The following is a 144,179-nucleotide window of genomic DNA, read 5'->3' on the forward strand; positions in this document are numbered from 1 at the left end:
ATTCACATTTTGATCATCCGTCTTGAGTTTCCTTTGTTCTAGGGATCTAGGGTAATTCAAGCATTTGGGCTAATAGCCACTTATCAATGAGTGCATACCATGTATGTCTTTCTGTGAGTGGGTTAGCTCACTCAGGATGATATTTTCCAGTTCCAACCATTTGCCTACGAATTTCATAAACTCGTTGTTTTTGATAGCTGAGTAATATTCCATTGTGTAGATGTACCACATTTTCTGTATCCATTCCTCTGTTGAAGGGCATCTGGGTTCTTTCCAGTTTCTGGCTATTATAAATAAGGCTGCGATGAACATAGTGGAGCACGTGTCTCTTTTATATGTTGAGGCATCTTTTGGGTATATGCCCAAGAGAGGTATGGCTGGATCCTCAGGCAGTTCAATGTCCAAATTTCTGAGGAACCTCCAGACTGATTTCCAGAATGGTTTTACCAGTCTGCAATCCCACCAACAATGGAGGAGTGTTCCTCTTTCTCCACATCCTCGCCAGCATCTGCTGTCACCTGCGTTTTTGATCTTAGCCATTCTCACTGGTGTGAGGTGAAATCTCAGGGTTGTTTTGATTTGCATTTCCCTTATGACTAAAGATGTTGAACATTTCTTTAGGTGTTTCTCAGCCATTCGGCATTCCTCAGCTGTGAATTCTTTGTTTAGCTCTGAACCCCATTTTTTAATAGGGTTATTTGTTTCCCTGCGGTCTAACTTCTTGAGTTCTTTGTATATTTTGGATATAAGGCCTCTATCTGTTATAGGATTGGTAAAGATCTTTTCCCAATCTGTTGGTTGCCGTTTTGTCCTAACCACAGTGTCCTTTGCCTTACAGAAGCTTTGCAGTTTTATGAGATCCCATTTGTCGATTCTTGATCTTAGAGCATAAGCCATTGGTGTTTTGTTCAGGAAATTTTTTCCAGTGCGCCCTGTCTTTTGAGAAGATATAGTAAATCAAGAGAATGAATATTGCAATCCCGGTAAATGATAAGGTGTCTATTTCCTCAAAATTCACAACCATCAGACCATTCAAAATATCATTCCATAAGGCCCAAAAGATATTCATTGTGTTTCTCATCTTTAAGTATCAAAGGTTATATATCTCTCTTTACACCAAAGTAGTACCTGATCCGGAGCCCTTTGTACCTTTTTCTCCCACCCCCCCCCCCCGATGTTTGCTTCAGAACATGTGCAGTCCTCTCTAATCTTTGTTCCCAGGGAGGGGCTTCTTTGGGTTACCGCTGGCAGTGCTTGCTTGTGTGCTGATCTCAGGAATCCTGTTCAATGTGTGGGGCAGAAAACTACCTCACAGGCAGTTGTGCTCTAGGTTCTCCTGTCCCTTTTTTCAATTCGTGGTGCTGCCCTTGGCTGTAGCTCTCTGTCTGGGGTTTGGGGCTAGAGAACTGCAGGGAGCCTCTCTGCAGTTCTCTGTAGACCCTTCAGACCCAATCAACTTTCAATCCACCAGTACTCCAGCCTAGATCTTTGCCAGAGCCCTATTCTGGGGCTGAGAGAGAAGCGAACTTTTATCAGGTTAGTTGAGTTCTAATGGATAGGTTGGGCGCCAATTTGTTGCAGTAACCTCTCCAACCCGAATAGGCCCGCACAAAGAAAATGCAACTCAATTAATATGAATACAAGCTAGCGCCTAGATTGGGCAGATCTACCACTACACTATCCTATTCTCCAGCTCTGAAACTCCTCATAACTTGCACCTTTTCTATGCCATGTCTCAGGCTCCTTTCTCCTCCTCTGACTCCTCTCTCCTCTTGAAAGGTGGAAGTTTTAAGGTTGCCCCCCTAGACAAAAGTTTAGAGCAGAAGAAAGAAACTGGTCGAGCCCTGGAACTACAATTACACCAGCAGGTTCAACAATTCTCTCCCAAGAACTAGATGACCATAAAGTTAGATTAAAATCTTAGAGAACAATCTTGAGAAATAGGAAGCTTCTCCCAGGAACTGGCAGACCATAAACTTAAACAATCTTGAGAAACAGGGAGTTTCTCTTTGTGATTTTTTTTCACTGGTATTCTCAACATTTTCCAATAACGCCATCCCTACCCCCTTAGGTTGTGGTTTCTTCCTTTAAATTCCCCTTCTCCCAGCCACTCAGGGTCAAACTTCTCTGCCCCTATGTGGGATACGAGTCTCGACCCCAGTGCACTGGTTCCTATCAATAAACCTCATGTTTTTACAGCAAGGATGGTCTTACATGAGTTCTTGGGGGAGTCACATCATACCAAGACTTGAGTGAGGGTCTCCCCGCTCTGGGGGTCTTTCACTCTCTGTCCTCCAATGACTCCTCCCCTCCTCCTTTCCAACTTCCCTTCCTCTGCCCAAATCACAAGCTCTTGCCTTTATTTTACAAATTAAATGGGAGAAGGTTCTGATAAGGTCACCTGAGCCATCCTTGGGGCAGAGGAATTAGCATCAAAATACAAATAACTCCAGGGCAAACCACAACAATAAGGCAGCTCTGCATGTTGATGATGCTTGGTGGTCTCAGGACTGTTGAGTGGGTCTGAGAGATGGAAGGGGTGAAGCTAAGCCCTCTGGCACCTGTCATATCTGTACATCATGATAAGACATTGGTCACATGTGGTTATCATCTACATGGTACCTGTGTGAAGATTACAGAAGCACACATAAATGTCACAGGACAGCAGCATATGTTATTGATGGCTTCTAGCACCTTAGTCCCCAAGGAAGTCACTTCCCAGGTGTGTGGAGAACAGTCTTATCTTGAGGTCTCAGATCTTCAGATGTGAGAAGTGCCCACAACAAACTCTTCCTGTCCCAAAGGAACTCAGTAAATTTGATGACCATAAAACACTCAGGCTTCAATCTGGATGCTGTGTAAGCACAGCCTGAGCAGGCCTGAGGCAGAGTCCATAGTACAGAGACAGACCTTGCACATGCTGTATGTTTTAATTGTTTTTGTCTATCCTCCTTTCTTCTTTCTTTCTTTCTTTCTCTAGGTATTCATAGTAGAGTTAGTGGTTTGATGCAGCAGAAATGCCCAGGGGGTAATTTCCATGTAAAACTCTTCATTTCTTCCTGTTTTTGGAAGCTGTGCAGAGATCACTGGATAAGTTGTAGGAAGTTAACTGTAAACCTTTGCTTCCCATTGTCATTCTGGCGGTGTGGGGGACAGGGTTCTATTTTGGACAATGGTTGGATGTAGTTAGGTATTTTGCTAGATCTTTTTAGTTTTGGTCCCTTTCTGTTTTTTATTTTGTTTTCAGTTTTCTTTATGAAAGAAATTAGGCTATTGAAATGTGTGAAAAGATACATGCCACAGAGTTTAGAAGCATTAAAGTTGAAGTAATACCTTCTATCCTGAGTATAGACCTCAGGGCCTCAGGCTTGGTTGCAAGTGCCTTTACTCTTTCAGCCAACTAGCTGGTTCCTCTCACAGCATGCCCTTCTCATCCACTTACTTCAGTATATTGGTTTAAGTTGATCCGTTTTCATTTTGGTGGTAGAGAATACTGGGTGATCATTTTAGACCCCGTTCATTGCTTGGGCATCACTGGTCCACTGAACCTTAAATAAAATGCCATTTTATGACAGATTCTGGTCAAGTTCCTCAAGTTTTTATGTCAATTTAACCTGTAGCCACAAAAGACCCTAAACATGCACCTTTCAAGTGATGAAATTCCGGAATTGCACCATCACTCTCAGATCATGTGAGAAAATAGCAATTTGAGTCTGTCTTTTTAAAAAAGATAATATAAGTTAAGGTATGTCACTTAAGGTTTTTAAAATCAACTTTCCTGGAACAGGAAGATAGGTGCAGTCAAGCAGCAGGTCCCCTGTGGTCCAGACACCATCTGAATCTGAAGGGACCCGATCAACAGCTCCCTGAACCCAAATCCCGTGGGAGGGAGAGCTAAACCTTCAGAGGGGCAGACACGCCTGGGAAGCCAGAAGAGACTACACTCTGCCCACATTTCTGAATCTAGAGGAAAACACCTAACACCATCTGGGACCCCTGTGCACAGGGGTCGAGAAAAGGCGGGGCAGGCCCTTCTGGTTGCTGCCCTATCTGAGCTGAAGCAGAGTCCCCCAAGAGCAACTTCAGCCACGGAATCACAGGTAAGACCAACTTTTCTGCTCTAAGTGACCTGCCTGGTAGACTCAGGAAACACGCCCACAGGAACAGCTGAAGACCAGTAGACAGGAAAGGCTACACAACAAAAAGCAGAAAACTCTGTTCACATAACTGGCTGAAAGAAAACAGGAAAACAGGTCTACAGCACTCCTGACACACAGGCCTATAAGATGGTCTAACCACTGTCAGAAATAGCAGAACAAGGCAACACCAGAGACAACCTGATGGTGAGAAGCAAGCTCAGAAAGCCAAGTAACAAAACCCAAGAATACATGGCATCATCAGAGCCCAATTCTCCCACCAAAGCAAACACTGAATATCCAAACACACAGAAAAGCAAGATCTTCATTTTAAATCACATTTGATCATGATGATGGAGGACTTCAAGAAAGACATAAAGAACTCCCTTAGAGAAATGCAGGAAAACATGAATAAAAGAGTAGAAACCTATAGAGAGGAAACACAAAAATCCCTGAAATAATTACATGAAAACACAATCAAACAGGTGAAGGAATTAAAAATGGAAATAGAAGCAATAAAGAAAGCACAAAGGGAAACAACCCTGGATATAGAAAACCAAAGGAAGAGACAAGGAGCCATAGATACAAGCATCACCAATAGAATACAAGAGATAGAAGAGAGAATTTCAGGAGCAGAAGATTCCATAGAAATAATCGACAAAACTGTTAAAGATAATGTAAAACAGAAAAAGCTACTGGTCCAAAACATACAGGAAATCCAGGACTCAATGAGAAGATCAAACCTAAGGATAATAGGTATAGAAGAGAGTGAAGACTCCCAGCTCAAAGGACCAGTAAATATCTTCAACAAAATCATAGAAGAAAAGTTCCCTAACTCAAAGAAAGAGATGCCCATAAACATACAAGAAGCCGACAGAACTCCAAATAGATTGGACCAGAAGAGAAACTTCTCCCGTCACATAATAGTCAAAACACCAAATGCACAAAACAAAGAAAGAATATTAAAGGTCAAGTAACATATAATAGCAGTCCTATCAGAATCACACCAGACTTCTCACCAGAGACTATGAAAGCCAGAATATCCTGGACAGATGTCATAGAGACCCTAAGAGAACACAAATGCCAAACCAGGTTACTGTATCCAGCAAACCTCACATTTAACATGGATGGAGAAACCAAGATATTCCATGACAAAACCAAATTTACACAATATCTTTCTACAAATCCAGCCCTACAAAAGATAATAAATGGTAAAGCCCAACATAAGGAGGCAAGCTACACCCTAGAAAAAGCAAGAAACTAATTGTCTTGGCAACAAAGCAAAGAGAAGAAAAGCACACAAACATAATCTCACATCAAAATATGAATATAACAGGAAGCAACAATCACTACTCCTTTATATCTCTCAACACCAATGGATTCAACTCCCCAATAAAAAGACATAGATTAAAACTGGATACGCGGGGCTTGAGAGATGGCTCAGTGGTTAAGAGCACTGACTGTTCTTCCAGAGGTCCTGAGTTCAAAACCCAGCAACCATATGGTGGCTCACAACCATCTGTAATGAGATCTGATTCCCTCTTCTGGTGTGTCTGAAGACAGCTACAGTGTACTTATATAGAATAAATGAATAAATCTTAAAAAAAAAAACTGGATACGCAATGAGGACCCTGTATTCTGCTGCCTACAGGAAACACCTCAGAGACAAAGACAGACACTACCTCAGAGTGAAAGGCTGGAAAACAACTTTCCAAGCAAATGGTTTGAAGAAGCAAGCTAGAGTAGCCATTCTAATACCGAATGAAATCGATTTTCAACTAAAAGTCATCAAAAAAGATAAGGAAGGACACTTCATATTCATGAAAGGAAAAATCCACCAAGATGAACTCTCAATCCTAAATATCTATGCCCCAAATACAAGGGCACTACATACATAAAAGAAACCTTACTAAAGCTCAAAGCACACATTGCACCTCACACAATAATAGTAGGAGATTTCAACACCCCACTCTCACCAATGGACAGGTCATAGAAACAGAAATTAAACAGAGACATATGCAGACTAAGAGAAGTCATGAACCAAATGGACTTAACAGATATTTATAGAACATTCTATCCTGAAACAAACGGATATACATTCTTCTCACCACCTCATGGTACTTTCTCCAAAATTGACCATAAAATCAGTCATAAAACAGGCCTCAACAGATACAGAAAGATAGAAATAATCCCACCCGTCCTATCAGACCACCCTGGGCTAAAGCTGGTCTTCAATAACAATAAGGGAAGAACGCCCACATACATATGGAAGTCAAACAATGCTCTACTCAATGATAACCTGGTCAAGGAAGAAATAAAGAAAGAAATTAAAGACTTCTTAGAACTTAATGAAAATGAAGGTACAACATACCCAAACTTATGGGACACAATGAAAGCTGTGCTCAGAGGAAAACTCATAGCTCTGAGTGCCTGCAGAAAGAAACAGGAGCATATGTCACCAGCTTGACAGCACACCTAAAAGCTCTAGAACAAAAAGAAGCAAACACACCCAGGAGGAGTAGAAGGCAGGAAATAATCAAACTCTGAGCTGAAATCAACCAAGTAGAAACAAAAAGGACCATAGAAAGAATCAACAGAACCAAAAGTTGGTTCTTTGAGAAAATCAACAAGATAGATAAACCCTTAGTCACACTAACCAGAGGACACAGAGAGTGTGTCCAAATTAACAAAATCAGAAATGAAAAGGGAGACATAACTACAGAATCAGAGATCCTGAAAAATAGGATAAAATCATCAGGTCCTACTACAAAAGCCTATATTCAACAAAACTTGATAATCTGGAGGAAATGGACAATTTCCTAGACAGATACCAGGTACTGAAGTTAAATCAGGAACAGGCGAAACATTTAAAGAACCCCAAGTCCTAAGGAAATAGAAGCACTCATTAAAGGTCTCCCAACCAAAAAGAGCCCAGGTCCAGATGGGTTCAGTGCAGAATTCTACCAGACCTTCATAGAAGACCTCATACCAATACTATCCAAACTATTCCACAAAATTGAAACAGATAGAATGCTACTGAATTCCATTTATGAAGCCACAATTACTCTTATAACTAAACCAGACAAAGAACCAACAAAGAAAGAGAAGTTCAGACCAATTTCCCTTATGAATATCGACGCAAAAATACTCAATAAAATTCTGGCAAACCGATTCCAAGAGCACATCAAAACAATCATACATCATGATCAAATAGGCTTCATTCCAGGTATGCAGGGATGGTTTAATATACAGAAAACCATCAATTTAATCCACTATATAAACAAACTGAAAGATAAAATATACATGATCATTTCATTAGATGCTGAGAAAGCATTTGACAAAATTCAATACCCCTTCATGTTAAAAGTCCTGGAAAGAACAGGAATTCAAGGTCCATACCTAAACATAGTAAAAGCCATATACAGCAAACCAGTAGCTAATGTTAAACTAAATGGAGAGAAACTTGAAGCAATCCCACTAAAATCAGGGACTAGACAAGGCTGCCCACTCTATCCCTACTTATTCAATATAGTTCTCGAAGTCCTTGCCAGAGCAATCAGACAAGGAAAGGAGATCAAAGGGGATACATATTGGCAAAGAAGAAGTCAACATATCACTATTTGCAGATGATATGATAGTATATTTAAATGATCCCAAAAGTTTCACCAGAGAACTACTAAAGCTGATAAACAGCTACAGCAAAGTATCTGGGTATAAAATTAACTCAAATAAATCAGTAGCCTTCCTCTACACAAAAGAGAAACAAGCCGAGAAAGAAAATGGGAAACGTCACCCTTCATAATAGTCCCAATTAATATAAAATACCTTGGTGTGACTTTAACAAAGCAAGTGAAAGATCTGTGTGATAAGAACTTCAAGCCTCTAAAGAAAGCAATTGAAGAAGATCTCAGAAGATGGAAAGGTCTCCCATGCTCCTGGATTGGCAGGATTAATATAATAAAAATAGCCATTTTACTAAAAGTGATCTACAGATTCAATGCAATCCCCATCAAAATACCAATCCAATTCTTCATAGAGTAAGACAGAACAATTTGCAAAATCATCAGGAATAACAAAAAACCCAGGATAACTAAAACTATCCTCAACAATAAAAGGACTTCCGGGGGAATCACTATCCCTGAACTCAAGCAGTATTACAGAGCAATAGTGATAAAAACTGCATGGTATTGGTACAGAGACAGACAGATAGACCTGTGGAATAGAATTGAAGACCCAGAAATGAACCCACCCACCCATGGTCACTTGATTTTTGACAAAGGAGGCAAAACCATCCAATGGAAAAAAGATAGCATTTTCAGCAAATGGTGCTGGTTCAACTGGAGGTCAGCATGTAGAAGAATGCAGATCGATCCATGCTTATCACCCTGTAGAAAGCTTAAGTCCAAGGGGATCAAGGACCTCCACATCAAACCAGATACACTCAAACTAATAGAAGAAAAAGTGGGGAAGCATCTGAAACACATGGGCACTGGAGAAAAGTTCCTGAAGAAAACACCAATGGCTTATGCTCTAAGATCAAGAATCGACAAATGGGATCTCATAAAACTGCAAAGCTTCTGTAAGGTAAAGACACTCTTGTTAGGACAAAATGGCACCCAACAGATTGGGAAAAGATCTTTACCAATCCTACATCTGATAGAGGGTCATGTCCAAAATATACAAAGAACTCAAGAAGTTAGACTGCAGGGAGACAAATAACCCTATAAAAAATGGGGTTCAGAACAATGCCAAGCAACCAGAGCTTCCAGGGACTAAGCCACTACCTAAAGACTATACATGGACTGACCCTGGACTCTGACCTCATAGGTAGCAATGAATATCCTAGTAAGAGCACCAGTGGAAGGGGAAGCCCTGGGTCCTGCTAAGACTGAACCCCCAGTGAACTAGACTGTTGGGGGGAGGGCAGCAATGCGGGGAGGGTTGGGAGGGGAACACCCATAAGGAAGGGGAGGGGGGAGGGGGATGTTTGCCCGGAAACCGGGAAAGGGAATAACACTCGAAATGTATATAAGAAATACTCAAGTTAATAAAAAAAATGATAAAAAAAAATTGGTCCACAGGGAAGGACAGTAACTATTGAGTAAACTTAGGGAGTTTCAGAGTAATAGAAGATGGGGTCCTGATTGCAAAGTTAATTAATTTAAAGAATAAGTTCAAAAATATTGGAACTAAACTTGTTCAAAATGTTACCAAAAATACACATGAAGAGTCTGGGGATCACACTACCACTGCTGCTGTTCTAGCATGTTCTACAGCCATGGAGGGCTTTGAGAAGGTCAGCAAAGGGGGTCAATCCAGTAGAAATCTGGAGAGATTATGTTGGTTGATGATACTGTAATTGCCTAACTTAAAATACAATCTAAACCTGTGACATCTCCTGAGGAACTTGTTCAGGTTGTTACAGTTCCTGAAAATGGAGACAGATATTGTAAATAAAATTTCTGAAACAATGAAAGAGATTGGAAGAAAGAGTGTCATCACAGTAAAGAATGGAAAACCCCTGAATAATGAGTTAGAAATTGGTGAAGCATGAAGTTTGATGAAAGATATTTTTCCATATTTTAATGACACATCAAAAGATGACAGATGTGAACTCCAAGATGCCTATTTTTTGTTGAGTGAAAAGAAAATTTCTAGTGTCCCATTCATTGTACCTTCTCTTGAAATTGGCAATGCTTATTGGAAGTCCTTGGTCATAATTGCTGAAGATGATGATGGAAAAGCTATAAGTTCCCTGGTTTTGAACATGCACCTCAGGTTGTAGTCATCAGAGCTCTAGGGTTTGGAGACAATAGGCAGAACCATATGGCTATTGTTTCTGGTGGTATGGTATTTCAAGAAGAAGGGTGGAAACTATATCTTGAAGATGTTCAAGCCCATGTCTTAAGAAAAAGAATGCATGTGTTGAAGGATCATGTCTTAACCAAAGATGATGACAAGCTTTTGAACTTGGTGACAAACTCAAGTTGAAAAATGTATTCAAGAAATCACTGAGCAGCTGGACATCACAACTAGTGAGTATGTAAAGGAAAGGCTGAATGAAAAACTGGCTAACTTTCAGATGGTGTAGCTGTCCTGAAGGCTCAGGGGATATGTGATGTTGAAGTGAATGAGAAGAAAGACAGAGTTATAGATGCTCTTGATGCTACAAGAAGGCAATATTCTAGGAGGGGTTGTCCTGTCTTGTAGTCATACCAGCCCTAGACTTATTAAAGCATGATAATAAAGATCAGGAAATAGGTATATAATTTATTAAAGAAGCACTCAAAATCTCCTTCCATGACTATTAAGAATGACTGTGTTGAAGGATCATTGATAGTTGAGAAAATTTTGCATAGCTCCTCAGACATTGGCATGATGCTATGCTCAGAGATTTTGTGAACATGTCGAAAGGAGAAATCATTGATCCAACAAAGGTTGTTAGAACTACTTTACTGGATGCTGTTGAGATGGCCTTACTGGTAACTACAGCTGAAACTGTAGTAACAGAATTCCTAAAGAAGAAAAGGACCTGGAATCAGCACAGCGAATGGAATGAAAGAGGTATGAGAAGTGTCATGTTCTAATTCCTAAAGTAGTCCTTTGTCCTTATCTATGACAGGAAGCTCAAAGAAGGTTCCTTATCAATAGACTTCAGAGAAGTCACCTGAAGAAAATGACTGAAGAGAGGGGCTGGGTGACTGATCACTATAACCACCATCATTTATTGCTTCTTTTGACAATATATAATTGTTTTCTGCTGTCATTGTTCATGTCTACAGAAAAATTATTTGTATTTTTGAATAAAGACAGTTGTACATTCAAAAAAAAAAAAGAAATACTCAAGTTAATAAAGTTGAAAAATATTGTAATTCCCTGCCTGGTGGCATCCCTTCTGTGATATTTCATGGTAAACATTTACAATCATATAAATTCATTCAATTTTTAAACTTCCACATCTATCCAAAGTAGAGCGGAGTTTTAAGTATATCTGAATATTTTAATATTAAACCACACTGTCTTTAAGAGTTAGAGGTTAATCAGAAGGAACAGTTGTCTGGTCCCGCTTTTATATAAGCTGTATATGCTAACAAGTATACTTATTTCTGATTGGCTTTTAGCTTTTAATTTCCCAACTTTGATCAATCACAGTGAATTCTAGCTTGTAAGAGAAAGGCAGTGTTTGGATACTTCCTGTGTCTTAGAATATGGTTAAAGAGAGATATAAAAGTAAAAAAAAAAGACTTGGATAAGAGTAAATGAGAAAGAGAAAAAGCTGAGAGCTTATATCAAAACTGGTTCTCCACCTCCCCTTGGTTGTCCACCCTGCTTCCTTTTCTGTTGGGTCCCCTAATAGGACTTCTTTTGCTTATATCTTTTGGCCCTTGGACACTTAATCATTTAACCAGCTTTATTAAACAACAGGTAGATAATATGGCAGCAAAACCTATTCAGGCATATTATCGTAGGCTAGCTATGGAGGATGCTTTGATGATGGCCAAGCTCACCTACACATTTCCTCCCAGTCCAGGCAAGAACATTTTGTCCTTCAGCCAAATGAGGCCAACATTCTTTTCTGCCTGTTGTCCTGATGTCTTTGCTGAAATATCAACAAATTGTCACCCCTGTGTGCTGAGCTCGACAGTCAACGACGGGTAAAAGAATGATATATTCACGAATAAAGGGCCTAAGAGAGGAGGGCTGCCATTAGCTGCTGCCTTATCCCATGATGGACCCTGGCCATAAGATTCTCTTGGCTGTGTGACAAATATCACTCCAACTTAAGATAGACGCAGTTCCCGAGGGGCTCATTTCAGGACAGCATGGCCATTTGGTCACCTTTTCATTTGACTATAAGGAAGGGGGAGATGTTGGGAGCGATGTCCTTGAAGCCCTCCATTATTAATGTTATTATTCTGGTTAGAATTAAGTATGACTAGGTTCATGGAAAATCCCCAGCCAGCTGCAGAAGACTAATACAAATCTGGTGGTCAAGATAAATAATAATAATAAATAAAGTTCTCCTGCTGACTAATAATATGACAAACCTGTGACCTTTCTAACATCCTGTCAACATTAGCTGATTCCCTGACCACACGAATACTGTGTCCTTGGCCTGCGTAAATGTTTCACATTTCCACCCTCCCTCTGTTACCCATGTTATGGTATAAATTCAGCCTTGGAGAAAAATAAAATTGTCGCCTTGATCAGACTCTTGTCTTGGCGTCCTTCGTGTCTCTTGTTCTCCGTTCTCTTCCAGGTACACCCAACACCCTTCACTTACAAATGTTTTGGCCCTGATATTTGCCATCGAGGGGATTAACAGAAACTCCCAAATTTACTAAATACCTCTCTGGGATTTGAAGTATATAATCTTCTGCATTTTGAATGGAATATTCTGAAAAGATTATTTTATTGGCTCACCGATTTGAGCATCTTCATCCCTAATTATAGGTGTAGAAAAGAGAGCAAATCAGCTGCTGCACTTACTGGAATATCATGGGAAACTTCTAAACTTATAGGGACAGTGCTGCATCTTTACAAATTTCCTCAGGTGAGTGATGTGGGACCATGTAGCTTTTATCACATTTAGCTGTGTGTGAAACAGAATGGGGAATTTTAATTACTTCACTAGAGAAGAGCAACTACAAAACAAAGACACATGCATATATTTTACTTTCAAATACAGAACAAAAGGATGAAGAGTGTAGAGTAGTTTGAAATCTTGAGGTACTTCAGTAATTTTTGGGAATCTCTCAGGAATTCAGATGTGAATGTGAGAGGCACTGAGCCTGTTTTTATCTCCATCACTTCAGTCTGTTGTTTAACAATAAGACTTTTTATTGCCATACTTATTCTCCTGTTTAAAATACTATATTCCTTTTAGCTTACTTTTGGGCCTTTTGATCATCTTCTGACCGACCGAATCCAGTTTCCATCTCTGTACCAGGTGGTCCCAAAGACACATCTCTGATGCATGGCATTGCTTCTTTGCTGCATCATTTCAACTGGACCTGGGTAGGACTTTTCATCACAGATGACTACAGCGTTGCTAAGTTTCTATCAGACTTGAGAGAGGAAATGGACAGAAATAGCTTCTGCATAGGTTTTGTACAAACGGTGTCCATCTTTGGGGAATCATTATATTCTTACAGTTTCCCTAGTCTGTACATATTTTGGAATCATCAACAAATGTAGATGTAATTTATGGAGACACTGCTTTTCTTCCTTTCTTTTTTTTTTTAAAAGATTTATTTATCATATACAAGTACACTGTCGCTGTCTTCAGACACACCAGAAGAGGGCATCGGATCCCATTACAGATGGCTGTGAGCCACCATGTGGTTGCTGGGAATTGAACTCAGGACCTCTGGAAGAGCAGTCAATGCTCTTAACCACTGAGCCATCTCTCCAGCCCAGGCATTGCTTTTCTATTGACAAAAATAATAACTCTATGGAAAAATATATGACAAGGAAAGTTTGGATCATGTACTCAAAACAGGGTGGACAAATTTTTTTATGAATATTACATGCTAGATTTATTCCATGGGTGTCTGACTTTTTCACATCATCATGAGGAGATTTTTAGTTTCACAGATTTTATGCAGGAAGCCACCCCTAACAAGTACCCTGAAGAGTTTTATCTCCATTACTTATGGAAATGGTTTTTCAATTGCTCATTTTTAGATTCTAGTTGTAAAATCTTTGAAAACTATCTACCCAATGCCTCTTTGGAATTGATGCCAGGGAATATTTTTGAAATGGACATGACTGAAGAGAGTTATAATGTTTACAAAGCAGTGTATGCAGTGGCCCAAACTCTCCAACAGATGACTCTCAATAAAGCTCCATTTGAAGGCACAGGCAAGTAACGTTAGGACTGTGTTACTCCCCTGGCAGTACTATTTTTTTCATTGAATTTTAACATGTGAAATGTGATGTAAAGTCTCTAAAAACAGGCATTTTAGAAACCAGGTAGCAGTTATTTTCTCCTGAGCCTTTCTTTGTTTAGCACCATTCATACTTGATTTGAAACTGTATTAACATCATAAATTACATTCAGGAAATAACTTCATATTTGTAGTTCTGTTATAGCTCTATGACTCCAACTTTATTAAAGGATTTCACTTATATTTTAGCTTTACCCCTTTCTGAAGTACATTCATGTGAAACATTTGGTTGGTGAACATTTGTTTCTGGATTTGAAATGGAAGACAGACCCAGAGTATAATATTATTTTCAAACTTCCCAAAACGTCTTTTACTATTTGTGAAAGTGAAGACATTTTCTCCAAGTGCTCCCAAGGGGCAACAGTTTTTGATATCAGAAAATGTGATTCAATGGTCCATAGGATTTACAGAGGTGGCTGAGTTCCTTACTTAAAAGATTCTAATGCATATAGAGGAAAAAAACCTGTGCTTTTGGATACAACAACAATTGGTTGTTTATTTGGGCCCCATCAATATACCCATAGCTATCAACATTAGGAATTTTACTGGTTGTTTTAATTTGATAGGAAATAATCAAAGTTCGGGCTGAAGTCAACTAAGTTGAAACAAAAAGGACTATACAAAGAATCAACAAAACCAGGAGCTGGTTCCTTGAGAAAATCAACAGGATAGATAAATCCTTAGCCAGACTAGACAGAGGTAACAGAGAATGTATCCAAATTACCAAAACCAGAAATGAAAAGGGAGACATAACAGCAGAAACTGAGGAAATACAAAATATCAGCAGATACTACTACAATACCCTAGAGTTAAAAAATAAACTAGAAAATCTGGATGAAATGAACAATTATCTAGATAGATACCAGGTACCAAAGTTAAATCAGTATCAGATAAACCATTTTTATTAGTCCCATAACTCCTATAGAAATAGAAGCAATGATTAAAAGTCTCCCAACCCAGAAAATTGGACATTGAACTGCCTGAGGATCCAGCCATACCTCTCTTGGGCATATACCCAAAAGATGCCTCAACATATAAAAGAGACACGTGCTCCACTATGTTCATCGCAGCCTTATTTATAATAGCCAGAAACTGGAAAGAACCCAGATGCCCTTCAACAGAGGAATGGATACAGAAAATGTGGTACATCTACACAATGGAATATTACTCAGCTATCAAAAACAACGAGTTTATGAAATTCGTAGGCAAATGGTTGGAACTGGAAAATATCATCCTGAGTGAGCTAACCCACTCACAGAAAGACATACATGGTATGCACTCATTGATAAGTGGCTATTAGCCCAAATGCTTGAATTACCCTAGATCCCTAGAACAAAGGAAACTCAAGACGGATGATCAAAATGTGAATGCTTCACTCCTTCTTTAAATGAGGAAAAAGAATACCCTTGGCAGGGAAGGGAGAGGCAAAGATTAAAACAGAGACTGAAGGAACACCCATTCAGAGCCTGCCCCACAGGTGGCCCATACATATTCAGCCACCCAATTAGACAAGATGGATGAAGCAAAGAAGTGCAGACCGACAGGAGCCGGATGTAGATCGCTCCTGAGAGACACAGCCAGAATACAGCAAATACAGAGGCGAATGCCAGCAGCAAACCACTGAACTGAGAATAGGTCCCCCGTTGAAGGAATCAGAGAAAGAACTGGAAGAGCTTGAAGGTGCTCGAGACCCCAAAAGTACAACAATGTCAAGCAACCAGAGCTTCCAGGGACTAAGCCACTACCTAAAGACTATACATGGACTGACCCTGGACTCTGTCCCCATAGGTAGCAATGAATATCCTAGTAAGAGCACCAGTGGAAGGGGAAGCCCTGGGTCCTGCTAAGACTGAACCCCCAGTGAACTAGACTATGCGGGGAGGGTGGCAATGGGGGGAGGTTTGGGAGGGGAACACCCATAAGGAAGGGGAGGGGGGAGGGTGATGTCTGTCCGGAAACCGGGAAAGGGAATAACACTTGAAATGTATATAAGAAATACTCAAGATAATAAAAAAAAAAAAAAAGTCTCCCAACCAAAAATCAACAGGACCAGATGTATTTAGTGCAGAAATCTATCAGACCTTCACAGAAAACCTAATACCAACAGTGTCCAAACTATTTTACAAAATAGACACAGAAGGAACACTACCCAATTCTTTCTATGAAGACACAATTGCACTTATATTTAAATGATGCAAAGACCCACAAAAGAAAGAGAACTTCAGATCAATTTCTCTTATGAATATAGAAGAAAATGTATTAAATGAAATTTGCACAAACGGAATCTAAGAACACATACAAACAGTCAGCCATCATGATCAATTAGGCTTCATCCCAGGGATGCAGGGATAGTTCAATATCCAAAAATTCATCAACACAATCCACTATCTAACCAAACTCAAACTAAAAATACCACAAGATCATCACATTAGATCCTGAGAGAGCATTTGACAAAATTCAACACCCCTAATGTTAAAAGTCTTGGAGAGATCAGGAAGTCAAGGCCCATACCTAAACATAGTAAAAGCAATATACAGCAAACCAGTAGCCAACATCAAACTAAATGGAGAGAAACTTGAAGCAATCCTACTGAAATCAGGGACTAGACAATGCTCCCCACTCTCTGCCTACTTATTCCATATAGTACTTTAAGTCCTAGCCAGAGAAATCAGACAACAAAAATAGGTCAAATGTATACAAATTGGGAAGAACGAATTCAAAATACCACTATTTGCATATGATATGATAGTATAATGAAGTGACCCCCAAAATTCCACCAGACAATGACCAAGAATGATAAATAACTTCAGCAAAGTGGCTGGATATAAAATTAACATGAACGAATCAGTAGCCTTCCTCTACTCAAAGGTTAAACAGGCTGAGAAAGAAATTAGGGAAATGCACCCTTCACATAGTCACAAATAACATAAAATATCACTGTGTGATTCTAACCAAGCAATTTAAATGTCTGTATGAAAAAAATTTCAAGTGTCTAAAGAGAGAAATTGAAGAAGATCTCAGAAGATGGAAAGATCTCCCATGCTCATGGATTGGCAGGATTAATCTTGTAAAAATGGCCATCTTGCCAAAAACAATCTACAGATTCAATGCAATCCCTGTCAAAATTCCTACTCAATTCTTTATAGAGATAGAAAGAGCAATTTGCAAATTGATTTCGAATAAAATGAAACCCCAGGATAGCGAATAATATACTCAACAATAAAAGAACTTCTGGGGGAATCACCATTCCTGACTTCAAGCAGTATTACAGAGCAATAGTTATAAAAACTATATGGTATTGGTACAGAGACAGGCAGATAGATCAGTGGAACAAAACTGAAGATTCAGAAATGAACCCACACACCTATGGTCACTTGATCTTTGACAAAGGAGCTAAAACCATCCAATGGAATAAAGATAGCCTTTTTAACAAATGGTGCTGGTTCAACTGGAGGTCAGCATGTAGAAAAAAATGCAAATCAATCCATTCTCTTTGCCCTGTTCCTTAAAATATCAACCATAAGATGAATATTTTTAAGTTTTACATCAATTCCTAATATGGAACTTTTGTTTCCTTTTTATTTTTTCCAACAATGATTTCCTTTCAGGTCATCGTCATTTTTTTCAATGGGTCTTAAGTAATTTCTTGGTAAAGACTTTTGGCCAAAACACAGAACCTAAATAAAACTCTGGGATTTTGCAGGAAATAATTGTGATTCTGCCTGGAGAAGAGAATACATTCTATTACACAGTACCTGTTTTTTTCCCTGAGTATGGTGCCTCAGATGGAGAGCCTGAAGGGTAACGTGCCACAGAACTCTCAATGGGTGAAAGAAAATCTCCTAGCAAATGTCTTGGGCTAATTAGAGTGACATAACTCAGTTATCATATCAACACCATTATACTCAACCCCTCACCCCCACACACATAAACACACACAACCATATGAACTCTGAATATATATGTTACATACCATGGGTTGTACAACTTAGGTCTTGGCAGAAACGTCTACTAATATGCTGTTCTCTTGGCTTTTTATCTCCTTGTTTCTACAGATGCGAACTCTCATCTGTTTAATTGCAACCCCTTCCTGCCTAACTGAATCAGGATACCTCCTACACCAGGATGGAGCTGTGGTCATTGGTGCATTTTTTCCTGTTTTAAAGTCCGTGCCTGTAAGTGAAATAATAGATTGGAAAACATTATCTTTTGACACACACAATTCTTTATGGTAAGTGTTTATTGAATCATTTAAAAATATTCATGTGATCTTGTTTAAGTGTGGATTTGAACTTTATTCTAAGTTCTCATCATGAGGCTCCATATAATCCCTTCCAAGATCCTCTCTTTAATTTTGATTTCTTGGTAAGTCTTTCTGTCCTCTCAAGTGGGAAAAGAAAACATGTTATTGCAGAGTTCTATGTTACATATTTGATCATTGCAATTTGTTCACCTTTCCCAGTGCTACTTCTATGCAAGTTCTGTACAAGAAGGGATGTTAGCAGTGGCCTGACACAACACTTCAGTGAACTGGGCAAATTCAAGTCCTGATTGTTTTAGAGCAGATACTGCCTTTGAACTCTGGGACTTTGAAATCCTTCTTCAGGTTTCAAAGTGATAGGTAACCTGCTCTGTTTTGAGTGGAGTAATGACAAAATAGTAATTTGCCTATCTTCATTACTATTTTGTATCCTTAATACTTTGCAGAGTATTCAAAACAAATATTCCACAACTCCTTTATTTTAGATTTTTTTTTTAGCCTTTTTGTTCAATTCTAATAGTCACCCTGTCTGCTTTAAACTAATGAAATGTGGATTCTTCTTACTACTGCCCTGTAGCACAGTTTGAAATCAAAGATCGTGATACTTGAAATTTTCCTTTATTGTACGCAAATGTGAACAATTGTTTTACCTACTATGGTTTTTGTTTCTACATATTAAGTTTAGTATTATTCTGTGCTTTTGACCATTTGATAATCCTCAGCTGAGAATGTTTTGTTTAGCTCTGTACCTCATTTTTTAATAGGGTTATTTGGCTTTCTGGAGTCTACTTTCTTGAGTTCTTTGTATATTTTAGATATTAGCCCTCTATCAGATGTAGTATTGGTACAGATCTTTTCCCAATCTGTTGGTTGCCGTTTTGTCCTAATAACAGTGTCTTTTGCTTTACAAAAGCTTTGCAGTTTTTTTAAGCTTTGCAGTTTTAAGTGGTCCAATTTGTTAATTCTTGATCTTAGAGCATAAGCCATTGGTGTTTTGTTCAGGAAAATTTTCCCCAGTGCCCATGTGTTTGAGACGCTTCCCCACTTTTTCTTCTATTAGTTTGAGTGTATCTGGTTTGATGTGGAGGTCCTTGATCCACTTGGACTTAAGCTTTGTACAGGGTGATAAGCATGGATCGATCTGCATTCTTCTACATGTTGACCTCCAGTTGAACCAGCACCATTTGTTGACAATGCTATCTTTCTTCCATTGGATGGTTTTAGCTCCTTTGTCCAATCCAGTGACCATAGCTTTGTGGGTCTTCAATTCTGTTCCACTGATCTATCTGTCTGTCTCTGTACCAATACAATGCAGTTTTTATGACTCTTGCTCTGTAATACTGCTTGAAGTCAGGGATGGTGTTTCCCCTAGATGTTCTTTCATTGTTGATTATAGATTTTGCTATCCTGTGCTTTTGTTATTCCAAATGAATTTGCAAATTACTCTTTCTATCTCTGTAAAGAATTGAGTAGGAATTTTCATGGGGATTGCATTGAATCTGTACATTGATTTTTGGTAAAATTGTCATCTTTACTATATTAATCCTGCCAATCCATGAGCATGGAAGATCTTTCCATCTTCTGAGATCTTCCTCAATTTCTTTCTTCAGAGTCTTGAAGTTCTTGTCATACAGATCTTTCACTTGCTTGGTTAAAGTCACACCGAGATATTTTATACTATTTGGGACTATTGTGAAGGGTGTCATTTTTCCTAATTTCTTTCTCAGCCTGTTTATCCTTTGAGTAGAGGAAGTCTACTGATTTGATTGAGTTAATTTTATACCCTGACCCTTTGCTGAAGGTGTTTACCAGGTTAAGTAATTCTCTGGTGGAACTTTTGGAGTCACTTAAGTACACTATCATATCATCTGCAAAGAGTGATATTTTGATTTCTTCCCTTCCAATTTGTATCCTTTTGACCTCCTTTCGCTGTCTGATTGCTCTAGCTAGGAATTCAAGTAGTATATTGAGTAAGTAGGGAGAGAGTGGGCAGCCTTGTCTAGTCCCTGATTTCAGTGGGATTGCTTCAAGTTTTTCTCCATGTAGTTTGATGTTAGCTACTGGTTTGCTGTATATGGCTTTTACTTTGTTAAGATATGGGCCTTGAATTCCTGATCTTTCCAGGACTTTTATCATGAAGGGGTGTTGAATTTTGTCAAATGCTTTCTCAGCATCTAATGAAATGATCATGTGGTTCTTATCATTGAGTTTATTTATATAGTGCATTACATTGATGGATTTTAGTATATTAAACCATCCCTGCTTGATCATGATGGATGATCAATTTGATGTGTTCTTGGATTCAGTTTGCAAGAATTTTATTGAGTTTTTTTTGGGTCAATATTCATAAGGGAAATTGATCTGAAGTTCTCTTACTTTGTTGGGTTTTTGTGTGGTTTTGGTATAAGAGTAATTGTGGCTTCATAGAAGGAATTTGGTAGTGCTCTGTCTGTTTCTATTTTGTGGAATAATTTTGACAGTATTCTATGAGGTTTTCTATGATGGTCTGATAGAATTCTGCACTAAATCCATCTGGACCTGGGCTCTTTTTTGTTGGGAGATTTTAATGACTGCTTCTATTTCGTTAGGAGTTATGGGGTTGTTTAAATGGTTTATTTGTTCCTGATTTAACTTCAGTACCTGATATCTGTCTAGGAAATTGTCAATTTCCTCCAGATTTTCAAGTTTTGTTGAATATAGGCTTTTGTAGTAGGATCTGATAATTTTTTGAATTTCCTCTGGCTCTGTTGTTATGGATCTCTCTTCATTTCTGATTTTGTTAATTTGGACACACTCTCTGTGTCCTCTGGTTAGTCTGGCTAAGGGTTTTTCTATATTGTTGATTTTCTCAAACAACCAACTTTTGGTTCTGTTGATTCTTTCTCTGGTCCTTTTTGTTTCTACTTGGTTGATTTCAGCTCTGAGTTTGATTATTTCCTGCCTTCTACTCCTCCTGGGTGTGTTTGCTTCTTTTTGTTCTAGAGCTTTTAGGTGTGCTGTCAAGCTGGTGACATATGCTCTCTCCTGTTTCTTTCTGCAGGCACTCAGAGCTATGAGTTTTCCTCTTAGCACAGCTTTCATTGTGTCCCATAAGTTTGGGTATGTTGTACCTTCATTTTCATTAAATTCTAAGAAGTCTTTAATTTCTTTCTTTATTTCTTCCTTGACCAGGTTATCATTGAGTAGAGCATTATTTGACTTCCATGTATATGTGGGCGTTCTTCCCTTATTGTTATTGAAGACCAGCTTTAGCCCGGGGTGGTCTGATAGGACGGGTGGGATTATTTCTATCTTTCTGTATCTATTGAGGCCTGTTTTATGACCGATTTTATGGTCAAATTTGGAGAAAGTACCATGAGGTGGTGAGAAGAATGTATATCCTTTTGCTTTAGGATAGAATGTTCTATAAATATCTGTTAAGTCCATTTGGTTCATGACTTCTCTTAGTCTGCATATGTGTCTGTTTAATTTCTGTTTTCATGATCTGTCCATTGATGAGAGTGGGGTGTTGAAATCTCCTACTATTATTGTGCGAGGTGCATTGTGTGTTTTGAGCTTTAGTAAGGTTTCTTTTATGTATGTAGGTGCCCTTGTATTTGGGGCATAGATATTTAGGATTGAGAGTTCATCTTGGAGGATTTTTCCTTTGATGAATATGCAGTGTCCTTCCTTATCTTTTTTGATGACTTTTGTTTGAAAATTGATTTTATTCGATATTAGAATGGATACTCCAGCTTGCTTCTTCAGACCAATTGCTTGGAAATTTATTTTCCAGCCTTTCACTCTGAGGTAGTGTCTGTCTTTGTCTCTGAGGTATGTTTCCTGTAGGCAGCAAAATATTTCGTCCTCATTGAGTATCCAGTTTGTTAATCTGTGTCTTTTGATTGGGAATTTGAGTCCATTGATGTCGAGAGATCTTAAGGAATAGTGATTGTTGCTTCCTGTTATATTTGTATGTGGATGTGAGATTATGTTTGTGTGCTTGTCTTCTCTTTGTTTTTTTGCAAAATGATTAATTTCTTGCTTTTTCTAGGGTGTAACTTGCGTCCTTATGTTGGGCTTTACCATTTATTATTCTTTGTAGGGCTGGATTTGTAGGAAGATATTGTGTAAATTTGGTTTTGTCATGGAATATATTGGTTTCTCCATCTATGTTAGTTGAGAGTTTTGCTGGATACACTAACCTGGGCTGGCATTTGTGTTCTCTTAGGGTCTGTATGACATCTGTCCAGGATTTTCTGGCTTTCATAGTCTCTGGTGAGAAGTCTGATGTAATTCTAATAGGTCTGCCTTCATATATCACTTGGCCTTTCCCCTTACTGCTTTTAACATTCTTTCTTTGTTTTGTGTATTTGGTGTTTTGACTATTATGTGACAGGGGGAGTTTCTTTTCTGGTCCAATCTATCTGAAGTTCTGTAGGCTCCTTTTATGTTTATGGGCATCTCTTTCTTTAGGTTAGGGAAGTTTTCTTCTATGATTTTGTTGAAGATATTTACTGGTCCTTTGAGCTGGGAGTCTTCACTCTCTTCTATACCTATTATCCTTAGGTTTGATCTTCTCATTGTGTCCTGGATTTCCTGTATGTTTTGTGCTACAAGCTTTTTGTGTTTCACATTTTCTTTGACTGTTGTGTTGATGTTTTCTCTGGAATCTCCTGCCCCTGAGACTCTTTCTTCTATATCTTGTATTCTGTTGGTGATGCTTGTATCTTTGGCTCCTTGACTCTTCCCTAGGTTTTCTATACCCAGGGTTGTCTCCATTTGTGCTTTGTCTATTGTTTCTATTTCCATTTTCAATTCCTTTACCTGTTAGGTTGTGTTTACCTGTAATAAGTTCCGGGATTTTTGTGTTTCTTCTCTAAAGGTTCTACTTATTTACTTGTGTTTTCCTGCATTTCTTTAAGGGAATTCTTTATGTCTTTCTTAATGTCTCCATCATTATCAAAAAATGTGAGTTTAAATCTAAATCTTCCTTTTATGGTGTGTATGGATATCCAGTATTTTCTTTGGTGGGAGAACTGGGCTCAGATGATGCCAAGTAGTCTTTGTTTCTGTTGCTTAGGTTCCTGCGCTTGCCTCTAGCAATTGGGTTGTGTCTGATGTTTTCTTGTCTTGCTCTTTCTGAGAGTGACTTGACCCTGCTGTAGGCCTGTGTGTCAGCACTCTTCTAGAACTGGTTTCCTGTTTTCTTTCAGCCTTTTCTGAGAACAGGTGACCTGATTTCAGGTGTGTTGGTGCTCCTGGAGACTGTCTTTCAGCTCTAGGCATGGGCAGGAATCCATGGGTCCTGCCCCTGATTTCTCCTAGGTCCTTGCGCCCAGGGGGCACAGTTGGTACTAGGCAATTCCCTTTTGGTTCTGGACTGTGGGCAGAGGATAGTCTCATCTGACTTTTCAGGAGTGTCCATACTTCTGAGGGTCCAGCTCTCTCCTCTGAGGTATTTTGGTGCAGGGAGCTGTTTGGCCTGTTCAGTTCGGTCCTGGGCACAGATCAGAACTATAGGTAATGACGGCTGTCTGTTCCTATATCCCTGTGTCCAGATGCACTGTGCAGTTTCCCCTTGGACAGGGGATGTGGGCAGAGGTGTGCAGAGGTGTCAGATTGTCTGCAATCTCAGGATGTCTGCAGTCCTGAGTGTTCAGCTCTCTTTCCCACAGGATTTGAGTGCAGGGAACTGTGGGATGGTATTAGTTCAAGACCTAACCTTTTTATTATATATATTTTCATTTCATTTGTTTTTGTAACCACAAGATATTTGGTGTAATTTGTGGCTGTTGGTAATGGTGCTGTTTCCCTAATTTCTTCCTCAGCCTGATTATTGTTTCCAAATAAGAGGGTTACGGATATATTTTAGTTAGTTTTATGTCCAGCCACTTTGCTGTACGATTTTCATCATAGAATTTTTGGTTCGTTATCATATCACCTATGATTAGAGATATTTTGATATATTATGTTACAGTTAGGATTCCCTTAAACACCTCTCCTGTTTTATTGTTCTATCCACAACTCTAAGTTCTCTATTGAATAGATATAAATATAGTAGACAGTTTTGTCTTGGTCCTGATTTTTCAGGAATTGCTGTATTGGATATAGGCTGTGTAACCTGCTTCTTTTATGGTTAAGTATGTCACTTGCATTCCTGATCTCTACAAGTCTTTTATCATGACACATTGTAGGATTTTCTCAAGGGCTGTTTCAGCATCTATTGAGCTGATCATATACTTTGTGTTCAGGTTGTTCATATTGTTGGTTACTTTGGGAGATTTTTGTATATTAAACTATTGCTGTATCTCAGAAATGAAACCTAGTTAATTGATCATAGTGGATGATAAGCTTAATGCTCCTTCCATTCGTTGTCAAGTATTTTACTGGGTATTTTTGCATCTATGTTCAAAAGGGAAATTAGTCCATAATTGTTTTTATTCTTTGTGTTGTTTTGTCAGTAAAGTGTCAGTGGCATCATGAAATTAATTGGGCAATATTCTTACCCAAAATTGTTTATATTTTGAGGAGCATAGGCCTTGTCTTTTCTTGAAAGTCTGGTTGAATTCTGCATTAAAATCGTCTGGGCTTGAAATGTTTTTTTTTCTTTTTTTTTATTAGTTGGGTGATTTCAATGACTTCTACTTCTTTAGGGGCTATGGGTCTGTATACATTGCTTATCTGATTTTGATTTAATTTTGGAAAACAGTATTATGAAGAAAATTGTCCCTTTCTTTTACCTTACCGATTTTATAGACATGGATCTTTAATGTTCCGTGAACTGTTGCCTCTTTGGATTTCTTTGATATCTGTTGTGGTGTGCCCACTTAATTTCTGATATTGTTAATTTGTGTATTTTCTTTGTGTCTATGCGTAAGTTTGGATAAATATTTTTCTATCTTATTCATTTTCTTAAAGAATCAGCTCTTGTTTAATTGACTTTTGGTATTGTTCTCTTGTTTCTGTCATATTGATTACAGTCCTGAGCTTCAGTATTTCCTGCCATGCACTCCTCTGGCACGTTCTTGTTAGTTTTTGTTCTAGAGCATTCAGGTGTGCTGTTAAAAAAAGTAGGCAATCTCTTCAATTTCATTGTGAAAGTGCTTAATTTTTTAAGCTTTCACTTTAGCACAAGTTCATTGTGTTTCATAACTTTGAGTATTATGTGCAATTATTTTCACAGAGTTTTAGTATTTAATTTCCTCATTTGTTTACACATTGGTGGAGAAGTCATCCTGTAGAGCATTGTTTAGTTTCCATGAGTTTTTAAGCTGCCTTTGTTACGATCATTGTCGAAATCCAATCTTAATTAGTATTTGTAGGATTAGATATATAGGTTTATTTCATTTTTTCGTATATGTTGAGACATGATTTGTGACTGAGTTTTTGTTCATTTACTGACAGTGTTCCATGAGGTGCTCTGAAGCAAGTATTTTCTTTTTTTTATTGGATATTTTTATTTACATTTTAAATGTTGTCCCCTTTCCAGGTTTCCAATCCATAAATTCCTATCCAATCGCCCTTCATTCTACTTCTAGAAGGGTGTTATTGCACCCAACCACCCACCCCTTCCTGCCTCCTAGCCTTGATATTCCCTTACACTGGGGGTGGGGTTCGGCTCCCAAGGGTTTTCCCTCCCACTGGTGCCCAACAAGGCCATCTTCTGCTACTTATGCAGCTCGAGTCGTGTGTCTGTTCATGTATATTCTTTGGATGGTAGTTTAGTCCCTGGGAGCTCTGGTTTGTTGGTATAGTTGTTCTTTTGGGGTTACAAACCCCTTCAGCTCCTTCAATACTTTCTCTAACTCCCTCAACAGGGAGCCCATTTTTAGTTCAATGGTTTGCTGCTAGCATTTGCCTTTATATTTGTTATGCTTGGGCAGAGCCTCTTAGGAGACAGCTAGATCAGGCTCCTGTCAGCATGCATTAATGGGCATTAGCGATATTGTCTGGCTATGGTGGCTATATGTATTTGGGGAGGATCCTCAATTGAGGCAGGCTCTGAATGGCCATTTTCATAGCAGAATTCTTTATTTTTTCTTTCATACAGATCTTTCTCTTGCTTGATTACAGTATTTTATGTTATTTGTGACTATTGTGAAGGGTGTCATTTCCCTGAATTCTTTCTCAGCCTGTATATCCTTTGAATAGAGGAAGGCTATTGATTTGTTTGAGTTAATTTTAGATCCAGCCACTTTGCTGAGGTTGTTCATTAGGCTTAGTAGTTCTCTGGTGGAACTTTTGCGGTCACTTAAATATACTATCATATCATCTGCAATAGTGATATTTTGACTTCTTCTTTTCCGATCTGTATCCCCTTGATCTCCTTTTGTTGTCTGATTGCTCTGGCTAGAACTTCAAGAACTATATTGAATAAGTAGGGAGAGAGTGGGCAGCCTTGTCTAGTCCCTGATTTTAGTGGGATTGGTTCAAGTTTCTCTCCATTTAGTTTAATGTTAGCTACTGGTTTGTTATATATGGCTTCTACTATGTTTAGGTATGGGTCTCGAATTCCTGTTCCTTCCGGGGCTTTTATCATGAAGGGGTGTTGAATTTTGTCCAATGCTTTCTCAGCATCTCATGAAATGATCATGTGGTTTTGTTCTTTCAGTTTGTTTATATAATGGATTACATTGATAGTTTTCTGTATATTAAATCATCCCTGCATGCCTGGGATGAAGCCTACTTGATCATGGTGGATGATTGTTTTGATGTGCTCTTTTGGGCCAGTAGCTTTTTCTGTTTTACATTACCTTTGATAGTTGTGTTGTTTATTTCTATGGAATCTTCTGCCTCCGAGATTCTCTCTTCTATCTCTTGTATTCTGTTGGTTATGCTTGTATCTATGGCTCCTTGTCTCTTCCTTTGGTTTTCTATATCCAGGGTTGTCTCCCTTTGTGCTTTCTTTATTGTTTCTATTTCCATTTCATTTCCTTCACCTGTTTGGTTTTGTTTTCCTGTAATTCTTTCAGGGATTTTTGTGTTTCCTCTCTAAGGGCTTCTACTTGCTTACTTGTGTTTTCCTGCATTTCTCTAAGGGAGTTTTTATTTCTTTCTTAAAGTCCTCCATCATCATGATCAAATGTGATTTTTAAATATAGATCTTGCTTTTCTGGTGTGTTTGGATATTCAGTGTTTGCTTTTGTGTGAGAATTGGGCTCTCATGATGCCATGTGTCTTGGTTTCTATTTCTTGGGTTCCTGTGCTTGCCTCTTATCATCAGGTTATCTCTGGTGTTACCTTGTTTTGCTATTTCTGACATTGTTTTTTCTGTCATACAGTCTTGTGTGTCAGGAGTGCTGTAGACCTGTTTTCCTCTTTTCTTTCAGCCAGTTATGAGAACAGAGTGCTCTGCTTTCAGGTGTGTAATCGTTCCTGTCCACTGGCTTTGCTGTCCCAGAAGGGCCTGCCCCTCCTCTGATGGTCTACCTCTCCTTCCCATGGGATTTGGGTGCCGGTAGCTCTTTGATGGGGTTTGTTCAGATCCGGGCACAGTCTGGACCACAGGGCTCCTGCAGCTTGACTGCCCCTATCTTCCTGTGCCCAGAGGCTGTATCCCTCTTGGGATGTGGGCCAAGTTGGGCAGGAGTGGCAGTCTCTTCTGCCCTGCAGTCTCAGGATTTCCCACTGGTCTGGGTGATCAGCTCTCTCTCCCATGGTGTTTGGGAGCAAGGATTGTTGATGTTTTCTACGGAATCTTCTGCCCCTGAGATTCTCTCTTCTGTCTCTTGTTTTCTGTTGATGATGCTTGCATGTTTGACTCCTGATATGTTCCCTAGGCTTTCTATCTCCATTGTTGTCTCCCTTTGTGCTTTCTTCATTGTTTCTTTTTCCATTTTTTAAATGCTAGAAGGTTTGTTCAATATCTACACCAGCTCACTTGTGTTTTCCTGTAATTCTTTAAGGGATTGTTTTGTTTCCTCTTTAAGGACTTCTACTTGTTTACTTGTGTTTTCCTGTATTTCCTTAAGGGAGTCTTTTATGTCCTTCTTTTTTTTTCTTTTCTTTTTTTCGGAGCTGGGGACCGACCCCAGGGCCTTGCGCTCGATAGGCAAGCGCTCTACCGCTGAGCTAAATCCCCAACCCGTTTTATGTTCTTCTTAAAGTCCTCCACCACCACCACCACCATCATCATCAAATGTGATTTTAAATCTAAATCTTGCTTTTTCAGTGTGATTGGATATCCAGTATTTACTTTGGTGGGAGAATTAGGATCTGATGGTACCAAGTAGTCTTGGTTTCTGTTGCTTAGGTTCCTGTGCTTGCCTCTGGCCATCATATTGTCTCTGTTGTTAGCTTGTCTTGCTGTTTTTGACAGTGGCTTGACCCTCCCGTAGGCCTCGGTGTCAGCACTCCTGTTTTACCTTTCTCTTTCTCAGATCAGAGTGCTCTGCTCTCAGGCATTTAGGCACTCCTGGAGCCAGCAGGAATCAGAAGGGACCTGACCCTGAAAACTCCTTGTTCCCTGCTCCCAGGGGGCACTGCTGACACTAGGCAATTCCCTCTTTTGTCAGGAATTTGGGCAGAGGGCAGACTCCTCTGATTTCTCACGAGTGTCTGCACTTCTGAGTTTCCAGCACTCTCCCCACCAGATTTGGATACAGGGAGCTATTTGACTGTTTCAGTTCAGTTTTGGATGCAGACCAGAACCGCAGGTACCTGCTGCTGACTGGTCCTATATTCCTGGGTTCACAGGCACCATGCAGTTTCCTCTTGGGCCAGGGATGTGGGCAAAGATGGACAGAAGGGGCTGTCTGTCCTAGCTCTCAGTGTGTTCCGCACTTCTGGGTATTCAACTCTCTCCCCCACAGGATTTTGGAGTAGGGAGCTGTGGGATGGGATCAGTCGGGTGGTAGATTTTTAATACTCCTTGGTGTCTATTAGGATTTCTCACTTTGCTTTGATTACTGGGGTTATTCTGTAGTTACCATCTGTCCCAAAAAATTAATTTCTGAATTAAATGGTCTATACTTACCTGTGGGTATAAGCAATAATACTTTGAATTATGTTAGACATGATTCAGCTTTAAAAATCCTCATCCAGGAAATTTTCTCCAGTACCCATGTGTTCGAGGTTCTTCCCCACTTTTTCTTGTATTAGTTTGAGTGTATCTGGTTTGATGTGGAGGTCCTTGATCCACTTGGACTTAAGCTTTGTACAGGGTGATAAGCATGGATCGATCTGCATTCTTCTACATGCTGACCTCCAGTTGAACCAATACCGTTTGCTGAAAATGCTATCTTTTTTTCTATTGGATGGTTTTGGCTCCTTTGTCAAAAATCAAGTGACCATAGGTGTGTGGGTTCATTTCTGGGTCTTCAATTCTATTCCACTGGTCCATCTGTCTGTCTCTGTACCAATACCATGCAGTTTTTATCACTATTGCTCTGTAATACTGATTGAGTTCAGGGATAGTGATTCCTCTGGAAGTCTTTTTATTGTTGAGAATAGTTTTTTTAGCTATCCTGGGTTTTTTGCTATTCCAGATGAATTTGCAAATTGTTCTGTCTAACTCTATGAAGAATTGGGTTGGAATTTTGATGGGGATTGCATTGGATCTGTAGATTGCTTTTGGTAAAATGGCCATTTTTACTATATTAATCCTGCCAATCCATGAGTATGGGAGATCTTTCCATCTTCTGAGGTTTTCTTCAATTTCTTTCTTCAGAGGCTTGAAGTTCTTATCATACAGATCTTTCACTTGCTTGGTTAAAGTCACACCGAGGCAATTTATATCATTTGGGACTATTATGAAGGATGTAGTTTCCCTAATTTCTTTCTCGGCTTGTTTCTCTTTTGTGTAGAGGAAGGCTACTGATTTATTTGAGTTAGTTTTATACCCAGCCACTTTGCTGAAGGTGTTTATCAAGTTTAGTAGTTTCCTGAACAAAACACCAATGGCTTATGCTCTAAGATCAAGAATCGACAAATGGGATCTCATAAAACCGCAAAGCTTCTATAAAGCATAGGACACTGTTGTTAGGACAAAATGGCAACCAACAGAGTGGGAAAAGATCTTTACCAATCCTACAACTGACAGAGGGCTTATATCCAAAATATACAAATAACTCAAGAAGTTAGACTGCAGGGAGACAAATAACCCTATTAAAAATGGGGTTCAGAGCTAAACAAAGAATGCACAGCTGAGGAATGCCAAATGGCTGAGAAACACCTAAAGAAATATTCAACATCTTTAGTCATAAGGGAAATGCATATCAAAACAACCCTGAGATTCCACCTCACACTAGTCAGAATGGCTAAGATCAAAAAGTCAGGTGACAGCAGATGCTGTCAAGGATGTGGAGAAAGAGAAACATTCCTCCATTGTTGGTGGGATTGCAGACTGGTACAACCATTGTGGAAATCAGTCTGGAGGTTCCTCAGAAAATTGGACATGGAACTACCTGAGGGCCCAGCTATACCTCTCTTGGGCATATACCTAAAAGATGCCCCAACATATAACAAAGACACATGCTCCACTATGTTCATAGCAGCCTTATTTATAATAGCCAGAAGCTGGAAAGAACCCAGATGCCCCTCAACAGAGGAATGGATACAGAAAATGTGGTACATCTACACAATGGAATATTACTCAGCTATCAAAAACAATGACTTTACGAAATTCGTAGGCAAATGGTGGAACTGGAAAATATCATCCTGAGTGAGGTAACCCAATCACAGAAAAAACACACATGGTATGCATTCATTGAGAAGTGGATATTAGCCCAAATGCTTGAATTACTCTAGATGCACAGAACACATGAAACTCAAGAGGGATGACTAAAATGCAAATGCTTCACTCCTTCTTTAAAATGGGAACAAAAATATCCATAGGAGGGGATAGGGAGGCAAAGTGTAGAACAGAGGCAGAAGGAACAACCATTCAGAGCCTGCCCCACATGTGACCCATACATATACAGTCACCAAACAAGATAAGATGGATGAAGCAAAGAAGTGCAGGCTGACAGTAACCGGATGTAGATCTCTCCTGAGAGACACAGCCAGAATACAGCAAATACGTAGGCGAATGCCAGCAGCAAACCACTGACCTGAGGACGGGACCCCTGTTGAAGGAATCAGAGAAAGGACTGAAAGAGCTTGAAGGGGCTCGAGACCCCATATGAACAACAATGCCAACCAACCAGAGCTTCCAGGGAATAAGCCACTACCCAACGAGTATACATGGACTGACGCTGGGCTCCAAATTCACAGGTAGCAATGAATAGCCTAGTAAGAGCACTGGTGGAAGGGGAAGCCCTTGGTCCTGCCAAGACTCAACCCCCAGTGAATGTGATTGTTGGGAGGAGGGTGGTAATGGGGAGAGGATGGGGAGGGGAACACAAATATAGAAGGGGAAGGAGAGGGGTTTGGTGGATGTTGGCCTGGAAACTGGGAAAGTGAATAACAATCGGAATGTAAATAAGAAATACCCAAGTTAATAAAGATGTAAAAAAATAAAGAAGAAATAAAAATTAAAAAAAAATATCCTCATCCAGCTCTCCTTTTAAAATGGTACAACACCAAGACTGGAATGTGGAATACAGTCTCCATTTCATTTTCACATCATCTTCAATGAATTAGTCTCTTTCCCAAAGTATATTTCCAACAAGAAAAAAAAAAGAAACATTTTATTGTGCTTTTAATATTTTCGTTATACATACAGGAACTATAGTTCCACCAATAAAGAACAATTTTACAAAATTTAAGAATAATGAAGCCTAAGAACACTGCCCCATTTCTTGTGGGATTGAAAGCTCATAAATCCCACTCTGGAAATCAGTCTGGTGTTTCCTCAGAAAACTCAGCATAGAACTACCTGAGGACCCAGACATATCAGTCATGTACATACACTCAAAAGATGCCCCAACATATAACAAGGACACATGATCCACTATGTTCATAGCATCCTTATTTATAATAGCCAGAACCTGGAAAGAACCCAAATGCCCTTTAACAGAGGAATGGATACAGAAAATGTTGTATATTTACACAATATAGTACTACTCAGCTATTAAACAGAATGATTACATGAAAGTCTTAGGCAAATGGATTGAATATCATCCTGAGTGAGATGACCCAGTCACAAAAGAACTCACATGGTATGCACTCACTGATAATGGATATTAGCCCAAAAGCTTGGAAACAATACCCAAGAAACAATTCATGGACCATATTAAGCTCAAGAAGAAGAAAAACCAAATTGTGGATGCTTTAATCCTTTTTAGAAGGGAGAACCAAATACTCACAGGAGGAAATACAGGGACAAGGAATGGAGCAGGGACTAAAGAAAATGTCATCCTGAGTCTTCCCCACAGGAAAATCCATTCCATATGCAGCCACCAAACTCAGTCACTATTGCTGATGCCAAGAAGTGCTCCTTGACAGGAGACTGATATGAATGTCTCCTGAGAGGCTCTGCCAGAACCTTCCTGACAGATGAAGTTGCTTGTAGCTAACCATTGGACTGAGCATGGGGACCCCAAAGGGGGAGATAGAGAAATGACTGAAGGAGCTGAATGGGTTTGCAATCCCATAGGTTGAACAACAGTATTAACTTACCAGACCCCCCAGTAACTAAACCACCAATCAAAGAATACATATGGAGGGACCCATGGCTCTAGCCACATATGTAGCCTAGGATAGCATTGTTTGGCATCAACAGAGGAGAAGCCCTTGGTCCTGTGAAAGCTTGCTTCCCTAGTGTATGGAAATGCCAGGGCGTTGAGGTGGGAGTGTGTGGGTTGGAATGGGAGCATCTTCTTAGAAGAGGAGAAGTGGTAAGGAGGTATGGGGGCCTGGGAAAAGGGGATAACATTTGAAATGTAAAAACATAAAAATATTCAAAAAAGAATAATGAAGCCTTCCTTTTTGATCATTATACATTGAAGTTATAATTGTCTCCATATATATGTGTCAATTTACCTTCCGAAGTATAATTCTATAATTATTCACTAGATAACATTATTGTAAAAGTTATGGAATGCTACAGCAAAGAAAATTATTGCAATACATGTGATAACGTGAGTTCAGATTCACAGAGATCACATCACACTGGGAATGGCATTACCCAGTTATTTAGAAGTATTCTTACAATGAGATGGGAAGATGATATGGAAAACTCCAAGAATCTCCCATGACATATATAAAGGTGACATCAAAGACATATAATCTCAAGACGGCTAAAAACAAGGCCAAGATAGGACGTTTTCTTTTGCATTTGATGAACAAGCATTGAACTATGTTGCCCACAGCAGATGTATATCTAACTGCACCAGAGACAGAAATACTGCCTCAAATAAAAAGTATGATGGCTTAATGTTGTCACAATTGTTTTACAAACTAGAGGCTGAAAGACAATAAGAGTGGATAATTTTTGAAGATGTCTACTTCATTTAATGGTAGAATAATACATTTCCACATCCAGAAGTTAGAGATGCGGGTCTAAAAAATAACAATTATTACTTTTCAGTATTTCATAAACTACAAATATTATGTAGCACAATATTTACATTGAAAGAATTTTTTGGTAGACATAAAAGTGTGCTTTCTAAGCAAATACAAACTTTCAGACTATCAAAGCCATTGCACTAAAGTTGTAGGGACAATTATTATGAGTTCCCTATATAAATGCTGTGGTATTTCTTTGCAGGATAAATGCACAAATGTACCAACTTGTTTTGGCCATGATATTTGCGATCAATGAGATCAATGTGAAGTCCCATATTTTACCAAACACCTCTCTGGGACTTGAGATTTATAATCTGCCACATTTTGAACGGAATATTCTGAGGAGTGCACTATCTTGGCTCACAGGCTTGAGCAAATTCATTCCTAATTACACTTGCAGAAAGGATAGCAAATCAGCTGCTGCACTTACTGGAATATCACGGAAAACATCTGAGACCTTTGGGACTTTGTTGGACATTTACAAATTTCCTCAGGTGAGTTCAAGTCATGTGAGTGATGGGCAGCCAGGTCTGTTTCTCAGATACCTCCTGTGTGCAAAACCAGAAGGAGAGAGTTTGATTATGTGCTGTGAGAGAGACAGAGATACATTCTTTTCTTTCTCCATTTGCTTTTGAATACAGTAGGAATGATGAACGGTACACAAGGTATTTTGAAACCTTGAGACTTTTCAGTAATTTACTGAAAACACTCAAGGAATGAGATTTGACATTAGCATATTGAGCATAATTTAAACTTCAAAACTTAAAATCTGTTTTCTTAAGACTAAGCATGTTTTAATGGCAATTCTTGTTCTCCTTTTGAAAAGACTGTATTTCTTTCAGCTTAATTTTGGGCCGTGTGATCCTGTTCAGATAGGCAGAAACCAGTTTCCATCTGTGTACCAGGTGGCCCCCAAAGACACACCTCTGTTCTGTGGTATCACCTCTTTGATGCTTCATTTCAACTGGACCTGGGTGGGACTGCTAATCACAGATGACAACAGAGGTTCTCAGTTTCTATCAGAGTTAAGAAAGGAGCTGGACAAGAATAAAATCTGCATAGCCTTTGTGGAAACAGTAATATTTTTGGGGGAATCATTGCATTGTCCGCTAACCCACAATCAGATGCAGACTCTAGAGTCATCAGCAAATGTGATTATAGTTTATGGACATTTTGCTTTTCAATTAATTGTAATACAAAGTAAACACAGAAAGTATGAAATGAAAAAGATTTGGGTCATAACCTCAAAATGGGTTGGCCAAAAAATTGAACAATATACCATGTTAGAATTGGCCCATGGCACTCTCACTTTCTCACCCCATCATGGGGAGATTTCTGATTTCACAAATTTTATGCAGGAAGTCACCCCTATCAAGTATCCAGAAGACATTTTTCTTCACATCTTGTGGAACCAGTATTTCAGTTGTCCACTTTTGCATTCTGAGTGTAAAATCTTTGAAAACTGTATACCCAATGCCTCTTTGGAATTGTTGCCAGGGGGTGTTTTTGAGCTAGTCATGACTGAAGAGAGTTACAATGTGTACAATGCTGTGTATGCAGTGGCCCACAGTCTCCATGAGAAGGCTCTCCATCAAGTAGAAATTCAACCACAGGATAATAAAGATAGGACTATATTATTTCCTTGGCAGGTAATGTGCCTTTAATTGTATTTTAACAGCAATGACATGACATCAGATGCTTTAAAAGCTCTCAAACTAGTTATGATTATTTCTTATTGTCCATTTAATGATCTATAAGTGGTAGTATACATTTCAGTGCTAAGATATCAGTGTACTTTAATGTCTATGTACATGATGAGTGGATCTACAGAAAACTTCACTCAACAGAATAATTCTGCTTTTGGTAACAACTGCAAAAATATTTCTTGGTAATTTCTAAGTAGGAAAAACCCAAACTTTCATGGTTGTACCTAGCTCTCCAGAGATTTGATGTCCTAGGGTGGTGAACACTCATGGAGTTTCCACCTTCAGAAGAGAAGGCAATGGCAATGAGGTGGAGGGGTTGTGCAAGAGTGAACCTGGAAGGAAGAGCTGCAATTAAGGTGAAACTGAATAAAAAATTAAAATGAATAAGAAAAATAGGCAAAGCAAATATAGATCAGAATTACAGAGAGTATTTCTGAAGTGGAATGGTAATTACCAATGACAAGGTGGTTAGAGGGTAAAGACAATGAAACTGTTGGTTAGAGAATTTATAGCTTCAGAGAAATAAGAATAACTTATTGTTGTACAGCATTACCTATAGTTACTTATGATGGCTAGTCTTAGTTGTCAATTTTACTGCATCTGAAATTAACTGAAACCTGAGTCATTGACTATCAAGCCTTGTGGAATTGCCCTGGTCTAGTTGGCTTGAGAGGCATGTTTCATGGTAGTTTTGAATTTTGAGTCTTTGGAACTCGTGGCATTTGTGTCTCACTTTATTCTTAAGAACATGAGGAGGGGCTGGGGATTTAGCTCAGTGGTAGAGCACTTGCCTAGGAAGCGCAAGGCCCTGGGTTCGGTCCCCAGCTCCGAAAATAAAAAAAAAAAAAGAACATGAGGCACTCTCAGGCAGTGAAATATGCAGATCACCTGTGTATCTATGAGTTCCATGAAAGTACCTTCTCTAAAAACTGACATTGTAGAGACCACATTACAGTTATTTTCTCCTAAGTTTTCCTTTGTCTAATGCCATGGAAATTAATTAAAACAGCATTAACAAGATACATTAGATTCTGGAAGTAGCATTTCCTTAATTCAATTATAGATATATAAGTGTAACTTCAGCTTAGGTTTTCATTTATTTTTAGCTTCACCCTTTTCTGAAGAACATTCAGCTGATAAATTCTGTTGGTGATTGTGTGATTCTGGACTGGAAAAAGAAGACGGATACAGAGTATGATATCTCCAATATTTGGAATTTCCCAACAGGTCTTTCCTTATTAGTGAAAGTGGGTACATTTGCTCCAAGTGCTCCCAAGGGGCAACAACTTTCGATATCTGAACACAAAATTAACTGGCCCATAGGATTTACAGAGGTTGGTGTGTTTCTTATTTAAAAGATTCTAATGTATGGAAATAATGTATAATTCTAAATCTAATGAATCTTGTTTCATAATATGGACCCCTTCTGTACAAACATAACTACCAATATTAAGATTTTATTGATTGCTCTTGCAGTGGATGTGTTTTGTCATTTAAATGCAGGGTATGAATTAGTCATTTCTGACATAATTCTTACAAAAAATCTGTCAGAATGTATATATTGACTTCAAGTGTCTTAGTTATTTTTTCAAAATGGCAAAAATTGCAGTTACCTGGGAAGAGGAATCATAGTAGGAAAAATATATCTCAACTTCTTGCATTAAACAAAAACCTGTCAAGTATTATCCTGAAACAGGGCTTACATATAAGGGAATATTAAAATGAGATTGGAGTTGAAAGGGATTAGTGAAAAAACACTATAAGCAATAGTCACAAATAACATAAAACATGTTGGTGTAACTCTACTGAAGCAAGTTAAAGACATATAAAAATAATTTCAAGTTCCTGAAGAAAGAAATTTAAGAATATGCCAGAAGGTGGAAAGATCTTCCATGATCTTGGAACAGTTGGAGTATAATAGTGAAGATGGACAATTTTGACTGTTATCAAAAACCCATAAAATTAGTAAAGGGATCTACAGATAGAATACAACTCCTACCAAAATCCCACCATAGCTGAGATGAACCAATACTTCTTGGCAACATCAGAACAAAGTTCTCCCACGAAAGCCAATTATGGATATCCAAAAACATGGAAAAGCAAGATTTGGATTTAAAATTACATCTCAAGATGATGATAGAGGACTTTGAGAAGGACATAAACAACTCTCCTAACAAAATACAGGACAACACAGGTAAACAAGTAGAAGCTCTTAAACAGGAAACTCAAAAGTTCCTTAAAGAATTACAGGAAAACACAACCAAATAGGTGAAAGAATTGAACAAAACCATCAAGGATCTAAAAACAGAAATAGAAACAATGAAGAGAACACAAAGGGAGACAACCCTGGAGATAGAAAACCTAGGAAAGTGATCAGGAGTTATAGATTCAAGCATCACCAACAGAATGAAAGAGATAGAAGAGAGATTCTCAGGGGCAGAAGATACCATAGAAAATATTGATACAACTGCTATTGTAAAATGCAAACAACTCCTAACCCAAAACATCTAGGAAATCTAAGACACAATGAGAAGATCAAACCTAAGGAAAATAGGTATAGAAGAGAGCACAGATTCCCAACTTAAAGGACCAGTAAATATGTTCCAGAAAATTATAGAAGAAAACTTCTGCAACAAAAAGAAAGAGATGCCCATAAACATATAAGAAGCCTACAGAACTCCAAAATAGATTGGACCAGAAAGGAAATTCCTCCCATCACATAATAGTCAAAACACCAAAGTCACAAAACAAAGAAGTAAGGGAAAAAATTTAAGTAACGTACAAAGGGAGACCGATCAGAATTACACCAGAATTCTCACCAGAGACTATGAAATCCAGATGATCCTGGGCAGATGACATGCAGACCCTAAGAGAACACAAAGGACAGCCCAGGGTACAAAATTCAGCAAAACTCTCAATTGACATAGATGGAGAAACCAAGATATTCCATGAGAAAACCAAATTTACACAGTATCTTTCCACAAATCCAGCCCAACAAAAAATAATGGATGGAAAACTGCAACACAAGGAGGGAAATTATACCCTAGAAAAAGCAAGAAATTAATCTTGTTGCAACAAACCAAAACGAAGAGAATCACACAAACATAATTCCACCTCTAACAACAAAAGTAGCAGGAAACAACAATCACTATTCCTTACATTTCTATACATTAATGGACTCAATTCTCCAACACAAACACAAAAACTAACAGACTGGATAAAGAAGGACCATCCAACAATTTGCTGCATGCAGGAAACACACCTCAGTGACAAAGACAGACACTACCTCAGAGTAAAAGGCTGGAAAAAAATTTCCAAAAAAAATGGTCTCTAGTAACAAGCTGGAGTAGGCATTCTATTATGGAATAAAATAGACTTTCAATCAAAAGTTATCAAAAAAGATAAGAAAGGCCATTTCATATACCTCAAAGAAAAAGGCCACCAAGATGTAATCCCAATCCTGAATAACTATGTTCCAAATGCAAGAGCGCCTATATTCATGAAAAAATCTTGCTAAAATTCAAAACACATCATGTACTGCAAAAATAATAGTGGGAAACTTCAATACCCCATTCTCATCAATGGACAGATCATGGAAACTCAAACTAAACAGAGACATAAAGAAACTAACAAAATTATGAACCAAATGGATTTAATGGATATTTATACAAGATTTCATCCTAAAACAAAAGAATACCTTCTTCTCAGCAGCTCATAGTACCTTCTCCAAAATTGACCATATAATCGGTCACAAAACAGGCCTCAACGGATACAAGAAGTTTGAAACAATGGCATGCATCCTATCAGATCTCCACGACTGAGGTTGGTCTTCAGTAACAATAAAAATGACAGAAGGCCCACATACACGTGGAAATTGAATAATGTTTTACTCAATGATAACTAGCTCAAGGAAGAAATAAAGAAAAATTAAAGACTTTTTAAAATTTAATGAAAATGAAGGCACGACATACCCAAACTTATGAGACACAATGAAAACAGTGCTAAGAGGAAAACTCATAGCTCTGAGTGCCTCCAAAAAGAAACAGGAGAGATCATACAAGAACAGCTGGACAGCACACCTATAAGCTCTAGAACAAAAAGAAGCAAATACACCCAATAAAAATAGATGGCAGGAAATTATCAAACTCAGGGTTGGAATCAACCAAGTAGAAACAAAAAGAACTAAACAAAGGATCAACAAAACCAGGAGCTGATTCTTTGAGAAAATCAACAAGAAAAACAAGTTTATCTAGACTAATCAGAGGGCAGAGTGTGAGCATCCATATTAACAATATCAGGAATGAAAAGGGAGACATAAAAACAGAATCTGAAGAAATTCAAAAAATCATCAGATCTACTACAAAAGTTTATATTCATTAAAACTGGAAAATATGGATGAAGTGGACAATATTCTAGACAATATTCAGGTACCAAAGTTAAATCAAGATCAGATAAACCATCTAGACAGTCCCAAAACTCCAATAGTAGCAGTTATTAAGATTCTCCCAAACCAAAGTACCCCAGTAACAGATGGGTTTAGTTGAGAATTATGTCAGACCTTCATAGAAGACCTAATACCAATACTGTCCAAACCATTCCACAAAATAGAAACAAAAGGGACACTACCCAATTCCTTTTACTAAGCCATAATTTCATTATGCTTAAACCACACAAAGACCTAACAAAAAGGAGAACTTCAGACCAATTTCCCTCATGAATATCGCCATAGAAGTACTCAATAAAGTTCTCACAAACCAAATCAAAGAACACATCAAAAGGGTCATCCATCATGATCAAGTAGGCTTAATCCCAGGGATGCAAGGATGGTTCAATATAGGGATATCCATCAACATAACTCACATGTAAAAAGACAAAAAATCCCAGAAGATCTTCTCATTAAATATTTAGAAAGCATTTGACAAAATTCAACACCCCTTCATGTTAAAAGACTAAGAAAGATCAGGAATTCAAGATCAATACCTAAACATCGTAAAAGCAGTATACAGCAAAGCAGTAGCCAACATAAAACTAAATTGAGAGAAATTTGAAGGAATCCCACAAAAATAAGGGGTTAGACAAGGCTGCTCACTCTTTCCCTTCTTATTCATTATAGTACTTGAAGTTCTAGCCAGAGCAGTCAGACAACAAATGGAGGTCAAAGAGATACTCATTGGAAAGGAAGAAGTCAAAATATCACTATATACAGGTATGATAGTATACTTAAGGGACCCCAAAAGTTCCACCAGAGATGTACTAATCTTGATAAACAAATTTAGCAAAGTGGCTGGAAAAATCCATAGCCTTCCCATAGTCAAAGAATAAACAGGCTGAGAATGAAATTAGGGAAATGACACCCTTCATAACAGTCACAAATAACATAAAATACCTCGGTGTGACTTTATCCAAGGAAATGTAAGTTCAGTATGACAAAAACTTCAAGTTTCTGAAGAAAGAAATAAAAGATATCAGAAGATGGAAAGATGTCTCATGCTCGTGAATTTGCAGGATTCCTACTGTAAAAATGGCCATCTTGCCAAAACCAATCTACAGATCAATGCAATCCCCATCAAAATTCCTACTCAATTCTTCATAGAGCTAGAAAGAGCAATTTGCAAATTCATTTGGAATAACCAAAAATTCAGGATAGCAAAAACTATCCTTAACAATTAAAGAACTTCTGGGGAATCACCATCCCTGACCTCAATCTGTATTACAGAAAAAGAGTGATGAAAATTGTATGATATTGGTACAGAGACCGGCAGGTTGATCAGTGATATAGAATTGAAGACTCAGAAATGAACCCACACACCTATGGCCACTTTATCTTTGCCGAAGGAGTTAAAACCATCCAGTGGAAAAAACATAGCATTTAGGAAAAATGATGATGGTTCAACTGGAGGTCAGCATGTAGAAGAATTCAATTCTATCCATTCTTATCACCCTGTACAAAGGTCAAGTCCAAGTGGATCAAGGACCTTCACATAAAACCAGATGCACTCAAACTCATAGAAAAAGTGAAGAAGAACCTTGAACACTTGGGCACTGTGGAAAATTTCCTGAACAGAACACCAATGGCTTATGCTCTAAGATCAAGAATGGACAAATGGGATCTCATAAAACTGCAAAGTTTCTGTAAAGCAAAGGACATTGTTGTTAGGACAAAACAGCAACCAACAGATTGGGAAAAGATTTTTACTAATCCTATATCTGATAATGTTCTAATATCAAATATATACAAAGAACTCAAGAAGTTAGCCTACAGAGAATCATATAACCCTATTAAAAATGGGGTAGAGATCTAAACAAAGATTTATCAACTGAGGAATATCGAATGTCCAAGAAGCACCTAAAGAAATATTCAACATCCATATTCATCAGAAAATTACAAATCAATACAACCCTGAAATTCCTCCTCATACCAGTCAGAATGGTTAAGTTGAAAAACTCAGGTATCACCAGATGCTGGTGAGGATGTGGAGAAAAAGGAACACTCCTCCATTGTTGGTGGGATTGCACGCTGGGTAACAGCTCTTGAAATCATTCTTTGAGGTTCCATCCAAAATTGGACATAGTACTACCTGAAGAGCCAGCTATACCTCTCCTGGACATATACCCAAAAGATGCTCCAAAATGAAACAAGGATACATGCTCCACTATGTTCATAGCAGCCTTATTTATAATAGCCAGAAACTGGAAAGAACCCAGATGCCCTTCAACAGAGGAATGTATTCAGAAAATGTGGTACATCTACACAGTGGAATACTACTCAGCTATCAAAAACAATGACTTCATGAAATTCATAGGGAAATGGATTGAACTAGGAAATATCATTCCGAGTTGGGTAACCCAATCATAGAAAGATCCACATGGTATGCACTCACTGATAAGTGTATATTAGCCCAAAAGCTCAAATTACCCAAGACATAATCCACAGAGCACATGAAGCTCAAGAGGAAGGATGACCAAAGTGGGGATGCCTCAGTCCTTCTAAAAAGTTAACAAAAATATTCCTAGGAGAAGATATGGAGACAAACTTTGGAGGAGATACTGAAGGAATGATCATTCCGAGACTGCCTCACCTGGGGATCCAGACCATATACTTACAGCCACCAAACCCAGACAATATTGCTGATGCTAAGTGCGTGCTGACAGGAGGCTGATATAGCTGTCTTGTGAGCAGCTCTGCCAGAGTATGACAAATACTGAGGTGGATGCTCACAGCCAACCATTGAACTGAGAACGGGTTCCCAATTGGAGGAGTTAGAGAAAGGATTGAGGGACCGAAGGGCCCCGCAACCCCACATGAACAACAACACTGACCAACCAGAGCTCCCAGGGACTAAATCAGTACCCAAAGAGTGCACATGGACAGACCCATGGCTCCAGGTTCCTATGTAGCAGAGCATGGCCTGGTTGGGCATCAATGGGAGAAGAAGCCCTTGGTCCTGCCAAGGCTGGATACCCCATTGTAGGGGAATGTCCAGTGTAGGTGGAAGTGGTGGGTGATTGTGGAGGGCAAACACCATAGTAAAAAAAGAGGGTGGGGTTGGATTTGGGGTTTTATGGATAGGAAACTGGGAAAGGCTGTAACATTTGAAATGTAATAAAGAATGTCTAATTAAAATTTTAAAAAAGACTTAAAATAGACCAACGTTAGAGGTTGTCTCTTTTATACTTATCTGTCTTGTTGGAAACAGGTAAGCAACAAATGTGAGGAACGAAACATTTTGTTTGAACATCACAAACTGCGGGTGACATTCATCATGGCAGGTCACTATGTCAGCATTGATTTTAGGAAACTAAGAAGATTTCAGGAATTTGAGGGTGAAGGATGTGGCTGACGAAACTTATTTTCCATGTTCATTCAAATGCCAAAGATGATAGAACAATTTTGAGAAGGTCAGCAATACTTAGCTAAAGGAATGCAGGATATAATAAGGTTGGTTCTACTATCCAAAATCTTTACACATCTTACGAAGTATCATGTTCTTATAGCCTAACTTTAAAAATGTACTTTGTATATCATGCTACATGGAAGCATGCATTTGGAATATAAGGTTTAATTAATATACATTCTGTAGAATAAAACACAGTTTACTTGGACCTGATTAAGACCTAAACACTTTGTATCTTGTATTAAATATGTTTCAGATTCCAAAGTCTGTATGCAGTGAGAGCTGCAGTCCTGGACACAGGAAAGTCATCCTGGAGAGCAAGCCTGCCTGTTGCTTTGACTGCACTCCTTGCCCAGATAAAGAGATTTCCAACGAGACAGGTAAATGCCAAGCCTCTCAGAGGGTGTCTCATCCTTTCTACAGTGCTCTGACAAAACTCAGTAAGGGAAAATATTAGGCACTTAAACAGTATCACCATTCCTTTATTTCATTTTAGTAATCTATTTTTTCCTGTATATTCTCTTAAAGTAAAACGTATGAGTGATTCACTTCTGATTCATTGTAGGCTTTGTGGGATCAAGAAATCACTTTGCTATGCAAAGACAAAAGTTCAATTTCATCATAAAATTGAACTGACAATAGTCTGAATTACATAAGTCTTCCTGATTTTGAAAGCATATTTTAATCAGATTACACTTATGTTTCTTTTAAAATTAGATATTTTCAGCTTCGCTATGACAGGTTCATCAGTCTTATTTCGTAATGGGGACCTGAAAGATTCTAAATGTACTTAATTACAATATTTTTCCCAAGTTTTTTTTGGCACAATATATTGATTTGTAAAAGTAAATTACACAAAGAAATTAAATTACTGTGAACAGTCTGCAAGACAATGACAACTAGAGACTTATGGGATATGATTTAAAAAAGAATTCATGGTCCACATACTATATATTAACCTAATCCATATTTTCCATGAAGCATTAATGATTTAGATATTGTATATTTGCGTATTTACTAGTGATCTTGAAACTAGTATTATATCTAGTTCAATGCTGGTGGTACTCTCAAAGTTTATATTATGTGATGTTACTCATTGACTCAGTAATACCAAAATTTCACTAGTGCATGAACATTCTCATCAGAACTATTGGAAACTAAAGTAAAAGTATGTAGAAGGGTCACTGACAGTCTTTGAAATAAGAACCTGGACCATCTTTATCTGAAGGCTGCTAGCAGAATACTGGCTTCCAGGCAGCTAGGATGGGAGTCTTAAAACCCACACCCACAGTGACACACCTACTCCATCGGGGCCACATGTTCTATTAGTGCCACTCTCTGGGCCGAGCATATAGAAACCACCACATTTCACTCCCTGACCCCCATAAACCTATTCAAACATATGAGTCTATGGGGGCCATATCTAAAAATCGCATAATAAAAACAGATTTCGTCAAAATTAAAAAATCCCCGTAGTCTATAGCAGTCTCAACACTGTTCAAAGTCTCATCAAGTCCAAAGTTCAAAGTCTCTTCTGAGATTTATCCAATCCTTTAAGTATAGTCTCCAAAGCAAGACAGGACTCCAGCCAGTCAAACTCCAAACTCCAAACATGTCTGACATCAAAGCGGTCTTCAGATGTTCAACTGCTTTTTCATCTCTGTTGACTGCAAAAAACTTCTTTCTCCTGGGCTGGTTCCACTCCCTGTTAGCCGCTGTCCTCAGAAGATAGCCCACAGCCGTGGCCTCTCACTCAAGGCTCTTGCATTTCAAATATCTTGGGGTCTCCAAGGCAACTTCAGTATTACAGCTTCTGAATGCAATGTTGCTGGAGTGAATATGCCAAGCTCTGTTATCCATTCCTGTCAAAGCCCAAGGTATAGAAATATAGGGTCATTATTTCCAGGAAAACTTGGGTCACATTGGTTTACTGTGTCAAAATAATACCAGTAAACATGAGGATCTCACAAGATAGCTGCAATCAGTGGTTATAGAATGAGCACTGTTATTCAGTGTTGAATGGGAAGCATAAATGGAAAGGATTTGCTATAGTTACTGTTGATTTGCTATTTGTTGATTCATTCAGTATGCTGCATGAAATAAATCCCATTTTGCATATATATCTAACACGAAAAAACTCATTTCTGAAAGTGAACTGACAATTTTCCTTTTTTTATTTACTCTACATCAAAATCCAAGGCTACACTCTGGATCCCATCCTCATAGAGTCCTAACCCCCATGCATCCTCCACTTCAACACTCAGAGGCTATGGCCCCCACCTATGGCTCTACCATATCAAATCAACTCTCTACAAGGCTATGCACATCCTCTTCCATTGAGTCCATAGAAGATAGCCCTGTTAGGAGAACATATTTCACAGATGGGCAACCACTTTAGGGATAGCCCTCTCCCTTATATTTTTGGTTGTGAGCCTAGCCTTTAACGGCTGAGCCATCTCTCCAGCCCGATAGCCCTCTCTCTAATTGTTAGGGATCCACATGAACACTGAGCAGCATCTTTGTTACTTATTGGGGGGTGGGCGGATTTTGGTTGTGGGTCTCTGCATCTGTTTCGGTCATCACCTAGATATAGCATCTCAGGGGACAGTTATGCTGGACTTCTTTTTGCAAGTATAAGAGACTATTATTAATAATGCCAGGGAGTGATATTTGCCCATGGGATAAGACTCAAGGGGGCCATTTATTCTTTGTCCCTCCCCTCAGTGTCTGCTCCAACACCTTGTCTCTGCATTTCTTGTAGAGAGGAAGAATTTGGGTCAAATTTTTGTTGTGAGTTGGTGTCCCTATTCCTAGTGCCCTTTGCCTAAAACAAACTTTTACTGTCATATGTTTCCATTTATGAATTCTACTTCTTAGAGCCTAATCCATTGCTGGAGAATTGCATTGTGTCAATAGATTGCTTTTGGTAAGATAGCCATTTTCATTATTATGACCCTATCATTCCAAGAGCATGGTTGATCTTTCTGTTTTTTGATTTCTGTTTTTTTTAAAATTTATTTATTACTTAATAATAATTCTTTGGTTTCCGGGCAAACATCTCCCCCCTCCCCTTCCTTATGGGTGTTCCCCTCCCAACCCTCCCTCATTGCCACCCTCCCCCCAACAGTCTAGTTCACTGGGGTTTCAGTCTTAGCAGGACCCAGGGATTCCCCTTCCACTGGTGCTCTTACTAGGATATTCATTGCTACCTATGAGGTCAGAGTCCAGGGTCAGTCCATGTATAGTCTTTAGGTAGTGGCTTAGTCCCTGGAAGCTCTGGTTGCTTGACATTGTTGTTCATATGGGGTCTCGAGCCCCTTCAAGCTCTTAATTATTTTTTTCAGTGATTCCAAGTTCTTGTCATATAGGTTGTGACTTGCATGGCTAGAGTTGCAAGAAGGTATTTTATACTAATTGTGGATATTGTAAAGGGTTCATTTTAGCCTAATTTCCTTCTCAGCTCATCTATCATTTGCTTTAAGGAAGACTAAGTTTTTGTTTTTATTGCTTGTTTGTTTGATTTTTTAAATTAAATTTTGTATTCATCCATTTTCCTGAGGTGTTCATCAGTTGTAGGTGTTCTTCGGTATAATATTTGTGGTTGCTTATGTATATTATCATGCCATCTGACTCCTTTCTTTCAAATTATATTCACATAATCTGATTTTTTTGTGTTGGATATTTTCTTTATTTACATTTCAAATGTTATCCCCTTTCCCAGTTTCCCCATGAGAAATCCTTATCCAATATCCCCTTTCCCTGCTACCATGAGAGTTCTCCCCATCCCACCCACCCACTCTCTCCTGCCTCCTTACACTGGCATTCTGCTACAAGGGGCATTGAAAGTTCACAGAACCAAGGGCCTCTCCTCCCATTGATACCAACAAGGCCATCCTCTGCTACATGTGTGGGTGGAGACATGGGCCTCTCTATGTGTACTCTTTTGTTGGTGGCTTGGTCCCTGGGGAGCTCTGATGAGTTTGGTTGGTTGATATTGTTGTTCTTCTTATGTGTTCAGCTTTTTTAGCCCTTTCTAAAGATCCTTCATTGGGGACCCTTTGCTCAGTCCAATGATTGGTTGTGAGCATATTCTTCCATATTTGTCAGGCTCTGGCAGAGCCTCTTAGAAGTCAGCCATATCAGGCTTCTCTCAGCAAACAGTTCTTGGCATCCACTGTAGTGTCTGAGTTTGGTGTCTGGATGTAGGATGGATCCCCAGGTGAAGCAGTCTCTTATGGCCTTTCCTTCAGTCTCTCCTCTACAATTTGCCTCTGAATTTCCTCCCTTGATTATTTGATTTCCCCTTGTAAGAAGGACTGAAACATCCAAACTTGAGTCTTCTTTCTTCTTTTGCTTCATGTGGTCTATGAATTGTATCTTGGGCATTTTGAGCTTTTGGACCAATATCCACAAATCAATGTGTGTGTACCATGTGTGTTCTTTTGTGACTGGGTTACCTCACTCAGGATGAACCCAAATGATTTTCAATGGAGGAATGTATACAGAAAATGTGGTTCATTTATACAATGGGGTACTACTCAATTATTAAAAACAATGCATTCATGAAATTCTTAGGCAAATGGATGGAACTAGAAAAAACTTTGAAGTAAGACCTATTATTATTGTTTATTATTATTATTATTATTATTATTATTATTATTATTACTTCATTTTTCTCCTTGTCTGTTGTTTTGTCACCCTTTGTGATTCTCTTTTACTTATTTTGCTATGTCTCTATGCCTTTTTGTTTTTTTCACTTAGGTTTTGTCTATCTTGATGATTTTCTCAAGCAACTAGTTTGTGGCTTCATTAACTCTTTTTATTCTTTTCTTTGTCTAATAAATTGATTTCAGCCCTGATTTAATTATTTGTCTGCCTTGTACTCTTCTTCACTGCCTTTTTGTCTTTTTATTAGAGATTTCAAATATGCTTTTAAATTGCTCATATAAGATTTTTCTAATTACTTTATGGAGACACTTATTGCTATGAATTTTCCTCTTAGCACTGTTTTCTCTGTGTATCATAAATTTGCCTATGCCATCCCTTTATTTTCATTAACTTTGAGAAATTATTTTCTACATTACTTCCCTGATTCACAGATCATTATGTACAGAGATGTTCATTTCCATGAGTTTGTAGGTTTTCTGGTGATTCTTTTGTTGTCCTTGAAGTTCAGTTTACTCCCTGATTGTCTGATAAGAAAAACGGTGATATTTCTATTTTCTTTTATCTGTGAAGTCTTACTTTATGACTGAATATATGGTCAATTTGGAGAAGAATCCATGAGGTGATAAGAAGAAAATACATCCTTTTGTGTTTGAGTGAAATACTCTGTAGGTGTCTATTAAGACCATTTGGTTTATGATGTCTGTCAGTTTTATCATTTCTGTTTAGATTTGACTGCATAATCTGTCAATGGATAAGAATCATGTCTTGAAATCTCTAAATATTAATGAGTGTAGTTTGATGTATGGTTCAAGCCTTAGCAATATTTGATTTTCATCTGTGGGTACCCTTGTGTTTGGGTCATAAATACTGAGAATTGAGATATCATCTTGATTTTTTTCCTTTGGTGAATATGAATTAGCTTTTATGATATAATTTGGTATTCTCAAGATCGAAATGTATGTTTCAACTGTACTGTAATATTTAAATGAAACAAAGGTGAAAAACAGAGAAAACATAAGAATAGTTCAATATACAGCTAAAATAAATGGATGCTAGTAATGTGATGCTTCAGGTCTGTTCATTACCAATTTGATGCAGTCTAGATTTATGTGACAAAAGAAAAGCACAATTAAAAACTGCTCTCAAGTACTGGACTGGATATATTAGTTTTTACTGATCGTGTGGTCTAGATTAGCTCATAGTGTTGGTGTGACCTCTGAAGAGGTGCTCATGAGCTACACAACAAAGCAGATTGAGGAGGATGGTAGAAGCGGGGCAGCCAACACTGTACCCATGGCCTCAGCTTCAGTTCTCCCCTCTATATTATACTTTCAGTTACTGCCTGATTTCTTCAGTGATAATTTATATTGTGTGATGGGAAAAGTACCTTTTATCCAGAGGGGCTTTTGCTCCTGGGGTCTTACAAAAGGAGTATAAACCTAAGTTTGTGGGATCATTCACCTTAGAACCCATTTCTTTATAACTAATTGACAAGAGAACACGATTGTAACAACAACCCAATGAGTTGGAACTATAAAACATATAAGGATAAAGGGAATACTTGACCATGCATTCATGACCAACTTCATTCCAACCAGATGTGGGTCAGTGTGTGAAGTGTCCTGAATCTCATTATGCAAATACAGAGAAGAGTCACTGCCTGAAGAAGACTATGACCTTTCTGGATTATAATGATTCCTTGGGGACGGGACTCACACTCATGTCTCTGGGATTCTTTGTTGTCACAGGTCTTGTTATTGGGGTTTTTATAATCCACAGAAACACTCCAATTGTGAAGGCCAATAATAGATCTCTCAGTTATATCCTGCTCATCACTCTCACTCTCTGTTTCCTTTGTCCCTTGCTCTTCATTGGGCTTCCAAACACAGCCACATGTATCCTACAGCAGAACTTGTTTGGACTTCTCTTCACTGTGGCTCTATCCACAGTGTTGGCCAAAACTATCACTGTAGTTATGGCATTCAAGATTACTGCTCCAGGAAGAAAGACAAGATGGTTGCTGATATTAAGAGCCCCTCAGTTCATCATTCCACTTTGTGCCCTGATGCAAATCCTTTTCTCTGGGATATGGCTGGGAACATCTCCTCCATTTGTTGACATGGATGCTCACTCTGAACATGGGCACATCATCATTCTATGCAACAAGGGCTCAGCTATTGGCTTCTACTGTACTCTGGCCTACCTGGGAGTCATGGCCTTTGGTAGTTACCTCTTGGCTTTCATGTCCAGGAATCTTCCTGACACATTTAATGAATCCAAGGCCCTGGCTTTCAGCATGCTGATGTTCTGCAGTGTCTGGGTCACATTCCTCCCTGTCTACCACAGCACCACTGGGAAGGTCAGGGTGGCTATGGAAATGTTTTCTATCTTGGCTTCCAGTGCAAGCATTCTAACCCTAATCTTTGTCCCTAAGTGCTACATTGTTTTGTTCAGACCAGAGAGGAACATACTTCCTCTAAACAGAGAAAAAAGACAGCATAGGAGTAAAAATCCTGAAACATAGCAGTCAAAACAAACATTGGCCTAGCACAAAATGTCTGATTGTTGACATTTCTCCTGCTATATAAACAATTAGTCCTTTGACTTTGAGGACAGGATCACATGAGACAGACTGGTGATATTGCTTCAAATTATGTAAAATATGTGAAATGGTTATATTGACCAATAAAATACTTGTTCTTGTATGACCATATGTGAACTGTGACTTCATTCTAATGATTTCTCTCTACTTTATGATCCTCAAAAATTATAAAAAAGTACCTTTCAATCACCTTCACCCACATTTTGAAGCTTCAAAGGCTCACAGTTCACTCTCCTATACATTTCTCTTGTTAACCAGATTCACATTACAAAACCATGCTGTCTAGATTATAGGATCAGATATCAGGAACCAATTATCATGATGTGAATCTTTTGTTATTTGTAAAAGAAAATGGGTAATATATGTCATCTGTAGACATGTATACTTAGGTTCTAATTTTATTCAACCAATTTTGAAGATATAGTGGTAAGAAAGTTATGCCTGGGTTGACTTCCTGAGACTGCAGGACAGACTGCCCCTTCTGCACACCTATGCCCATATCCTTGGTCCAAGGAGAAACTCTACAGTGGCTCTGGACACAGGAATATAGGAACAGTCAGCAGCTGGTACCCGTGGTTCTGGTCTGTGCCCAGGGCCAAACTGAACCAGCCATACAGCTCCCTGTACCCAAATCCTGTGGGGGAGAGAGCTGGACCCTCATAAGTGTGGGCAATCCTTACAAGTCAGAAGAGACTACCTTCTATCCACAGTCCAAAACCAAGAGGGAATTGCCTAGTGCCAACTGTGCCCCACTGGGTGCAAGGACCTAGGAACAATCAGGGACAGGAACCTTTAATTCCTGCCTGTGCCTAGAACTGAAAGAGAGTCTCCAGGAGCACCTACACACCTGAGAGCAGAGGTAAGACCCACTTTTCTGCTACCAAGTGACCTGCCTGGTGGATTCAGGACACACAGAAGCAGAAGTCCTCTGGGTCAGGGCACTTCCTGTTTCTGGCTCTGCCTGGAAGTGAACTGATACCATCCCACAGTTCCCTACACAAATCCCATGGGGAGGTGTGGGGAGCGGTGCGGTGGAGCAAAGATGGCGCCGACATCCAGTCCCACCTATGTAAACAACTTATTGCGCATGCACAGGCTTGTCCCCTTGCCAGGGCAGCTGTAGGATAATGAGGTGATCCGGCACCCTCCTGTGACCCAGCAGTACTGCGCATGCATGGGTTTTCCATCTGGCATCAGTCTGGCCAAGGCGCTACCATGCTAATGAGGCGATTTGTTCTCCGCCAATCCTTGGAGGACAAGTAGCAGAGGTGATGGTGGGGTGATACATGCTCCGCCAATGCCTGAAGGACAATTAGCATAGCCTCAGCCTGTTGTGTATATAAGGCGAGCGCTTTTGCCGCTCGAGGTCCCCATATCAGCAATGAAGGTGGTCCTGCAATAAAGGCTGTTGAGAAGAATCCGACCGTGTTGTGTCTTCCTTGCTGGCCGAGGTGGGCACAACAAGTGGTGGCCCATACGGGGACCCGAGGACATCCTCGTGGATTCAGAACTTTTCAGCTTTCAGGATGGCGACATTGGAAATTCCCAGAAAAGGGACGATAAAGTTCTCTGGAGGTAAGCAGAGACGATGAATAAAGTTCTCTGGAGGTAAGCAGAGATGATGAAAGTCTTGGTATAGAGGCCAAAAAGTTTGTAAGCAGTCAAGGTAGAGTAATGCTTTTCTCCTCCTTTTGATCCTGTGTGGGTAGGACTTATAATTTTGTTTCTTTTCTTCTTTGTGTTGTGGATTTGCTTTCTTTTGAATTGCCACTGCCCCGGACGTGAGTGCAGCTGCTGGGAATAGCCCCGCACATGTTAGAAATAAACACATCAGCCCGCCCTGCCCATAAATCAGTCATAATTAAGCTCATAGAGCATGGGAACAAGTTAGGAAAAGATCTGGATAGGGAAACAACAGAGGGCAAGCTTACGGCAATGTTGTTTCCAATGGATCCTTTGTGGGCAAGGCTGGTAATTTTGTTCATTTTTTTCTTTGTGTGGGAAGCCGTTACAGCCGTTAGGACAGGTCAGAGGGTCCTTGCAGAGCAACAAGAAAGTATGTCGGAGGGAGAAAAGGTCTCAAAAGAAAAAGAGAAAAGAAAAGGAGATAAAGGGAACAGAGAGAAGGCAGAGATAAAAAAGGAGGATAATCAGGACCAGGAAACAAATAAGATATATTCTTCTTTAAAAGCCTGGACCTTAGAAATATCAGACGATTCAGAGCTTAGCGAGGATGATGAGGCTGATATCAAGGAAGAGGCTGCTCAGTTTGAGAGGGAGAGATATGATCCAGACTGGCCACACGCTAGTGCCATGTGGCGACGAGGCAGGCAATTAGGCAAGGAAGCGGTTATACCAACAGCACCTCCATATAGCCCTCACCATAAAAGCATGGTGAAGCCTGCAAAAAGTACTTCCTTTTGCCCAGAAGTGTGGAAAGAGTTGGGATTAAGTTTTCCAGGATTTCTGGACACTAACGGGCATCGATATCATGAACCCATTGACTTTAAGACTATAAAGCAATTGGCAGAATCGGTCAGAACCTATGGGGTCAGTGCAGCTTTTGTTGTGGCTCAATTTGAGGCTATTGCTAGGTATTGCCTTACCCCTGGGGATTGGGGGAGTCTGGCTAAAGCCTGCCTCTCCTCAGGTCAATATTTAGATCGGAAATCTTATCTTTTTGAATATGCTAATACTCAGGCTGCCATTAATCTGGCCTCAGGAGTAGACCCTCAGAGATATTGGGATGCTGACATGCTATTGGGTCTAGGGAGATTCACTTTGGACCAGACTGGTTATCCAGAACAAGTCTATAGCCAAATTAATGAAATTGCCATTAAGGCATGGAAAGCAATGCCTAATAAGGGCACAGTCTCCGGGTACCTTACCAAGGTTCTGCAAGGGCCCACAGAGCAGTTTTCAGACTTTGTGGCCCGCATGGTAGAGGCCGCTACCAAGATCTTCGGAGACCCTGATACGGCCATGCCTCTCATTAAGCAGCTAGTGTATGAGGAATGTACAAAAGAATGTAGGACTGCTATAACACCATACAAACATAAAGGTTTAGAAATTTGGATGAAAGTCTGCAGGGAACTGGGAGGACCATTAACTAATGCTGGCCTAGCGGCAGCTGTGGTGAAATTAAGGAAAACCACCACCTCGGATACCTGTTACCAATGTAGCCATAAAGGGCATTATCGAAGACAGTGTCCTGGGGGGAGTAGGGGGAAAGTTGTTAATAGACCCAAGCAGCCTGGACTATGTCCACGGTGTAATAAGGGAAACCATTGGGCAAATGAGTGTCGGTCTGTGAAGGACTTGGATGGCCGACCCCTATCGACAGGATATGGTGGTGCACGGCCAAAAAATGGACAACAGGGCACACGTCCCCAGGGCCCTCAAATATATGGGGCTCTGCAGGGCGACAGACAGGGACAGGACAATCAGAGGCCTTGGCCTTTTCTTTGCCACCCGAAGGACCGAGGATAGTCACTAAAGGCTCCGCAGGACTGGACCTTCACTCCACCATCAGACTCATACTAACCCCCCAAATGGGAGTGCAGTCTGTAGACACAGATTTTAGAGGACCTCTCCCTAAAGATACAGTTGGGTTATTGTTGGGATGTTCCTCCTCTGCCCTGAAGGGTTTGCAAATTGTGCCCGGAGTGACTGACCCTGATTATTTAGGCACAGTAAAAGTCCTGGTAGCCTCCCCCCAGGGAATTACTGCAATTTCCCTTGGAGACAGAATTGCTCAAATGCTGCTTCTGCCTAGCTTGCATAAATGCTTTCCTGCTGAAAATAGAATCAGAGGGGCCAGGGGCTTAGGATCTACAGGCTCCCGATTTGCCTTTATCTCATGGGAACTGGGTGATCGTCCAATGTTAACATTGAGTGTGGAGGGATGATCATTCCTTGGTCTGTTGGACACTGGAGCAGATCGTAGTATTATCTGTGCTCATGACTGGCCACCTAGGTGGCCTACGCAAACATCATCTCAGGCCTTATGTCGTCTAGGGTACGAAATGGCTCCTTTAATAAGCTCCAAAGAATTGACATGGAAGGATACAGAAGGGAGATCAGAAAAGATTACTCCCTATGTTATAGACATTCCTGTGACACTGTGGGACAGAGATGTTTTGATAGATCTAGACATGAGACTGACAAATGATTACTCCCCACAAGCCAAGGACATGATGGCAAAAATGGGCTATGTACCTAGAAAGGGTCTAGGAAAAAACTTACAAGGACGAGTTGACCCAGTACTGTCAAAACAAAAACAAGAGAGGACGGGTCTGGGTTTTCCCTAGGGGCCATTGAGGGAGGAATACCCATTATGTGGAAATAGAGGAGCCTGTATGGGTTCCTCAATGGCCTCTATCCTCTGAAAAATTAATTGCTGCTACCGAATTAGTATTTGAACAATTGCAATTAGGACATATTAAGACATCTAGATCAGCTTGGAATACACCCATATTTGTTATTAAGAAAAAGTCAGGAAAATGGCGATTATTGCAGGATTTAAGAGCTATCAATTCTCAGATGCAAACAATGGGTCCCATACAGGGTGGTTTGCCATTACTCTCCAGCATCCCTGCCGTTTGGCCTATTATTATTATTGATATTAAAGATTGTTTTTTTCCATCCCTCTTGCCCCACAAGATAGCGTGCAATTTGCATTTACTTTGCCCTCTATGAATAACGAAGAGCCTGATAAGCACTATCAGTGGGTGGTTTTGCCTCAAGGTATGGCTAATAGCCCTACTATGTGTCAGCTTTATGTAGGACAAGCCCTACAGCCTGTACATGATCAATTCCCAAAATTAAGAATAATTCATTTTATGGATGATATTTTGCTTTCCGCTAAAGGCCTTGGCACCTTAAAAGCGGCCTATGCGAAAGTGGTTAAGGTGCTTGAAAACAATCAATTGTTCATAGCACCTGAAAAGGTTAAAATGGGCCAAATAGGGGAATATTTAGGAACTAAAATCCCTCCTCATAGTATTTCCGCTCAGAAAATAGAATTACGAAAAGATCATTTAAAAACATTAAATGACTTTCAGAAATTTCTAGGAAGCATAAATTGGATTCGATCCTATATTAAAATGCCCAATATAGATTTGCAACCACTCTATGAGATCCTGAAAGGGGATTCTCAGCTTACTTCACCCCGTGCTTTAACTGAGGAAGCACGATTATCCTTGAGGAAAGTAGAAGAAAGACTGGAAAAGGCAATGCTAAGAAGGTACAAGGAAAAGGAAGATCTCCTTTTGTGTATACTGAGAACCTTTTGTAAGCCTACAGGAGTGCTATGGCAACAAGGACCGCTTCTTTGGATTTATCCCCATATTTCTCCTAATAAGACCCTTGAATATTACCCTTCTGCTGTTGCACAGCTTGCTGTGTTAGGCGTTAAATCTTGTATTTAGCATTTTGGTATTTAACCCAAGAAAATTATTATACCATATACTACTGCTCAGATGGAAACATTGTGTGCCTTGATAGATGATTGGGCCATATTACGCTGTAGTTTTGATGGAGAGTTTGACAATCATTATCCTAAGGATCCTTTGCTACAATTTTTTCCTGAACTCCAGTGATCTTTCCTAAGGTCACTGCATCAGAGCCTTTATCTGGAGCGTTAGATATTTATACAGATGGCTCCAAAACAGGTGTAGGTGCCTATATGGTTGATTCTCGAGGACCAGTATTAATTCAATACAGTCCAGGCACCCCCCAAATTGCAGAATGTAAAATTGTATTGGAAGTTTTCAAAAGATTTCATGATTCTTTTAATTTAATTTCTGACTCTGCTTACATAGTTAATGCTGTGCGCTCACTTGAAATTGCAGGGCCAATTCGGTCGACTAGTACCATATGTCAAATTCTTTTAGAATTACAAAATTTGATTTGGGCCAGAAAAAATAAATTTTTCATACAACATATTCGAGCCCATACTAATTTGCCTGGTCCCATGACCAGTAATAACACCCTGGTGGATGCTACTACTCGCAGAGAGTTTATTTTTCATGCTGCTCTGGTTGATCTCGCTAGAGAATTTCATCAAAAGTTTCATGTTCCTGCTTTTACTCTTCAACAAAAATTTAACATCTCTAGGGCTACAGCTCGTGATGTGGTGTTAAGTTGCCAAAATTGTGTTCAATTTCACCACCCTCTTCATGTGGTGATTAACCCTCATGGTCTGATCCCACTAAAACTTTGGCAGATGGATGTCACACACATATCTCAATTTGGAAATTTAAAATATGCTCATGTTTCTGTTGATACCTGTTCTGGTATTATACACGCTGCTCTGATGACTGGTGAAAAGGCTCGTAATGCCATTAGTCATTGCTTAGAGGCATGGGCGGCCTGGGGGAAAGCCTGATAGTCTCAAGACAGACAATGGGCCTGCCTACACAGCAAAATCGTCTCAGGCATTTTGCCAAACAATGCAGGCCGATCATACTACAGGATTACCATACAATCCCCAGGGTCAAGGAATTGTCGAAAGAGCACATTGTACCTTAAAAGGGCTTATACAAAAACAAAAAGAGGGAATTGCCAGCGGCCAAACACCAAAAGAACAACTTTCTTTAGCTCTTTTTACTCTACATTTCTTAATTTTGGATGCACATGGCCGCTCTCCTGCGGATCGCTATGCTGAAACTATGCCTGTGACTAATGCAGAAGAAAAGTGGAAGGATGTCTTAACTGATGAATGGCGTGGCCCAGATCCCGTGATTTCGTGATCTAGGGGAGCTGTTTGGGTTTTTCCGCAGAATCAAGAATATCCAATTTGGGTACCTGAGCGCTTGACTCGAAAATTGCTTTCTGCTCTTCCTGAAGATGAGACTACGAACCCTACTATTACTGGGAATGGTAATCCAGGTTGATTCACTCATCTTGTGGGCTATTGCCAGATCCTGGCCAGTACCCATGTCAGTTCATAACAATTCTACTATTTTGCCAACCTTTTTCTATACCTCCTGTTTGCATGATGTTCCCTGTATAAGAAATGCCCCAGCGGTATGTCGCCATTAAGTTTTCTCTGTCGCATATCTTATGTTTTACTGTTAAGAACTCTTCCCTGTCTTGCGTTTAGTTGCGTAGAGCCACATTTCAATAGTCAATATAATATAAGCTCTAATGTGTGCAATGTACCCATTTGGCATCAGGCTTTCTATTAGCATTAAATCAAAGGATAGATTTAGTTCAAGAACAAATTGAAGCACTGTGTATATGACACAGCTGTCCTGCGTTTCCTCCTTAGAGGTTTATGCTTTACTCTTTTGCAAGCTAACTTTTTCTCAGCGCTCTCCACAGAGCAAAGAAATTTCGAATTATCTGAAAGGGAACTGGTCCATGAAAGCAGAGCAACTATCAAGACAATTGCTGATGCAGATTGCTGTCCTTAACAGCACTAGGATGGACCCCATTACAGTTGAAGAGTTTACCTCATGGATCACCAATGCCTTCTCCATTTTTAAGGAGTGGGCTGGCATGTTTGCCTGGGGAGCTATTGTCCTCCTGGGATGCGGAGTATGTCTCTGGCTTATTGGTCATTTAAAAAGAGAACATGCCAGACACAAAGCGGTTGTTTACCAGGCTATGATCGCCAATGAAAATGGTGCTTCTTCCACATATGGCTGGCCTCTTTGAAAGATTAAGACTTCATCCTGTCACTGCTCCCAAACCCTGTGGGAGACAGAGCTCACCGCTGAGAGAGGTGGGCACTCTTGAGACTGCAGAGCTGAAGAGACGACCAACACTGCCCACCCCTGCCCACATCCCTGGCCCAAAAGGAAACTGTATACGGCCTCTGGGTTCCCTTGGATAAGGGCACTGGAGCAGGAAATCCGCTGTGTCTGAGACACCACCGGAACCTGAAGGGACCGACAAGATAAACAGTTCTTTGCACCCAAATCCCGTGGGAGGGAGAGCTAAACTTTCAGAGAGGCAGACACACCTGGGAAACCAGAAGAGTCTACACTTGGCCCACATCTCTGACTCCAGAGGAAAACACCAAACGCTACCTGGAACCCTGGTGCACAGAAGCTCCTGAAAAGGGCGGCACAAATCTTCCTGGTTGCTGCCGCCGTGGTGAGCTCATAAGCAACACCCCACGAGCAAACTTGAGCCTTGGGACCGCAGGTAAGACCAACTTTTCTGCTGCAAGCGACCTGCCTGGTGAACTCTAGACGCAGGCCCACAGGAACAGCTGAAGATCTGTAGATAGGAAAAACTACACGCCCGAAAGCAGAACACTCTGTCCCCATAACTGGCTGAAAGAAAACAGGAAAACAGGTCTACAGCACTCCTGACACACAGGCTTATAGGACAGTCTAGTCACTGTCAGAAATAGCAGAACAAAGTAACACTAGAGATAATCTGATGGTGAGAGGCAGGCGCAGGAACCCAAGCAACAGAAACCAAGACTACATGGCATCATCGGAGCCCAATTCTCCCACCAAAGCAAACACGGAATATCCAAACACACCAGAAAAGCAAGATCTAGTTTCAAAATCATATTTGATCATGGTGCTGGAGGACTTCAAGAAAGACATGAAGAACTCCCTTATAGAAACACAGGAATACATAAATAAACAAGTAGAAGCCTACAGAGAGGAATCACCAAAATCCGTGAAAGAATTCCAGGAGAACATAAAGAAACAAATAGAAGCCTATAGAGTGGAATCACAAAAATCCCTGAAAGAATTCCAGGAAAACACAGTCAAACAATTGAAGGAATTAAAAATGTAAATAGAAGCAATCAAGAAAGAAAACATGGAAACAACCCTGGATATAGAAAACCAAAGGAAGGGACAAGGAGCCATAGATACAAGCTTTACCAACAGAATGCAAGAGATAGAAGAGAGAATCTCAGGAGCAGAAGATTCCATAGAAATCATTGACTCAACAGTCAAAGATAATGTAAAGTGGAAAAAGCTACTGGTCCAAAACATACAGGAAATCCAGAACTCAATGAGAAGATCAAACCTAAGGATAATAGGTATAGAAGAGAGTGAAGACTCCCAGCTCAAAGGACCAGTAAATATCTTCAACAAAATCATAGAAGAAAACTTCCCTAACCTAAAGAAAGAGATATCCATAGGCATACAACAAGCCTACAGAACTCCAAATAGATTGGCCCAGAAAAGAAACACCTCCCGTCACATAGTAGTCAAAACAGCAAATGCACAAAATAAAGAAAGAATATTAAAAGCAGTAAGGGAAACAGATCAAGTAACATATAAAGGCAGACCTATCAGAATCACACCAGACTTTTCGCCAGAGACTATGAAAGCCAGAAGATACTGGACAGATATCCCTAATAGAACACAAATGCCAGCCCAGGTTACTGTATCCTGCAAAACTCTCAATTAACATAGATGGAGAAACCAAGATATTCCATGACAAAACCAAATTTACACAATATCTTTCTACAAATCCAGTGCTACAAAGGATAATAAATGGTAAAGCCCAACATAAGGAGGCAAGCTCCTCCCTAGAAAAAGCAAGAAACTAATTGTCTTGGCAACAAAACAAAGAGAAGAAAAGCACACAAACATAACCTCACATCCAAATATAAATATAACAGGAAGCAATAATCACTATTCCTTAATATCTCTCAACATCAATGGTCTCAACTTCCCAATAAAAAGACATAGATTAACAAAATGGATATGCAATGAGGACTCTGCATTCTGCTGCCTACAGGAAACACACCTCAGAGACAAAGACAGACACTACCTCAGAGTGAAAGGCTGGAAATCAACTTTCCAAGCAAATAGTCGGAAGAAGCAAGCTGGAATAGCCATTCTAATATCAAATAAAATCAATTTTCAACTAAAAGTCATCAAAAAAGATAAGGAAGGACACTTCATATTCATCAAAGGAAAAATCTGTGGAAAGCCGCGATAGCATTCGCCATTACAAGATGGCGCTGGCTTCCACTGCGCCAGCCCAACTTCCTTTCAGGAAACTAGCTGTGTGCGCATGTGCAAGAGTGTGTTCGCGCCAAGTCTTTGCCCACCCCGGGCGTGCCAGTGAGATCATGGGTACGCGATCAATCAGGCGTGGACGCGCCGTGCTAGGGTTTTATAAGCAGCACCTTTCTGGGCAGTGGGTCTCTACTCTTCAAGATGCAATAAATGCTTTGCTGCAGAAGGATCCTGGTGTCTGCGCGTCGTTCTTGCTGGCGAGACGTTGGGCGCGCCACATTTGGTGCCGAAACCGGAACAAATGCCTCACCATCGCCGGTGCTGAGGAGAGCCTCCGCTCGCGGAGAGGATTCAGAACTGCAGGACAAAAGGTAAGCTCTGAGAGGCATGTTTATTCTTGATCTCTCTCATCTCTCTCCCCCATTAGAAGATGCTGTGGAAGCTTTTGTTATTGTTTTGGCAGCACTCATTCTTTTTCTTTTGGTTTTTGATTTTGTGGCTGCCACTAGGCACAGTCAGAAGTCGTGCCTAGAAGATGAGAAATGCTGCCCAACAGTAATAGCAGGACAAGGGACATTAGAGGAGTTACAGGACAGCATGTCAGAAACAGAGCGAGGTGAAAGATTAGAAGCTTTAAGAAGGAAAGGTGCACCTAAGAAAAGAGGCCCTTCTAAGGACCTTGGATCCGAGGAAGCGAGAGATAAGGGAAAGGACGCCCTGGGAGAGAAAAAGGGAGGAGATAAAAGGAACACAGTATTTTGGGAGAAAAATTTTGTCTTTGTGCTTGTAAAAGGTGTGATTAGGCTCTGGAAACTTCACAGAGTCATACTGATCAGATTTGATAGAGGTAGACCGCCTGAAACATTTATTCAGGAGAATCAAACAAAAAGATATCTCAATTCTAATCTTTTGTCTTCAGAGTTGTATTTTACAGAGTGTGCCTACATGGATTCCTGGTCTCAAGGACTTTTAGCTGGGACCAGTCAGAACACATCAGCTACAGCATTAGTTTCATTTTTCCTACCCCCTACCCCCAAGGACATCTCAACGCCCATGTACAGCTTGATAGAGTTAATGTAATTGGGTTGTGAGTGGAAATATTCAGGACTGTGTTTCACTTCCACCCCATTTGTGAATGTCATTCGTGCTGCTCAGATATCCCGTAATATATCTCAGTATCTTACAGTAATTTGGTTTCAACACGTTGATGGACTAGTCCAGGAATTGAGACAATCCATCGTCCATATCAACTCCACTCGAGTGGATGATCACCATGGAAGTGGTGGGAAAGGGGAAGTCCTACCTCTCTGCTGACTCCTATAGGAATCTGGGTCCCTTTGGTGGGACACCATCTAGTTTTTTCCCATCTGTCTATTGTCTGTCCTTGGTGCACCAAGCTGTCCATGTCTGTCAGTTTATGTCTGTGGTTTTTGTTTCTCGTTGTTTAAATGTTTTATGTTTCATGTTCAAAAGAAAAATGGTAAAAACATTATCTGCCAGTCGTTCACACCTTGATTTGGTTTCAACTCGTTTCAAAAAAGGAACAAATGAATAAAAAGCAGTTTCAATCAATCCTTGGAGCCCTGTACCTGTAGCCAGGAGTCTAGGTCAGTTGGAGGAGCTGCCCGGGGGCTGAGTGTCTGCACGCGCTGATCTTAAAGGCGCCAGCAGCTCCTCAGCTTCTTTGGTACAGGAGCTGATGGCTGTTTCTCTTAGAAAAATCCCTGACTTATTATTAGACTTAGCAGGTGACAAGGTGCTTCTCTTAAAATCATAGCTAAAAACTTCAAAATGATGCTTGGTGTAAATATTAAAGACATGTGTAGCCACTTCAATTTTGTTTCTGATTGGTTTTAAATGTATAAATATGCTCTACATGCCTTGGTTATGGACTATTGGCTTTTAAGTTATTGGATATGGTTAAAAAGGTATAATATTGGTAACAGAAAGTTGGCATAAAGCTGGTAATTTGGATGGACTCATTCTAGACAACATGTGGCATGAGCCAACCTAGGGAAATAGGTCTAAATTGAGATAATATTTTTATGGAATTCTTACTCTAGAAATCAGGCTTCCAAAAGAATTTAGGGCAATGTCTCTTTGAGGTATCGGAGACCGCACCATCGTGCGTTCATAAGTAGGAATTGGCAGTCAAACTTTGTAGCATGAAGGATAGACTCGGTGTTTTGGAGACTAGATTTTAGAGGCTAGTTTGTTAGAAGTTGAGTTTTGCTTTCCAAAGTTGTGGTTTGCCCTGAAGTTATCTGTATTATGATGCTAATTTCACTGCCCCAAGAACAGCTGCCTAGTCACTACTCAGAACTCAGGTGACCTTGTGGTTGTGCTCTGGTGTTACAAGGAGAACTTAAGGATTGTGCTTAAGGATTGCCAGTGTTGCATTGACTAACTCAAACTTATTTAAAATTGAGAAAAAAATCAAACAGGTAGAGAGTGTTACAGGATTTACAAAGGATTGATGAGGTTTTAGAACTTGTGAGAGCATTACAGCCAGTTTGCTTACTCCAACTGCCATTTCAAGACAGATTTAGAGGATTGATTTTATGCAATTTGTTTACATCCTGGCAATTGTGAGTTTTTATTTCATTAGCTTGCTTATAATTTTAGAGAACCCATGAAGTAATATCATTAAAAATTTTACAAAAGAATGGCTAATACCCTTGTATTATGTAATTTTGTTGCTTCTTCAATGTAAGAAGTTAGAACTTTGAATCTTTCAGTGTATATGGAAATTTTTACTACAAACCTTTGCTCTCAAAATGAGCTTTAATATTTGGGGAGTAGCTGTTACACTACTCCAGAAAAGAATATTTGAAACTAATTTTAAGCTTCCAAGGATATGTTAATTGCCAAAATACCTCACCTTACCAGAGGACTTAAGCCTTTGTTATCCTCATTGGAGATAAAGCTTTTGTCGTATTAGTACAAAATTGTAGGCTAGAGTCATGGAAGTATTTTAAAAAGAAACCTGGTGAAACATACCTTATTCCAAACAGCAATCAAATTTGTTATTATAAAATACTGATATTTGGCCTATTACATATACAAATTTCAGGCAAAATTGATAATTTTACTCTTTGCATCCTTTTGGATTTACTGTAAATTTGTGCATGCAACCTATAAAAAATGCACTTACTGTATTTATAGGTGGTTCATCTAATGAAAAGGCTACATGTATGATTGGATCACTTGTTTATTCTCGAGTTTCTGCTGCTTCAGCACAGATTATTAAATTCTGTGCTTTAGCCACTGTTTTTAAAATGTTTAAAAAAATCAAGCTTTCAATTCATATACTGATAGCCAATGTGTGGCTTGTGGTTTACAATTGATTTCAATTACTTAATGCTTTACTAGAGGCAAGTTTTCTACATGAAATCAGTGAGTGATGATTTAGGTGTAAATTGTCTGACAACTCACTGTCCTTTCAGTGCTCTGCCTCAGACAACTAAACAAAACCATAGACCCAGCTCTTTGAAAATGGTAATGGAGTTGGTAACACACCCTCACGAAAAGAGGAAGACTCCAGTTGCTTACTTTCAACGCCCAGCCTCACCCTGCCAACTCAGGGATTTCTAAATAAGGCTAAATCTGGACCTTGTTTACAGGATTTGGCATTTCTAATTAATGCTTATGTTTGGGTAAATAAAGCTGGTGAGGGGCTGGAGAGATGGCTTAGTGGTTAAGAGCACTAAGTACTGTTCCTTTGTAGGCCATTTAAGAACTCAAACTGGATTGCCTAGACCCCTTAACGAGGGAGGACAATGATACTAGACAGTTTATATCTTAATAAATAAAAAGGGGGAGTTATCCCTGTATGTTAAATAATGCTCCTTTTATTTCAATTTTAAAATTTGGATGCCAAGGAACTCTGAGTGTTTATGGCACCCTACAACTAGGCATACTTCTGCCTAGGTGAAATAGAAAGATCCATATATTGGCATGATCCTGTCCAGGTATTTTTATGGGGAAGAGGGAATCATTGTGTTTTTTCTACAGGATGCTACAAGAGTATGCCAGTTGCCAGAGGTGGCTGGTGAGACTTGCTGATCCTGGGAGCATGAAGATTCAGCTCTCCTGGTTTGGGTCCCTGAAGTCATTCCTGTGCCCCTAAGAGGAAGATAGAAGATTCCCCCTCATCTTTTGTCATCACAGAAATTTTGGCGTTGATATAGTCAGTGTTACCACTGTGTGTGTCCTGTCCCACTGTGGCCTACGCTCAGACTCTCTGTACACTACTGCTTGCTGGAGAAGACTGGACTCCAGCTGTTACTCCTGTCCCCCTCATTCCTCTGGTGACTCTTACTGCCTTAACTGGTGTTGTCATTTTGCAGTCTGTAGCTTCACAGGAATGCCTTCTGCATGAAGCTGCTGTGGACTGGGGAACTCTGCCCTGGTTGTACAGATCTCAGACATGGTTCCATTGCCTGCTGGTTGTTCCAGAGAAGAATGACCGATCCTGAACTTTCCTGGGAAAGACCTTGTTACTTTCGCTGCTATTGTAGCAGCCATTTACTGCTATAGCCATTGTGTCTACTGTGTCTGGAGTTACCCTCCCCCAATCTATTGTTAGACAAGCACAGTGGATGAACTTTCTGGAGTAGTTGCTAACAATTGGGAATTCTAAATTTTATTATAGGAGCGGCTTGACTACGGCCCTTGGTGGTAACAGCTGAGGTGAACCAGATGAGGTGCCCACTACTTATTGGGGGTGGCTCTGTTTGGTGCAGCCCTATGCTGTGGATTAGTGTTCATGCTATGGTTGGTTTGCAAACTCAGATCTCAACAGAAACGTGACAAGGTCGTTGTCACTCAAGCACTTGTGGCCATTGAACAAGGGGCCTCCCCTGGAATTTGGTTATCTATGCTCAGGAATTAGTCGGCATCTGAGTTCTCTGCTCTTGCACCCCATGGATTTGTGGATCCATTGCACTGGGATGAGAGAGACTCAATGATTCTTTGATCAGCCCTTCTACATCGCTGAGGTTTCCCCATTGCACACGATAGGGTGATCATGATTTCCCCACTAACTCATTTTCTGGCTGGCCTCTTTTGTATAGTTCGCCCTAGGTCGTTTAGCAGTTACTGTCACACAGCACTGCGGTATCCAGAGACGGGCCACTTTCCTCATGCACAGACCAATCTAAGACACGGGGCCCGGTGGCGATAGGGTTACCCTACGACGGATAAGGCTGTGACATTTGAGGAACGACCTGAGACAGGAACCACAGCAGATGGATGTAACTGCAGAGGCCTAGACCAGCCACATTCTAGTAAAACTAAAAGGGGATATGTGGAAAGCCGCGATAGCATTCACCACTACAAGATGGCACTGGCTTCAGCTCTGCCCCACGTGGAAAGCCGCGATAGCATTTGCCATTACAAGATGGCGCTGGCTTCCGCTGCGCCATCCCGACTTCCTTTTAGGAAACTAGCTGTGTGCGCATGTGCAAGAGAGTGTTCGCACCAAGTCTGCCCACCCTGGGGTGTGCCAATGAGATCATGGGTAAGTGACCAATCAGGTGTGGACGCGCCGTGCTAGGGTTTTATAAGCAGCACCTTTCTGGGTAGTGGGTCTCTCCTCTTCAAGATGCAATAAACGCTTTGCTGCAGAAGATATCCTGGTGTCCGCGTGGGTTCTTGCTGGCAAGACGATAGCGCGGGATAAAAATCCACCAAGATGAACTCTCAATCACATACTTAAAAGAAACCTTACTAAAGCTCAAAATACACATTGCACCTCACACAATAATAGTAGGAGATTTCAACACCCCACTCTTATCAATGGACAGATCATGGAAACAGAAATTAAACAGAGACTTAGACAGACTAAGAGAAGTCATGAACCAAATGGACTTAACAGATATTTATAGAACATTCTATCCTAAAGCAAAAGGATATACCTTCTTCTCAGCTCCTCATGGTACTTTCTCCAAAATTGACCATATAATTGGTAAAAAACGGGCCTCAACAGGTACAGAAAGATAGAAATAATCCCATGTGTGCTATCAGACCACCATGGGCTAAAGCTGGTCTTCAATAACAGTAAGGGAAGAATGCCCACATATATGTGGAAGTTGAACAATGCTCTACTCAACGATAATCTGGTCAAGGAAGAAATAAAGAAAGAAATTAAAGACTTCTTAGAATTTAATGAAAATGAAGGTACAACATACCCAAACTTATGGGACACAATGAAAGCTGTGCTAAGAGGAAAACTCATAGCTCTGAGTGCCTGCAGAAAGAAACAGGAGAGAGAATATGTCAGCAGCTTGACCATACACCTAAAAGCTCTAGAACAAAAAGAAGCAAATACACCCAGGAGGAGTAGAAGACAGGAAATAATCAAACTCAGAGCCGAAATCGACCAAGTAGAAACAAAGAAGACCATAGAAAGAATCAACAGAACCAAAAGTTTGTTCTTTGAGAAAATCAACAAGACAGAACAACCCTTAGCCCAGACTAACGAGAGGACACAGAGAGTGTTTCCAAATTAACAAAATCAGAAATGAAAAGGGAGACATAACTACAGAATCAGAGGAAATTAAAAAAATCATCAGATCTTACTATAAAAGCCTATATTCAACAAAACTTGAAAATCTGCAGGAAGTGGACAATTTCCTAGACAGATATCAGGTACCGAAGTTAAATCAGGAACAGATAAACCAGTTAAACAACCGCCTTACTCCTAAGGAAATTGAAGCAGTCATTAAAGGTCTCCCAATCAAAAAGAGCCCAAGTCCAGACGGGTTTAGTGCAGAATTCTATCAGACCTTCATAGAAGACCTCATACCAACACTATCCAAACTATTCCACAAAATTGAAACAGATGGAGCACTACCGAATTCCTTCTATGAAGCCACAATTACTCTTATATCTAAACCACACAAAGACCCAACAAAAGAAAGAGAACTTCAGACCAATTTCCCTTATGAATATCGACACAAAAACACTCAATAAAATTCTGGCAAACCGAATCCAAGAGCACATCAAAACAATCATCCACCATGATCAAGTAGGCTTCATCCCAGGCATGCAGGGATGGTTTAATATACGGACAACTATCAACGTGATCCATGATATAAACAAACTGAAAGAAAAAAACCACATGATCATTTCATTAGATGCTGAGAAAGCATTTGACAAAATTCAACACCCCTTCATGATAAAAGTCCTGGAAAGAATAGGAATTCAAGGCCCATACCTAAATATAGTAAAAGCCATATATAACAAACCAGTAGCTGACATTAAACTAAATGGAGAGAAACTTGAAGCAATCCCACGAAAATCAGGGACTAAACAAGGCTGCCCACTCTCTTCCTACTTATTCAATATAGTTCTTGAAGTTCTAGCCAGAGCAATCAGACAACAAAAGGAGGTCAAGGAGATACAGATTGGTAAAGAAGAAGCCAAAATATCACTATTTGCAGATGATATGATAGTATATTTAAGTGATCCCAAAAGTTCCACCAGAGAACTACTAAAGCTGATAAACAACTTCAGCAAAGTGGCTGGGTATAAAATTAACTCAAATAAATCAGTAGCCTTCCTCTACACAAAAGAGAAACAAGCCGAGAATGAAATTAGGGAAACGACACCCTTCATAATAAACCCAACCAACATAAAGTACCTTGGTGTGAATTTAACCAAGCAAGTAAAAGATCTGTACAGTAAGAACTTCAAGACTCTGAAGAAAGAAATTGAAGACCTCAGAAGATGGAAAGATCTCCCATGCTCATGGATTGGCAGGATTAATATAGTAAAAATGGCCATTTTACCAAAAGTGATTCACACATTCAATGCAATGCCCATCAAAATACCAATCCAATTCTTCAAAGAGTTAGACAGAACAATTTGCAAATTCATCTGGAATAACAAAATACCCAGGATAGCTAAAACTATTCTCAAGAATAAAAGGACTTCAGGGGGAATCACTATCCCTGAACTCAAACCGTATTACAGAGCAATAGTGATAAAAACTGCACGGTATTGGTACAGAGACAGACAGATAGACCAATGGAACAGAATTGAAGACCCAGAAATGAACCCCCCCCCCCCTTGGGCACCTGATTTTTGACAAAGGAGCCAAAACCATTCAATGGAGATAAGATAGCATTTTCAGCAAATGGTGCTGGTTCAACTGGAGGGCAACATGTAGAAAAATGCAGATCGAGCCATGCTTATCACCCTGTACAAAGCTTAAGTCCAAGTGGATCAAGGACCTCCACATCAAACCAGATACACTCAAACTAATAGAAGAAAAACTAGGGCAGCATCTCGAACACATGGGCACTGGAAAAAATTTCCTGAACAAAACACCAATGGCTTATGCTCTAAGAGCAAGAATCGACAAATGGGATCTCATAAAACTGCAAAGCTTCTGTAAGGCAAAGGACACTGTGGTTAGGACAAATCGGCAACCAAGAGATTTGGAAAAGATCTTTACCAATCCTACAACAGATAGAGGGCTTATATCCAAAATATACAAAGAACTCAAGAAGTTAGACCGCAGGGAGACAAATAACCCTATTAAAAATGGGGTTCAGAGCTAAACAAAGAATTCACAGGTCAGGAATGCCGAATGGCTGAGAAACACCTAAAGAAATGTTCAAAATCCTTAGTCATAAGGGAAATGCAAATCAAAACAACTTCTCCATTGTTGGTGGGATTGCAGACTGGTAAAACCATTCTGGAAATCAGTCTGGAGGTTCCTCACAAAATTGGACATTGAACTGCCTGAGGATCCAGCTATACCTCTCTTGGGCATATACCCAAAAGATGCCCCAACAGATAAAAAAGACACGTGCTCCACTATGTTCATGGCAGTTTTATTTATTTATTTATTTATTTATTTATTTATTTATTTATTAATTTATTTATTTTATTAACTTGAGTATTTCTTATATACATTTTGAGTGTTATTCCCTTTCCTGGTTTCCGGGCAAACATCCCCCTCCTCTCTCCCCTTCCTTATGGGTGTTCCCCTCCCCGTCCTCCCCCCAACAGTCTAGTTCACTGCGGGTTCAGTCTTAGCAGGACCCAGGGCTTCCCCTTCCAGTGGTTTGCTCTTACTAGGATATTCATTGCTACCTATGAGGTCAGAGTCCAGGGTCAGTCCATGTATAGTCTTTAGGTAGTGGCTTAGTCCCTGGAAGCTCTGGTTGCTTGGCATTGTTGTACATATGGGGTGTAGAGCCCCTTCAAGCTCTTTCAGTTCTTTCTCTGATTCCTTCAACAGGGGTCCTATTCTCAGTTAATTGGTTTGCTGCTGGCATTTGCCTCTGTGTTTGCTGTATTCTGGCTGTGTCTCTCAGGAGCGATCTATTCAGACAAATGGTTGGAAATGGAAAATATCATCCTGAGTGAGGTAACCCAATCACAGAAAAACACACATGGTATGCACTCATTGATAAGCGGCTATTAGCCCAAATGCTTGAATTACCCTAGATGCATAGAACACATGAAACTCAAGGCGGATGATCAAAATGTGAATGCTTCACTCCTTCTTTAAAAGGGGGATCAAGAATACCCTTGGCAGGGAATAGAGAGGCAAAGATTAAAACAGATACAGAAGGAACACCCATTCAGAGCCTGCCCCACATGTGGCCCATACATATTCAGCCACCCAAGTAGACAAGATGGATGAAGCAAAGAAGTGCAGGGCGACAGGAGCCGGATGTAGATCGCTCCTGAGAGACACACCCAGAATACAGCAAATACAGAGGCGATTGGCAGCAGAAAACCACTGAACTGAGAATAGGACCCCCGTTGAAGGAATCAGAGAAAGAATTGGAGGAGCTTGAAGGGGCTCGAGACCCCTTATGAACAACAATGCCAAGCAACCAGAGCTTCCAGGGACTAAGCCACTACCTAAGGACTATACATGGACTGACTCTGGACTCTGACCCCATAGTTAGCAATGAATATCCTAGTAAGATCACCAGTGGAAGGGGAAGCTCTTGGTCCTGCTAAGAGTGAACCCAAGGTGAACGTGATTGTTGGGGGGAGGTCGGCAATGGGGGTAGTGTGGGGAGGGGAACACCAATAAAGAAGGGGGAGGGGGAGGGATTAGGGGGATGTTTCCCCGGAAACCGGGAAAGGAAATAACATTCGAAATGTAAATAAGAAATACTCAAGTTATTAAAAATAAAAGTTCGCCCTAGATCGTCTGTGTCACTGTCATGTGCAGTCATTGTATCCAGAGACGGGTAACTTTCCTCGGGCTTGGACCAACCTAAGACGCGGGGCCCAGTGGCAATAGGGTAACCAAATAACAGGTAAGGCTGAGTCGCTGATAGGAACGACCTAAGGCAGGAGCAATGACAATATTGACATGACACTCTGATCTAGACCAGTCATAGGCAGAGGTGGCTATACCCCCTTTAAACATACGGGCTTGTCAAATGCTCCTCTGCCCAGTTCCTCCCCCAAGAAACACACATGTATAGCTGAGAACGGTGTGTTACAGCATAAGTTCAGTTCTAGCCATTGGGGTGCAGTCCTAACTGCAAGAGTGACTTGCCATGGCTGAGCTGGGCACTCAGTGAGGCATGTCTGATCTCTCTCAGACCACTACTTCCATCTAATGGTTTTTTTAAAAAACAACGAAGGGGGAGATGTGGGGAGCAGCGCGGTGGAGCAAAGATGGCGCCAACATCCAGTCCAACCTGTGTAAACAACTTATCGCGCATGCGCAGGCTTGTCCCCTTGCCAGGGCAGCTGAAGGATAATGAGGTGATCCGGCGCCCTCCTTTGACACAGCAGTACTGTGCATGCGTGGGTTTTGCATCTGGCATCAGTCTGGCCAAGGCGGTACCATGCTAATGAGGTGCTTCGTGCTCCGCCAATCCTTGGAGGACAAGTAGCAGGGGTGATGGTGGGGTGATACTTGCTCCGCCAATCCCTGAAGGACAATTAGCATAGCCTCAGCCTGTTGTGTATATAAGGCAAGCGCTTTTGCCGCTCGAGGTCCCCGTATCAGCAATGAAGGTGGTCCTGCAATAAAGGCTGTTGAGAAGAATCCGACCCTGTTGTGTCTTCCTTGCTGCCCGAGGTGGGCGTGACAGGAGGAGTGCTGAACACCGAGAAGTGCAGACATCCTGAGACTGCAGGACAGACTGCCACTCCTGCCCATCTCTCCTCACATCCCCAGTCCATGGGAAAACTGCACAGTGCCTCTGGACACAGGAATATAGGAACAGTCAGTCACCGGTATCCATGGTTCTGGCCTGAGTCCAGAACTGAACTGGATTGGCCAAACAGCTTCCTGCACCAAAATCCCTCAGTGGAGAGAGCTGGAACCTAGGAAGTGTGGACACTGCTGAGAAGTCAGAGGAGACTACCCTCTGCCCACAGTCCAGACCCAAGAGCGAATCAACTAGTGCCAACTGTGCCTTCCTGGGTGCATGGACCTAGGAGCAATCAGGGGCAGGACGCTTTGATTCTTGCTCTTGCCTAGATCTGGAAGACAGTCTCCGGGAGTACCCACACACCTGAAATCAGACTGTCTGTTCTCAGGAAAGGCAGAAAGAAAACAGGAAATCAGTTCTACAGTAGTGCTGACACAGAGGCCTATAGCAGGGTCAAATCACTCTCAGAAACAGCAAGATAAGAAAACACCAGAGACAACCCAATGGCTAGAGGCAAGCACAGGAACCTAAGCAACAGAAACCAGCACTACTTGGCATCATCAGAGCCCAGTACTCTCACCAAAGAAAATACTGGATATCCATACACACCATAAAAGCTATATTTAAATTTAAAATCACATTTCTTGATAATGATGGAGGACTTTAAGAAGGACATAAAGAACTCCCTTAAAGAAATGCAGGAAAACACAAGTAAAGAAGTAGAAGCCCTTAGAGAGGAAACACAAAAATCCCTGAAAGAATTACAGGAAAACACAACCAAACAGGCGAAGGAATCGAAAATGGAAATAGAAACAATAAAGAAAGCAAGAAGGGAAACAACATTGGATATAGAAAACCTAAGGAAGAGACACGGAGCCATAGATAGAAGCATCGCGAACAGAATGCAAGAGATAGAAGAGAGAATCTCAGGGGCAGAAGATACCATAGGAAACATTGACACAACTCTCAGATATAATGTAAAACACAAAAAGCTCCTAGCCCAAAACATGCAGGAAATTCGGGACACAATGAGAAGATCAAACCTAAGGATAATAGGTATAGAAGAAAGTGAAGACTCCCAACTTAAAGGGCAAGTAAATATATCCAACTACATTATAGAAAAAAACTTCCCTAACCTAAAGAAAAAAAGATGCCCAAAAACATACAAGAAGCCCACAGAACTCCAAATAGATTGGACCAGAAGAGAAATTCTTCCTGTCACATAATAGTTAAAATGCCAAATGCACAAAACAAAGAAAGAATATTAAAAGCAGTAAGGGAAAAAGGTCAAGTAACATATCAAGGCAGACCTAGAAAAATTACACCAGACATCTCACTAGACACTATGAAAGCCAGAAGATCCTGGACAGATGTCATACAGACCCCAAGAGAACACAATTGCCAGCCCAGGTTACTGTATCCTGCAAAACTCTCAACTAATATAGATGGAGAAACCAAGATATTCCATGACAAAACCAAATTTACACAATATCTTTCTAAAGATCCAGCCCTACAAAAGGATAATTGATGGAAAACTCCAACACAAGGGAAAAAAAACACACCATACAGGAAGCAAGAATATAATTTCCTTGCAATAAAACCAAAAGAGAGACACACAAACATAGTTCCATGTCTAACAACGAAAATAACAGGAAACCACAATCACTATTAATTAATATCTCTCAACAACAATGGACTCAATTCCCCAATAAAAAGACAAAGACTAACAGAATGGATACGTAAACAGGACCCAGCATTGTGCTCCATGCAGGAAACACACCTCAGAGACAAAGATAGATACTACCTCAGAGTAAATGGCTGGAAAACAACTTTCCAAGGAAATGGCCTGAAGAAACAAGCTGGAGTTGATATTCTAATATCAAATAAAATTGACTTTCAACAAAAAGCCATTAAAAAAAGTTAAGGAAGGACAATTTATAATCATCAAAGGAAAAATTCACCAAGATGAACTTTCAATCCTAAATATCTATGAAAGGGTACCTTCATTCATAAAAGAAACCTTAGTAAAGCTCATAGCACACATTGTACCTCACAGAATAATAGTAGGAGATTTCAACACCCCATTCTCATAAATGGACAGATCATGGAAACAGAAATTAAACAGAGACATAGAGAAACTGGCAGAAGTTATGAATCAAATGGATTTTACTGATATTTGTAGAACATTTCACCCTGAAACAAAACGATATATCTTCTTCTCAGCAGTTCATGGTAACTTCTCCAAAATTGATCATATAATCAGGCACAAAACAGGCCTCAACAGATACAGGAAATAATCCCATGCACCCTGTCAGATCACCACGGACTGAGACTGGTCTTCAGTAACAACAGTAATGACAGAAAGCCCACATATACATGAAAGTTGAACAATGCTCTACTCAACTTGGTCAAGGAAGAAATAAAGAAAGAAATTAAAGACTTCTTAGAATTTAGTGAAAATGAAGGTACAACATACCCAAACTTATGGGACACAATGAAAGCTGTGCTAAGAGGAAAATTCATAGCTCTGAGTGCCTGCAAAAAGAAACAAGAGAGAGGATATGTTAGCAGTTTGACAGCACACCTAAAAGCTCTAGAACAAAAAGAAATAAATAAACCCAAGAGGAGTAGAAGGCAGGAAATAATCAAACTCAGGACTGAAATCACAAAAGTAGAAACAAAAAGGACTATACAATGAATCAACAAAACCAGGAGCTGGTTCTTTGAGAAAATCAACAAGATAGATAAACCTTTAGCCAGACTAACCAGAAGTCACAAGGCGTATCCAATTTAATAAAATCATAAAAGAAAAGGGAGCTATAACAACAGAATCTGAAGAAATTAAAAAATCATCAGATCTTATTACAAAAGCCTATATTCAACAAAACTGGAAAATCTGGAGGAAACGGACAATTTTCTAGACAGATATCAGGCACCAAAGTTATATCAGGAACAAATAAACCGTATAAACAACCCCATAACTCGTAAAGAAATAGAAGCAGTTACTAAAATTCTCCCAACCAAAAAGAGCCCAGTACCAGATGGGTTTAGTGCAGAATTCTATCTGACCTTCATAGTAGACCTCATACCAATACTATCCAAACCTTTCCACAAAATTGAAACAGATGGAGCGCTACCGAATTCATTCTATGAAACCACAATTACTGTTCTACCTAAAGCACATAAAGACCCAACAAAGAAAGATAACCTCAGACCAATTGGCCTTACAACTATCCACTCAAAAATACTCATTAAAATTCTTGCAAACTGAATCCAAGAACACATCAAAACGATCATCCATCATGATCAAATAGGCTTCATCCCACGGATACAGGGATGGTTTGATATACAGAAATCCATCAATGTAATCCACTATATAAACAAACTCAAAGGTAAGAACCACATGATCATTTCATTAGATGCTGACAAAGCATTTGAAAAAATTCAACACCACTTCATGAGGAAAGTCCTGGAAAAATCAGAAAGTCAATTTTGCATATCTAAACATAGTAAAATCAACATACAGCCAACCAGTAGCTAAAATCAAACTAAATGGAGAGAAACTTGAAACAATCCCATTAAAATCAGGGACTAGAAAAGGCTGCCCACTCTCTCCCTACTTATTCCATATAGTCCTCAAAGTCCTAGCCAGAGTAATCAGACAACAAAAGGAGGTCAAAGGGATACAAATTGGAAGACAAGAAATCAAAGTATCACTATTTGGAAATGATATGATAGTGTACTTAAGTGATCCCAAAAGTTCCACCATAGAACTACTTAATGTGATAAACAACTGCAGCAAAGTGTCGGGGTATAAAATTAACTCAAACAAATCAGTAGCCTTCCTCTACTCAAAGGATAAACAGGCTGCAAAAGAAATTAGGAAAATGACACCCTTCACAATAGTCCCAAATAATATTAAATATATTTGTGTGACTTTAACCAAGCAAGTGAAAGATCTGGATGAAAAGAACTTCAAGTCTCTGAAGAAAGAAATTGAGGAAGTTCTCAGAAGATGGATAAATCTTCCATGCTCATGGATTAGCAGGATTAATATAGTAAAGATGGCCATTTTGCCAAAAGGAATCTATAGATTCAATACAATCCCCATCAAAATTTCTACACAATTCTTTATAGAGATAGAAAGAGCAATTTGCAAATTCATTTGGAGTAACAAAAACCCAGGACAGAGAAAACTATCCTCAACAATAAAAGACCTTCTGGGGAATTATCATCCCTGACTTCAAACAGTATTACAGAGCAATAGACATGAAAACTGTATGGTATTGGTACAGAGACAAGCAGATACATCAGTGGAACAGAATTGAAAACCCAGAAAATAAACCCACAAAGCTATGGATCACCCATATAGAAGTGGAGGGTGAGGGGTTAGGGGGATGTTGGCCTGGAAACTGGGAAAGGGAATAATAATTGAAATGTAAATAAGAAATACCCAATTTAATAAAGATAGAGGAAAAAACAAAAAAAATAAACAAACAAAAAAAGAAAGTCAAGTACGGTTCATCATACTGATGCAGGAATGGTTCAATATATGACAATCCATCAACATATTCTACTATGTATACAAACTGAAGAAAAAATACCACAGGATCATCTCATCAGACACTGAAAAATCCTTCAACAAAATGCAACACCCTATTATGTTAAATGACTTAGAGAAATCATGGATTCAAGGGACATACCTAAACATAATCAAAGCAATATACAGCAAGGCAAGAACCAACATCACATTAAATGGAGAGAAACTTGAGGAAATCCCACTAAAATCATTGACATCACAAGACTTCCCACCCTATCTATTTAATATAGTTCTTAAAGATCTAGACAGAGCAATAAGACAAACAAAGGAGAACAAGGATACAAATCAGAAAAGAAGCTCTCAATATATAGCTACTTGTGTATATAACCTGCAATATTTTACTCAAAAACTCTTACAGCTAATGAACAAACAGCAAAGTGACTGCAAACGAATTTAGCTCAAAGAAATCAGTAGACCTCGTTTATAAAAAAAAAATAGATGGGCAGCAAAAGAACGTAGAGAAACAAAATCTTTCACAATAGCAAAAAAACCCATAAAATATCTTAGTGTAATTGTAACTATGCAAGTGAAGATCTTTATGACAAGAACAACTTGCTGAAGAAATTGAAGAAGATATCAGAGATGGAAAGATCTCCCACACTCATTGATAGGCAGGATTAACAGTAAAAATGGCCAACTTACCACAAGCAATGTAGAGATTCAATACAGTTCCCATCAAAATTACAAAACAGTGTTTATTGACCTTGAAATAGATCTCTACTCTTTCTACTTCATATGGAGGAACAAATATTGCAGGAACCAACATTCCTGAACCATAAAAGAACTTCTGGAGGAATCACCATTCCTGACCTTAAGCAATAGTGATAAAACTGCATGGCATTGGTACAGAAACAAACTGGTTGATCAATGGAAGAGAATAAAAGATCCAAAAATAACACATACATAAAGACTCTAATACAGAAGCCAAAACCATATTATGAAAAAGAAAGAAAGGAGAGAGAGAGAGAGAGAGAGAGAGAGAGAGAGAGAGAGAGAGAGAGAACATTATCAGAACTGCTGATATTATAACTGGAAGTCTGCATGCAGAAGAATGCAAATAAATTCATATTTATCAACCTGTACAAAATTCAAACACTAATGGATCAAGGACCTCAATGTAAAACAAGACATACTAAATCTAGTAGAAGAGAAATTGGGAAATAAACTTGAAGGCATTGCTAAAAGAGAATTTTCTGAACCAGACACCATGGTGTTATTTTAAAGAATCCTTGACAAAATGAATGAAGTTGTTGAAATCATAATTAAATGAAGTTTTTATTTATTGTAACCATAATCCTTTTTTTAGTGTTAAATGTAAGACAAGTATATGCTCATCAAAGCATGGGTCATGAACTAACAAAATGCCCAACTGCGGGCTGGAGAGATGGCTCAGCGGTTAAGAGCACTGACTGTTCTTCCAGAGGTCCTGAGCTCAATTCCCTGTAACCACATGGTGGCTTACAACCATCTGTAATGCGATCCAATGGCCTCTTCTAGTGTGTCTGAAGACAGCTACAGTGAACTCACATAAAATAAAAAAAATACTCATATAAAATAATTAAGTAAGTAAGTAAGAAAGTAAATAAATAAATCTGGAAAAAAAGAATACTTGCCACTCTTGGAAGAGGACCAGAGATCGGTTCCCAGTACCCACATGGTAGCTCACAATTAGTTCAAAGAAATCGGGTATTCATTAAAAAAAATGTTCAACTGGCATGTAGAGGAATGTGCCATGTAAAATTGGATGCAAGGTATTCTCTCATTTTACACACCTTCAGAAAGAGATATTGAATTTTACACATTTTATATAAGCAGGAAACAATTTCAAATATCCTGAAGATGTTCAATTTCATTTATTTGACATTATACTTCAAATGTTGATACTCAAGAAAGGACTACAAAATATTCGATAATGGTTTGTTGAGTGCCTCTGTGACATAGTTGCCTGAGGACATATTTGAAATGGCTATGATAAAAGATATTAATTACAAATTCTACATATTGTAATGGAAAAGTTATGGTTTTCTTCCTGATTCATGTACAGCCACTTTTATTATAGAGTGATATCATTAATGTGGCATTAGGAGTGTTGAAATCTCTAAAATTAGGCACTGCATACTATTAGAGTATTTTGACTAAAGGAACAGGAGAGCCTCTACTAATACATTTACTAATGATCAATGCAAAGTCAGGTATAGGAATCTTTAATTCCCATGGTATCAGACAAAGAGGGAATCTATTTTAATTCAATACAGACATTGTGTTAAAAACAACATCGCAATCTACACATGGTAACATGTATAAGAAAAAAATACATACCTCCAAACACCACACATTCATTGGCTAATATATAATTCATAATTGATTTTTATAATATACAGAGCATATCTTCAATGGAAATGGTTTGTAAGTGATTAATTATAATTACCATTTAAATACATATCTGAAATACTACTCCTCTATTGAAGGCCTAGTGAAATCATTCTAGATGGAATGTCTATGTTGTCACTCCTACTCATGCTAGGAATGCTTCTGGGAATTTTCCTGTATCATCTTCCCATATTCTTGTAAGACTACTTCTATAATAACTGGGCACTGCCATTCCCAGTGTGATCTGGGCTCTGTGATTCTGAGCTTAAATTTCTCACTTATTCTGTGACTGTTTTATATAATGTGGTATGTCTTACTTTGTAAAGGTATGACTTCTAGTGAAGAATATAACTTATACTTGGGAAGTCAAAAAAACTACACATAAAAAACAAACAATTATGATTTCAAGATGTAATGTTCAAAAAAAGCCTTCATTGTTGTTAAATTTTCAAATCATTTTTTGGGGGAGACCTAAAATATTTGTTCATCTGAAGACCCCTTCTTTGCTTCATTTAAGCCATATTATTTTCTTCGTGTGTGTAATAACCTTGTCAAGGAGATTAATTCATTGACATTCACGTGTAAAGAATGCAGACACTGCTTTTTACTACCTAATATGGTACAACAGCATATTCATATTTAGTCTCCTACAATTTTAAAAGTTGTTTTAAGCTTTTAAAACCTGAACCATACTTAAATGTCTTCTAAATATTTTCCTTATACCCAAAGATAATGGTGCCTCCCATTACTCATGAAAGAAAATTTTCTTTACAATTGATGATAAGTACAGAATAATGGAACTGCTCGAAGTAGAATTAGCAATGCTTATGGGTGCCCAGGTTGAGTTTACATGTCTACCATACACCTGTTACTAACCTTGGGAAACATTGCAGAAAGTTGGGCCAAAAAGTCTGGTAAGTTTCAAATGATCAAGACACATGTGAGACTTTGTGTCCTCTTAATATCAGAAAAGATACACACATGGTACTCCAATAATATGGTCGACAATGGGACAATTCAACTAGAAAAATAATAATAGACCTGCTTCAACAAATGGAAGATTCTCAATAACCCACCCAGAAAAATTAAGTCCACAGGCAACTAACCACTGCTGAAAAGGTGGGAAACTTTCATTTTTAGAGATGAACATCCAATCAATTATCCAATTTTAAGTACTCAGTATTAAAACCATATGCATACAAGCAACATGAAATCAACACATTAGGTTAGAGTTATATAATTATATACATGTACACATATTTGTAATCAGTAATAAATATAGGAAAGCAGGCCATGTATATGAGATGCATGAATATGGTAGTGCATGAAATGATAAGGATGGGAATGACAAGGGAGATCTTGGATCAGGAAAGCTAGGAGACAAATAATAGAATTACATTATAAGTATAATAAAAATACTACTGAGAAGGATTTTACTTATAACAAGTTTGTAAATTATATAGAAAGCGATTCCAGAACCATATGTTTTGAATAGCAATTTCCCCATCACTAAACATTGGGAAACCTATTTGAGCTGAAAGGCTTAGTAAACAAAGTCACTGCACATTGTCACTGATCTATAGATATCACATTCCCTCTGAATGCATGAATATCAATTTGATAAGTATTATTCTGAATTAGAAAAATGCATATTCTTTTCTTTTCTTTTTTCTTTTTTTTTAAATTAAAACAATTTTTAAACATTTATTTATTTCACATATATGAGTACACACACTGTAGCTGTGTTCAAATACATCAGAAGAGGGCATCAGATCTCATTACAGATGGTTGTGAGCCACCATGTGGTTGGTGGGAATTGAACTCAGGACCTCTGGAAGAGCAGTCAGTGCTCTAAACTGCTGAGCCATCTCTCTAGCCCCCTAAAACATTTTTTTAAAAAGATGTAAGCTAAACAATAGTGTACAAGCCTGTTTAGGCTTTTCTAATCTGTCATATAAGGAAAAGATTGAAATCAAGTGGGAAGGACAAAAATAAGAATCACTTGATTTTGGCTGGTGCTGGCACACACCTTTGAGCCCAGCACTAAGGAGGCAGAGGCAAGTGAGTCTGTGTGAGTTAGAGGTCAGACTGGTCTGCAGAGCAAGTCCCAGAACAGCCAAGGCTATACAGAAAGCCTGTCTAACCTTCCCCAAATCATTCAATACCCCTAGACTATAAATTCATACTCTGAAGCTTATGAGATTTATGTGGAAATCTGAGGTTATTTCTATAGAGTCAAGACAAGAAGAAAAGGCACACTTGCAGTTGGTGCCATCTTGGTTTGCTGCTGTACGTTAACACGGTTGTCATTTTGTAGGTCTTGTTTATGGAACTGTATTGTTGAGATTCCATTGTCAGAGCTTCTCTGTTCTATCTGGGATTCACTCTCTCTCAGCAGATGACCTGGTCCTCTGGATCTTTACAATCTCTCTGCCACCTTGTGCATAACATTCCCTGGAGTCCTAGACATATGGAGCTCTACTACAGATGTGCCAGTTGTGTCTGGACACCTCACAGTCATTTATTCTCTGAGTTTTGACAAGTAGTGTGACTCTGCAGTAGCTGTCAATGCTGTGGAAAGTTTATCTGACAAAGTGTGAGAGCAACACATCTCTGAATATAAAATCACATAGTTAGCACCCAGTCAGTAATTAAATTGGTTTAGAAAAATGACAACATGTTCTCCTCTAGGGTCTATGACTTCATTAGCCATGAGTAGTTGGTGGATTTCACAGTATCAGGCATAAATTCCTTCCTGTTGATTGGGCTTTAAGTCAAATGAGACAGCTGTTGGTTATGCCAAATAGTACCACTATTAAACCACTGGGACTATCTTGCCAGGATGGTCATTCTTGTGGTTTAAAGGCTTTACAGCTGGGTTTGACCACTGATTGCCTTTCTCCCTTGGTGTCTTACAGAGTGCCTTCTGATACTATGAGAGCTAGTGCTAAGAGGGGAGGATTCCAAGACAGTTCCAGATCAATGACACAAAGTCTTGGGTCTGAAGTGTATGGTGTCTTCAGAAATAGGCTTTGATCTGCTTTAAGTTGGCAGTAGCAACCAAGGTTGATGGCGATCAACTGTATTACTTTGGAAGTCTTTTGGATCCCATAGATTTCCCATAGTTGGCACTGGGGTTTTTGTTAGATAGTATATGAGGTCTGTAGAGGAATATTATCACCCATTGTGGTGTAATTTCACTCTATCTATCGATCTATCTCTTTTTTTTTCTTTTTCATTTTTTTTAATTTAGAGAATACTTTATTAGTTTTTGTAATCAAACCCACGTATATAAGACCTTACATATTTAATACAGTGTGTTACCCCTGTACAAATGGAAAAAACTTAAGTTCAACATTTCTAGACCAATATGGCTGTTAATTTCTGTACAGTGCCAACTCAACACAGTAAACGGGGATACTTTTTTCGAAAGTTGACAGCACAGGTAAAGTTTCAAAAAATTCAAATTATATATCTGTATATATATATTTATATTTATATAAAAAGACCAATAATAGCAGTGTGTTATGCATCAACAGCAGCAACAGCTTTTCCAGGTTCTGCAGTCATTTGAACAAAACTGTAGAGACATCCAGCACACTCCATTAAAAAAAAAAAAGTAAAAAAACAAAACCCGAGAAAACAGCACAGTTCTGTTACTCTTGTGGTACCTGGCACCATTTTTTTTAAATTAGCTTCTCAATCATCATCTGGAAAGAAAACATTCTGAGCAACATAATTAAAAACAGCTCTGATAAAGCACGGTCACTACTACGTATCATAAAGCAGGTACAAGCTATTTTACATCCACAGAGGTATGATACAGTACTGTCCTACATCTATAATACTAGAGGATACAATTTAAAAGGCATTATTTGAGACTTGATTCTACTTTTCCAGCAGAGGGCCCAAAGGATGGTGTGACACAGCTTTGTAAAGAAACATACTCTAGACAGGATTTCCTTTCACTAGTGGCACACTTCTAAGGATTCATTCTCTCCATGAATGTCAGCTAAAACCGTTATTAAAAAAAATGAAATATCCCTAGAACAAAACCGTATAACCACCGGATTCACATGAAGATGACCTAGTGGAGACAAGCTGGACCTCACCTTACCAACAAGCTATCAAATCTGTTATGTTTAAACAGTGAGACCTCCAAGGAAGGAGATGCCAAGTAGTGCTTCAAAGCTTCGGACCACAATCAAACACAGCATCCTTTTCAACAGAAGCAGAAGCTCATCTGAATATGCTCATGGATGCTGACATCAACATTTAATCATCTCCTCACTCATCCAGGAAGAGGGGGAGATCAGTTACTACTGTACTTTAATGTGTTCAACCAAATCACCATATTACATAAATAGCAAGCTGCCATAATAAAAAATAAGGCTCCTCTATCCAGCACCAGATAGCATCATTTTACTTTCAAGCCTAGAAATTGCACACTTGTATATAAACCAACCGAAGATGAGGATTGAGAGTTCATCTTGGTGGATTTTTCCTTTGATGAATATGAAGTGTCCTTCCTTATCTTTTTTGATGACTTTTAATTGAAAATTGATTTTATTTGATATTAGAATGGCTACTCCAGCTTGCTTCTTCTGACCATTTGCTTGGAAAGTTGTTTTCCAGCCTTTCACTCTGAGGTAGTGTCTGTCTTTGTCTCTGAGGTGTGTTTCCTGTAGGCAGCAGAATGCAGGGTCCTCATTGCGTATCCAGTTTGTTAATCTATGTCTTTTTATTGGGGAGTTGAGGCCATTGATATTGAGGGATATTAAGGAATAGTGATTATTGCTTCCTGTTATATTCATATTTGGATGTGAGGTTATGTTTGTGTGCTTTCATTCTCCTTGTTTTGTTGCCAAGATGATTAGTTTCTTGCTTCTTCTAGGGTATAGCTTGCCTCCTTATGTTGGGCTTTACCCTTTATTATCCTTTGTAGTGCTGGATTTGTAGAAAGATATTGTGTAAATTTGGTTTTGTCATGGAATATCTTGGTTTCTCCATCTATGTTAATTGAGAGTTTTGCAGGATACAGTAACCTGGGCTGGCATTTGTGTTCTCTTAGGGTCTGTATGACATCTGTCCAGGATCTTCTGGCCTTCATAGTTTCTGGCGAAAAGTCTGGTGTGATTCTGATAGGTCTGCCTTTATATGTTACTTGACCTTTTTCCCTTACTGCTTTTAATATTCTTTCTTTATTTTGTGCGTTTGGTGTTTTGACAATTATGTGACGGGAGGTGTTTCTTTTCTGGTCCAATCTATTTGGAGTTCTGTAGGCTTCTTGTATGCCTATGGGTATCTCTTTTTTTAGGTTAGGGAAGTTTTCTTCTATGATTTTGTTGAAGATATTTACTGGTCCTTTGAGCTGGGAGTCTTCACTCTCTTCTATACCTATTATCCTTAGGTTTGATCTTCTCATTGAGTCCTGGATTTCCTGTATGTTTTGGACCAGTAGCTTTTTCCGCTTTACATTATCTTTGACAGTTGAGTCAATGATTTCTATGGAATCTTCTGCTCCCGAGATTCTCTCTTCCATCTCTTGTATTCTGTTGGTGAAGCTTGTATCTACAGCTCCTTGTCTTTTCTTTTGATTTTCTATGTCCAGGGTTATTTCCATGTGTTCTTTCTTGATTGCTTCTATTTCCATTTTTAATTCCTTCAACTGTTTGATTGTGTTTTCCTGGAATTCTTTCAGGGATTTTTGCGATTCCTCTCTGTAGGCTTCTACTTGTTCTCTAAGGGAGTTCTTTATGTCTTTCTCGAAGTCCTCCAGCATCATGATCAAATATGATTTTGAAACTAGATCTTGCTTTTCTGGTGTGTTTGGATATTCAGTGTTTGCTTTGGTGGGAGAATTGGGCTCCGATGATGCCATGTAGTCTTGGTTTCTGTTGCTTGGGTTCCTGCGCTTGCCTCTCGCCATCAGATTATCTCTAGTGTTACTTTGTTCTGCTATTTCTGACCGTGGCTAGACTGTCCTATAAGCCTGTGTGTCAGGAGTGCTGTAGACCTGTTTTCCTGTTTTCTTTCAGCCAGTTATGGGGACAGAGTGTTCTGCTTTCGGGCGTGTAGTTTTTCCTCTCTACAGGTCTTCAGCTGTTCCTGTGGGCCTGTGTCTTGAGTTCACCAGGCAGGTTTCTTGCAGGGGAAAAGTTGGTCCTACCTGTGGTTCCAAGGCTCAAGTTTGCTCGTGGGGTACTGCCTAAATCCTCTCCGCGGCGGCAGCAACCAGGAAGATCTGCGCCGCTCTTTCCGGGAGCCTCCGTGCACCAGGGTTCCAGATGGCGTTTGGTGTTTTCCTCTGGCGTCTGGATGTGCACAGAGTGCAGTCTCTTCTGGTTTCCCAGGCGTGTCCGCCTCTCTGAAGGTTTAGCTCTCCCTCCCACGGGATTTGGGTGCAGAGAACTGTTTATCCGGTCTGTTTCCTTCAGGTTCTGGCGGTGTCTCAGGAGCAGGGATCCTGCCGCTCCTGGGCCCTCCCCTACGGGAACCCAGAGGCCTTATACAGTTGCCTCTTGGGCCAGGGATGTGGGCAGGGGTGGGCAGTGTTGGTGGTCTCCTCCGCTCTGCAGCCTCAGGAGTGCCCACCTGATCAGGCGGTGAGGTCTCTCTCCCACGGGGTTTGGGAGCAGAGAGCTGCTGCGGGCCGGGATCCGCGGGTGTGGGACTTCCGGTAAACACCGCATATTCTTTTCATATTACATACTCATACAAAGATGTGGTCACTGATATGATACTGTTGTGAAAACAGTAATTCACTTTCCATGACAGGAAAATGCTCTACCATTGCACTTTCTCCCCTCTCCTCACTGTTTCTGACAATATTTGCATGTTGTAGAAGGAAGATGCCTAAAGAATATGGCTCATAAGTTTTCACATTAAAACAACATGGAGTACAAGAACATAGTCTAATGCTATGATTGCTACATTACTTGACTTCCAATTGTGTCACATACATAGTTACTTCAGAGAAAAGAAGGGTAAAAATTAAAAAATAGCAGATGTTGTAAGCCAAAACCTTTTTATAGAAAAAAATATGAAAGTCTTGAGATACATAAAAGCAAATGAAGAAAATCAATTCATAGACCTCAACTTTTTTTTATAGAGACAGTGACTCATATTTATAACTTAGGATGACTCTCTCTCTCTCTCTCTCTCTCTCTCTCTCTCTCTCTCTATATATATATATATATATATATATATATATATATATATACACACACACACACACACACACTAACACACATGTCACAAGTCTTGTTCATGTGTGGCAAGTCCTCTGCCATCTAAGATATATACTTAACCATTCACTGTCTTTACAGTAAAATTTATTTTCAATAAAAATCAATATTATTTGGTAAATTGAGAAATTTTCTGAGTGGTAATTAATATAAGAACATAACTACTGCAATTATATAAATATTTCAGAAATTTTTATAAGTATAAAGATAAAATTATACCAGAGTATCTAAATCATTACTAGTATTATGAAATGAAGAAAATTCAAAAGTAGCTTTAACTCATTGATAAATGTCTACTAGCCCAAATGCTTGAATTACCCTAGATACACAGAACAAATGAAACTCAAGAAGGATGACCAAAGTGTGAATGCTTAACTCCTTCTTTAAAAGGGGAACAAGAATACACTTGGGAGGGGAAATGGAAGCAAAGTTTAGAACAGAGACTGAAGGAACAACCATTCAGAGCCTGCCCCACTTGTGGCCCATACATATACAGCCACCAAACTAGATAAGATAGATGAAGCAAAGAAGTGCAGGCTGACAGGAACCGGATGTAGATCTCTCCTGAGAGACACACCCAGAATATAGCAAATACATAGGCGAATGCCAGCCGCAAACCACTGAACTGAGAACAGGACCCCCGTTGAAAGAATCAGAGAAAGGACTGGAAGAGCTTGAAGGGGCTTGAGACCCCATATGAACAACAATGCCAAGCAACCAGAGCTTCCAGGGACTAAGCCACTACCCAAAGACTATACATGGACTGACCCTGGGCTCCAACCTCATAGGTAGCAATGAATAGCCTAGTAAGAGCACCAGTGGAAGGGGAAGCCATTGGCCCTGCAAAGACTGAACCACCAGTGAAGGTGATTGTTGGGGGGAGGGTGGTAATGGGGGGAGAATGGGGAGGGGAAGCCCATAGAGAAGTGGAGGTGGAAGGGTTAGGGGGATGTTGGCCTGGAAACTGGGAAGGGGAATAACAATCGAAATGTAAATAAGAAATACTCAAGTTAATAAAGATAAAAAGTAGCTTTAAAACTTTTTAAACACATTAACACAGTCACATATGATTTACAAATTCACTTCAAATCCAATGAACATGCTACAGTAATGTATAAGCTAGAAATACAACATTTATTTTTTATCAGGTTAAAGTGCTAACCTTTTAATTAACAAATTATGGGCTATATCTTTTACATATGATGAAATTAGTGAATGTATTATATATATAATACTGTATATTATTCTACATAAAAAGTATAATATTCTATAAATATAATATATACTCTATATTATATTATTTTAACATATAATTGTGATATATTATATTATATTATTAATGTATGAATTATGATATATCTATAAAATATAATCATATTCTTTATATATGAATAAATTATGCATATATATAGATATAGATATACATATATATACATGTATTCCCTCGAGCAGAAATTTGGAAAATTGACAAGAAAATGTCAATTTCATTTCTGAGAGAAATAGAAAAACAATAATGAATTCTTATGCAACCATTGTCCAAGATCAGAAATAGAAAACCAACAGCTGAATTGTGACAATACTGAGTAGGATCAAATGGCATGTCTCTATGTTGGTTCTCTATATATTCTTTTTTTGACTGCTAAACCATCCAAGAACTATGTACTAAACTTCTATCTAGATCACGGTATTTAGATTTCTATATCATTTTACCACTCTCATATTCTATAAATGTTTGTCTTTCCTGTGTTGCATATTGGGCGCAATAAAGACCTAACAGCCAAAAGCTGGACAGAAAGTGGAGGGTGATACTTGTGTGAGAGAGAGGGTGATGCTGGGAAGAAAGCAAAGACAGAAGAGTCATCAGTGGGACACAGAAGTGAAGGAGTGGATGTGAACAGAGGCAGAGGTAAGTAGAGCTGACTACATGGCAGGACATAGTACTAGGATTAATCAGATTAATCTAGAAAGGTGACTGGGATTCTGCTGAGATAAAATGTAATGTAAAGAAAAAGGAGTCAAAATAGCAGGTCTTTACTGTTAAAGAGGATAGGTCTGAGAGTCTGGATGAAGTGTGACCACATATCTGTGTACACTATAATCATGTGATTCTTTATAAAGGAATGAGAAATATCTACTGGAAAGGACAGATTTTGTATGGGATGTTCTGAAATACAGAATGTCATACACGAAAGACTGCTTTTTAAATGTTTTTCTCACCCAATGTAAACTCTTCCAAATTATATCAAATAGCTAAAATGAAAATGTCAAGCTATGCAACATATGCAGAATCTTTTTGGAGGCAGAGTGTCTTCGTAGATTTATATATCACAGAATAAACAATTCTAAAGATGTACTAAGAAGCTGACTAAAACCCTTTTATCTAGTCACAGAAGTCACAGACAGAAGAAAACACCTGCTGGATATGAAAGGCTAGTCCTCATTAATCATCTACTAAATAATTAAGACACAAAGAACTGTTACAGGATTCAGCTGCCAGATTTACAAATTAATGCAAATCAAAGCAGAGTTTCTTCTAAAAGATCAGTATCAGATTTTTATTTGTGCTGCTTTGAGGAATTCCATGAAGTAGAGTAACATAGACCAAAAAATACTCTTTTTCACTTTACAATTTACATTTAATGACAAGGAAGTCTAGTCAGGAACTCAAGGACGATATATGGAGGTAGAGACTGAAGTAGAAAGCAGAGATATGCTGATTTCTACCTTGCCCTTCAGGGTTCTTTTCTTCTCAGTTCACTCCAATTTGTGTAAAGTTGACAGAAACCAAAAGCACAGTCATATTCTAAAAGAAAATTTCCAATATTCAAAATGTTTGAGAATATTTGATCTATTATTATTTGTCAGGGAAATGCATTTCATAATCACAGTGAGCAATCATATGTGCTGAGATACAGCAGTCAGATTGATCAAATGATTTCTGGATGGGAGGAACTGTTAAGACTGAAGGGATAAACTTACACTGTAGCATTCTGACTTGAGCATAGTCTGAGAGAATTGGAGCATCTAATACAGAAAATAAATACCAGGCAAGACTTCAGTTCTCCCAGATGCCCTTCAACAGAGGAATGGATACAGAAAATGTGGTATATCTACACAATGGAATATTACTCAGCTATCAAAAACAATGACTTTATAAAATTCATAGGCAAATGGAGCGAACAGGAAAATATCATCCTGTGTGAGGTAACCCAATCACAGAAAAACACACACGGTATGCACTCATTGATAAGTGGCTATTAGCCCAAATGCTTGAATTACCCTAGATGCACAGAACACATGAAATTCAAGACGGATGATCAAAATGCGAATGCTTCACTCCTCCTTTAAAAGGGGAACAAGAATATCTTTGGCAGGGAATAGGGAGGCAAAGATTAAAACAGAGGCAGAAAGAACACCCATTCAGAGCCTTCCCCACATGTGGCCCATACATATACAAGCACCCAATTAGACAAGATGGATGAAGGAAAGAAGTACAGGCCGACAGGAACCGGATGTAGATCTCTCCTGAGAGACACACCCAGAATACAGCAAATACATAGGCGAATGCCAACAGCAAAGCACTGAACTGAGAACGGGACCCCCGTTGAAGGAATCAGAGAAAGGACAGGAAGAGCTTGAAGGGGCTTGAGACCCCATAAGAACAACAATGCCAACCAACCAGAGCTTCCAGGGACTAAGCCACTACCCAAAGACTATACATGGACTGACCCTGGACTCTAACCTCATAGGTAGCAATGAATAGCCTAGTAAGAGCACCAGTGGAAGGGGAAGCCCATTGTCCTGCTAAGACTGAACCCCCAGTGAACGTGATTGTTGGGAGGAGGGCAGTAATGGGGGGAGTATGGGGGAACACCCATATAGAAGGGGAGGTGGAGAGGTAAGGGGTATGTTGCCCCGGAAACCACGAAAGGGAATAAGATTCGAAATGTAAATATGAATTACTCAAGTTAATAAAAAAATAAAATAAAAAAAGAAGAAACACCATGTGTACTAAAATCAAATGATTGGGGTCTATGACTTAAATATATTAGGTCTATGATGATCTACAAGTCATTCAGTGATTCTTGGGTCTTCTTCCATTTTACAACCATGGTTGCTAAAATTTAAGTATATGAGATCCAAATTTTGTCATCTCATCATGCTCTTCAAGAACACAACCTATAAAATATGTAAGTTTATATTAATGTGGTCTATCCTTAATCTAGAGCAAATGCATATGTGCATGTATGTGTTTAATCCTGAAATTAAAGGGAAGATATGATCTGACAGAGTGATATTACTCTAATAAATAAAATAAGCTCCAATTAAAAAAAGACTTCAGTTCTCTGAAAACAAAGCATCAAACATCCAGGCTTGATTATTATCTTTAAATTTCTGTTTACAAACCATTCATTGTATACCATAAATATAACTATGAAAGAATTGAGGATTTCTTTTAAATTAGATATTTATTAATATAAATAATAAAATATATGTTTAATAAGTCACATATTTATCAATGTACATTTGCTCATTACACATTAGAAATATGATGGATTATCATGCAGGATCATGGAAATAAATAAAAATGTCAAAATGCTGAGTTTAACTTAAATTTACTAAACTTTTTCCGAATAGTTACAATTTTTTCATTGGAAAAACTCTTAAAATTAGTGAAAATAGGATAGGAAGCTAATGAAATATATATTTTTGCAGAAATAATAATTTAATATCTGATTATTTATTTGATATTACTTTCTCATAAAATATAGATGAATATAGAAGCCGAAATATAGAGACAAGTTAGTAGAAAATGAGTGGAAATTGAAAATATCCTCTGTGTTAATAAATATTTCTGAACTCCACTGCTGTCTAGGGTAGAGAGGCTCAACAAACACTGAAACTGAAAGAATGTCTGTCTCCCAGGAGTTCTGTCATACTGTGAGACACAGGTGAGACCCTCACCCAAATACACATGCCAGCTGAGACCACCACTGAACCCAGTAGTAAGGGGATCTCTCCTGCTCTACCTGGGCCCCATCCTCCTTGGAGTCTGCATCTCCACTTCCACCTATACCTTCACCCACAACTCCACCTCCTCCTCCATCTCCACATGCCTACTCCCACATACCTCATAGTGTGCCAGTCTCTCAAGGAGGTCCCCAGTAACCAGAGACATGAGTGTGAACCTTGCCCCAGTACCTACAATAAATTGAGCCTCCACAAAGCCTACAGAAGTGGGATCTAACCCATTGTGCCTGAGCCGCATTGACTTTCATGTCTGCACCTCAGACTCTACCTACAAGAGTTCCCAAATTTGGCCTGGATCCCATGAGGTATGCCCTAACCAGGGACAAAGGAGGTGTGCCCTAAAAAGGACACAGAAGTACTCTTCTAAGGCAAATGCATGCCCTTCTTAACAAGAGACAGCACTGCATAAATCCATAAGGAAGAAAAATCAAGTAACAAATAAAGGCAGACCCATCAAAATAGCACCAGACTTCTCAAAAATCCTCTAAAAGACAGAAGATCTGGGTCTGATATCACAGACCATAAAAAACCACACATACCAACCTAGGCTACTACACTCAGAAAAAATCCCAGCCAACATAGATGGATAAACCAAGATATTTCATGACAAACCCAATTTGAACAAACTCTTTCTGTTAATCTAGAACTACAGAGGAGGAAAACTCCCAACACATGAAGGGCAACTATACCCCCCACAAAAGACACAGAATTAATCAACTCAAAACAATTCCACAATAAGAGAAACACACACATGTGGCCCATACATATACAGCCACCCAATTAGATAAGGTGGATGAAGCAAAGAAGTGAAGTGCAGGCCGACAGGAACCGGATGTAGATCTCTCCTGAGAGACACAGCCCAAAGACTATACATGGACTGACCCTGGGCTCCAACCTCATAGGTAGCAATGAATAGCCTAGTAAGAGCACCAGTGGAAGGGGAAGCCCTTGGTCCTGCCAAGACTGAACCCTCAGTGAACAGGATTGTTGGGGGGAGGGTGCTAATGGGGGGAGGATGGGAAGGGGAACACCCATATAAAGGGGGAGGGGGAGGGGTTAGGGGAATGTTGGCCCGGAAACCGGGAAGGGGAATAACAATTGAAATGTAAATAAGAAATACTCAAGTTGGCAAAGTTTAAAACAGAGGCAGGAGGAACACCCATTCAGAGCCTGTCCCACATGTGGCCCATACATATACTTGGTCAGGGAATAAGTAAAAATATTTAACACTTTCTATAATTTAATGAATATGTAGGTATAGCATATAAAAACTTATGGGACACAATGAAAGCCTTTTTAAGAGAAAAAATCAGAGCACTTCCTGCCTTCATAAAGGAATTATATCTATCCTATATTACCTACCTTACAGTACAGCCTAAAGCATTAGAAAAAAAAGAAGCAAACACCCCCAAGAAGAGTAGATGGCAAGAAATAGCCAAACTCAGGAATAAAATCAACCAAATAGAATCAAAGAGGACAATACAAAGAATCACCTAAACCAGAAGCTGGTTAATGAAAAAAATCAACAAGATAGAAACACCCTTATTCAAACTAAATAAAGGTCACAGAGACAGTATCCAAATTAATGAAATCAGACATAAAAAAGTCGACATTACAAAGGAAAATGAGGAAATTAAAAACAACCATCAGATCTTACTAAAAAGGCCTGTACTCATGAAAACTGTAAAATCTAGATGAAAGGGATGATTTTCTAGATAGATACCATGGACTAAAGTAAAATCGCAATCAGGTAAACTACCTAAACTGTTTTTTATCATCTAAGGGAATAGAAGTAGTCATTAGACACCACTCAACCAAAAGAAGCCTGGGGATGGATAGTTTTAGTGCAGAATTCTACCTGACATTCAAGAAGAGCTAATGCTAACATTCCTCAAAATGTTCCACAGACTAGAATCAGAAGGAAAATTACCTACTTTATTCTATGAAGCCACAATTACTCTGATACCTCAACCACATGAGCATCCAACCAAAGAAAAGATCTTGAGACAATTATCTCTTATGATTATTGATGCAAATTTACTCAATGTAATTTTCACATACCAAATCCAAGAACATATTACAACCTTCATTCACCATGATCAAGTAGGCTTCATCCTAGGAATGCAAGGTTGTTTCAATATACAAAAATACATTAACATAATCGCTATATATACCAACTCAAAAAATCACATGATCATTTCATTAGATACTGAAAAAAGCATTTGGAAAAAATACAATACCCCTTCATCTTAAAAGTATTGGAGACATCATGAATACAAGGCCTATACCTAAATATGATAAAAGCAATATACAATAAACCAAAATCCAATATCAAACTAAATGGAGAGATACCTGAAGAAATAACCTAAAATCAAGGACAAGACAAGGATGCCCATTCTTGGTATATCTAATCAATGTAGTTCTCAAAGTTCTAGCTAAGAGCAATAAGCCAATAAAAGGTGATCAAGGGGATACAAACTGACAAGAAGAAGTCAAGGTATCACTATTTTCAAATGATATGATAGTATACATAAGCAACCCCAAAAATTCTACCAGAGAACTTTTACAGTTGATAAACAACTTCAGCAAAGTGGCTGGATATAAAATTAATTGTTACAAATCAGTAGCCTCCCATTATACAAATGATAAATAGGCTGAGAAAGAAATTAGGGAAACAACATCCTTCTCAATAGTCAGAAATAATACAAAATGTGTTGTAACAATAAATAAATAAAACAAACAAACAAATAAAAAATCTCTATGACAAAAACTTCAAGTCTCTCAGGAAAAAAAAATTAAAGAAGACTTCAGAAAGTGGAGAGATCTCACATGCTCATTGATTGGTAGAATTAACACAGTAAAAATGACCATCTTACCAAAAGCAAACTAGAGATTTAGTGCAATCCCCACCAAAATTCCAACACAATTCTTCAAAGTCATGAAAAGAGCAATTCTCAAACTTATCTGAAAAACAAACAAACAAACAAACAAACAAACAAAAAACAGCATAGCAAAACCAATTCTGAACAATAAACAAAATTCTGGGAAAATCACAATCCCTGACCTCAAACTATACTCTAGAGCAATAGTGAAAAAGGCTGCATGGTATTGGTACAGACACAGAGAAGTTGATCAACGGAATAGAATTGAAGACATAAAAAAATGAAGTAACATACTATGGACACTTGATCTTTGACAAAAAAGGCAAAAATGTCCAATGGGGAAGGAAAAAGAATTGTCAATAAATGATGCTGGTCTAGCTGTCAGTCAATATGTAGAAAAATGAAAATGGATCTGTATTTGTCATCTTGCACAAAGTTTGAGGCCAAGTGGATCAAGGACCTCAACATAAAACCAGATTCATTGAATCTAATATGTAGGGCGCCCTCCTGTGGTGAACAACGGTACTGCGCATGCGCAGGCTTTGCACCTGGCATCAGTTGGCGGGTAATATGCTAATGAGGGAGCAGTACCATGCTAATGAAGTGATTCGTGCTCCACCAATCCCTGAAGGACAATTAGCATAGCCTCAGCCTGCTGTCTATATAAGGTGAGCACTCTTGCTGCTTGAGGTCCCCATATCAGCAATGAAAGTGTCCTGCAATAAAGGCTGTTGACAAGGATCCGACGGTGTTGCGTCTTCCTTGCCAGACGAGGTGGGCGCAACAACTGGTGGCCCGCACGGAGACCCGAGAATATTCTCGTGGATCCAGAAGTCTTCAGATTCAGATTTACCGGCTACGTCGGTTAATTCCCGGATAAGGTTCTCTGGAGGTAAGCAGAGATGATGAATAAAGTTCTCTGGAGGTAAGCAGAGAAGCTGAAAGCTTTGTATAGAGGCCAAGAGGTTAGTGAAGTTGAAAGCCTTGGTATAGAGGCCGAGAGGTTAGTGAAGTTGAAAGCCTTGGTATAGAGGCCGAGAGGTTTGTGAAGTTGAAAGCCTTGGTATAGAGGTCGAGAGGTTTGTGAAGTTGAAAGCCTTGGTATAGAGGCCGAGAGGTTAGTGAAGTTGAAAGCCTTGGTATAGAGGCTGAGAGGTTAGTGAAGTTGAAAGCCTTGGAATAGAGGCCAAAAGGTTAGTGAAGTTGAAAGCCTTGGAATAGAGGCCGAAAGGTTAGTGAAGTTGAAAGCCTTGGAATAGAGGCCAAAAGGTTAGTGAAGTTGAAAGCCTTGGAATAGAGGCTGAAAAGTTTGTGAAGTTGAAAGCCTTGGAATAGAGGCCGAAAGGTTAGTGAAGTTGAAAGCCTTGGAATAGAGGCCGAAAGGTTTGTGAAGTTGAAAACCTTGGTATAGAGGCTGAAAGGTTTGGGAACTATGGCAATGTTGTTTCCAATTGATCCTTTTGGGTAGGGCTTGTAATTTTGTTTCTTTTTTTCTTTGTGTGGGATAGAGAAGCCACAGAGGGCAAGCTTAAGCCCGGACCAAAACCTCTTTGGGGAATGGTCCCTGCCTGCTTAGAGGATAAACGATATGAGGAAGCCATTAGGACAGGTCAGAGGGTCCTTGCAGAGCAACAAGAAAGTATGTCAGAGGGAGAAAAGGTCTCAAAAGAAAAAAAGAAAAGAAAAGGAGATAAAAGGAACAGAGAGAAGGCAGAGACAAAAAATAGGGTCAGTGCAGCTTTTGTTGTGGCTCAAGTTGAGGCTATTGCTAGGTATGTGATTAGGCTCTGGAAACCTCACAGAGTCATACTGATCAGATTTGACAGAGGTAGACTGCCTGAAAAATTTATTCAGGAGAATCAAACCAAAAGATAAACTTTTGTCTTGAGAATTATATAGAGTGTGCCTACTTGGATTCCTGGTCTCAAGGAGATTTAGCAGGTGACAAGGTGCTTCTCTTAAAAAAGCAGTTTCAATCGGCCCTTGGAGCCTTGCACCTGTAGCTAAGATATGTGTAGCCATTTCAATTTTGTTTCTGATTGGTTTTAAATGTATAAATATTCTCTACATGCCTTGGTTATGGACTATTGGCTTTTAAGTTATTGGATATGGTTAAAAAATGTAACATTGGTAACAGAAAGTTGACATAAAACTGGTATGGAGTCATTCTAGACAACATGCGGCATGAGCCAATCTAGGGAAACAGGTCTAAATTGGGATGATATTTTTATGGAGATCTTATCCTAGAAACCAGGCTTCTAAAAGACTTTAAGGCAATGTCTCTTTGTTGGGGTATTGGAGACCGCACCATCATGCGTTCATATGTAGGAATTGGCAGTCAAACCTTGTAGCATAAAGGATAGACTCGGTGTTTTGGAGACTGGATTTTGGGATGATGAGGCTGATCTCGAGGAAGAGGCTACTCAGTGTGAGAGGGAGAGATATGATCCAGACTGGCCACATGCTAGTGCACGTGGCAACATGCAGACAATTAGGCAAGAAAGCGGTTATACCAACAGCACCTCCATATAATCCTCAACATAAAAGCATGGTGAAGCCTACAAAAGCTACTTCCTTTTGCCCAGAGGTGTGGAAAGAGATGGGATTAATAAGACCTTTGAATATTACCCTTCTGCTGTTGCACAGCTTGCTGTGTTAGGCGTAAAATCTTGTATTCAGCATTTTGGTATTTTACCCAAGAAAATTATTATACCATATACAACAGCTCAGATAGAAACATTGTGTGCCTTGATAGATGATTGGGCCATATTACACTGTAGTTTTGATGGAGAGTTTGACAATCATTATCCTAAGGATCCTTTGCTACAATTTTTCATTGAACATCCAGTGATTTTTCCAAAGGTCACTGCATCAGAGCCTTTGTCTGGAACGTTAAATATTTATACAGATGGCTCTAAAACAGGTGTAGGTGCCTATAAGGTTGATTCTCAAGAACCAGTATTAATTCAATACAGTCCAGGCACCCCCCGAATTACAGAATGTAAAATTGTATTGGAAGTTTTTAAAAGATTTCATGATTCTTTTAATTTAATTTCTGACTCTGCTTATGTAGTTAATGTTGTGAGCTTACTTGAAATTGAAGGGCCAATTCGGTCGAGTAGTACCATATGTCAAATTCTTCTAGAATTACAAAATTTGATTTGGGCCAGAAAAAATAAATTTTTCATACAACATATTTGAGCCCATACTAATTTGCCTGGTCCCATGACCAGTAATAACACCCTGGTGGATGCTAGTACTCGTAGAGAGTTTATTTTTCATGCTGCTCCAGTTGATCTCGCTAGAGAATTTCATCAAAAGTTTCATGTTCCTGCCTTTACTCTTCAACAAAAATTTAACATCTCTAGGGCTACAGCTCGTGATGTGGTGTTACATTGCCAGAGTTGTGTTCAATTTCACCACCCTCCTCATGTGGTGATTAACCCTCGTGGTCTGATCCCACTAAAACTTTGGCAGATGGATGTCACACACATATCTCAATTTGGAAATTTAAAATATGCTCATGTTTCTGTTGATACCTGTTCCGGTTGATACACACTACTCTGATGACTGGTGAAAAGGCATGTAATGCCGTTAGTCATTACTTAGAGGCATGGGCAGCTGGGGAAAGCCTGATAGTCTCAAGACAGACCTCGGGCCTGCCTACACTGAAAAGTCCTTTCGGGCATTTTGCCAGATAATGCAGGTTGGTCATACTACAGGATTACCATACAATCCTCAGGGTCAAGGAATTGTGGAAAGAGCACATTGTACCTTAAAAGAGCTTATACAAAAACAAAAAGAGGGAATTGCCAGCGGCCGAACACCAAAAGAACAACTTTCTTTGGCTCTTTTTACTCTAAATTTCTTAATTTTGGATGCACATGGCCGCTCTGCTGCGGATCACCATGCTGCTGCTACACCTATGACTAATGCAGAAATAAAGTGGAAGGATGTCTTAACTGATGAATGGCGTGGCCCCAGATCCCGTGATTTCGAGATCTAGGGGAGCTGTTTGTGTTTTTCCGCAGAATCAAGAGAATTCAATTTGGGTACCTGAGCGCTTGACTCGAAGATTGTCTTCTGCTCTTCCTGAAGATGAGACTACGAACCCTACTATTACTGGGAATGGTAATCCAGGTTGATTCACTCATCTTGTGGGCTATTGCCAGATCCTGGCCAGTACCCATGCCAGTTCATAGCAACTCTACTGTTTTGCCAACTTTTTTCTCTACCTCCTGTTTGCATGATGTTCCCTATAGAGTGCCAAATGGAGAAATGCCCCAACGGTATGCCGCCATTAACTTTTTTCTGTCGCATACCTTATGTTTTACTGTTAAGAACTCTTCCCTGCCTTGCGTTTTGTTGCATAGAGCCACATTACAATATTCAATATAATATAAGCTCTAATGTGAGCAATGTACCCATTTGGCATCTGGCTTTCTATTAGCTAATCAAAGGATAGATTTAGTTTAAGAACAAATTGAAGCACCGTGTCATATGACGCAGCTGTCCTGCGTTTCCATCTTTAGAGTTTATGCCTTATTCTTTGCGAGCTAACTTTTCTCAGCATTTTCAACAGAGCAAAGAAATCTCAAATTATCTGAAAGGAAACTGGTCCATGAAAACAGAGCAACTATGAAGACAATTGCTGATGCAGATTGCTGTCCCCATCACAGTTGAAGATTTTACCTCATGGATTACCAATGCTTTCTCCCTTTTTAAGGAGTGGGCGGGCATGTTTGCCTGGGATGCAGAGTAGGTCTCTGGCTTATTGGCCATTTTAAAAAGAGAACATGCCAGACACAAAATGGTTGTTTACCAGGCTATGACCACCATTAAATAGGGTGCCTCTCCCAACATATGGCTGGCCTCTTTGAAAGATTAAGAGTTCGCTCTAGATCATTTTTGTCACTTTCATGTGGAGTCATTGTATCCAGAGACGGGCAACTTTCCTCGAGCTCGGACCAACCTAAGACATGGGGCCCGGTGGCGATGGGGTAACTCTATGACGGGTAAGGCCGAGTTTGGATGAGAACGACCTAAGACAGGAGCAATGACAAGATTGCCATGACACCCAGATCTAGACCAGTCATTTTATTAAACAAAAAAAGGGGGAGATGTAGGGCGCCCTCCTGTGGTGAACAACGGCACTGCGCATGCGCAGGCTTTGCACCTGGCATCATTTGGCTGGTAATATGCTAATGAGGGAGCAGTACCATGCTAATGAGGTGATTCATGCTCCGCCAATCCCTGAAGGACAATTAACATAGCCTGTCTATATAAGGTGAGCACTCTTGCTGCTTGAGGTCCCCGTATCAGCAATGAAGGTGTCCTGGAATAAAGGCTGTTGACAAGGATCCGACAGTGTTGCGTCTTCCTTGCCAGACGAGGTGGGCGCAACACTAATAGAAGAGTAATTGGTAAAGAATGTCAAACACATGGGCACCGGAGGAATTTCCTAAACAGAACTCCAATGGCTGAGGCTCTAAGATCAGGAATTGATAAATGGGACCTCATGAAACTGGAAAGCATTTATAAGGCAAAGGACAAACTCAATAGGACAAATTAATAACATACATATTGGGAAAATAATCTACATTGACCCCACATACATTAGAAGGCTAATACCAATCCTTCTAGTTTCTGCCTATTCCCAGAGCAGACCCAGTCCCACAGCTCTCCATACCCAAATGCCATGGGAGAGAGAACTGGATTCTCAGAAGTGGAGACAATCCTGAGAGCTCAGTGGAGACCACTGCTTCTACTCACATTCCTGGCACTACAGGAACCTGCCTAGAGCCCCTGGACCAAGCCACCTAGAAGAACTCAGGCACAGGATACTTCCTGTCTCTGGCTCCACCCAGAGCTGAGAGCCGGTCTAAAGAAGCTCTGACCCAAATGAATGCAGAGGAAAGACCACCATTTCTGCTCCAAGGGACCCACCTGGAGAACTCAGGGTACAGAAACCCAGGAGCACTCAGAGAGAGAACCCTTCCAATTTGTTCAATTTGTTCTCTGAGTTGACCCTGTGACACAGCTCTCTGTACCCAAATTCTGCTGGGAGAAAGCTGGTCTGCAGGAGTGTTGACACACAGGCTTACAGGAGAGTCAAGCTACTGTCAGAAACAACAAGACTAGCTAAAACCAGAGACAACAAGATGGCAAGAGGCAACAGGAATCTAAGCAACAGAAACCAAAGCCACTTGGCATCATCAGAACCCTCTTACCCCACCACAGCAAATACTGGATATCCTAACTCATCAGAAAAGCAAGATTTGTATTAAAATGACATCTCATGATGATGACAGAGGATTTTAAGAAGGGCATAAACAACTCCATTTAAAAAATTATAAGACAACACAGGTAAACAAGTAGAAACCCTTAAAGAGGAAACACAAAAATCCCTTAAAGAATTACAGGAAAACACATAAAAAAGATTAAGGAATTGAATGAAACCATTCAAAACCTAAAAATGGAAAGAGAATTAATAAAGAAACCACAAAGGGAGACAACCCTAAAGATAGTAAACCTAGGCAAGAGATCAGGAGTTATGGATGCAAGCATCACCAAAAGATTGCAAGAGGTAGAGGAGAGACTCTCAGGGGCAGAAGATACCATAGAAAACATTGACACGGCGTCTGAGACACCACCGGAACCTGAAGGGACCGACTGGATAAACAGTTCTCTGAACCCAATTCCAGTGGGAGGGAGAGCTAAACCTTCAGAGAGGCAGACACGCCTGGGAAACCAGAAGAGTCTACACTCGGCCCACATCTCTGACTCCAGAGGAAAACACCAATCGCCATCTGGGACCCTGGTGCACGGGGGGCTCCCAGAAAGGGCGGCACAGGTCCTCCTGGTTGCTGCCCTCTCGGAGAGCTAATAAGCAACACCCCACGAGCAAACTTGAGCCTCGGGACCACAGGTAAGAACAACTTTGCTGCTCCAAGAGACCTGCCTGGTGAACTCAGGACACAGGCCCACAGGAACAGCTGAAGACCTGTAGATAGGAAAAACTACACGCCCGAAAGCAGAACACTCTGTTCCCATAACTGGCTGAAAGAAAACAGGAAAACAGGTCTACAGCACTCCTGACACACAGGCTTATAGGACAGTCTAGCCACTGTCAGAAATAGCAGAACAAAGTAACACTAGAGATAATCTGATGGTGAGAGGTAACCGCAGGAACCCAAGCAACAGAAACCAAGACTACATGGCATCATCGGAGCCCAGTTCTCCCACCAAAGCAAACATGGAATATACAAACACACCAGAAAAGCAAGATCTAGATTCAAAATCATATTTGATCATGATGCTGGAGGACTTCAAGAAAGACATGAAGAACTCCCTTAGAGAAACGCAGGAAAACATAAATAAACAAGTAGAAGCCTACAGAGAGGAATCACAAAAATCCCTGAAAGAATTCCAGGAAAACACAAACAAACAGTTGAAGGAATTAAAAATGGAAATAGAAGCAATCAAAAAAGAACACATGGAAACAACCCTGGATATAGAAAACCAAAGGAAGAGACAAGGAGCCATAGGTACAAGCATCACCAACAGAATACAAGCGATAGAAGAGAGAATCTCTGGAGCAGAAGATTCCATAGAAACCATCAATACAACTGTCAAAGATAATGTAAAACGGAAAAAGCTACTGGTCCAAAACATACAGGAAATCCAGGATGCAATGAGAAGATCAAACCTAAGGATAATAGGTATAGAAGAGAGTGAAGACTCCCAGCTCAAAGGACCAGTAAATATCTTCAACAAAATCATAGAAGACAACTTCCCTAACCTAAAGAAAGAGATGCCCATAAGCATACAAGAAGCCTACAGAACTCCAAATAGATTGGACCAGAAAAGAAACTCCTCTCATCACATAATAGTCAAAACACAATATAAAGAAAGAATATTAAAAGCAGTAAGGGAAAAAGGTCAAGTAACATATAAAGGCAGACCTATCAGAATCACACCAGACTTTTCGCCAGAGACTATGAAAGCCAGAAGATCCTGGACAGATGTCATACAGACCCTAAGAGAACACAAATGACAGCCCAGGTTACTGTATCCTGCAAAACTCTCAATTAACATAGATGGAGAAACCAAGATATTCCATGACAAAACCAAATTTACACAATATCTTTCTACAAATCCAGCACTACAAAGGATAATAAATGGTAAAGCCCAACATAAGGAGGCAAGCTACACCCTAGAAAAAGCAAGAAACTAATCGTTTCGGCAACAAAACAAAGAGAAGGAAAGCACTCAAACATAACCTCACATCCAAATATGAATATAACAGGAAGCAATAATCCCTATTCCTTAATATCTCTCAACATCAATGGTCTCAACTCCCCAATAAAAAGACATAGATTAGCAAACTGGATGCACAATGAAGGACCCTGCATTCTGCTGCCTACAGGAAACACACCTGAGAGACAAAGACAGACACTACCTCAGAGTGAAATGCTGAAAAGAACTTTCCAAGCAAATGGTCAAAGAAGCAAGCTGGAGTAGCCCTTCTAATATCAAATAAAATCAATTTTCAACTAAAAGTCATCAAAAAAGATAAGGAAGGACACTTCATATTCATCAAAGGAAAAATCCAGCAAGATGAACTCTCAGTCCTAAATATCTATGCCCCAAATACAAGGGCACCTATATATGTAAAAGAAACCTTACTAAAGCTCAAAACACACATTGTACCTCACACAATAATACTAGGAGATTTCAACACCCCACTCTCATCAATGGACAGATCATGGAAACAGAAATTAAGCAGAGACATAGACAGAATAAGAGAAGTCATGAACCAAATGGACTTAACAGATATTTATAGAACATTCTATCCTAAAGCAAAAGGATATACCTTCTTCTCACCACATCATGGTACTTTCTCCAAAATTGATCATATAATTGGTCAAAAAACGGGCCTCAACAGGTACAGAAAGATAGAAATAATCCCATGTGTGCTATCAGACCACCACGGCCTAAAGCTGGTCTTCAGTAACAATAAGGGAAGAACGCCCACATATACGTGGAAGTTGAACAATGCTCTACTCAACGATAATCTGGTCAAGGAAGAAATAAAGAAAGAAATTAAAGACTTTTTAGAATTTAATGAAAATGAAGGTACAACATACCCAAACTTATGGGACACAATGAAAGCTGTGCTAACAGGAAAATTCACAGCTCTGAGTGCCTGCAGAAAGAAACAGGAGAGAGCATATGTCACCAGCTTGACAGCATACCTAAAAGCTCTAGAACAAAAAGAAGCAAATACACCCAGGAGGAGTAGCAGGCAGGAAATAATCAAACTCGGAGCTGAAATCAACCAAGTAGAAACAAAAAGGACCATAGAAAGAATCAACAGAACCAAAAGTTGATTCTTTGATAAAATCAACAAGATAGATAAACCCTTAGCCAAACTAACGAGAGGACACAGAGAGTGTGTCCAAATTAACAAAATCAGAAATGAAAAGGGAGCCATAACTACAGAATCAGAGGAAATTTAAAAAATCATCAGATCTTACTACAAAAGCCTATATTCAACAAAACTTGAAATATGCAGAAAATGGACAATTTCCTAGTCAGATAGATGGTACCGAAGTTAAATCAGGAACAGATAAACCATTAAAACAACCGCATAACTCCTAACGAAATAGAAGCAGTCATTAAAGGTCTCCCAATCAAAAAGAGCCCAGGTCCAGACGGGTTTAGTGAAGAATTCTATCAGACTTTCATAGAACACCTAATACCAATACTATCCAAACTATTCACAAAATTGAAACAGAGGGAGCACTACCAAATTCCTTCTATGAAGCCACAATTACTCTTATACCTAAACCACACAACGACCCAACAAAGAAAGAGAACTTCAGACCAATTTCCCTTATGAATATCAACGCAAAAATACTCAGTAAATTTCTAGCAAACCGAATCCAAGAGCACATCAAAACAATCATCCACCATGATCAGTAGGATTCATCCCAGGCATGCAGGGATGGTTTAATATACAGAAAACTATCAATGTGATCCATGATATAAACAAAATAAAAGAACAAAACCACATGATCATTTCATTAGATACTGAGAAAGCATTTGACAAAATTCAACACCCTTCATGATAAAAGTCCTGGAAAGAATAGGAATTCAAGGCCCATACCTAAACATAGTAAAAGCCATATACAGCAAACCAGTTGCTAATATTAAACTAAATGGAGAGAAACTTAAGCAATCCCACTAAAATCAGGGACTAGACACGGCTGCCCACTCTCTCCCTACTTATTCAATATAGTTCTTGAAGTTCTAGCCAGAGCAATAGAACAACAAAAGGAGATCTAAGGGATTCAGATTGGAAAAGAAGTCAAAATATCCCTATTTGCAGATGATATGATAGTACATTTAAGTGATCCCAAAAGTTCCACCAGAGAACAGCTAAATTGATAAACAACTTCAGCAAAGTGGCTGGGTATAAAATTAACTCAAATAAATCAGTAGCCTTCCTCTACACAAAAGAGAAACAAGCCGAGAAAGAAATTAGGGAAACGACACCCTTCATAATAGTCCCAAATAATATAAAGTACCTTGGTATGACTTAAACCAAGCAAGTAAAAGATCTGTACAGTAAGAACTTCAAGACTCGGAAGAAAGAAATTGAAGAAGACCTCAGAAGATGGAAAGATTTCCCATGCTCATGGATTGGCAGGATTAATATAGTAAAAATCGCCATTTTACCAAAAGCCATCTACAGATTCACTGCAATCCCCATCAAAATACCAATCCAATTCTTCAAAGAGTTTGAGAGAACAATTTGCAAATTCATCTGGAATAACAAAAAACCCAGGATAGCTAAAACTATTCTCAACAATTAAAGGACTTCAGGGGGAATCACTATTCCTGAACTCAAGCAGTATTACAGAGCTATAGTGATAAAGTTGTCATAATGGTATTGGTACAGAGACAGACAGATAGGCAATGGAATAGAATTGAAGACCCAGAAATGAACCCACACACCTATGGTTACTTGATTTTTGACAAAGGAGCCAAAACCATCCAATGGAAAGGAGATAGCATTTTCAGCAAATGGTGCTGGTTCAACTGGAGGTCAACATGTAGAAGAATGCAGATCGATCCACGCTTATCACCCTGTACAAAGCTTAAGTCCAAGTGGATCAAGGATCTCCACATTAAACCAGATACACTCAAACTAATAGAAGAAAAAGTGGGGAAGCATCTCGAACACATGGGCACTGGAAAACAAAACACCTGAACAAAACACCAATGGCTTATGCTCTAAGATCAAGAATCGACAAATGGGATCTCATAAAACTGCAAAGCTTCTCTGTAAGGCAAAGGACACTGTGGTTAGGAGAAAACGGTAACCAACAGATTAGGAAAAGATCTTTACCAATCCTACAACAGATAGAGGGCTTATATCCAAAATATACAAAGAACTCAAGAAGTTAGACCCCAGGGAGACAAATAACCCTATTAAAAATGGGGTTCAGGGGCTGGGGATTTAGCTCAGTGGTAGAGCGCTTACCTAGGAAGCACAAGGCCCTGGGTTCGGTCCCCAGCTCCGAAAAAAAGGACCAAAAAATGGGGTTCAGAGCTAAACAAAGAATTCACAGCTGAGGAATGCCAAATGGCTGAGAAACACTTATGTTCAACATCTTTAGTCATAAGGGAAATGCAAATCAAAACAACCCTGAGATTTCACCTCACACCAGTGAGAATGGCTAAGATCAAAAATTCAGGTGACAGCAAATGCTGGCTGTGGATGTAGAGAAAGAGGAACACTCCTCCATTGTTGGTGGGATTGCAGACTGGTGCAACCATTCTGGAAATCAGTCTGGAGGTTCCTCAGAAAATTGGACATTGAACTACCTGACGACGCAGTTATACCTCTCTTGGGCATATACCCAAAAGATGCCCCAACATATAAAAAAGGCACGTGCTTCATTATGTTCATAGCAGCCTTATTTATAATAGCCAGAAGCTGGAAAGAACCCAGATGCCCTTCAACAGAGGAATGGATACAGAAAATGTGGTACATCTACACCATGGAATATTACTCAGCTATCAAAAACAATGACTTTATGAAATTCATAGGCAAATGTAGGGAACTGGAAAATATCATCCTGAGTGAGGTAACCTAATCACAGAAAAATACACATGGTATGCACTCATTGATAAGTGGCTATTAGTCCAAATGCTTGAATTACCCTAGATGCACAGAACACATGAAACTCAAGACGGATGATCAAAATGTGAATGCTTCACTCCTTCTTTAAAAGGGGAACAAGAATACGCTTGGCAGGGAATAGGGAGGCAAAGATTACAACAGAGCCAGAAAGAACACCAATTCAGAGCCTGCCCCACATGTGGCCCTTACATATACAGCCACCCAATTAGACAAGATGGATGAAGCAAAGAATTTCAGGCCAAGAGGAACCAGATGTATATCTCTCCTGAGAGACACAGCCACAATACATCAAATACATAGGCGAATGCCAGCAGCAAACCACTGAACTGAGAATGGGTCCCCCGTTGAAGGAATCAGAGAAAGGACTGGAAGAGCTTGAAGGGGCTGGAGACCCCATATGAACAACAATGTCAAGCAACCAGAGCTTCCAGGGACTAAGCCACTACCCAAAGACTATACATGGACTGACCCTTGGCTCCAACCTCATAGGTAGCAATGAATAGCCTAGTAAGAGCACCAGTGGAAGGGGAAGTCCTTGGTCCTGCTAAGACTGAACCCCCAGTGAATGTGATTGTTGGGGAGAGGTCGGCAATGCGGGGAGGATGTGGAGGGGAACACCCATAAAGAAGGGGAGGGGGAGAGGTTAGGGAGATGTTGGCCCGGAAACCGGGAAAGGGAATAACACTCGAAATGTAAATAAGAAATACTCAAGTTAATTAAAAAAAGAAAACTTTGAGAGAACTGCTAAAGAAAATGTAAAACGCAAAACAACTCCTAATCCAAAATATGAAGGAAAACCAGGACACAATGAGAAGATCAAATCTAAGGTGAAGATTCCCAATTTAAGGGCCAGTAAGTATCTTCAACAAAATTATAAAGAAAACTCCCCTAAAGAAAGAGATGCCCATAAACAAACAAGAAGCCTACAGAATTCTGATTAGATTGGACAAGAAAAGAAATACCTCCTGTTACATAATATTCAAAATACCAAAAGCACAAAACAAAGAAAGAATATGAAAAGCAGTAAGGGAAAACAATCAAGTAACTTACAAAGCAGACCTATTAGAATTATGCCAGACTTCTCACCAGAGACTTTGAAAGCCAGAAGATACTGGGCAGATGTCATATAGACAATAAAAGAATACCAATGCCAGCCCAGGCTACTACATCCTGGAAAATTATCAATTAATATACACAGAGAAACCAAGATAGAACATGACAAAATGAAATATACACAATATCTTCCACAAATCCTGACCTACAAAGGATAATATGGAAAACTCCAACACAAGGACATAAAGTACACACTAGAAAAAGCAACAAACCCAAAGGAAGAGAGCTACACAAACACAATTCTAACTCTAACAACAGAAATAACAGGAAACAATTACTATTCCTTAATATCTCTTAACATCAACGTACTAAATTTTCCAATAAAAAGACATAGAATAACAGACTGGATAAATAAAGAGTCCCCAGTATTTTGTTGCATACAGGAAACATACCTAAGTGATAAAGACAGACACTGTCTCAGAGTAAAATGGTGGAAAACAATTTTGCAAAAAGGGGTCCCAAGAAACAAGCTGGAGTAGCAATCCCAATATCAAAAAACATCTACTTTCAACCAAAAGTTATCAAAAAGATAAGGAAGGACACTTCATATTCATCAATGGAAAAATCCACCAAGATGAACTCTCAATCTTGAATATCTAATGCTCCAAATGGAAGAGCAATTACATTCGTGAAGAGACCTTACTAAAGAGTGCTATGTGTATAGCACCTCACACAATAATAGTGGGAGACTTCAACACCCTACTCTCATTAATGGACAGAATGTGGAAACAGAAACTAAACAGAGACATAGAGAAACTAACAGAAGTTATGAACCAAATTGATTTAAAAGACATCTATCTTTTGTTTCATCCTAAAACTATATAATATACCTTTTTCTGAGCTCCTCATGGTATCTTCTCCAAAACTGACCATATAATTGGTCACAAAACAGGCCTTAACAGATACAAGGAGATTGAAATAATCCCATCCTATCAGGTTGCCATGAACTAAGGCTGGTCTTCAATAATAACAAAAACGACAGCCCACATACACATGGAAGTTGAACAATGCTCTACTCAATGATAACTCGGTCAAGAAAGATATAAAGAAATTAAAGATTTTTTAGAATTTAATGAAATGAAGGCAAAACATACCCAAACTTATGGAACACAATGAAAGCAATGTTAAGAGGAAAAATCATAGTACTGGGTGGCTCCAAAAATAAACTGGAGAGACTATACTATAGAAGCTTGACAGCACACCTAAAAACAATAGAACAAAAGGAAGCAAATACACCCAAGAGGAGTACAAGGCAGGAAATAATCAAACTCTGAGCTGAAGTCAGCCAAGTGGAAACAAAAAGATCTATAGAAAGAACCAACATATCCAGAAGCTGGTTCTTTGAGAAAATACAAAAGATAGATAAATCCTTAGTTAGATTAACCAGAGAGCACAGAGACAGTATCTAAATTAACAAAATCAAAAATGAAAAGAGAGATATAACAACAAAATCTGAGGAAATAAAAAATTCATCAGATCCTACCACAAAAGTCAACAAAACTGGAAAATCTGGATGAAATGGACAATTTTCTACACAGATACCAGCTATGAAAGCTAAATTAGGATCAGATAAACCATCTAAACAGTCCCATAACTCCTAAAGAATTAGAAGCAGTTAGTAAAAGTCTCCCAACCAAAAAAAAAAAAAAGCTCAGCACCAGGTGGGTTTAGTGCAGAATTCTATCAGACCTTCATAGAAGACCTAATAATGTTCAAAACTATTCTAAAAAATAGAAACAGAAGAAACACTACCAAATTCCTTCTATGAAACCACAATTATGCTTTTACCTAAACCACACAAAGACTCAACAAAGAAAGAGAACTTCAGACCAATTTCCCTTATGAAAATCAATGCAAAATACTCAATAAAAATTTCACAAACAGAATACAAGAACATACAAAAATGATCATCCATCGTGATCAAGTAGGCTTCATCTCAGGGATACACGGATAGTTCAATGTGTGGAAATCCATCAAAGTAATCCATTATATAAACAAACTCAAAGAAAAAACCCACATGATAATCTCATTAGATGCTGAGAATTATTTGACAAAATTCAACACCCTTCAGGGTAAAAGTCTTAGAAAGATCAGGAGTACAAAGTCCATACCTAAAGAGAGTAAAAACCATATACAGCAAACTAGTAGCCAACATCAAACTAAATGGAGAGAAACCCGAAGCAATCCCACTAAAATTAGACAAGTCTGCCCACTAGACAAGTCTGCCCACTCTCACCCTAATATTTCAATATAGTACTCAAAGTCCTAGCCAGAGCAATCAGACAAGAGGAGGTCAAAGGGATACAAATTGGAAAGGAAGAAGTCAAATTATCACTATTTGCAGATGATATCATAGTATACTTAAGTGACCCCAAAAGTTTCACCAGAGAACTACTAAGCCTGATAAACAACTTCAGCAAAGTGGCTAGATAAAAAATTAACCCCCCCCAAAAATCAGTAGCCTTCCTCTACTCAAAAGATAAACAGGCTGAGAAAAAAAATTAGGGAAATGACACCCTTCACAAAAGTCACAAATGGCATAATATACCTTGGTGTGACTCTAACCAAGTAACTGAAAGGTTTGTATGACAAAACTTCAACTTTCTGAAGAAATATATTGAAAAATATCTCAGAAGATGGAATGATCTCCCATGCTCAGGGATTGGCAGGGTTAATATATTAAAAACGGTCATCTTGCCAAAAGCAACCTACAGATTCAATGCAATCCCATCAAAATTCCAAATCAGTTCTTCATAGAGTTAGAAATAGCAGTTTGCAAATTCATTTGGAATGACAAAGAAACCAGGATAGCAAAAACTATCCTCAACAATAAAGGAACTTCTGGGGGTTTCACTGTCCCTTACACTATATTACAGAGCAATAGTGATAAAATCTGTATGGTACTGGTACAGAAACAGGCAGGAAGATCAATGAAATAGAATCGAAGGTCCAGAAATGAATTCACACACCTTTAGTCACTTGATCTTTGACAAAGAAGCTAAAACCATCCAGAAGAAAAAAGATCACATTTTTAACAAATGGTGCTGGTTCAACTGGAGATCAGCATGTAGAAGCACACTAATCGATCCCTCTACAAAGCTCAAGTCCAAGTGGATCAAGGACATCCACATAAAACCAGATACACTCAAGCTAATAGAAGAAAAAGTAGGGAAGAGCCTCAAATACACGGGCACTGGGGAAAATTTCCTGAACAAAACACCAATGGCTTATGCTCTAAGATCAAGAATCAATAAATGGGACCTCATAAAACTGCAAAGCTTCTGTAAGGCAAAGGACACTGTCATTAGGACAAAACAGCAACCAACAGATTGGGAAAAGTTACCAATCCTACAACTGATAGAGGGCTAATATTTAATATATACAAGGAACTCAAAAAGTTAGACTCCAAAGAGCCAAATAACCCCATTAAAAATGGAGTACAGAGCTAAACAAAGAATTCTCAGCTGAAGAATATCGAATGGAGAGAAGTACCTAAAGAAATGCTCAAAATCCTTAGACATCAGGAAAATGCAAATCAAAACAACACTGATATTCCACTGTACACCAGTAAGAATGGCTAAGATAAAAACTTAGGTGACAACAGAGGCAGGCAAGGATGTGGAGAAAGAGGAACACTCCTCCATTGTTGGTGGGATTGCAGACTGGTACAACCACTCTGGAAACTAGTCTGAATGATCCTCAGAAAATTGGACATTGAACTACCTGAGGACCCAGCTATACTTCTCCTGGGCATATACCCAAACGATGCTCCAACATATAACAAAGACACATACTCCACTATGTTCATAGCAGCCTTATTTATAATAGCCAGAAGCTGGAAAGAACCCAGATGCCCTTCAACAGAGGAATGGATTAAAAAAATGTGATATATCTTCGCAACACAGTATTATTCAGCTATCAAAAACAATGACTTCCTGAAATTCATAGGCAAATGGATTGAACTAGAAAATATCATCCTGAATGAGGTAACCCAATCACAGGAAAACACACAGGCTGTGCACTAACTGATTTGTGGATATTAGCCCAAAAGCTCAAATCACCCAAGATACAATACACAGACCATATGAAGCTCAAGAAGAAGGATGATCAAAATGCAGATGCTTCACTCCTTCTTAAAAGGGGGGGGGCACACATATTCATGCGAGGGAATATGGAGGCAAAGTTTGAAGCAGAGACTGAAGGAACGGTCATTCTGAGCCTGCCCCACATGTGCCATATATATATGCACCAAGAGTAGTTAAGATTGATGAAGCTAAGAAGTGCCTGCTGACAAGAACCGGACATATATGTGCCCTAGAGACACAACCAGAGCATGTCAAATACAGAGGTGAATGCTAGCAGCAAACCACTGAACTGAGAAGGGACCCCATTTGGAGGAATTAGAGAAAGGATTGAAAGAGCTGAAGGGGCTTGCAACCCCATAAGAACAACAATGCCAACCAACTAGAGTTTCCAGGTACTAAAACACTACCCAAAGACTATACATGAACTGACCCATGGCTCCATATGTAGCAGAGGATGGATTTGTTGGGCACCAATGGAAGAAGAAGCCCTTGGTCCTGTCAAGGTTGGATCCCCAGTGTAGAGGAATGTCAACAGGTGGGAAGGGGAGGTCAATGGGGAAGGGAACATCCTTATAGAAAAAGGGAAGGGGGATAGAATAGGGGGCTTATGTCTGGGAAGCAGGCAAAGGGAATAACATTTGAAATGTAAATTTTGAAAAATCCAATTTAAAAAGAAAACCTCAGGTGACAACAGATGCTGGCTAGGATGTGAAGATATAGGAACATTTCTTCATTGTTGAGGGGATTGCAAGTTGGTACAACCACTGTGAAAAGCAGTCTGTAGGTTCCTCAGAAAATTGGACATTGCTCTACCTGAGGCCCCAGCTATTCTACTCCTGAGTATATAGCCAAATGATGCTCCAACATATAATAAGGACACATACTCTGCTATGTTCATAGCAGCCTTATTCATAATAGCCAGAAGCTAGAAAGTACCCATATGCCCTTCAACAGAAGAATGGATACAGAAATTGTGGGACATCTACACAATGTGCATTACTCAACTATTAAAAACAATGACTTCATGAATTTCATAGGCAAATGGATGGAACTAGAAAATACCATGCTGAGTGAGGTAACCCAATCACAAAAAGCATACATAGTTTGTACTCACTGATAAGTGGATATTAGTCCAAAAGCTCAGATTATCCAAGATGCAATTCGCAGACCACATGAAGCTCAAGAATAAGAAAGACCAATGTGTGGATATTTCAGTCCTTCTTAGAAGGGGAATCAAAATACTCAAAGGAGGAAATATGGAGACAAAGCATGGAACAGCGTCTAAAGGAAAGGCTTTCAAGAGATAGCCCCATCTGGGGATCCATCCCATACACAGACACCAAACCCTGACACTGTTGTGGATGCCAAGAACTGCTTGCTGATAGGCACCTGACATAACTGTCTCTGGACAGGCTCTGCCAGAACCTGACAAAAGCAGAGGCAGATGCTCACAATCAACCATTGGACTAAGAACAGGCTCCAGGTGGAGGAGTTAGAGAAAGAACTGAAGGAGCTGACTGAGGTTGTAATCCACAGGAAGAACAATATCCACCAACCAGACCCCCCCAGAGCCTCCTGGAACTAAACCATCAATCGAAGAGTACACATGAGGAGACCCATGGCTCCAGCTGCATATGTCACACAGGATGGCATTGTCAGACATCAATGGGAGGAGAGTCCCTTGGTCATGGGAAGGCTAGATGCTCCCATGTAGGGGAATGCCATGTAGGTGCAGAGGCAGGAGTGCATGAGTTGTTTGGGGAGCATCCTCATAGAAGCTGGGGAAAGGAGGAGGGAATAGGGGATATCTGGAAGGGAAACCAGGAAAAGAGATAACATTTTAAAATGCAAATAAATAAAATCAATAAAAATTTTAGGAGACAGCCTTTGTTGGCAACGATGTGGAGAAAGAGGAACATCCCTCCATTGCTACTGGGATTGCGAACTGGTACAATTGCTACTCTGGAAATCAATCTGGGGGTTACTCAGAAAACTGTGAATAGATCTACCTGAAGACCCAGCCATAACAGTCTTGGGCATATACCCAAAAGATGTCTGACCACAGCATAGGGATACAGGCTCCATTCTTTTCATAAAGGCCTTATTTCATAGCCAGAAGCTGGAAACAACCCAGATGTCACACAAGGGAAAAGTAGATACAGAGACTTTGTTTTATTTACACATTGATGACATCATCGGTTTTATAGGCAAGTGTATGAAACTAGAAAATATCATCTTGAAAGAAGTAACCCAGGCCCAGGACAACATGCATGGTATATACTCAGTAATAAGTAGATATTAGCCCCAAAAGTACAGAAGACACAGGACACAATCAATAGAACTCAAGAAAGTTAACGAAGCAAAGGGACCAAGTGAGGATGCCTCAATTCCACTTGGTGGGGGAGGGGAGAAAGCAACCATGGGAGAGGGAAAGAGGGAGATCTGAGTAAGAAAGTGTGTGTGGGGAGAGAGGAACATGATCGGGTATTGGAAGGAGCAGGAGTGAAGCCCACAGGGACAGCAGAAAGAACGGAAATGGACCACCTTGAGAGTTAGGAAGTATGGGGACCCTCTAGAATGGACCAGTGATTTGGGATGTGAGTGATGCTCAGGACTCAGTGTGAGGTACCTTATACTAAATACCCTACAGTGAGGAGAAAGAATTTGTAGTCGGCCTCATGTAGAAAGATAGGGCATCAAGAGGAATGGAGAAGGTTGCCATCCCACAGTCAAAAACTCTGATCCAGAATTGTTTCTGTCAAAAAGAACTGTAGGAAAAAGATGGAGAAGAGACAGAGGGAAAAGAGGTCAAATGATCAATCTAAATTGGGATCCAGCTCTAGGGAAGGCTCCAAGGCTGATGGTGTGGTGTGCTTAAAAATGGAACCTAGCATGGTTGCCCTCTAAAAGTCCCAACAAGCAGCTGAAAGGATGCAGACAATTTTATCCAACAAATGAACAGAAACCTGGGACCCCTGTGATTGATTAGGGAAAACCTGGAAGAAGCTGAGGGTGAGGGTGATCCCATAAGAAAACCAGCAGCTCAACTAACCTGAACCCCTAAAACTCTCAGATTGCCTGCCACCAACCAAGCAGCATACATGAGCTGGTCAGAGGCCCCTGGCAGCCGAGGACTTCCTGGTCCGGCCTCAGTGAGAGAAAAATCACCCAACCCTTGAGGGTCTTGAGGTCACAAAGAGTGAGGATATTTGGTGGGGGTGGGGGTGGGACATTAGGACATCCTCTTTGAGATGGGGGAGGAAGAATGGGATGAGGAACAGTCAGAGGACAGACCAGGAAGAGGATAACAATTGGACTATAAAAAAGGATAAAAGAGCAACAATCTTTTAAAAAGAAAAAAGAATTTCTCAAGTCATAGTACATGCTTTTAAGCATGTGATGAAAAAATGAACACTCCTCCACTGCTAATAGGATTGCAAACTGGTATAACCACTGTAGAAACCAATCTGGCACTTCCTCAGATTTTGGAAATAGACCCAGGTATGCCATTCTTTGGCATATACCCAAAGAGTGCTCCACAATACCATGAGGACGTGTGCTCCACTATGTGCATAGCAGCCTTATTCATAACTGAAAACCAAACAGATACCCATGAACTGAAGTATAGGTGTAGAAGGTGTGGTTTGTGTACACAATGGAATACTATTCAGCTACTAAAAATGAGGACTTCCTTTATTTTGCAGGCAACTGGATGGAACTAAAAAATTATCTCCTGAGTGAGGTAACCTAGAACCAACAGGTAAGATAAGTGGATATTTGCCAAAAAGTACAGAATACCCATGATACAACTAACATATTGTACAACATTGAAGAAGGAAGGCACAAGCGCCAATGCTTCAATTCCACTTTGAAGGGGAACCAAAAATGATAACTGGAGACAGAGGGCTAGAGGGAGATGAGTGGGAGAAGAAACAGTTTATGGAATAGGGAGGCAGGATGATATATGTCAAGAAAGAGGATACAAGCCCAGAGGGCCAAAAGAATGAATGGAAATATGCATTTCGTTTAGGTGGGGATAGTGGGGAACCTCTAGAAATTCCCAGAGACCTGGGATTCCAGAGGCTCTCAGGACATAATGGAGGTAACCTAGGCTAAAGTGTCCAACTGTGGGGAGAGTGAATCTGACGAGACCACCTCCAGGAGATAGATAGGGCACTCAGTGAAGGAATAGGATCACCAACTCATCTTCAAATTTTTTTGACACAGAATTGTTCCTGTCTACAATGAAGGGACAAAAATAGAGCAGAGATTGAAGAAAAGGGGATTGACCCAAATTAGGATTCTTTCCATAGGTCGTCACCAAACCCTGACACTATTACTGATGCTATGTTGTGCTGGCAGAGAGGACCATGGCATGTTTGTCCTCTAAGTGTCTCTATCAGCAACTGACTGAGACAATTGCAGATACTTACAGCCAACCAATGGCCTATGTTCAGGAGCCCCTATAGAAGAGTTAGAGAAAGTATTGAAGAGTTTGAAGAGGATGGTAACACCATAGGAAACCCAACAGTGTCAACTGACTTGGAACCCCATGAGCTTTCCAAGACTAAGCTACCAACCAAATACCACACACAAGTTTTTCTGAGTTCCCTGACACATATGTAGCAGAGGACTGCTTTGTCTTATGCCAGGTGGAGTGGATGTGCCTACTCCTATAGAAACTTGATGCCCTGAGGAGGTGGGATGCCTGGATGGAGAAGGGGGATGATGCATCCTCTTAGAGGTGAAGGGGAGGGTAAATGGATGAAGCACTCTAGAATGGATGAGTAGGAGGGGTGCAACCTTTGGAATGTAAATAAAATAATTAATAAATTAATAAAAATAAATACTTTCTTCATGACTACATTTCATTGATAATCTGAGAAGGTATAGTTTAGTATTAATTCCCATATCCTAGCCCATAACTCTGGCAGAAGCCTCCTACCAAACCAGTAGCCAGCCAGATTTCTGAACACCACCTAAGTTTACTGTCCCATGGTGACCATACTCAGCATAATCTCAGTCACCATTTCTCTCACCACTATTTCCTGGTCCACACTTCTGGAAGAAGGTTTATATACAACCAGAATCTTGGCCAGCTTACTACGAACCAGGTAAGCCTCCCACATGGCCTGCCTGAATCCACTCAGTGTAATGCCATGACTCTTCCTCTCCTTATCACAATATACTATCTGACAACTCTCCTGGGAGTCTCTAACTCTTTCAGAGGTCAGGTCAGTAATCTGAACTCCGTAGGAACCTTGCCCATATAAGAGGCCACACACCTCACCAGAGATATAGTACCCAACTTGGCAGAAAACCCTCTGCTGGACCAGAGGCTTCATGACATCAGAAGTATAATCACCAACTGGGACATAAATCCACTACTCAAGAATGGGCCTCTTCAGCTGGAAGACCAGAGACTAATGAGGAAACAAAATGAGAACAAAGATACACAGAGTCCATCAATAACAAAGCCAGAAATAGGTGCCTAGACTAGCAATAATTCCAAATCCAGATGTGTAGATATTACAGTAAGAACACAATTAAATTGTCAGGGAAACATGATATTATCAGAGCCCAGCCATTACACTATTGCAAGCTCAGAATATTCCAACTTGCCTCAAGTGCAAGAAAGCAACCTTAATATAAACTTTATGAAGATAGCAAATGAAATTAAAGGGGAAATGAATAAGTCCCTGAAATAAATCGAGGAAAAGACAATGAAAAATTGGAGGAAATTAATAAATACAGTAAAAATGTCAACAAGCCAAGAAAAGCAAACAAACAAACAATGAACAAAGAGTTGAAGGTTGAGTGGGATTAAGTAATCTGTTCAATTCTAAAAATGGAAACAGAAGCAACAAAGAAAACACAAAGTGAGGGAATTCTGGAAATGGGCAATCTAGGTAAGTCATCAGGAACTACAATTAAAAGAAACACTAACAGAATCCAGGAAACGCAAGAGGGAATCTCAAGTGAAGACTCAAAAGAAGAAATAAATGACATCAAAGGAGCAAAGAGGGTATTTCATGGTTAAAGTCAAATTCAAACATGGTCTTTGCACATATCAAGCCCTTCTGTATCTTGTAAAATATGCTAGAAGAACACTCCAGCCTAAGCTTAACTGCACATTATTTATCTATGTCTAGTCCTACAGAAAGCACTAGAAGAAAAACTCCAACCTAAGGAGGTTATCTACAGCCAAGAAGTCTCAGGCAATAAATAATTTCATACCAGTATAACCAAAGAAGGGAGACACCTTAACACTCCTACCACACCAACCCATACCATGACATATAACAAAATAAAAGTATTGACAATCATTGATCATAAATCCCCCAAATAAAAACAGACTAACACAATCCCTTCAAAAACAGCAGACATACTTCTTCTGCTTATAGTAAATAACCTGAACATGAAAGATAGATATTATCTCAGAGAAGGAGCTAGAAAATGGTTTTTCCAAGAAAATGGCACCAAGAAGCTAGTTAATTTAGCTATTCTAATATTTAATGAAATAGATTTCAAAACAAAATTGATTAATCAAAAGAGATGGGAAGGCCACTTCATACTTCTCAGAAGGTGACATTTAAATTCTCAAATCTAAGTCCCACATTCATGCCACACATACCTGAAATGAAACATTACTAACACTTAAATCACACATCAACTGTCACATTCTGATATTGGAAGGCATCGGTACCCGACTTTATCCTATGATCTGGTCACCAGACGAAAACTTAACATAGAAATAATACAGGAACAGATGATGTGAACCAAATGAACATAACAGATATCTAAAAATTATTTTACTCAAACACAAAAGAGTGTACTTTCCTCTCAGCATTTCACAGAACATTCTTCCAAACTGACCATGTACCCAGTCACAAAGCAAGGGGTAACAGATACAAGAAAATTGAAATAATCCCCCAAACCCTATCAAATAGCCACTCAATGTCAATATCAACAACAACAAAAAGAGTAGAAAGCACACAAATTCATGAAAACCAAACAACTCTAACATATGGCTAATGGGATGAAGCATAAAAACAGAGGAAATTTAATATAATTCAGTGAATGTGAGTGCATAACATAACCAATCTTATGGAACACGATGAAGTTGTGATGAAAGGAAATGTATGACATAAGTACCTTAATAAAGAATTTAGTAATTATACTAGCAACTTAACTGCACACCTGAAAATGTTAGGGAAAAAGAAGCAAACACACTCAAGAGGAAATGACTAGCGGAAAATAATCCAACTCAAGGCTGAAATCAGTAAAATAGAAACAAAGAGAACAATAAAAGGTATCAGTTAAAAAAAAGTTGATTATCTGAAAACCAACAAGATAGACACTTACCCAAAATCACTATAAGAATACCTAAAAGAACCAAATCAGAAACAAAAGAGTTCACACAAGTAGAGATACCAAGGAAGTCCAAAAATCATACATTAAACACATGTATTCCACACAGTTGAGTACTTTAAAAGAAAGGGGCAGTTTTCTTCAAAGATACTAATTACCAAAGTTAAATAAAGAACATTTAAACAATTTAAATAGACCTATGACCCCTGAAGAAATAAAAGGAGCCATTAAAAGACTCCTCATGACTGAAAAAAAAAGGACTAACTAGGTCCAGAAGATTTGGTAGCAGAATTCTGTCAGTCTGTCAGAGAAGAGCTAATGCCAAACTACTTCAAATTATTCCTCAAAATGGACAAGAAAAGGAACATTGTCAAATTCACATTACGATGCCACATACATTCTCGCATCTAAGCAGCACAGACTCAACAAAGAAAGAATTACACACTATTTTCCCTCATGAACACACAAGCAAAAATATTCAATAAGTGGTTGCAAATGAATCCAAGAACACATCAAAAATCATCCGCTATGACCAATTATGAATCATCCTAGAGATGCAGTAATAGCTCAATATATGGAAATTTATCAATGTAATCCACTATATTAACTATGTGAAAGAAAAAAAAGCACATGTTCGTCTCAATAGATACTCAAAAGCCTTTGACAAAATCCAACACTGCTTTAGGGTAAAAATCTTCAGGAGAAAATGTGTGTGTGTGTGTGTGTGTGTGTGTGTGTGTGTGTGTGTGTGTGTGTGTGTGTGTGTGTATGGTAATATAAAACAGCCCTATAGCCAACATCAGAGAGGAACCCAAAGCAATTCCCCTAAAATCGGGAACAAGGAATAGCACTCCACTGTCTCCATATCTTTTCAATTTAGTACTTAAAGTTCTAGATACAGCAATGATACAACTAGAGGAGTGTGACATAATTCAAATTGAAAATGAAGAAATGAAAATATAACTTTCATATGATAGTAATATACATAGATCATCCAAAACGTGTACCAGGGAACTTCTCTAGCTCATAAAGACCTTCATGGGGGAAGCAGAATAAAACGTAAACTCAAAAAAATATATCACCAACCCTCCTTTATAGAAACAATAAATGAACTGAGAGAGGGAAACAGCACCCTTTACAACAACAAATTATATAAAATATTTTTGGGCTAATGTTAACCAAGCTAGTAAAAACTTCATGTCTTTGAGGAAGGAAATTTAAAAAGGAATCAGAAGACAGAAAGATCTCCCCAACTCATGGATTTGAAGAATCAGCAAAATAAAAATGGCCATTTTACCAAAAGCAATCAACAGATTCAATGCAATCCCCATCAAATTCCAACGCAGTAGTTTGCAGACACTAAAGAAAAAAATATTCAATTTCATATGGAAAAACAAACAAAAAACCCCCAGGGAATATGAAACAATCCTACATAGTAAGGTGCAACCCGGTGTAACAATCTCCACGATTTCGATGTGCACTGCAGATTAATAGTAATAAAAACGACATGCAGGCATTAAAACAGACATAATGAGTGACGAAGTTGCATTGAAGTCCCTGATGTAAATCTACACACCTACAGACAATTGATTTTTGATAAAGAAAGCAAAATATACAATGGAAAAAAGGATCCATTTTTAAAGTATGGCTGGTTGGGGATTTAGCTCAGTGGTAGAGCGCTTGCCTAGCAAGCACGAGGCCCTGGGTTCGGTCCTCAGCTCTGGAAAAAATAAGACTTTAAACTTAAAAGTATGGCTGATCTCACTGCATGTCAGTAGGCTGAAGAATGCTCATTGATCGCCCTGTACAAAGCCCCAGTGCAAGTGGATCAAAGACATCAACACGAAACCAGAAACGCTGAATGTGATAGAAGAAAAATTGGAAAACAGCCTTAGATGCATTGGTACAGGAGAACATTTTCTTTTTTTCCTTTTTTTAAAAAAAATCTTTATTAACTTGAGTATTTTTTATTTACATTTCGATTGTCATTCCCTTTCCCGGTTTCCGGCCAATATCCCCCTAGCCCCTCCCCCTCCCCTTCTTTATGGGTGTTCCCCTCCCCATCCTCCCCACATTACCGCCCTCCCCCAAACAATCACGTTCACTGGGGGTTCAGTCTTGGCAGGACCAAGTGCTTCCCCTTCCACTGGTGCTCTTACTAGGATATTCATTGCTACCTATGCAGTTGGAGCCCAGGGTCAGTCTCTGGGTAGTGGCTTAGTCCCTGGAAGCTCTGGTTGGTTGGCATTGTTGTTCTTTTTTTTTTTTTTTTTATGAAGCCACAATTACTCTTTTACTGTTTTTTTTAATTAACTTGAGTATTTCTTATATACATGTCGAGTGTTATTCCCTTTCCCGCTTTCCGGGCAAACATCCCCCTCCCCCCTCCCCTTCCTTATGGTTGTTCCCCTCCCAACCCTCCGCCCATTGCCGCCCTCCCCCCATAGACTAGTTCACTGGGGGTTCAGTCTTAGCAGGACCCAGGGCTTCCCCTTCCACTGGTGCTCTTACTAGGATATTCATTGCTACCTATGGGGTCAGAGTCCAGGGTCAGTCCATGTATAGTCTTTAGGTAGTGGCTTAGTCCCTGGAAGCTCTGGTTGCTTGGCATTGTTGTACTTTTGGGGTCTCGAGCCCCTTCAAGCTCTTCCAGTTCTTTCTCTGATTCCTTCAATAAGGGACCTATTCTCAGTTCAGTGGTTTGCTGCTGGCATTCGCCTCTGTATTTGCTGTATTCTGGCTGTGTCTCTCAGGAGCGATCTACATCCGGCTCCTGTCGGTCTGCACTCCTTTGCTTCATCCATCTTGTCTAATTGGGTGGCTGTATATGTATGGGCCACATGTGGGGCAGGCTCTGAATGGGTGTTCCTTCAGTCTCTGTTTTAATCTTTGCCTCTCCCTTCCCTGCCAAGGCTATTCTTTTTCCTCATTTAAAGAAGGAGTGAAGCATTCACATTTTGATCATCCGTCTTGAGTTTCGTTTGTTCTAGGGATCTAGGGTAATTCAAGCATTTGGGCTAATAGCCACTTATCAATGAGTGCATACCATGTATGTCTTTCTGTGATTGGGTTAGCTCACTCAGGATGATATTTTCCAGTTCCAACCATTTGCCTACGAATTTCATAAACTTGTTGTTTTTGATAGCTGAGTAATATTCCATTGTGTAGATGTACCACATTTTCTGTATCCATTCCTCTGTTGAAGGGCATCTGGGTTCTTTCCATTTTCTGGCTATTATAAATAAGGCTGCGATGAACATAGTGGAGCACGTGTCTCTTTTATATGTTGGGGCATCTTTTGGGTATATGCCCAAGAGAGGTATAGCTGGATCCTCAGGCAGTTCAATGTCCAATTTTCTGAGGAACCTCCAGACTGATTTCCAGAATGGTTTTACCAGTCTGCAATCCCACCAACAATGGAGGAGTGTTCCTCTTTCTCCAAATCCTCGCCAGCATCTGCTGTCACCTGAGTTTTTGATCTTAGCCAATCGCACTGGTGTGAGGTGAAATCTCAGGGTTGTTTTGATTTGCATTTCCCTTATGACTAAAGATGTTGAACATTTCTTTAGGTGTTTCTCAGCCATTCGGCATTCCTCAGCTGTGAATTCTTTGTTTAGCTCTGAACCCCATTTTTTAATAGGGTTATTTGTTTCCCTGCGGTCTAACTTCTTGAGTTCTTTGTATATTTTGGATATAAGGACTCTATCTGTTGTAGGATTGGTAAAGATCTTTTCCCAATCTGTTGGTTGCTGTTTTGTCCTAACCACAGTGTCCTTTGCCTTACAGAAGCTTTGCAGTTTTATGAGATCCCATTTGTCGATTCTTGATCTTAGAGCGTAAGCCATTGGTGTTTTGTTCAGGAAATTTTTTCCAGTGCCCATGTGTTCCAGATGCTTCCCTAGTTTTTCTTCTATTAGTTTGAGTGTGTCTGGTTTGATGTGGAGGTCCTTGATCCACTTGGACTTAAGCTTTGTACAGGGTGATAAGCATGGATCGATCTGCATTCTTCTACATGTTGCCCTCCAGTTGAACCAGCACCATTTGCTGAAAATGCTATCTTTTTTCCATTGGATGGTTTTGGCTCCTTTGTCAAAAATCAAGTGACCATAGGTGTGTGGGTTCATTTCTGGGTCTTCAATTCTATTCCATTGGTCTATCTGTCTGTCTCTGTACCAATACCATGCAGTTTTTATCACTATTGCTCTGTAATACTGTTTGAGTTCAGGGATAGTGATTCCCCCTGAAGTCCTTTTATTGTTGAGGATAGCTTTAGCTATCCTGGGTTTTTTGTTATTCCAGATGAATTTGCAAATTGTTCTGTCTAACTCTTTGAAGAATTGGATTGGTATTTTGATGGGGATTGCATTGAATCTGTAGATTGCTTTTGGTAAAATGGCCATTTTTACCATATTAATCCTGCCAATCCATGAGCATGGGAGATCTTTCCATCTTCTGAGGTCTTCTTCAATTTCTTTCCTCAGTGTCTTGAAGTTCTTATTGTACAGATCTTTTACTTGCTTGGTTAAAGTCACACCGAGGTACTTTATATTATTTGGGTCTATGATGAAGGGTGTCGTTTCCCTAATTTCTTTCTCGGCTTGTTTCTCTTTTGTATAGAGGAAGGCAACTGATTTATTTGAGTTAATTTTATACCCAGCCACTTTGCTGAAGTTGTTTATCAGCTTTAGTAGTTCTCTGGTGGAACTTTTGGGATCACTTAAATATACTATCATGTCATCTGCAAATAGTGATATTTTGACCTCTTCTTTTCCGATCTGTATCCCTTTGATCTCCTTTTGTTGTCTGATTGCTCTGGCTAGAAATTCAAGAACTATATTGAATAAGTAGGGAGAGAGTGGGCAGCCTTGTCTAGTCCCTGATTTTAGTGGGATTGCTTCAAGTTTCTCTCCATTTAGTTTAATGTTAGCAACTGGTTTGCTGTATATGGCTTTTACTATGTTTAGGTATGGGCCTTGAATTCCTATTCTTTCCAGGACTTTTATCATGAAGGGGTGTTGAATTTTGTCAAATGCTTTCTCAGCATCTAATGAAATGATCATGTGGTTCTGTTCTTTCAGTTTGTTTATATGATGGATCACGTTGATGGTTTTCCGTATATTAAACCATCCCTGCATGCCTGGGATGAAGCCTACTTGATCATGGTGGATGATTGTTTTGATGTGCTCTTGAATTCGGTTTGCCAGAATTTTATTGAGTATTTTTGCATCGATATTCATAAGGGAAATTGGTCTGAAGTTCTCTTTCTTTGTTGTGTCTTTGTGTGGTTTAGGTATAAGAGTAATTGTGGCTTCATAGAAGGAATTCGGTAGGGCTCCATCTGTTTCAATTTTGTGGAATAGTTTGGATAATATTGGTATGAGGTCTTCTATGAAGGTTTGATAGAATTCTGCACTAAACCCGTCTGGACCTGGGCTCTTTTTGGTTGGGAGACCTTTAATGACTGCTTCTATTTCCTTAGGAGTTATGGGGTTGTTTAACTGGTTTATCTGTTCCTGATTTAACTTCGATACCTGGTATCTGTCTAGGAAATTGTCCATTTCCTGAAGATTTGCAAATTTTGTTGAATATAGGTTTTTATAGTAAGATCTGATGATTTTTTGAATTTCTTCTGAATCTGTAGTTATGTCTCCCTTTTCATTTCTGATTTTGTTAATTTGGACACACTCTCTGTGTCCTCTCGTTAGTCTGGCTAAGGGTTTATCTATCTTGTTGATTTTCTCAAAGAACCAACTTTTGGTTCTGTTGATTCTTTCTATGGTCCTTTTTGTTTCTACTTGGTTGATTTCAGCTCTGAGTTTGATTATTTCCTGCCTTCTACTCCTCCTGGGTGTATTTGCTTCTTTTTGTTCTAGAGCTTTTAGGTGTGCTGTCAAGCTGCTGACATATGCTCTTTCCTGTTTCTTTTTGCAGGCACTCAGCGCTATGAGTTTTCCTCTTAGCACAGCTTTCATTGTGTCCCATAAGTTTGAGTATGTTGTATCTTCATTTTCATTAAATTCTAAAAAGTTTTTAATTTCTTTCTTTATTTCTTCCTTGACCAGGTTATCATTGAGTAGAGCATTGTTCAATTTCCACGTATATGTGGGCATTCTTCCCTTATTGTTATTGAAGACCAGTTTTAGGCCGTGGTGGTCCGATAGCACGCATGGGATTATTTCTATCTTTCTGTACCTGTTGAGGCCCGTTTTTTGACCAATTATATGGTCAATTTTGGAGAAAGTACCATGAGGAGCTGAGAAGAAGGTATATCCTTTTGCTTTAGGATAGAATGTTCTATAAATATCCGTTAAGTCCATTTGGCTCATGACTTCTCTTAGTCTGTCGACATCACTGTTTAATTTCTGTTTCCATGATCTGTCCATTGATGAGAGTGGGGTGTTGAAATCTCCCACTATTATTGTGTGAGGTGCAATGTGTGTTTTGAGCTTTAGTAAGGTTTCTTTTACGTATGTAGGTGCCCTTGTATTTGGGGCATAGATATTTAGGATTGAGAGTTCATCTTGGTGGATTTTTCCTTTGATGAATATGAAGTGTCCTTCCTTATCTTTTTTGATGACTTTTAGTTGGAAATTGATTTTATTTGATATTAGAATGGCTACTCCAGCTTGCTTCTTCTGACCATTTGCTTGGAAAGTTGTTTTCCAGCCTTTCACTCTGAGGTAGTGTCTGTCTTTGTCTCTGAGGTGTGTTTCCTGTAGGCAGCAGAATGCAGGGTCCTCGTTGCGTATCCAGTTTGTTAATCTATGTCTTTTTATTGGGGAGTTGAGGCCATTGATATTGAGAGATATTAAGGAATAGTGATTATTGTTTCCCTTTATATTCATATTTGGATGTGAGGTTATGTTTGTGTGCTTTCATTCTCTTTGTTTTGTTGCCAAGACGATTAGTTTCTTGCTTCTTCTAGGGTATAGCTTGCCTCCTTATGTTGGGCTTTACCATTTATTATCCTTTGTAGTGCTGGATTTGTAGAAAGATATTGTGTAAATTTGGTTTTGTCATGGAATATCTTGGTTTCTCCATCAATGTTAATTGAGAGTTTTGCTGGATACAGTAACCTGGGCTGGCATTTGTGTTCTCTTAGGGTCTGTATGACATCAGTCCAGGATCTTCTGGCCTTCATAGTTTCTGGCGAGAAGTCTGGTGTGATTCTGATAGGTCTCCCTTTATATGTTACTTGACCTTTTTCCCTTACTGCTTTTAATATTCTTTCTTTATTTTGTGCGTTTGGTGTTTTGACAATTATGTGACGGGAGGTGTTTCTTTTCTGGTCCAATCTATTTGGAGTTCTGTAGGCTTCTTGTATGTCTATGGGTATCTCCTTTTTTAGGTTAGGGAAGTTTTCTTCTATGATTTTGTTGAAGATATTTACTGGTCCTTTGAGCTGGGAGTCTTCACCCTCTTCTATACCTATTATCCTTAGGTTTGATCTTCTCATTGAGTCCTGGATTTCCTGTATGTTTTGGACCAGTAGCTTTTTCCGCTTTACATTATCTTTGACAGTTGAGTCAATGTTTTCTATGGAATCTTCTGCTCCTGAGATTCTCTCTTCCATCTCTTGTATTCTGTTGGTGAAGCTTGTATATACAGCTCCTTGTCTCTTCTTTTGGTTTTCTATATCCAGGGTTGTTTCCATGTGTTCTTTCTTGATTGCTTCTATTTCCATTTTTAATTCCTTCAACTGTTTGATTGTGTTTTCCTGGAATTCTTTCAGGGATTTTTGCGATTCCTCTCTGTAGGCTTCTACTTGTTTATTAATGTTTTCCTGTGTTTCCCTAAGTGTGTTCATGTCTTTCTTGAAGTCCTCCAGCATCATGATGAAATATGATTTTGAAACTAGATCTTGCTTTTCTGGTGTGTTTGGATATTCCATGTTTGTTTTGGTGGGAGAATTGGGCTCCGATGATGGCATGTAGTCTTGGTTTCTGTTGCTTGGGTTCCTGCGCTTGCCTCTCGCCATCAGATTATCTCTAGTGTTACTTTGTTCTGCTATTTCTGACAGTGGCTAGACTGTCCTATAAGCCTGTGTGTCAGGAGTGCTGTAGACCTGTTTTCCTGTTTTCTTTCAGTCAGTTATGGGGACAGAGTGTTCTGCTTTCGGGCGTGTAGTTTTTCCTCTCTACAGGTCTTCAGCTGTTCCTGTGGGCCTGTGTCTTGAGTTCACCAGGCAGCTTTCTTGCAGCAGAAAATTTGGTCTTACCTGTGGTCCCGAGGCTCAGGTTCGCTCGTGGGGTGCTGCCCGCGGGCTCTCTGCAGCGGCAGCAACCAGGAAGACCTGTGCCGCCCCTTCCGGGAGCTTCAGTGCACCAGGGTTCCAGATGGTCTTTGGCTTTTTCCTCTGGCGTCCGAGATGTGTGTGCAGGGAGCAGTCTCTTCTGGTTTCCCAGGCTTGTCTGCCTCTCTGAAGGTTTAGCTCTCCCTCCCACGGGATTTGGGTGCAGAGCGGCATTGTTGTTCTTATGGGGTCTCGAGCCCCATTTTCTAAACAGAACAGCAATCATCAAGGGTGTACGATCAGCAGTTAATAACAGGAAACCTCACCAGAATGAAAAGCTTACTTCATGCAAGTACACTATCAGTAGTAAAAAAAAAGTCTTCTGAGTGGAAAAAGATTTTCACCAAATATATATCTGATACGGACCTGATATCCAAAATATTTAAATATTTCAAGAAATTAGATAACATCAATCTATATACTTAAATCGAAATGTGGTAGAGATCTAAACAAAATTCTCAGGGGAAACATCACAAATGTCCGAGAAACAATTAGAAAAATGTTCAATATCCTTATCCATCAGAAAAATCTGAATCGAAATGTCAATTTGAGATTTCATCATGTGAGCAGGGGTAAGATTGAGACCCCAACTGACAGTTCAGGCTGTTGTGGATGTGGTGCATAGGTACCATAGTGTTGCTGGAAGAAAAAACTTGTACAGGCACCTCACAAACCAATATGTTAGTTCCTTAGAAAATTTGGAATTTATTTACCTCAAGAGCCTACCATACCACATACTAAGAGTAGTCTCTATTCTACAAGAAGATATTTGCTCAACTGTATTCATTGCAGTTTAATGCATTATAGCCAGAATCTGGTAATAACCTAATTGTACCTCAACAAAAGAATGGAATTTAGTATTAATCAGCTGTTAAAGATGATGTCATGAAATTTGGAACTAGAAAAAAAATACCTTGAGTGATGTTACCCTGACCCAGAAATACAAATATGGCAAGTACTCTCTTACAAGTGGATAGTAACTACGAAATAAAGATAATCAAGCAACAATTTAAGGACCCAGAGAGGCTGTCTAACAAGGAGGGCTTAAGAGAAGATGCAAAAATGTAACAAATGACAATAACATCTTTTAAAAAGGGACACATTGTTTTACTATGTTTATTAACATAGACTGACTTCTGTGACTGATTGTGTAAATTTAATGATCTTACACAAAGTATATTACAAAGTAAAAAATTATGATTTTTTGTGTTCTATATTATACCAATCTGTTGTTACTTAGAACATTAATTATAAGTTTGCTGAAAAAATATTATACTTGTACAAACTAATCTACAGAAAACGGATTAATCATTTAAACCACTTTTTATGTGTCACATACTTTGGATTGGTGTTTTCAAGCTTATCATAATGTTCTTTCTGCTCCCAATTTTCTTTTTAATACAAAAGCACTTGTTTTAAAATATAGTATTGCAGAATGAAGTAAAATATAAACAAATAAAATAAGATTGGTAGATATCAATATTTCATATTGATATCAACTATTTTGTACATAACCAGATACTTTAAAATGTTTTACAGACGCAAATATATTTCTAATATATAGGAAAAAACACCCCTACCTGAGCATTCTATTTCCTTATTTCATGACAAGTCCTTCTTCATAATTAATGAGCCAGGCACTTAAATCTGTTTTACTGCATGTGAATTGCTTGTAGCAGATTTCTACTACTGTTCTGTCTGGAGCAACACAGGGCATAGTGTACAATGAACCCTATATGGTTAAACTAGACTGCAGACAAAAGAGTAACCAAGTGGTGATATATCTTGTAAAATTAAAAGAAAAATTATCCCTAGGTGACATGATGATCCACATGAAATATTTCATCCATTTGTGCAATTTGGGATCCTTATAATCATGCTCCTATTTCAATTTCTGACAAAGTGGGAAAAATGCTCTTCACTAGCTAATGATATTTTAATTTTTAAAATATTTCTCTTCTCCTCTGCTTTGACCTGATGACCAATCACCATACCCAGGTGCTACGAAAATACTGAAATGTCATATTACCTAGAACCCACCATATTCTTTCAGCAAATTTTCTTCAATTGACCACAAGATGGACCTTGATTTTTTTATTTTTATTTTATCATGTTCAGAATAGAGTTGAGAGCATGCTTCATTTCTCTATCTCAAACCTTTAATTAATAATGTACTGCTCACAGTGATTGAAATGTCTGTGTGAAACGAAATACACTTTGCTTCTTTTAAAAATAAAATTACATGGTTATTTCTAAAATTTAACAAAAAAGCTGAAACACGTCTGTGCAGACCTCCTATTCCTGCAGATTTAAGGGTGCCTGAGTAAGAGCTTTGAGTGCACATAATCTCAAAAATATGTATGTGAAAGTATGTCCACAAAATCAATTACCTGTTTAATGGAAACTTGTGTCTTGAGTAGGTTAAAATGGTTAAACTGTCTGATTTCAAAAGATGTGGCGAATATTGACATTTAACACTCTAAAAAATAGTAAGGATACAAAATAGTAGTGGAAAGGGTTAAATTAAAATGCTCTAATTCTGCCCTTACTGTACCAAATCAGAGGCAACTCATTGCAGCAACACCCATCACACTAGAACTTGAAGAAGTATTCCAAAATCATAGATTTTAGAAGCACTATCTGCTCTAATAGAAGCATGACTGAAATTACACAATTTCCTGAAGTGTTGTGTATGCTCCTGCCAACAGCCCTTTTATAGCAGAACTAGCACTTTATGTGCTAAGAGTCTGGGGAACTAGAGGAATTGTTCACAAAGAAAGATGGACAAATTGCAACTCTCAGGTATGGAACATGAAGCATTGAAACAAATCCTCTTTATTCCCACATCAGAGCACAAAAACAGGCAACCAGAAAATAAAATCAATGAGAGGATCTGGGAAGGGAAGATAGGCAGCTTCATGATGGTAAATACACACAATGACACTAAACCTAGGACACATGTATCTTTAAAATAAATCAATATGAAACACTTACTGTAACTCATCATCTGTATCAAAAGATAATGTTGTTCAATCTACTGTTTTACTCAGTAATAATGAATAAAAAATTGGGGAAAAAGGTAGCAATCACCACATCCCCATCGTAGTGTAACTGGTATTTTGATTTGGAGAGGCAGGAAGAGGTTACAGTGATATAGAAGAAAATTGGCATCTGCAGAAACCAGGAGATAAAAAGCCAGGAGAAGATCATATTAGATGTTTGTGCCAACCCATAAGTGTTGAGTTGGTGAAGTATATTGTATGGTATATATACGATTAATATTCTTGTGAGTTGCGTATGTCTGTTTATAATGTGGTTTATGACTGAGTATGTCAGTTTATTCATCCTGACATAAACTCAAGGACTCTTTCTCCGCCCCCTTGAGAATTCTGTGTCACTTTCTCCTTCAGGGTCTGCATCTGAGGCAACTCACTCAGTGGAAAACAAGTTATTATACAAGTTGACTTATGTTCTTCCCCAGGAAAAAAAAATCTCAGTTATTTCTTTCAAGACTGAATGACGGCAGGGGTTGGACTCACTTTCTGTGTATTGGGACAAAATGATTTCACAAGAAAAAGTTAATGTGAGAGCCCTTGGGACAATGCAGACATATCAAATCCAAGGAAGTCATGATTGAAAAAAAAGATGAACAAGCAAGGAAAGACCTATGAAGATATTCACAATCTACATTAAAAAGACATGTTTAATGTTAATGATATTACAATAAGTATGTGTCTGAAGATTCAGCGACCATTCCAGTTATGACACATACATATCTGCATATAAATATTTTGTCTGTCTTTTGCTTTAGACACTGTTTTTGTTTCTGTTTTTTCACTATTTTTCCCCATCTTTATTAACTTGAGTATTTCTTATTTACATTTTGATTGTTATTCCCCTTCCTGGTTTCCGGGCCAACATCTCGCTAACCCCTCCTCCTCCCCTTCTGTATGGGTGTTCCCCTCCCTTCATTAGCACCCTCCCCCCCAACAATCACGTTCACTGAGGGTTCAGTCTTGGCAGGACCAAGAGCTTCTCCTTCCACTGGTGCTCTTACTAGGCAATTCATTGCTATCTATGAGGTTGGAGCCCAGGGTCAGTCCATGTACAGTCTTTGCGTAGTGGCTTAGTCCCTGGAAGCTCTGGTTGGTTGGCATTGTTGTTTATATGGGGTCTCAAGCCCCTTCAAGCTCTTTCAGTCCTTCCTCTGATTCCTTCAACGGGGGTCCCATTCTCAATTCAGTGGTTTGCTGCTGGCATTCGCCTATGTATTTGCTGTATTCTGGCTGTGTCTCTTAGGAGAGATCTACATCCAGTTCCTGTCGGCCTGCACTTCTTTGCTTCATCCATCTTATCTAATTGGGTGGCTGAATATGTATGGGCCACATTTGGGGCAGGCTCTGAATGGGTGTTCCTTCTGCCTCTGTTCTACACTTTGCCTCCCTATTCCCTCCCAAGAGTATTCTTGTTCCCCTTTTAAAGAAGGAGTGAAGCATTTGCAATTTGGTCATCCTTCTTGAGGTTCATGTATTCTGTGCATCTAGGGTAATTCAAGCATTTGGGCTAATAGCCACTTATCAATGAGTGCATACCATGTGTGTTTTTCTGTGATTGGGTTACCTCACTCAGGATGATATTTCCAGTTCCATCCATTTGCCTCTGAATTTCATAAAGTCATTGTTTTTGATAGCTGAGTAATATTCCATTGTGTAGATGTACCACATTTTCTGTATCCATTCCTCTGTTGAAGGGCATCAGGGTTCTTTCCAGCTTCTGGCTATTATAAATAAGGCTGCTATGAACATAGTGGAGCACATGTCTTTGTTATATGTTGGGGCATCTTTTGGGTATATGCCCAAGAGAGGTATAACTGCGTCCTCAGGTAGTTCAATGTCCAATTTTCTGAGGAACCTCCAGACTGATTTCCAGAATGGTTTTACCAGTCTGCAACCCCACCAACAATGGAGGAGTGTTCCTCTTTCTCCACATCCTCTCCAGCATCTGCTGTCACCTGAGTTTTTGATCTTAGCCATTCTCACTGGTGTGAGGTGAAATCTCAGGGTTGTTTTGATTTGCATTTCCCTTATGACTAAAGATGTTGAACATTTCTTTAGGTGTTTCTCAGCCATTCAGCATTCCTCTGCTGTGAATTCTTTGTTTAGCCTGAACCCCATTTCTTAATAGGGTTATTTGTCTCCCTGCGGTCTAACTTCTTGAGTTCTTTGTATATTTTGGATATAAGGCCTCTATCTGTTGTAGGATTGGTAAAGATCTTTTCCTAATCTGTTGGTTGCCGTTTTGTCCTAACCACAGTGTCCTTTGCCTTACAGAGAAGCTTTGCAGTTTTATGAGATCCCATTTGTCGATTCTTGATCTTAGAGCATAAGCCATTGGTGTTTTGTTCAGGAAATTTTCTCCAGTGCCCATGTGTTCAAGATGCTTCCCCACTTTTTCTTCTATTAGTTTCTATTAGTTTGAGTGTATCTGGTTTGATGTGGAGGTCCTTGATCCACTTGGACTTAAACTTTGTACAGGGTGATAAGCACGGATTGATCTGCATTCTTCCATATGCTGACCTCCAGTTGAACCAGCACCATTTGCTGAAAATGCTATCTTTTTTCCATTGGATGGTTTTGGCTCCTTTGTCAAAAATCAAGTGACCATAGGTATGCAGGTTCATATCTGGGTCTTCAATTCTATTCCACTGGTCTATCTGTCTGTCTCTGTACCAATACCATGCAGTTTTTATCACTATAGCTCTGTAATACTGCTTGAGTTCAGGGATAGTAATTCCCCCAGAACTCCTTTTATTGTTGAGGATAGTTTTAGCTATCCTGGGTTTTTTGTTATTCCAGATGAATTTGCAAATTCTTCTAACTCTCTGAAGAATTGGATTGATATTTTGATGGGGATTACACTGAATATGTAGATCACTTTTGGTAAAATGACCATCTTTAGTATATTAATCCGGCCAATCCATGAGCATGGGAGATCTTCCCATCTTCTGAGGTCTTCTTCAATTTCTTTCTTCAGAGGCTTGAAGTTCTTACCATACAGATCTTTCACTTGCTTGGTTAAAGTCACACCAAAGTATTTTTTATTATTTGGGACTATTATGAAGGGTGTCATTTCCCTAATTTCTTTCTTGGCTTGTTTCTCTCAGTTTCTGAAAGTTTTATTGAGTACTTTTGCATCAATATCCTTAAGGGAAATTGGCCTGAATTTCTCTTTTCTGTTGGGTCTTTGTGTAGTTTAGGTATAAGTATAACTGTGGCTTCATAGAAGATATTTGGTAGTGTTCCTTCACTTTCTATTTTGTGGAATAGTTTGGACAGTTTTGGTATTAGGTCTTCTAAGAAAGGTCTGATAAAATTGTCTACTAAACCCATCTGGGCCTTTTTTTTTTTGGTTGGGAGACTTTTAATAACTCTGTCTATTTCATCATGAGTTATGGGCATTTTTAGATGGTTTATCTGATCCTGATATTATTTTGGTACCTGGTATCTGTCTAGAAAATTGTTCATTTCATCCAGATTTGCCAATTTTGCTGAATTTGGGCTTTGTAGTAGGATATGATGATTTTTTAAAATTTCCTCAGATTTTGTTGTTATGTCTCCCTTTCCATTTCTGATTTTGTTTATTTGGGTACTCTCTGTGCTCTCTAGTTAGTCTTGCTAAGGGTTTATCTATCTTATTGATTTTCTCAGAGAACCAGCTCCTGGTTATATTGATTCTTTGAATAGTTTTTTTCTGTTTCTACTTGGTTGATTAAATCCCTGAGTTTCATTATTTCCTGCCATCTACTCCACTTGGGTGTATTTCCTTTTTTTTTGTTGTTGTTGTTCTAGAGCTTTTAAGTGTGTTGTCAAGCTGCAAGTGTATGCTTTCTGTGTTTTCTTTTTGGAGGCACTCAGAGCTATGAGTTTTCCTCTTAACATTTCTTTCATAGTGTCCCATAAGTTCGGGTATGTTGTTCCTTCATTTTCATTAAATTCTAAAAAGTCTTTACTTTCTTTATTTCTTCCTTGACCAAGTTATCATTGAACATCATTCAACTTCCATGTGTATGTGGGCTTTCTGTCATTTTTGTTGTTATTGAAGACCAACTTTGTCAGTAGTGATCTGACCAGATGGAATTATTTCAATCTTCTTGTATCCATTGAGGCATATTTTGTGACCAATTATATGGTCAATCTTGAAGAAAGTACCATGAGGAGCTGAGAAGAAGGTATATGCTTTTGTTTTAGGATGAAATGTTCTGTAGATAGGTTAAAATCATTTGTTTCAAACCTTCTCTTAGTTTCTCTGTGTCTCTGTTGAGTTTCTGTTTCCATAATCTTTCCATTGATGAGCATAGGGTGCTGAAGACTCCCACTATTATTGTGTGAGTAGCAATGTGTGCTCTGAGGATTGAGAGTTCATCTTGGTGGATTTTTCCTTTGATGAATATGAAGTGTCCTTTCTTATCTGATAACTTTTGGTTGAAAGTCAATGTTTTTTGTTTGTTTGTTTGTTTGTTTGTTTTTGATATTAGAATGGCTACTCCAGCTTGTTACTTGGTACCATTTCCTTGCAAGGCTGTTTTCCAGCATTTTACTCTGAGGTAGTTTCTGCCTTTGTCACTGAGGTGTGTTTCCTGTATGCAGCAAAATTCTGGGTCCTCTTTAAGTATCCAGTCTGTTATTCAATGTCATTTTATTGGGGAATGAGTCCATTGATGTGAAGAGATACTAAGGAGTAGTCATTGTTGTTTCCTGCTATTCCTGTTGTTAGAGGTGGAATTATGTTTTTGTGGCTCTCTTCTTTTGGGTTTGTTGCAAGATTACTTTCTTGCTTTTTCTAGGATGTAGCTTCCCTCCTTGTGTTGGAGTTTTCCATCTATTATCCTTTGTAGGGCTGGAAAGGTATTATGTAAATTTGGTTTTGTCACGGAATATCTTGGTTTCTCCATCTATGTTAATTAAGACTTTTGCTGGATATAGTAGCCTGGGCTGGCATTTATGTTCTATTAGGGTAGGTATGACATCTGCCCAGGATCTTCTGGCTTTCATAGTCTCTGGTGAGAAGTCTGATGTAATTCTGACAGGTCTGCCCCTATATGTAACTTGACATTTTTCTCTTACTGCTTTTAAAATTCTTTCTTTGTTTTGTGCATTTGGTGTTTTGACTATTATGTGATGGGAGTAGTTTCTTTTCTGGTACAATCTATTTGGAGTTCCTTAGGCTTCTTGTATATTTATGGGCATCTCTTCCTTTAGGTTAGGGAAGTTTCCTTCTATAATTTTGTTGAAGATATTTACTTGTTGTTGTAAAAATATAAAAATAAAAAAAGTAAGGTGTCTTTTCTCCCACTAGGTCATGTCACAGTGTCAGGTCCTGCAGGACACTTAACGAGGGGTCTGGGGTACCTGGAAGAGAATGGGGGACAAGGGTCGCGAAGAAGGACGCCAAGACAAGAGTCTGATCAAGGCGACAACTTTATTTTTCCCCAGGGCTGAATTTATACCATAACATGGGTAACAGAGGGAGGGGGGAAGTAAGAAACATTTATGCAGGCCAAGGACACAATATTCGTGTGGTCAGGGAGTAGGCTGGTGTTGACAGGTTGTCAGAAAAGTAACAGGTTTGTCATATCTATTAGTCAGCAGGATGTTGGTCTTTCAGAAAGGTTACAGATCATCACATTCTTGACGTCAGATGTATTTCTCAGCAAGGTCACAGCTTTATCATATTTTTATTTATTTTGACCACCAGATTTGTATTAGTCTTCTGCAGCTGGCTGGGGATTTTCCAAGAACCTAGTCATACTTAGTTCTAACCGTAATAATAACATTAATAATGGAGGGTCTCAAGGGCATCGCTCCCAACACCGCAGTGCCCCAAGATATCTGGGCGGAAACACATCCCAATTCCATGGTGGCCCAGTGTCTCTTGCCACCACACACTTTCCTACATTCAAACTGTCACATAAAAGAACACACAACACAATAATGTTTGACCTAATTGGTAAGATATAATTGCCCACTTAAGCATATAAAGCCCGGTATCATCCACCCCTTGAGAACATTAATAACAATCTGTAAATACACAGAGCGAGATCTTTATGTCAGCCACCATCATCCTGCCACGGCTTCTCCCCTTCTCTCTCTCTCTTCCTTTTCTATCCCAGTCTCCTCCTCTTTCTTCAAACTTCTCTCCCATCCATCCTTCTCCTCCAATGACAGGCCTCTTTCTATCCTGTACCTGCCCTTCACCTGTATTTTACAAATTCAGTGGGGGAGAAGTTTCTGGTGAAGTCACCTGATTCCTGAGTATGTGACTAGGCAGCTGTTCTTGGGGCAGTGGAATTAGCATCAAAATATAATAACTCCAGGGCAAACATTTACTGGCCTTGAAATTTGGAATTTTCTCTTCCCTATCTATTGTCGTTAGGTTTGATCTTCTCATTGTGTCCTGAATTTCCTGGATCTTTTGGGTTTGGAGTTTTTTGCATTTTGCATTTTCTTTGACTGTTGTGTCAATGTTTTCTATTGTATCTTCTGCCTCTGAGATTCTCTCTTCTATCTCTTGTAGTCTGTTGTTGATACATTCGTCTATGACTCCTGATCTCTTTCCTAGGTTTTTAATCTTCAAGGTTGTCTCCCTTGTGATTTCTTCATAGTTTCTATTTCCATTTTTAGATCCTGGATGGTTTTGTTCAGTTCCTTCACCTGTATGGTTGTTTTCCTATGATTCTTTAAGGGATTTTTGTGTTTTCTCTTTAAGTGCTTCTACTTGTTTACCTGTATTTTTTTTTAAAAGAAAGTTATTTATGTCCTTCATAAAGTCCTCTATCATCATCTTGAAATGTGATTTTAAATCCAAATCTTGCCTTTCTGGTGTGTTTGGATATCCAGTATTTCCTTTGGTGGGAGAAATGGGCTCTGATGATGCCAGTTAGTTTTGTTTTCTGTTGCTTAGGTATCTGTACTTGCCTCTCTCACCGTCTAGTTGTCTCTGATATTGCCTGGTCTTGCCGTCTCCTACAGTGCCTTGACTCTCCTGTAAGACTGTGTATCAGTACTCTTGGAGACTGGCTTTCTCCCAGCAGGATCTTGATACAGAGAGCTGGGGGACCGGATCATCTCTGGGCCCAGGCAGAAACCAGAAGGGTCCCATCCCAGACTGCTCCTGGGTTGCTATGTCCTGAGGGCTCTAGGTAGGTCCCTTAGAGCAGAAGAGGTGGTCTTAACTCTGCTCTCAGATGTGTCAGCACCCTTGTCAACTTGCTTTCTGATCTGGTTGCAGGCAGAGACCAGAATAATCCTGCCCTTGACTGTGAAAGACCAGCGGAGTGGGGAAGACCCCCACTCAAATCTCGAGGTGACACAACCCCCCAAGAACTCACGAGAAACTGGTCTTGATGTAATAAACAAGAGGTGTATTTGAGGAACCAGAGCTCTGGGGACGACATGTATCTCACACAGGAGACAGAAGACTCGACCCTGAGCCCAATTAGGGGAAGATATTTATAGGGAAAATTACATAGGTAGTTGGCAACAGTTACACAAAGCAAAGCAATTTTACTGGTTTGTTTACATTGGCACACATGATCTAACTTGGGCTCAGTTCAACTCCAGGCCACCCTGCATCTGGGGCGAGCTGACCCCAACTCTTGTTTTTCTCAGGACTGTTGAGTTAGGCCTTATTGAGGCCAGATGGCTTACATCGAGTCAGGCCTTATCGAGGCCAGATGGTTTATGTTGAGCCAGACCTTATCGAGGCCAGGTGGTCTGTGGCTGGACTACTTCCCCATAACATGTGATGTTATTCTTTGCTGTGAGGTGCACTTGTCCTCACAGCAGGGTCAGTGGGGGATAGTTTAAAATCTTTATTCTTTCAACTGCTCCTAAGTTCCTGTGTCCAGGAGGCTCTCAAAGTAACTTTTAAAAGTGAGTTCTTGCCAGACATGTTCGGCACTAACTGTTGAATATTAATTATAAATCCTGACCAGTGTTGCTACTTGCTTCAAAAGTTTATGTTTACAAATGAAACGCACTCACACGCAGACATTATATTTGATTTGTTTCTACATTTTTCTTTTATTGGATACTTTTTGATTTTTATTTTAAATATTATCCCCTTTCCCAGTTTCCAATCCAGAACCCACTATCTCCTCTGATTCTATTAGGGTGTTCCCCACCCACACACCTCCCTACCTCCCTGCCCGACATTCCCCTACACTGGAGCATTGAGCCTTGACAAGATCAAGAGCCTCTCCTTCCATTGATGCCTGACAAGGCCATACTCTGCTACATATGCTGCTGGAGTAATAGATCCATCAATGTGTATTCTTGGGAGAGTGGTTTAGTCCTTGGAAGCTCTGGGAGTCTGGTTGGTTGATATTGATATTCTTCTTACAGGGTTGCAAAGCCCTTAAGCTCCCTCAGTTCTCCAACTCCTTTATTAGAGACTCCATTCTCCAATCAATGGTTGGCTGCGAGCATCCGCCTCTGAATTTGTCAGGCTCTAGCAAAGCCTCTCAGGAGACAGCCATCAGGCTCCTGTCAGCATGCACTTCTTGGCAGCCACAATAGTTTCTGGGTTTCATGACTGTGTATGGGATGAATCCCCAGGTGGGGCAGTCTCTGGATGACCTTTTCTTCTGTCCATGCTCCCCACTTTGTCTCCATATTTCTTCCTGTGAAAATTTTTGTTGCACTTTTAGGAATGACTGAAACATCCATATTTTGGACTTCCTTCTTTTTGAGCTTCTCATGGTCTGTGAATTGCATCTTGGCTATTCTGAGCTTTTGGGATAATATCTACCTATCAGTGAGTGCATACCATGTGTGTTCTTTTGTGATTTGGTTACCTTACTCAGGATGATATTTTCTTGTTCCATTGATTTGCCTAAGAATGTCATGTAGTCATTGTTTTTAATAGCTGAGTAGTACTCCATTGTGTAAGTGTAACATAATTTCTGTATCCATTATTCTGTTGAAGGACATATTCATCCTTTCCAGCTTCTAGCTATTATAAATAAGGCTGCTATGAACATAGTGGAGCATGTGTCCTTGTTTTATGTTGGGGCATCTTTTGGGTATACCCAAGAGTGGTATAGCTGATAGGACTATGTACAATTTTCTGAGGAAACACCAGACTAATTTCCAGAGTGGCAGTACAAGCTTACAATACTACCAACAATGGTGGAGTGTTCCTGTTTCTGTATATCCTTGCCAACATCTGCTGTCACCTGAGTTTTTAAACTTAGCCATTCTGACTTATATGAGATGGAATCTCAGGGTTGTTTTGAGTTGCACTTCCCTAATGAATAAGATTGTTGAACATTTCTTTACATGCTACTCAGCCATTTGAAATCCTCAGCTGAGAATTCTTTTTTAGCTCTGTACCCCATTTTTAATAAGGTTATTTGATTCTCTAGAGTCTAACATCTTGAATTCTTTATATATATTGGATATTACCTCTCTATCAGATGTAGGTTGGGAAAGATCTTTTCCTAATCTGTAGGTTGCTGTTTTGTCCTAATGACAGTGTGCTTTGCCTTATAGAAGCTTTGCAATTTTATAAGTTCCCATCTGTAGATTCTTGATCTTAGAGCATAAGCCATTGATGTTTTGCTCAGGAAAATTTCCCCTGTGCACATGGGTTCAAGGCTCTTCCCTACTTCCTCTTCTATTAGTTTGTGTGTATCTGGTTTGATGTGGAGGTCCTTGATCCACTTGAACTTAAGCTTTTTACAAAGAAATAAGAATGGGTCTATTTGCATTTTTCTTCATGCTGGCCTCCAGCTGAACCAGTACCATTTGTTGAAAAATGCTGTCATTTTTCTACTGCATGGTTTTAGCTCCTTTGTCAAAAATCAAGTGACCATAGGTGTATGGATCCACTTCTGGGTCTTCAATTCTATTCCATTGATCTACCTGCCTGTCTATGTACCAATATCATACAGTTTTTGTATTACTATTGCTCTGTAATACAGTTGGAGGTTAGGGATAGTGATTCCCCCAGGAGTTCTTTTTTTTGTTGAGAATAGTTTTTGCTATTCTGGGTTTTATGTTATACCAATTGAATTTGCAAATTGCTCTTTCTAACTCTGTGAATAATTGAGTTTGAATTTATATGGGTATTGCATCGAATGTGTATATTGTTTTTGGCAAGTTGGCCCTTTTTACTATATTAATCCTGCCAATCCATGAGCATAGAACTGTCATCTTCTGAGACTTTCTTCAATTTCTTTCTTCAGAGACTTGAAGTTCTTGTCATACAGATCTTTTACTTGTTTGGTTACAGTCACACTGAGGTATTTTATGTTATTTTTGACTATTGTGAAGGCTGTCATTTCCCTAATTTCTTTTTCAACCTGATTATCCTTTGAGTAAAGAAAGTCTACTGACTTGTTTGAGTTAATTTTATATCTAGCCATTTTGCTGAAGTTGTTTATCAGCTGTAGAATTTCTCTGGTGGAATTTTTGGAGTCACAGTACTTGAGTATACTATCCTACCATCTGCAAATAGTGATATTTTGACTTCTTCCTTTCCAATTTGTATCCCTTTAACTTTCTTTTGTTGTCTAATTTGTTAAAAAATGCTCTAACTTGTCCATTGGATGGTTTCAACTCCTTTGTTGAAGATAACGTGACCATAGACATGTGTATTCATTTCTGGGTCTTCTATTCTATTCCCTTGATCTACCTGCCTATATCTGTACAAATACCATACAGTTTCTTTCTTTTTTTTTTTATTAACTTGAGTATTTCTTATATACATTTCAAGTGTTATTCCCTTTCCCGGTTTCCAGGCAAACGTCCCCCTCCCCTCTCCCTTTCCTTATGGGTGTTCCCCTCCCAAACCTCCCCCCATTGCCGCCCTCCCCCCATAGTCTAGTTCACTGGGGGTTCAGTCTTAGCAGGACCCAGGGCTTCCCCTTCCACTGGTGCTCTTACTAGGATATTCATTGCTACCTATGGGGTCAGAGTCCAGGGTCAGTCCATGTATAGTCTTTAGGTAGTGGCTTAGTCCCTGGAAGCTCTGGTTGCTTGACATTGTTGTACTTTTGGGGTCTCAAGCCCCTTCAAGCTCTTCCAGTTCTTTCTCTGATTCCTTCAACGGGGGACCTATTCTCAGTTCAGTGGTTTGCTGCTGGCATTCGCCTCTGTATTTGCTGTATTCTGGCTGTGTCTCTCAGGAGCGATCTACATCTGGTTCCTGTAGGCCTGCACTTCTTTGCTTCGTCCATCTTCTCTAATTGGGTGGCTGTATATGTATGGGTCATATGTGGGGCAGGCTCTGAATGGGTGTTCCTTCAGTCTCTGTTTTAATCTTTGCCTCTCCCTTCCCTGCCAAGGGTATTCTTTTTCCTCATTTAAAGAAGGAGTGAAGCATTCACATTTTGATCATCCGTCTTGAGTTTCGTTTGTTCTAGGGATCTAGGGTAATTCAAGCATTTGGGCTAATAGCCACTTATCAATGAGTGCATACCATGTATGTCTTTCTGTGAATGGGTTAGCTCACTCAGGATGATATTTTCCAGTTCCAACCATTTGCCTACGAATTTCATAAACTCGTTGTTTTTGATAGCTGAGTAATATTCCATTGTGTAGATGTACCACATTTTCTGTATCCGTTCCTCTGTTGAAGGGCATCTGGGTTCTTTCCAGTTTTTGGCTATTATAAATAAGGCTGCAATGAACATAGTGGAGCATGTGTCTCTTTTGTATGTTGAGGAATCTTTTGGGTATATGCCCAAGAGAGGTATAGCTGGATCCTCAGGCAGTTCAATGTCCAATTTTCTGAGGAACCTCCAGACTGATTTCCAGAATGGTTTTACCAGTCTGCAATCCCACCAAAAATGGAGGAGTGTTCCTCTTTCTCCACATCCTTGCCAGCATCTGCTGTCACCTGAGTTTTTGATCTTAGCCATTCTCACTGGTGTGAGGTGAAATCTCAGGGTTGTTTTGATTTGCATTTCCCTTATGACTAAAGATGTTGAACATTTCTTTAGGTGTTTCTCAGCCATTCGGCATTCCTCAGCTGTGAATTCTTTGTTTAGCTCTGAACCCCATTTTTTAATAGGGTTATTTGTCTCCCTGCGGTCTAACTTCTTGAGTTCTTTGTATATTTTGGATATAAGGCCTCTATCTGTTGTAGGATTGGTAAAGATCTTTTCCCAATCTGTTGGTTGCCGTTTTGTCCTAACCACAGTGTCCTTTGCCTTACAGAAGCTTTGCAGTTTTATGAGATCCCATTTGTCGATTTTTGATCTTAGAGCATAAGCCATTGGTGTTTTGTTCAGGAAATTTTTTCCAGTGCCCATGTGTTCCAGATGCTTCCCTAGTTTTTCTTCTATTAGTTTGAGTGTATCTGGTTTGATGTGGAGGTCCTTGATCCACTTGGACTTAAGCTTTGTACAGGGTGATAAGCATGGATCGATCTGCATTCTTCTACATGTTGCCCTCCAGTTGAACCAGCACCATTTGCTGAAAATGCTATCTTTTTTCCATTGGATGGTTTTGGCTCCTTTGTCAAAAATCAAGTGACCATAGGTGTGTGGGTTCATTTCTGGGTCTTCAATTCTATTCCATTGGTCTATCTGTCTGTCTCTGTACCAATAACATGCAGTTTTTATCACTATTGCTCTGTAATACTGCTTGAGTTCAGGGATAGTGATTCCCCCTGAAGTCCTTTTATTGTTGAGGATAGCTTTAGCTATCCTGGGTTGTTTGTTATTCCAGATGAATTTGCAAATTGTTCTGTCTAACTCTTTGAAGAATTGGATTGGTATTTTGATGGGGATTGCATTGAATCTGTAGATTGCTTTTGGTAAAATGGCCATTTTTACTATATTAATCCTGTCAATCCATGAGCATGGGAGATCTTTCCATCTTCTGAGGTCTTCTTCAATTTCTTTCCTCAGTGTCTTGAAGTTCTTATTGTACAGATCTTTTACTTGCTTGGTTAAAGTCACACTGAGGTACTTTATATTATTTGGGTCTATTATGAAGGGTGTCGTTTCCCTAATTACTTTCTCGGCTTGTTTCTCTTTTGTATAGAGGAAGGCTACTGATTTATTTGAGTTAATTTTATACCCAGCCACTTTGCTGAAGTTGTTTATCAGCTTTAGTAGTTCTCTGGTGGAACTTTTGGGATCACTTAAATATACTATCATGTCATCTGCAAATAGTGATATTTTGACCTCTTCTTTTCCGATCTGTACCCCTTGATCTCCTTTTGTTGTCTGATTGCTCTGGCTAGAACTTCAAGAACTATATTGAATAAGTAGGGAGAGAGTGGGCAGCCTTGTCTAGTCCCGGATTTTAGTGGGATTGCTTCAAGTTTCTCTCCATTTAGTTTAATGTTAGCAACTGGTTTGCTGTATATGGCTTTTACTATGTTTAGGTATGGGCCTTGAATTCCTATTCTTTCCAGGACTTTTATCATGAAGGGGTGTTGAATTTTGTCAAATGCTTTCTCAGCATCTAATGAAATGATCATGTGGTTCTGTTCTTTCACTTTGTTTATATAATGGATCACGTTGATGGTTTTCCGTATATTAAACCATCCCTGCATGCCTGGGATGAAGCCTACTTGATCATGGTGGATGATTGTTTTGATGTGCTCTTGAATTCGGTTTGCCAGAATTTTATTGAGTATTTTTGCGTCGATATTCATAAGGGAAATTGGTCTGAAGTTCCCTTTCTTTGTTGTGTCTTTGTGTGGTTTAGGTATAAGAGTAATTGTGGCTTCGTAGAAGGAATTCGGTAGTGCTCCATCTGTTTCAATTTTGTGGAATAGTTTGGATAATATTGGTATGAGGTCTTCTATGAAGGTTTGATAGAATTCTGCACTAAACCCGTCTGGACCTGGGCTCTTTTTGGTTGGGAGACCTTTAATGACTGCTTCTATTTCCTTAGGAGTTATGGGGTTGTTTAACTGGTTTATCTGTTCCTGATTTAACTTCGATACCTGGTATCTGTCTAGGAAATTGTCCATTTCCTGAAGATTTTCAAGTTTTGTTGAATATAGGTTTTTATAGTAAGATCTGATGATTTTTTGAATTTCCTCTGAATCTGTAGTTATGTCTCCCTTTTCATTTCTGATTTTGTTAATTTGGACGCACTCTCTGTGTCCTCTCGTTAGTCTGGCTAAGGGTTTATCTATCTTGTTGATTTTCTCAAAGAACCAGCTTTTGGTTCTGTTGATTCTTTCTATGGTCCTTTTTGTTTCTACTTGGTTGAT

General features: G+C 39.4%; 1 protein-coding gene and 1 pseudogene across 3 annotated transcripts; both read left to right on the plus strand.

Moving 5' to 3' along the window:
• The first annotated feature begins 9,175 nt into the window (after positions 1-9,175).
• On the plus strand, positions 9,176-11,613 carry LOC103694900 (60 kDa heat shock protein, mitochondrial pseudogene; annotated as a pseudogene).
• A 502-nt stretch (positions 11,614-12,115) lies between these two features.
• On the plus strand, positions 12,116-50,753 carry Vom2r53 (vomeronasal 2 receptor, 53). Of its 3 annotated transcripts, XM_063263079.1 has the most exons (7): positions 12,116-12,690; positions 18,142-18,317; positions 33,979-34,270; positions 34,619-35,425; positions 36,589-36,816; positions 43,634-43,757; positions 49,644-50,753. In XM_063263079.1, the coding sequence occupies exons 2-7, from the start codon at positions 18,142-18,144 to the stop codon at positions 50,567-50,569; spliced, it is 2,553 nt and encodes an 850-aa protein (XP_063119149.1). In that variant the 5' UTR covers positions 12,116-12,690; the 3' UTR covers positions 50,570-50,753. The 3 variants fall into 3 exon arrangements, with proteins under 3 accessions (XP_063119149.1, XP_063119150.1, NP_775154.3); XM_063263080.1 differs by lacking the exon at positions 34,619-35,425 and having other exon boundaries at positions 12,299-12,690; NM_173131.4 differs by lacking the exon at positions 12,116-12,690 and having other exon boundaries at positions 18,088-18,317; positions 49,644-50,752.
• The last annotated feature ends 93,426 nt before the right edge of the window (positions 50,754-144,179 follow it).

Source organism: Rattus norvegicus, chromosome 7 (genome assembly GCF_036323735.1).
Source record: "Rattus norvegicus strain BN/NHsdMcwi chromosome 7, GRCr8, whole genome shotgun sequence".
NCBI classification, from domain to species: Eukaryota; Metazoa; Chordata; class Mammalia; order Rodentia; family Muridae; genus Rattus; species Rattus norvegicus.

What these genes read in the sequence shown, in the direction of transcription:
- Vom2r53 (NM_173131.4), top strand. Translation starts at nt 18,103, where the DNA reads ATGCTGTTCTCTTGGCTTTTTATCTCCTTGTTTCTACAGATGCGAACT. An exon ending in GACACACACAATTCTTTATG is followed by an intron (nt 18,318 to 33,978) that starts GTAAGTGTTTAT and finishes ATTTCTTTGCAG; the next exon opens with GATAAATGCACAAATGTACC. An exon ending in GGCCCATAGGATTTACAGAG is followed by an intron (nt 36,817 to 43,633) that starts GTTGGTGTGTTT and finishes AATATGTTTCAG; the next exon opens with ATTCCAAAGTCTGTATGCAG.